The sequence below is a fragment of the Eptatretus burgeri genome, chromosome 3 (assembly GCF_056783735.1).
Source record: "Eptatretus burgeri isolate ZD-2024b chromosome 3, Ebu_testis_v1, whole genome shotgun sequence".
Lineage (NCBI taxonomy): Eukaryota > Metazoa > Chordata > Myxini > Myxiniformes > Myxinidae > Eptatretus > Eptatretus burgeri.
The window spans coordinates 85,533,407-85,654,046 of NC_140963.1; the positions used below are offsets into that span (position 1 = coordinate 85,533,407).

Here is a 120,640-nt window from a genome sequence, read left to right on the forward strand (position 1 = left end):
ACACTCTTTGCTGTGGTGCATTGTAAGCATTTAATCCAACCACCTTTGCCACATTTCTTTGAAATAATTAAATTTCTAAAAGGGGGTGCTATTAATTTTGAGCTTTTTCTTGGTGATAAAGTTTATTCTCACAGAGCAATTCAAGTATGGAATAGAAATATAATTTGAGTTTGGAGGATTGGATCACATGCACTAAATAACTTGAAATCTGGAGTGAAATCTGAAAATGTAAATAAATCGGCGATGTTTAGTTTTTTGCGGGTATGTGCCATTACCAATCAGCTTGCTATCACTTGCCAAGCCAGCCGTTCCTTATCAACCATTTCATTGGAGTGCTTGCTTGAGTGCTTAAGCTACTTGCCGAGCGCCCTCGAGTCGATAGCGGGACAGTTTGTGTCCCGATCGGGATGTACAGTCGGCTGTTGCTACCAAAAGAGAGGGTATTGCATTTGGATCTGTTTGTTTGTCCACACAGATCTTTGTGTTGTTCACCGCAACCGCTTGTCGGATTGAGATGAAATTTTCACCATTGGTGCGACGACTTGTGCGGAATGTTTTATTGGCAATTATGACGTCAGAGGTCACGTGGTGTGGCAGCGATGTTGGAAAAACTTTGGACCTCTATCTCTGAAACCGCACCAAGGAAAAAAGTTGAAACTTGGCATGTAACAAGTACTCCTCATGCAGAATAAGTGCAATTTTTATGACGTCATAGGTGCCTTCAATATGCCATCATAAATGCACATGTACAACACCACATCCGATCAGTATGAAAAATTTTGAGGGTCATCTACGGATAAAATGGTCCACAGAAAAAAAATTGATGATATCAGTCACGTGATTCGGCAGCCATATTGTTTTTTGGTTATTTTTTAAACCTTAAAAAATCTTCTCCAGAATGGCTGGACAGATCGAGGGGAAACTTCACAAAAATGTTCCCTAAGGCATGTGTGTACAAGTTTATGAAGGAATAATTGATGTCACATGGTTTGGCAGCCATATTGGATTTAAGAAAAATAATAAATCATGTTTTCTCTGGAACCGCTTAATCAATCGACGTGAGACTTCACAATTATGATCTAGTAGTGACGGGGATTACGTTTTAAATTTCAAATCGATCGGTCACATGGTCTGGCATCCAGAATTTTTTGATCTGGGATGTTTTTGTATTTTTTTTTTTGAGGGCACCAAGCCAACAAGGCTGGGTAACCTATTGTTTTTCTTCTGTTTATTATTATTTTTATTCCGCCGGCAATTTTCGGGATTTTTTTCTTTTTAAAATTCATTTTCTCAGCAACCGTTAGTCCGATCGAAACAAATTTTTCACCCTATTATGTATCTTTTTTCGTAGAATATTTAATTGATAATGACGATGTCATAGGTCACGTAGTATTGATGCCATCTTTGAAAAACCAAAATACTTTGGACCTTTGTATCTCCACAACTGCAATATGGGAAAAATTCAAACTTGGCACAAGGTAAGAACTCCTCATGAGGAAGAAGTGTGATTTTTCATGACATCATCAGTGAAGTGGTATCCCAGTGAAAATTTTACAGGTGGAGTGCTGCATCCGAAAAGTTTGAAATTTCTTGAGCATCATCGATGCAACAACTCATGGAAGAAAAATATATTGTGACATCATCGGTCATGTGGTTATGCCTGGTGTTGGCTTAATGGTTAGGATGGTGGGCATGGGATCCTAGGATCCTGAGTTCAAATCCCACTCAGCTGTTGAATTAATACCAGGTGGGGTTGACTCTGCCTGTCATCCTTCCAAGGTTGGCAAAATGAGTGCCAGCTTGCTGGTATCGTGTGTTGGAGTGGTGACCTGTCCAGGATTGTGCCCAATAGCCAAGGAGACTGCTTCGGCAGCACCAACACTCAGCACAGAGTATGGTCCCGATGGATGGATGGATGGATGGTCATTTGGTTCAGCAGCCATATTGTTTTGAAGATTAAAAAAAAATTAAATCTCTGAAACGGCTGAACAGTTGAAGACGACACTTTAGAGGTATAACTGCCTATCCATGACAAATAAAAAGTTTCCTACTCTTTTTGACATAGGTCACATGGTTTGGCAGCCATATTGGATTGAGGGAAAAATATTAAATAATGTTTACTCTGGAAACACTGCATCAATCAATGTGAAACTTCAAATTATGATCTAGCAGACATGGGGAATGTTAGTTTTAAATTACAACCCAATCAGTCACATGGTTTGGCAGCCATATTGGATTGAAGTAAAATATTAAATAATGTTTTCTCTGGAACCACTTCATCAGTCAATGTCAAACTTCACAGTTATAATCCAGTGGACATGGGGAATATATGTTTTAAATTTCCACCCAATCGGCCGCAAAGTCTGGCGGCCGGAATTATTTAATTATTTGAATCTGAGAACTTTTAGAATTTTTTTTTTTTACATAAGGCTCTTGGCTGTGCCTGCATGCATTTGAGGGTACAGGAGTAGCAATTCAATTGATACCGATGATGGCCCCAGGAAAAATGGTCAACTGTGTACATAATAAATAGATGGTATGTGGCCTGTTCCTTGGTCCATAACTTGTGAATCCCGCGTCATGGAGAAAGGTGTGGGGCCTCATTAGATTCAGGGAAATCCCGCTTTACCCTCTGCACCCATGGTGTCAACATTTATTACTTTGTGTTCAGGTTATTTAAACACCAAATCAATTGATACCGACTATGTATTCAGGAAAAAGAGCTAACTGCTTACGTAATAAATAGATTGAATGTGGCGTGTTACTGGGTCCATAAGTCGTCAATCCCACATACTAGAGAGACGTGTGGGGGGCTTCGTATTACTCGGAGTTCTGGTTTACCCTGTGGACCCATGGTGACATTTCTCGCACATTTATTACTTCTTAGCCTGGTGTTGGCTTAGTGGTTAGGGTGGCGGCTTGGGGTCCTAGGGTCCTGAGTTCAAGCCCCGTTGGCCGCTGAATTAATATACCAGGAGGTTGACTCAGCCTGTCATCCTTCCGAGGTCAGCAAAATGAGCACCAGTGTACTGATAAGGGGGACACTGCATTAGCGGCATAGCCGTGTCCCAACCAATGATGCAACCAGCAGCCACAGGCTGCACTCGATAGAGAGAGATTACTTTGCGTTCAGGTAATTTCAATGCCAATTCAATTGATACCGATGATGCCCCGAGGAAAAAGGGTGAACTGCATACGTAGTAAATAGATTGAACACTGTTATAAGTTTGTAACTCGTCAATCCCATATTATATCAAAGCCGGACGTCTTGCTACCCACTCATCACTGCCAGCAGTTATAAAGTGGCAGTTCTATTTTAATTTTTCTTTTGAATAAGGCTCACTTGGCTGTGCCTGGATGGGTTTGTGGGTAGAGGAGTAGTATAGCCGCTTAAATGTGAATCCTATCCAGGTTCCTCCTGATGACTTCATCTTTGCTTTTTGCTTGTTTGGGTTCCTTCTGATGACTCCAATGCAGGACTTGTACCTATTTGGTCTTCCATTTGTTTTGAATTTAATTTATTTTAATCCCATTCTGAATTAAATTGCATAATAATAATAATTTTAAAACGTCATGGGTCAGGGTCAGGTGTCCGATCAAAGCGGGATGTCTTGATACCCGGTCATCACTGCCAGCAATTATAAAGTGGCAGTTCTAATCATCTCTCTTATTAATTACACAACACACGTACACAAACGCTACATAAAAGAAACCACACAACACAAGTCCTGGCGAGGGTCTGCAATCCCTCATTGCTCCTTTTCTAGTTCAAAAATGCATTGGAAAATGTATTATTATCGAGTAAAAATGTGGGGGTGACAATCGATATGTTGTGAGTCAAAAAAAAAAAAAAAAAAAAAAAAAAACAGTCAAAAACTTGAGGGGGACATGTGGGGGGGGGGGGGAGATTATAGATTCTACTTCTACATCTTATCTTAATTTGTGCATATTATCCCAGCATCATTGTCTTCACCTAAACTCTAAAGGATGTACAAGCATTCCCTGTGCACCTGTTGTTCACCACTTTATTGTCAGTACATTAACTTTGTACCCTTTTGCTGCTCTTCCATGAGCCTGTTTCTGTATTCAGTCTTCCCAACCAGCCAGCTACTCTGGATGCATCTTCAAGGTTTGTTGAAAAAGTAGATCAGCACAGGTATTGTCGCACTCACGGTCTTCAGGTGTAAAAGGTGAGAACCGACACACTCAAGCCAAAGAGTCAGGATGGGAGGACATAAAATGCATAATAGACATAATTAATACCGCTCAAAGTAAAATTGTATAATTACTATCACAGTCATTATGACATTTAAAGATTCACTGCTGTGTGGCACGCAGGAAATGCCTGGCTCGGGCACATCGTCAGCAGAATTGATGGTTATCAACACGAGGAAGGTACTTATTACCGACCGTACGCTGTGCTGTGAATGGTAATCGGACACCACCATGGCCTGGTTCGGGGAAGGGGAGGGGAGTTGGGGTCTAGCAGCAATGTAGGGGTTAAATATCTAGACAGTGATTTATTTAATTCGTATACTGGTGTTCTTCCCGAACGCAGGTTCAGTGCAACCGAAGCGGTTTCTTGGCAAGGGTTGCACCGGGTGGTTTGCCATTGCTTTCCCAATTCGGGCAGTAATTAGTAATTTGGCCGTGATGCCGGCGATGGCTCGCCCACTCTTCGCGAAGGACACCATGCGGTCTTTTTTTAACATTCACCAACGAACGTGAGCAGACGGGACACCAGGTTTAAATTCCATCCGTGGGACGGCACATCCATCGATGAATCACCCTGCCTGTCAGTGGCAAATCCAGGGGGGGTTTCCTGGTTGCCCGGAAACCCCCCCCCCTCCCAACAAAAAAAATATTTACCATTAGAGTGGCAAAGCCAGGGGTTCCCTGGTCACCCAGAACTCCTTCTAGTATGTCATATAGTTGCTAGTATGTCATATAGGCACTACCATCACTCAGGTAGGTCTCACGAGTCATGATATTTAAGATTGAAACTTGAAGTTTATTGAATTCAAGCTATTTTATTTTTAGTTATGCATTTAAATATTAACTTCGTTAACTTATATATCTTTTTGCACAACAATACATGCATATCAAAGAATATATGAGAATGTGCATTTATTTGAAAGCTGCAATAAAGTTTTCATAACGTTCATATGACTTAGATTTTCTGTTATTTGGACCCCTGCCCCCCCTACCCAATTCCTGGATTTGCCCCTGCCTGTGGAACACCAGGATGACAGTTCATAGCCGGGTCGGGATTCGAACCCAGGCGAGATTTACTTAAACGGAAAGCGTCAACTCCTTCGTTTCACTTCCAAACAATTGCTCTCATTTGCACGGTTTGATCGTTTGGATGTTTATGCGAATTAATTAATCAATTAATTAATTAATGCAATAACAGTGAGTACGAATATTAAGTGTCTTGTTTTTGCGGCCTTCGTGTTCTATGTAGTATATACTGTCAACTTTGTAAGAAACAATTAAGTAGGGTTCGGGTAGTCGTACATTTTGCTGTCGAACAATGAACTCATTGCCATCAGTACAACTGCAACCATCACGGATTCGAACGTGAGCTCATGGTTACAGGCGCGTCATGTGCAAAGAATGCCGTCCGCATGGGATACCGATAACATACATCAAACATGTAAACCGTTACTGTATTCAAAAGTGCGGCTGGTGAATGCCGGTGAGCCAGGTGAGCCAAAAAATAAAGACAGGTAGGCTCACCGGGAGTTCAACACTGACATCAGAGCCGTCGAGGAGCGCGACGCGGCACATCAGGGAGAGAGCGCTCGAACCCGCGGCGTTGATGTGCACGGACGCGCGCTGACCCTCCTTCACGTGCCGTTCGTGCTCGTACTCGTGCCTCGAACGGCGGCCGAGCGTGCGGCGCAAGAACCTGAGCATGCTGCCTCGGACGTCGGCTCACGATCACCGCGACTGCGTGCTGAAAACGAGATCAGGACAACTGGGAACGCGACGGAGTGAAGTCCGAGCAGTGAGAATCAAAGGGAGAGAGAGAGAGAGAGAGAGGGGGGGAGGAGGAAGGGGGGGGGTACTTTGGCTCTGAATTCTGAGCGGGAGTAAAGGCAAAGAAAGGGGAGGGAAGGATCAAGGAGATGGATGTGGGAGGGGTAACAGGAGAACCTCCAGCAATAATCACGAGAGAAGGAAGAAAAGCACAAGAACTGCCCGGAGGTCAGCATGTCCACCTTCCAGCGCAGGTGCAACAAATATTAAATCGATCAGCATCCCGACTTGTGAGTGTCAAAACTAAACGGAGCGACAGATACCTTTGGTGTCTTTAACAGCCACCGATACAAACGGAGATATTTTAACATCCACCTATCGAAGAAACGGAGAAAACGAACGGGTGACTTGAATCGAACTTTCAAAATTCAAGAGGTGCTCCGAAATGCAGCGCCACCACGTGCGTGCACAGATATACAGATGTGGTTGGCTGGCAGATGCATGGCGCCACCACCAGGTTCATCATGGTAGTGTAAGAAATTGCGAGGATGGTTAATGCAATTCCGATTCACCATTTATTGAGTGGATTGAAGAACTGTTGGAACTAGAGAGTTGGGAGAACACCTCGCCCCACGCGAGGAAGAAAAAAAAGAAACGGACTCCAAACTGATTGGTCGAGATGACATAAAATGGTGTAATATTTTGTCCAAGTAACGCTAAACGGAAGGTTTTTGAAAGTGCCAAGAAGGCGATTTGTGTTCTACAGTGTTACAAGTATATAAATCCATTGAAATAAAATAAAGATTTTTAAAGTTTGGAGAGAAAAAAAGTTGTTTTTAAGTTTACCGCCGTTGATACAGTGTCTTCACACGACCCTATCGAACATGTTACATTAGTAATTCATGCCTGTTGTTTGTGTCCTTTATGACGTTCTTAAAAACAGTAAGATTCCTGTTTGGAATGGTTTAAAATTCTGTTTAACTGCCAGATGGGCAGACAGAGTAAAAAATGAAAAATCACTCTTCGAGTGACATCTTGGCAAAACAGAATGGCATGCCAGAGAGAACATACCTCCGCCATGCTGAATAGTTTACATTTTGTATGCCACTGATGGGTCGGATCTGAGTCCGGACCTTAACCAAAATCGAATCGGCTTGTTCTTGTCACCTAACTCTTCCACCTCGTTTTGTCACAAGGCGTCCACAACTTTTAGAGATAACATGCTGTACATAGTTTTTGTCCCCATCTCTCAATGGTGAAGAATCAGCTGAAAAATTCTCGAATCTGTATCCAGATTCATATCTTCACCAAAATTGAATCGATTAGTCCTTGTCACACACCAAACCTATCCACCAAGTTTCATCCGAATCCGTCCTCACCTTTATGAGATACTAGACAACCCGTGAACCCGTTGGGTTCCCATTGTGACAGCAGTTGATGAAAAAAATCATTTGAAGGGGAAAAATAAGATAGCTCCAGCGAACTATACTGTTCAGGTTGTTTGCTTTGATCAAATACTCCCGAAGAGTACTTGACTGAATCGGGAATTGAGTTTTTTAATCATCTTTTCGTTGCCCGATTTGAACAAAACTTGATACTGCACACTATGGGAGAATGGTGAGTAAGGTGACACTAAAATGTTTGTACTATCGTGTACTGTTTTGGCTGTATTTCGGGTACATACATACATACATACATACATACATACATACATACAAGATGAGGGTTTTAGTAATATATAGATCATGCAATATCGATTTTAGCCACATCTCTCAATGGTGAAGAATCTGTTAAAAATGACATAATTATTGTATCCAGATCTGGATTCGGATCTTCACCAAAATCGAATCAATTCTTTTTAGTGGCACTTCCAACATCTATACCAAGTTTTGCCAGAATCCATCCATAACCTCTTGAGATATTGTGCGACATATCGTTTTTGGCCAAATCTCTCAACGGTGAAGAATCACTTCAAAAAATTCTCAGATCCGGGTCTGGACTCGGATCTTCACCAAAATTAAGTGTTTCTGTCCTTGGCTGGTCATCTACACACAAAAAATTTCAAGACGATTGCTTGAAAACTGTGGCCAAAAATTGTGACAAAGAGACAAATAAACAGACAAACAAACACACAGACAAACAGACAAACAAAGGCTACGGACCACCATACTTGGCAAAAAATTATTTTCACCAAGTAAAAATTTCTCACTCCTCTCTGTGCATGTGCAATCAGGACAAATTCAGAGCCAAAGTACTGTCGAACAGCAGGTTTGTTAATTTGTTTTCTGATTCATGTTCCGATTCGTGTTCGAAATATAATGTTCAATATAAACGAGTTGTTCCTCGATCATAAACTGGCATGTATAAACAGACAGACAGACAAACAGACAGTCAGATGCATGGACATGAACCAACTGCTGAACCCCACTTTCGCTGAACGTGCGTGGGGTAACTATTGGAATGGTGTCGCAGGTGGCAGGAAACACAACACTATCTCATGTAGATTGCAGTTTTTACAGTTTATTTCCATTTCCATACTCTGTACAAGGGTAATTAAGTAAAAAATAAATAATAATGTACATTTGTGTGACAAAGAGCACGGTAGTGGGGCAACTTAGCATAACAATTGTGCATTTTGTGAGGAAAGCAACACATTTGGCACACTAGTAGCCTATCATATTATGAACAGATTTGGATATTGGGCCATCTCAAATTCAGCTTCTGATGGCTGTGGCAGCCATTTTCCACTGCCATCAAAAATTTTGAGATGGCCCAATATCCAAATCTGTTCATGATATGATAGGCTACTAGTGTGCCAAATGTGTTGCTTTCCTCACAAAATGCACAATTGTTATGCTATATTTAGCTAAGTTGCCCCACTGCAGGGGCTTTCCAAAAAAGATAAAGCTTGTAGTGAAATGCCTTAAACAACAAACTCAATTACCGGAGAAGAACTACCGGCAAATGACGATGAGCAACTGACTGAGTAAAAACAAACAAAAGAATGGACAAAATACTAAAATACAAGAATCATTTAAACATCATCAGGGAATATTTTATGCTATAGACCAACATACTGGGAGATGAGAAAGTTATTGCAGGAAGATTTAAATTTGTTCACGGACAGCTGGGCTTTCACTGCTCCATCAACAGTGTTCCAAAGACGAGGACCATAAAATCTCATTGTATTGTTGCGAATTCGCGCCCGCCGGCATGCGAACGGCCACGTAACTCGAATCGCGGCACGTCGCCCACCGGAACGGACAATTCAGTCGTGACCCTCTCGGAACAATGCCGGGAGCTAGTCACGGGTGGGGGTTTAACCTCACCACGATCGTGCCAATTGCCCACCCCCGCAGGATAGGGTTGCTCGCCAAATTCGATCTACCTAAGTACCTGCGCGAATGGTCGACTGGGCGATCGTACCACGCCACAGGCCGACTCCGGACACGAACCGCTTAAGCGGTCCGTTCCGTGCTGCAGTGATAACCGAGCGGTGTTATCGTCGGCCTTGACGGTTCCGATTAATTACCGGGATGTTGAACCCACTACGAACCCCTTACGTGGTGCAAGATGGAAATTCAAACGAAGGAAAGGACGCAGCGAAACGGGGAACAAGTTCACACAAGCACGTTTATTCACACACACAGACAAGCACGTATCCACAGCAAAAGAAAAATGCACATAAAAAGCAAAGGAAGAGTTAAAACCGAATACACGTACACACGGCAACACTTAAAACAATACTACTTTAAGGACAGGCGCCACCCACAGTCATTTACACAAATCCAAAGAAAAGAAAGCATTTCCCTTGGTGCGGCCGTCGAGTCCTCCTCCAACGACCTCCAATCCGAGCTCCGTCTCCTTCGCCGTCCTCCACTGCCGACTCGACCAGACTCGACGACGACACAGCTCGACTTCAACGAGCTTCTCGGGCTCCGGGAGTTCCACAAGCTCCACACCGACGCAGACACGACCACGACGACACAGCTCGGCGAGGACCCAACAACAACTTCAGACGGAGGCGAGTTCCACGAGTCCGGGAGAGAGCGAGAGGAAGAGGAAGAGAACGCGCCCCACCCGTGTCCGACTTTTATAGCGCGGGGCTCCGCCCTTCGTTCCGCCCCGTTTTCCGCTCCACCCTCCTTCAAGAGGGTTCTCGAAAAGGGGCGTTCCCTCACCCCGACCGCCTCACGCTGTCCATCCACCAATCGGCGGCGAGCTGCCCTTCCCCCTTTCCTCACACCAAGCGTGGGGAAGAATGGCGGGAAAAGCCCACCAACATTGTTGGCGGTTTTTGTTTGTTTGAAATAAAAGATAGAGAAAGAAAAACGACTAACTGGAGGATCGCAGCCCGAATGGATCACATAAATTCCCTCTATACAACGGGTTTGGGCTAACTACACATGTACATCTCAAGATATCTCACCTGAGGACCCTTTATGGTGTAATGTGAATTTCCACAGCCGTAACAGTATTCATGGAGTATGATGTGCGAGTGTAGGGTGAGAACAAATTGTTTCAAGACCATAAATAATAAAGTGTGTGTGTCGTGCATTGAGGTGAAGTGCAGGGAGGAAGATTATGGATGTACTTATCCGGATGAGGTCGAGCGAAGCGAGCTGGAGGCCGTTTATTCCTGATACGTGAAACACCCTGCAAACCATGCCTGCAGAAAACAGACTTTTTAGAATGCCGGCCACATTTTTCATTCAAATCATCATGTTAAGAAAAATTATCCATGGGTAGGTGCTCCTATGTTGAAAGTTTTGTGTCAATCACTCAAGCAACGACAAAAAAGCAGAACTCTACCCTGGTACTGAAAGTGCTGTGAGATGTGGTAGTACCATCTCTGACTTATTTCCAATTGTTACTGGAGTTCATCAGGGGTGTGTACTGGCCACACACTATATGGACTGGATTCTAGGGAGGATATTGGAGAGATCAAACTGCGGTGCATCGTTTGGGAATGTCAAGATCTCCCACCTTGTGTTCCATCCCCTACCAACCCCCTGCCCCAAGACCACCGGCAAAGATAAAAACGCCCCATACATTAATTGGGGTCATGATGATCCTATGAAGCAAGTCTTGATGTAATCAACCCAGGACTGCAGGAGGAGGAGTGTCACACACACACACACACACACACACACACACACACACACACACACACACACACACACACACACACACACACACCGGTCCGTGAATTATAGTAAGGATTCCTCTGTCATGGTTAAGTCGAGTTATGGACCCACTCATTTCCATCATTTATTATAAGGAATTAAAAAAGTGATTGCCTATGATAATGAAGCTGATGAAAGATCCTTTAAAAAAATTAAGTGAGTAAATGCTGAGATGCTTAAAAAACATGTACCTTTCATGATGTTTGTACCATATTGTGATGCTGTGTGGACTGTGCTTCCCCACTGACGGACCTCTGGTAGCTTGTACATGTTGCTGTGTTTGAGCCTGGGGTGTAACTGCTGAAATAAATCTGTCTGGGTTCTTCCCGCCATCTTTGTTCCTTTCACATTTCTTTCTGGTTTTTTTTTTCACAATTCTCTTTAATCATTCTAATTCTTGCTTTTTCTTCTCTTTCACTTTCTATTCCTCTCTTTCATTATCTATCTCTCCTAGGAGAAGTGAATTATTGCAGAATTTTTTCTGTAAGGCTCACTTGGCTGCACCTGGGTGGGTTTGAGGGTCGTGGAGTAGCGGCAGAAACCCGAATCCTTTCCCGGTTCCTCCTGATGACTCCATCTTTACTCTTTACTTCTTCAGGTTCCTTCTTTGGTCTTCCATTTCATGACGTGCATTTATGCAGGGCAGCATTTCATTTCATTTATTATCTTGAAGGTACATCAAGACATCCATTACACCCCTGCAGGATTGCTAAAAAGTGAACCGAATCGCTATCAAGTAGCTCTCCTGGACTACAGCACAGGAAAAGATGAAAGATGAAGGATAAAAACAATAAATCACCTTATTTGTTCAATCCACTGTTGCTTCAATCCAATAAATCACAATGACTCGGGTATGTGTCTCCGATTTTTGATTATAATCTTGAACGAAGCACTGGACCATTTTCACAAAGCTGCAGCGGCCATATTCTACGAGAGTGTAAAACCAGACCATGCGTTGTCATGCCAACGTGACATCATCACCTCAATGTGTTTGGTAGTGTATTAATTTTTTAATTCGATAATGAAAAAAATTTATGGGACGGGTGTAATAGCTAAGGCAGAATGTTGCTTCCTTCCATGGGAATCATTGAAACTACTTCAGCTGTTATTGTGCTCGGCACAGTGACATTTATCAACATTCTGAGGATAAACAAATGGGCCTGGTGCTAAATTCCTGAATGTGTGGAATGGGGTGACAGTCTGTAACAGTCACGTTGTTTAAGGACCGGTAATCTCCACAAGGACGCTCATCCCCAAGTGTCATTTTGGGTGGGTACCATGTGCAGCACTGAAGCCCAACTCCTGGACGATCATCTGATCATTCCATGTTGTAACATATAGTCAAATTCCTGGTGGCAATACATAATTTGGCGGGTGCTCATCGGCGAGCACGCACGAAAACACGGGGTCCTGTGGTCTTGATGTGATGCGTGATCTAGTGTTTTATGGGCTGGATTGTCACCGATGGGTATGTTATGGATAGGAAGTCAGTTATTTCTGAAAAGGGCACATGGGCGAGGATGGAAGACACGTGATAATCAGCGACGAAACGGTGGATGCTTCACCGAGAACATAGCTGTATTGAGGCATCTAATAGACGGTGATGTTTGACATTGATGAAGAGATTGACATGACGCAAAAAACCCACACCGAAGATAGAGTATATCGTGTTGGCAATAGTAAACACCGATGGAAATGAGCGACGTAAACCCAAATCAAGCTGGAGATGTTCTCCAAAAGTGGCAATAGCACTGTTGATAGCGGCATGTCATGAATATTCCTGTCAATTTTTCTGTTCAGCGGCAGACAGTGGCACAATGTTCACCACTGTCCCTGTATCCACAAGTAAATGAAGACTGCTAGTATGATCCATGAGGAAGAGAATATGACTGATGTATGGCATAAGTGAACTCACCGCCATTAGTTGTGGACCTCATCTTTTTTCCTGTGGCCAGTATGAGCACAGTGTTCTACACTGACGAGCATTAGCACCAAAGGTCACATGGTACCAATACCAATCTGGAGTGTTCATGGAAGGTGAAGACAAACGATAGCTCAAGGTGTGGCGTTTCTCTCTGTTCCTACAAGGGGTGCCTGAAGAGGGGCATGACTAGCCTTGTATAGCATGGAGCTCCAGGACGAGCTTCTTAAGGTCCGCCATTTCAGATTGTAGCTGTGCGACAAACTGTGGTGGAGGTGTCACATTAGCCACGGTCGGTTTAACAGTGTCAATGAGATGATCAGCCAGATCCGCAGTGACGGGTAGTGCCAGCACTGCGTTAGCTGCAAGTATTATGTGGATGTGTGGGAGTAAACGTTGCAACAACAACTCACAAAGGAGTGACTGGTCAAAGGTGGCATGCTGGTCACCGAGAAGCTGCTACATATGATGTAATAGTTGTGTGGGTCTTCGATCTCCTAAATCCTCGGTTGTAGGAAGTTTTTGAAAGCGGCGATTCTCACAGGGGGTGGATACGCTTGTTGATCGCGGCCTTCAAAATCGTGTATGGTTTGTTCATTGGAGGTTGTGGTAAAATATCCCTCACCGTCTCATACTCTGGTGACAAGGAGGCAATGATGAATTTGAACCGCATTAACTCAGTCGTAATATTTCAGGTGTCGGATTGTGCTTCGATTTATGGAAACCACGGCTGTGGGTCCTGAGGCCAGAATGGTGGCAGCTTTCACGAAATCGCTGCACCGATAAATCTGGTTGAGCATCCGGGAAGGGCGCACGGCTGGTTGGTTATTCCCTGCGACTGGCTGCGTGCTCGCAACTCCTTGTCTGTCCATTTGGATCACATCGGGGTTACCAATTTAGCGTGAAAGAAAAGATATCCAAGGTATTTGGATTCCGAGTCAAATCTGTTGATTAAAAAAACTAAAGCAACTGCATGACCCACTCGTCCTTCTTCAGGCTAACCCGGTGGCCTCGATCAACCAGAACTCAAGCATATTTACATGTTATCTCATCAAAGACAAGATGATGCCATGACAGAAGATATCAGTGGACCGGTGCAGTGGTTGTAGCGGTACTCCGAGTCTGTGAGGTCATCGGTTCGAACCCCGACTGAGTCTATAGTCTATACCAAAGACTTTAAGAATGGTATGTGCTGCTTCCTTGCTTGATGCTCAGTATTTTAAAAGGATAGGGCACAGACAAACAACTATGGGTTGGCAACTATTGCATAGGCTTGATGGGTCTACTGGTCTCCTGCGTTGAAGGTCTTTGTAGGGGAATTTATATTGTGTATGGGGAGGGAAAGGGGCTTATAGGAGTGAGCAGGGGCTTAGCTCATGTTCGCGTGAACCTCCGCCACCACAACTCATTTTGGCATTGCTGATCAAGTTTTTGTTTCCCCGTTACTTATCGGGTGTTCACTCGAAAGTGGGGGTTATACACAGTGTTTGCATGTAATTTTGGGGAGTTGGATTGCCGAAGTTGATTAATTTCCAGGGAGAACAGTCATACTCCATATAGAGGGATAATACAGGGGAAAAAATGGCTGCCCATTCAAATGTGTACCCAATGATCGGCTTATAAACGACCATAAAGTGGTCATAAGCATATAAAAGCTATACCTTTCATTCTCGAGCTTCTACCGAAATCTAGAAACTACCAAGACTTAAAAAGATGCCAGAATACATCGCTAAATACAACATTAGGAGATCACTACAATGCCAATTTGTACTTCTTCTTCTACTCTCAAAACAATGTAAAACTGTAGCTAAACCTAACTCAATAACTGCTGAAGCCATGTAGGCCATCAGCTGTAAGCTGTATCGTGAAATTTCGTTCCACTCATGGGGGGGGGGGGTAGACAAAACCTTGATAATATGATAGTATATATCCAAATACATACGTATCCAAAAGTTCTCCACTCAAATAGCTGCAGTTATTGTGTATTTTCATCTTGAAAATCGATGCATTCGCCGCGCTCTCTCATTTGAATTTTCTCCACACGGCTCACGTGTGGGTCACGTGCCGCCTCGACAGCCAATAGATCGGCTGACATCGTATGCAATTTACGTCAGACTGTCACGTGACCAGCTAAGTTGTCCAAGATGGCAGCTTCCTGCAGGGAGGAAACCACCGGCAGCTGATCGGCGATTTTTGATGAAAGTCAACCCCCCGGTGCATTAATTCAGCGGCCGACGGGGCTTGAACTCAGGACTCTAGGATTCCAAGCCACCACCCTAACCACTACTCAGGACCCTAGGATCCCAAGCCACCACCCGAACCACTGAGCCAACACCAGGCTACGCACTCAGCATGTCATCCTTCCGAGGTCGGCGAAATGAGTACCAGTTCCAGTGTGTGTACTGGTCGAGGGGTACTGCATCAGCGACACAGTCGCGCTTCAAGAAATGAGAGCTACCCCAGCAGCTGAGCTGCCATACGACCACCACCACCACAACGAAATTGTGAATTAAAAATAACCTGTTTTCATTGCCTTTCTTATACATTGATTTTATTGCGTTGTTACCATAATTGTAAATAGTCTGAGTTGGTTAAAAAGATAAACCAGTATGTTTATTTGTATCAACTATATCGAAGAAGGATTTCATAAAAATGTGGCAAAAACTTTCACTTACAAAGCTTTTGTCCGTAGCCTGATGGAGTACTGCTCTCCCCTCTGGGCTGGTGCTCCTGCCTCCTACCTTTCTCGGCTTCACGCTGTAGAAACCAAGGCATTTCGGATCATTGGCATCTCCCGCAATGAGGCTGAGTCTTTGGGCCTCTCACTCAATCACCGCAGGTTGGTCGGTGGTCTTTCTGTCTTCTACCGTCTTCTACCGTCGCCTCTCCAGCCTCTCTCTCTCTCTCTCTCTCTCCTCTCTCTCTATCCTCTCTCTCTCTTCTCTCTCTCTCTCTCTCTCTCTCTCTCTCTCTCTCTCTCTCTCTCTCTCTCTCTCTCTCTCTCTCTCTCTCTCTCTCTCTCTCTCTCTCTCTCTCTCTCTCTCTCTCTCTCTCTCTCTCTCTCTCTCTCTCTCTCTCTCTCTCTCTCTCTCTCTCTCTCTCTCTCTCTCTCTCTCTCTCTCTCTCTCTCCGATTTGTCCCCACCACATTTCCTCAGGGCGCTCAAGGTCAGCCAACAAACCCCTTCTGGTAAAACTACCAAAATCACGAATCAATGCTCACCTTCACTCTTTCATTCCTCTTTTTTCCCACCTTTGGAATAAATTCCTCACTCTATTCTTTCCCATTCTTCCCTCCAGGCCTTCAAAACAGCTGTTCACCACCACCTCTTATCATCCCCCATCCAAATCCTCGATCTTTTCTACCCCCGATAATCCACCCAACCCACCTCCTTCAAATTCCCTGCTTTCCTTCCTGAAAGTCTCTGTAATGTCCATCTTCTATTCCCCATGTTCCCCGTCCCATCCTGTTCCCCACTGTTTTGTCCCTCCCACTCCCGCCCCTGTCTCATGCCCCCCTTCCTGTGCGTTGTGTGTTGGCTTTCACACGAGCCTCGACAAGGTATATATATATATATAAAAAAACTGTGAGAAATACTGATTTCAATTAATAACAATATTAAAATAAAATCATTCATAATAAAATCAAAATTAATTGCAAACTCTTTAAAGTCGGTCACGTGGTCAATAGGTTTTTTTCCCTAATTAGTTTTCAATATCAATTAAATTACTATTTTTTGTAAATAAATATACAAAAATAAATGTTTTGAGGGGGGTAATCTGAAATTGTAGGGGGTAGGATGAAATCGATTTCAAGCTAGCCCCGGGGGTAACGTGAAATCGATTTCAGATTACCGGGAGGTAAATGAAAAGGGGGGTGGGGGGGGTAGCTTGAAATCTTTACACCGGCACTCCGGGTACAATGGGCCCATGATCGAAGTTAGTCCTCCCGCGTCGGCACTCTCGGATAAACGTCGTTCGTGACCGTCTCAGACGAGCCATTTGTTGACACTTTCTCTCCATTTATCCCATCTTAAGGCCCGGTCACACCTTGACGTTTTAGCCAGCGATGGCAACGTATTAAAATGTATGTAAAACGCTGGCTTACGTTGAACTTTTGATGTTTTTTTTTAAAGATTCGGACGTATTCATAACGACTTGGTCGTATGCATAACATATTAGTAATGGACACAGAACGTTTCGTTGTGTTATAGATAACTTATACCAACGAATGCTGAACCTGTTGTCGGCCCACACAACCGATGCCCAACGATAGTCTAACTTAGGCATAACACGTTGCACGCATCGCTGACGATGTCGTGACGTAGCCTATTAAAAGGCTGACGTACAACGATTCGAATCATAACTGCCGTAGAAATGGAAGTGTCAACATCGCGGTCACACCTTGGCGATCTTTCCAGCGTATGCCGACCTAAGAAAAATGTGTCTAAAACGTTGGGGCACGTCAAATACGGTATGAGTAAGTTTGGTATTCGTGAGTACAACGCTAAAGTACGCTATCATACGTCGTAGTAAGTAGAGTACGTCAAGAAATTTTAAACATGTTCAAAATTTTATGACGTACTCGGCGTATGACACACGTTCCGCATGCGATGGGAATAAGTTGTACACACGATATGCGGACGCTTACACACGTCCACAAACGCTACTTATAAGCTACTCATAAGTCGAAACACGTCGCGGTAATGTCTTTTTTACGCGAAACTTATTTCTAACTTATGTTTGACGTGCTTTGAACCAATTCTTTACGTAGTCCCAACACACATCGACGTATGTAGACGTATTCCAATGACGTCTTCCGGTCGACAAAAAAATAAATGAATGCGTTTCTAGGTTACAACTGCCATATAAAGACGTGTTCCCAGCGGTTTTGGGAATTGGTATATAAAAATGCTGCTCATAAAAGGGGAACGCAACAGTGTTTTCGAGTCCTTTTTGAGTAGATGTCCATGTCAGCAGTAACAGTATCAGTATCAGTATCAGTATCAGTATCAGTATCAGTATCAGTATCAGTATCAGTATCAGTATTAGTATTAGTAGTAGTGTTAGTATTAGTATTAGTATTAGTATTAGTATTAGTATTAGTATTAGTAGTAGTTTGTTCATGTTGGCAGTAGTAAGTGAGTGTGAAGGGGAGGGTGTGGGTTATGATGGATCCTCCTTGCGTCCGCGTGTCCACGGGTAGGTTCATAGGCTGCCACTCAACGATTGAAAGTAGACGCTTGCCTCAACAATTGGATTTTTTTACACTCAACGACTTTTAAACGGTACCACTCAGCTATTTTCATTGTTTACAATGAACGATTTAAATTGCTGTCACTCGCCTTTGTTTTTTGACGCTGGGGTTTGGAAATTTTAATCGTTTCTATTGAACGTGCAAAATCGCTCAAACCCCACTATTGAAAGTAGATGCTTGCGCTCAAAAATTGGATTTTTTTTACACTCAACGACTTTTAAACTAAATGATGGAATCCATCATCGCTTCAGATATGAAATCCTTCCTCTTCTCCAATGGCTTGATTTCCAATCATCAATTTGGTTTCAGACCAGGTCACTCTACCCTGGATATGCTGCTTGTGCTCTCCCATCAATGGATGGAGGTCCTCAATGCAAGACAGGAAATCCGAGCCGTATCCCTGGACATATCACGTGCTTTTGACACAGTCTGGCACCCTGCCCTACTCACCAAACTCTCTTCCCATGGTATTCACGGCCATCTCCACTCATGGCTCGCAGACTTCCTCTCCTGTCGCAGTCAACGTGTGGCCCTAAATGGAGTTCTTTCATCCCCTCTTCCTGTGCAGGCTGGAGTTCCTCAAGGTAGCGTTCTGGGCCCTGTTGTTTTTCTGGTTTTCATCAATGATCTCTCGGACTCTCTGGAAAATCCTCTATTTCTCTTTGCCGACGACTCCACCCTCTGCCGTACCATCTGTCATCCCTCAGACCGGCAAGCAGCAGCTTCTTCGCTCACTGCAGATCTGGATAAAATCACAAACTGGTCCAACACGTGGAACATGTCTTTCAATCCAGACAAATCTCACACTCTCACTATGTCTCTTCGAAAGGACCGTTTACAAAACCCCCCCATCCACTTTCTCAACAATCCTCTGGAAGAAGTCTTTTCTTTCAAGCTTCTAGGTCTCACTATCTGCCATGACCTTTCCTGGGAAAGTCACATTTCCAACCTCGCCTCAAAAGCCAGTCGCCGACTGGGAATCCTCCTTCGTGCTAAGTCCTTCCTCGGCCCTCTTGAGCTCCTGACTACTTACAAAGCTTTTGTCCGTAGCCTGATGGAGTACTGCTCTCCCCTCTGGGCTGGTGCTCCTGCCTCCCACCTTTCTCGGCTTCACGCTGTCGAAACCAGGGCATTTAAGATCATCGGCATCTCCCGCAATGAAGCTGAGTCTTTGGGCCTCTCACTCAATCACCGCAGGTTGGTCGGTGGTCTTTCTGTCTTCTACCGACTCCTCTCCAGCCTTGCCCCCCTGCTCTCTCTGCGATTTGTCCCCACCACATTTCCACAGGGCGCTCAAGGTCCGCCAACAACCCCCTTCTGGTAAAACTACCAAAATCACGAATCACTGCTCATCTTCACTCTTTCATTCCTCTTTTTTCCCGCCTTTGGAATAAACTTCTTCACTCTATTCTTTCCCATTCTTCCCTCCAGGCTTTCAAAACAGCTGTTCACCACCACCTCTTATCTTCCCCCATCCAAATCCTCGATCTTTTCTACCCCTGATAATCCACCCAAGCCCACTTCCTTCAATTCCCCTGCTTTCCTTCCTGAAAGTCCCTGAAATGTCCATCTTCTCTTCGCCATGTTCCCCGTCCCATCCCCATCCCTCTCCCTTCCACAGTTCACCGAATGTGTCTGTTCCCCACTGTTTTGTCCCTTCCACTCCCGCCCCTCTTGTCTCATGCCTCCTTGCTGTGAGTTGTGTGTTTGCTCTCATACGAGCCTCGACCAAGGTATACAAAAAAAAACAAAAAAAAAACGGTACCACTCAGCTAATTTCATTGTTTACAATGAACGATTTAAATTGCTGTCACTCGCCTTTGTTTTTTTTTGTTTTTTGTTTTTTGACGCTGGGGTTTGGAAATTTGAAGCGTTTCTTCTGAACGTGTTAAAACGCTCAAACTGGACTATTTTAAATAGACGCTGCCGATGGACAATTGGAATCATAGCCAAGCTAGACATCGAAGTGTGAACATCCTCGTCATGCCGAAGAAAAGTTTGAAGAATGCTGCAAATAAGTGTCCTGGCCGTGGCCGTGGACGCTGACGCAAGGACGATCCATTATACCGACGTCTTTCAGCCTATGAGTAACTTAAAAGTAACGTCTGTCGATGTGTGTCAACGATCGCGTAACGTGCCAACAACACGTTAATCATAGGTTAGAAATAAGTTTCGGGTACGCTAAACATTACCTCGGCGTGTCTCAACTTATGATTAACTTACAAGTAGCATGTGTTGACGTCTGTCAACGATCGCAGACCGTGCATACAACTTGTGGCCAGCGTAGCGGAACGTGTGAGTCATACGCCGGCATACGTCGTGAAATTTCAAGCATGAAAAAATTTGAGGACAACCAAAAAGTACAACGTTTAAAGCCAGCATACTACGACGTATGGCAGTGTTTTTCAGCGTGCTCTCAATGTTATCAAAACTTACCCATAACGTATTCAACGTGTGCCAGCGTTTTAGAAAAAAAATTCAAAAATCGGCATACGTTGGCTAAAACGTCAAGGTGTGACCGGGCCTTTACAGACGTAAAACGTTTCACTTCTTTGTTCGCTCCATCGTCCTGGTGAATAATACACGGGGGAGCGTCCTCACTGGCCATATTCATCAAAAATCGCCGATCAGCTGCCGGTGATTTCCTCCCTGCAGGAAGCTGCCATCTTGGACAACTTAGCTGGTCACGTGACAGTCTGACGTAATTTGCATACGATGTCAGCCGATCTATTGGCTGTCGAGGCGTCACGTGGCCCACACGTGATCCGTGTGGAGAAAATTCAAATGAGAGAGCGCGACGAATGCATCGATTTTCAAGGTGAAAATACACAATAACTGCAGCTATTTGGGTGGAGAACTTTTGGATACGTATGTATTTGGATATATACTATCATATTATCAATGTTTTGTCTACCCCCCCCCCCCCCCGATGAGTGGAACGAAACTTGATTTTCAGGCACTTTCTGAGCCACGGCTGATGGCCTAATGATGGTGATTCCAATGCGAGGAAGTTACTTTGTCTCTGGATTAGTGAACGGAACCCAAAATTAAACAAGGACAAATGTGTCCACGAGCAGCGTCCGAAAGATTTTGTCGGCTAAAAAAAAACAAAAAAAACAACAACAACAACAACAACTTCCGATATTTCGTCATGTGCCTTGATTAAGCCAATACCGAAACGCGTCATAATGTCTTTACGTATTTACGATATATCGTGTATTTACGAAATAAATAATGTATTTACGACATTACAATACGATAAATGGAATAATCTTTAAATAGTAACGTGAACTTTTCGAAACTTTAAAGCAAATGTCCGAATATATTTAAAAGTTCATGATAGACGCTCTCAAAAGGCACCGTCAATGTGAGGATGTGTACATGTGCTCAGTATTTAAGGAGATCCGGATCTCGTGTGTACGAGAGCCGAGTCCTCGAGATTAAGGTTTTGTCCCAAGACCAAGACCAAGACCAAGACCAAGACCAAGACCAAGACCAAGACCAAGACCAAGACCAAGACCAAGACCAAGACCAAGACCAGGAACAAGAACAACGCCGAGCTCTCTATGAGCAGCGAGACGCTGCTAAAAACAAAAACATTAATCGTTTTAGTAGGAAAAGTAGTCGAACGAAATGTGGACTCAACCAAATCAGGCCAGTATTGTGGGCAGGGGGAAAATGGACAGGACCATTCCAAAAGCAACACACATCAAAACCATCCCCCAAATTAACTGAAACAATTTAATAACATGGATGGTTGTAATGCACACCAAAAAAAAAAAACATTTAAAATGTAAAAACATCGGGGGATGAAATCTCAAAAAAACCGACCAAACAAGGAAGGAATGGCACGTCACATTACGATGTCACAATACGACACCACAATCCTCTTATGGATTACCATCATGACATATTTTGACATTTAATGAAGAAGAATAATAACAATCAGGGTTTATTTTAACGTGCAGTAGACCTCTACTTGTGCAGTTCTAAATCCAATTTTGTGCAGTAATAACATTTATAATAAAAACTCCAATGTCATATAAAGAAACAGGAAGTCAATACATGACCATGATACTGAAATGCAAAATACCTTTATTTACTGTTTATATGACAAGAAGTATATTTTTAATTTTACATACACAAATGTTTGCTGATTAGTACTTTGTTTTAAATTTTTTGTCAAATACTAAGATGGTTAAAACTTAAAGCACTGTGTTTATATGACTAGATATATATATATATATATATATATATATATATATATATATATATATATATATATATATATATATATATATGTTTTCTAATTTTATAGACTCCAGTGAGGCATCCTATGTTGTGTACCTTGTCAAAGGATACAAAGGAACTTAAAATCTATAAAATGTTAAAAAAAATCTTCTTCTTCTTTCGGCTGCTCCCTTTCGGGGTCGCCACAGCGGATCATCCGTATGATCCGCATAGTGATTTGGCACATGTTTTTACGCCGGATGCCCTTCCTGACGCAACCCTGGTCGCCTCTTACGACACAGGGATATAAAAATGTAAAAAAAAAAAAATAGCCATTACAAATGCTTCTCAGACTCAGAGAATCTCAAACACTGGGCCATGGCACCTGCCTCAAAGATTTGTAGATTTCTAAAATTTCCTTAAAATAAACCCTGATAACAATGAAGATTGACACGTCACATTACGATGCTACAATACGACACCACAATCCTCTTGCGGATTACCATCACGACATATTTTGACGTTGTTTCATCACAATCCCACAAGGCAAATTATTTTCTAGTAGTGAGAATATCATAAAGGATGACGTTTTAGAGGCTCGTTTTCCCCAAGTTGTAAGTCAAACCAGGGTGATCACCAATACAATTCTGCCTTCAAACCCTTCACTCAATCTTGACTTCACTATTTGGGAACTGAACCAGGTGATTCGTTCGGTTAAGAATAGCGCCCCAGGGCCGGATCAGTTGTCGTTCCTCATGTTCAAACACTTGGAGGATCGGGTGTTGAGAGTGTTCCTGAGTTTCTTCAATAGGATTTGGGCTTTAGGGAAGCTTCCCGGCGATTGGAAACATGCTATTGTAATTCCTATCCTGAAAGAGGGGAAAGATGGCACTGTCCCATCTTCATATTGCCCGATCTCCCTTATCTCGGTTGTTTGCAAATTAATGGAGAAAATGGTGAATAACCGATTGGTCTTCTTCTTGGAAAAGAACAACCTATTGTATAAATGCCAGAGCGGTTTTCGAAAGGGACGGTCCGTTATGGATCACATTTCCGCACTGGCAAATGATGCAAGGAAATCCCTAGGTAATCAGGAGTCTCTTCTGGGAGTGTTCCTCGATATCCAAAAGGCATACGATTCAGTCTGGAAAAATGGCCTCCTTTATAAACTGAGTAATCTCGGGGTCAATGGCAGAATGCACGACTGGATTGGTGACTTTTTATCAAATCGAACATTTCAGGTGAGGGTTGGCCTGAGCCTCTCCTCTTCGTTTCATTCTGAAAAGGGCATTCCCCAGGGAAGCTGCTTAAGCCCAACACTCTTTAGTATTATGATAAATGATGTTGCCTCCATCCGCAAGCTCCACAGCAAGTTATTCCTGTTTGCTGACGACATTGCTATGTGGATTCGGTGTAAAAATCTTGCTATTTCGAGTAAAAAACTCCAGGGCGATATCCGGCTCGTGGAGAAATGGGCCGAAGACTGGGGTTTTAAACTATCAGCTGATAAGTCCAAGTTTATCATATTTTCCTGTAAGAAGAGAATGGATGATATAGCAATGATACTTGCATCCATCCATCTTGAGTGGTGTCTTTCTTAGGAGTCACCTTCGATCAGGGACTCACCTGGACCCCGCAGGTGAAGGAGCTGATAGGTAAATGTGCCAAAGGCATAAATTTATTACGTTGTCTCTCTGGAACAGAGTGGGGAGCACATCGTGACAGTCTTCTCATGATATACAAAGCTAAAATTCGTTCCCACCTGGATTACGGATGCCTGGCTTTTGGTGATCTGGCCAAGAGCAACCGAAAAAAACTTGAGACTGTCCAGTCAAAAGCCCTTCGTGTCTGTTTCGGTGCTTTCACTAGCACTCCAGTGTCTGCCCTTCTGGTGGAAATAGGTGAGATGCCCTTGTCCCTTCGCTGGGAGATGCTGAGAATGAAATATTGGGCGAGATCCATTTCTTCTGGGGACAGCTATCCTGGCAAATCCTTATTTGAAAATTGTTGGGAATACCTGAAGTTAGACAACAACTTTGCTTCCTTGCCTCTTGGCCTGGCCTGTATCAAGTTAGCCAATGAAATGAAGCTGGACTCCCTTCCAGTCAGCCCCCAACATAAAGTCCCCATTTGGTCCCCCTGGACACTCGAACCCCTCCGTCTCCGCATGGATCTCTGGGGAAAAATGGATTCAGTTAATCCTGTGGTAAAGCGCAACCTGGCTATCGAGTTTATAAATACAAGTTGGAGTCAATCTTTGCAGAAACATGCGGATGGGTCCAAAGAACCCTCTCAAGGAAGGACAGCGGCGGTGATATGTATCCCCGATGTCCGTATGGTCAGGGCTTTTCGGTTCACCGATCATCTTTCAGTTTTCTCGACAGAACTATTTGTAATCGTAAGAGCTATGGAATGGATAATCGAGTTCAATCCTCTTAGTGCAGTTATCCTCTCGGACTCGCTTTCGGCATTACAGGTGCTGGAATCCATACAGGGTGGCTGCAGGTATGACTTGGTCCTCGAACCTTGGGATTTGTGTAACATCATGAACTGGAGGGGTCTAGTGGTGGATTTGTGCTGGATCCCTGCTCATGTGGGCATTGGGGGGAATGAGGCCAGTGACCTTGCGGCAACGCAGGTCCTCAGAATGGACAATGTCACCGAAATCCCCTTGGTACCTTCAGAAATCATTCGTCTGGTCAAGGACCGTATTGTGGGAAAATGGCAATGTCAGTGGGACTCCTGCACAAAGGGGAGATTTTTTTCACAAGGTGCAATTGGAGGTGGTTCTGCTTGTTAAGCTCCCCAGGCTCTCCCGGAGGGACCAGGTAGTGCTTTGTTGAATCAGACTCGGGCACTGTCGCTTCAATGCATACCTCCATAGAATTGGATGTCACCCAACGGGGTTCTGTGATGTGTGCAGAAAACCTGAAGATTTAAACCACTTATTTCTAAATTGCCCTCTCTCTGGGGAATCGAGGCAGCGTCTCGTACGGTGTATAAGAGTTATGGGGACAAGGGTGTTGGACCTGCAGGTGATGCTGCGGCGGATGAACTGGAAACACCCTCAACTCTGTAAGGCGGTATTAAAATTCCTGAAGGAATGTGGGAGACCCATTTAAAATGTATCTGCCTTTGAAGGACTCTGGCTGTAGGCGAGTTTGATCAGATTCTGGTGCGTGGCGTGGATAGAGCCTCCTGGCTCTGACAGGCCCATTAAACCCTCAACAACAACAACAACAACAACAAAAAACGAATCCCACAACAAAAGTAAAATGTCGAAACATGTCGTATGGTGGCATCGTAATGTGACGTGTCATTCGGACCTTTTGTGGCTGTTTTTAGAGATTTAATCCCTCTATGTTTTTACATTTTTTTTCTTCAATGTTTCTTTCCTTGTTGGATTAAGCTCTCTTGTACAGAAAACATTTTTGTTCACATCGACATGCGAGACGCCGACACCTTTTCTTTATTACAAACACGAATGTGACATCCCTGTGCTCCAAAGTTCGTGCTGGGTCAAAATATTTTCCAGAAACTCTCGTCTTGGACCTCAAGGGGTCCATGTGAACCGTTCACTGCCCCTTTCTGGCAACGCCACTGATGGTGAGTTTTGAGTTGGGGGAGGGCAGGGAGGAAGTGAGGCTGGGGGGAAGGGGGGGTGTTCCAATATTTTCGCCATATTTAGCGTACCTAATAAATGGACAGCCTGAGCTTTTCCAAACGTTTCTGCATGCTGGACCACCGGCCTCTGTCGCCTCCTGCCGATCCCAAGGTGTTCGTCCATATTAGGGGGTTAAAGGTCGTGTCTGTATCTGATGCTGCGGACCGTGTGACCATTTTGGGTCGGATTCCGAGCTTGAACCGCACTTTCATCAGATGTTCAAGCACTTCCATTATAATATCGAACATCTCAAGGACTGCACAACGAAATCGAGCCGCACTGTAAACTATCCTTGCTGCCGATTCGACGATGGCGTGCTTGTAATTTGGTGACGTCAGGGCGGAGGGGCGGAGCACGCAGCATCGACTCGGCCTGGCCAGACACGTTCACAGTGCACGACGAACACGTATACAAACACCGACACGCACACATGGGTCGGTGCAACGTTGTGGCAGCTCTGGCCGTGCTGGCGTTCGTGCACGTGCTGTGCGCGCGCACGGAGGAAGGTGAGAGAGTCGTCTCGTGCGGGTCGTGTGTGTGTGTGTGTGTTTATATATATATATATATATATATATATATATATATATATATATATATATATATATATATATATATATATATATATATATATAAATAAATCTTTCTGGCTCCGCAGAAGACGCCGCAGTTACTTGGTGGCGGCGGGTCCTTCGGGATAACTGGCGCAGTCCCTCGTGGAATCGTCCGTGCTGTCCGCAGTCTTGCGGGGTACACCCCCCGCGATGTGTACGCCCTGCCGCTTTGAGCACGTGTGTCGAACCGTGCAGCATTCGCCCCCGCCGCACGGGTATCCGTGCCGGGATACTCGCACGGATATCCGTGCGGAGATGCACACGTCGTACGGGTTAGCTCGCAGCGGGTGCTGTTTGCTGGAGCTTTGAAACTTTTTTTTTTTTTTTTTTTTTTAAACTCAAAGGGTTTCGACTTCTGGTTAATGAATGGTTGGAAGTTTGACTTGGTAAAGCTTCCAACTGTTTCGATTCACTCGCTGTTCGTTGAAACCTTTTATAAATTCGTGCGTCGGTGCTTCTGACGCACGTAAGCAGCACGGCTGTGTCGGTAAGCAGCACGGTAAGGGCGGGGCGTCTGACCTCTCAAGGCTGGTGTGTAAGTTCCTGATTCGCTGGAGCGATGAAATGCTAACTTTGGAATATGCACTGATTTATTCATTCCTTGCTTGGTCTCTCTTCCATCGAGAAGTTTGGAAACTCCAAGCACGATGCTTTGTTGGAAACTTGGGTGATAATTGAGTACTTGAGAAAGTTTGTGCAGATGTCATAATAAATTATATCCTAAAACATTGCCCTCTCCCCCCCCCACCCCCAAACACATGAGACCCTTTCATTTTGGGGAGTCTGAGGGTGGGGGCTGTTTCACAATGAGGGTACCAAGTTTGTCTCACAACCACTAAAAATTCAAACTCAATATTTTTATTTCTCCAAATCCAACATTGTTAATTACAATACTTATATCCAAATTTTTGGAGCATCTGAATGAATATTTCTTCTTAAAAATAATACCCCAAGGATGTTAGGAGAGTATTTTTTTAAAACTACAACAGTCATTAATACAATTCAACTATAACCACAAAATAACAACACTATCAAACTTCAGTGGTTCCCATATGTTCCACAAGTATTATTCCATTACTGGAATTATGATTCAGTATACAAATGAAGTATATTTGTGGAAATATCAATAAAAGACAACTAAGTTTCAAATATCCAGAAAAAGATATGTTTTAATTACCACTGTCACTAATAGCACTGCATATGATGGAATGTAGCACAAAATTTTAAAACTACATGTACTTTTCTACATATTCTGAAAAAATTACTAATTTATCTCTGAAAATAAAAGTTTACCACCACAATGAAAAATATGAAGAAAATCACATATTTCTTCCGGAGAGGACATAATTTTTTGACATGAAGCAATACATTCTGTACAAGATATAACTGCAAAGTAATGCATTTATCTTATAATGCCAATACAAAATACACCAAGTAAGTGAATCTCGACGGGATTTTGACACTTTTTAAAACCGGCTGTATCATTTAGCCCAACGGTTTCTAAAGATGCGATAACTTTGAGATGTATTAGTATTGAGACATTTATTGAATAATATATTTTATTTAATTTTGCAATATAATTTAAAGCTATATGCAAAATAGGACCTGTCCTTAATTAAAAAAAAACAGCAGTTTATTCCATACACTGAAAATTTCTCGGCATGTTGCATCTTTAGCACTCGCACGAGAATGTGTATGACATGTCCAATTAAAATTGACTGTCAGAGTTTGTGACATTGTTTGTGCACAGCTGTTGTGATTACTTATTACTTGATCTGGATCTGTAATAACAACAGTTAGTTGTGGTTTACTGCCATAATGATTCTTTACCAGTATTATAACCAAGCTATATCCTTGCCACTATAGTTTGGGTATAATACTAAAACAGTAACCACTATAGCAGTAAAATGCTACAACTACAGGAGATTGAGGGGTTATTCTAACTGCCACCACTGTTTTTCCACCACCAGCAGTTGATTAATCTGCAAGCAGAAAAGTAGAAAATCTACATAAAGCAACAGGCATACATACGTCAAATATTTTTGTCCTCTCCGTAAAGTAATATTATGGGCTCTTTTATGGCTTGTATTGTACCAAATTTCTGTATATTATTATTTGGGTGTAACTATGTGTGATGACAGATGTTACTACATATTTATTTTTGCAAAAAGTGATCATACGGTGGGAATTATGTCATATTTCTCTCTCAGACAACTAAGCATGTTCCAGGAAGAGGTTTTAGCCTTCAAAAACTAGAGTAAATGTGTTAAAAGTAATCAAATTCAGCATACTTTATAAACAATAGTCAATACTTGCCGAAACCCCGTCACAGATGGATTCCGTTCATTCAACCACTCTCACCAGCTCACCCAGACTTGAGGGACATGGACTGGACAGGGCGTGCTTGCCCCCACCTACTCATCCCCCACCCCCCCCCGCCTTCAATTTGCTAACCCCTGCCCAAAATTTAATTACCCCGGCCCCGCCTCCGCCTCTTCACTCCCCACACACACACACACACTGGTCTCTTGATTCCCCGCCCCACTTGCCCCCGGGCCCCTGCCCCCCTGTCCACCCCCTCACATTCAACCCTGCTTAATTCACCCCAGCCCCCGCTCACTCACCCCCCACCCCATTTCCCGCTTTCAATTTGCTTACCCCTGCCCAAAAATTTGCTTGCCTTGCCCCCCGCCTCTTCACCCCCTGCCCCCGCCTCTTCACCCCCTGCCCCCCGCCTCTTCACCTCCTGCCCCCGTCTCTTCACTCCTCGCCCCCGTCTCTTCATCCCCCACCCCCGCCTCTTCACTCCTCGCCTCCGTCTCAACGAAAAGTGTTTATTCTGCTTCAGAGTTGAAGTTTGACTGTTGCCACTATGTGCGATGCACTCTTACAGGTACGAAGTTTCTTTCAGTCCAGGTCACAGTACCGAGAAAAACGTGACGCGACCGCTAGGAAGAGCACAAAATTGGTCCTTCAGTGTTAATATATAGAAGATACAATGTTTCTTGTTACATTTTTTTGTGTCAAATTCACATTCTGAGGTAGTCAGCATGTACAGAAGAGGGTTTTACATTGCAGACGCTATTTTTGAGGAGTGGAATGACACCTCTCAGCAGTGACGGTCTGTCGACGACAGACGTAATGACGTCAGCGAATGACCGATGATGTCATTACGTCCTGACGCCTCTCAGCGGTGACGTCACATGTCGCCATGTAAACGAATGTAAAACGAAAAGTGTTTATTCTGCTTCAGAGTTGAAGTTTGACTATTGGCACGATGTGCGATGCACTCTTACAGGTACGAAGTTTCTTTCAGTCCAGGTTACAGTACCGAGAAAAACGTGACGCGACCGCTAGGAGGAGCACAAAATTGGTCCTTCAGTATTAATATATAGATAATTGTGATGGATGAAGCTATAATTGTACAAAATTCAATGTCATTTCATGTGATTAATCTCCTGTTGAATGCCATTGAATAACATTCCGGAGAGGACATTTTTGACATGGACATTCAATCAGTGTTGTAACAAGATAAATTACATAAATGTAAATACCTTTTACTGATAATGGATATTCATGACCATGTCAACCTTACAAAACATCAAAAATTATAGCCAGCAAGTAGTTTCCTTATAACTCGTGGCAGTTTAGGTGTTTCCGGAGAGGACACATTTTTGATGGACACATGTAAGGCAATCAGTGCAGGCCATGCAAATAGAAGGTTATTGGTTACACTCAAACTTTGTAGCATAATATCAGTGCAGGTATATACACACTTGGTAAAACACACAATAAACTTTTAAAAAGACCCTTTATTTATGTAAAAAAAATTCTTCTACAATATGCATTTCTGGAGAGGACATTTTTTGACGGACGAACGGTGGGGCATATTTATTGAGGGTGAAATAAATATTCATTGTCTGAAATGAATAATATGTTGTGGACAAAGTACAGAAGAGTTATTAAATTGATGCAACAACAAATAAAAGTCCCAATATCTGCTTGTATTTGTTTATACACTGTGAATGCAGTGTACCTGGAGAAAACGAGACAGCTATTTGTCAAAAAAATGGCAATTTTTATGCTATTCTGCCAAAAATTGACATTTTTTGTCAAATAAAAAGTGGTCCAAGTTGTGCCATCACTAGTACCAACTACTGGCCCTAATGATAGAGATACTACAGCCTCTCATTTAGCTATTTAGCATGCAAGGGTACAAAATACCAGAAATGACCATGACTGTGAAACAGCCCGTGGGTGTTAAATTAAGCTACGCATGGTTGGTAAATCAACAAAACAAGAGTAATTTGTTCTTTTTGGAGGACTGGCTGTATCATCTGATTACTCTTAACATTAAAGGTCTTTTGAACAAGATTACTTCCACGGTCAAGTACCCTCATCCAATCCATTGGGACCATATTCTGTACAGAGCATCGGTGCTGCCGAAGCGGTCTCCTGGGCTATTGGGCACAATCCTGGATGAGTCGCCACATCGACGAAGGATACTTGAATGGCACAATCATCCCAGCAAGCTGGTACTCATTTTGCCGACTTCGGAAGTATGACTGGCTGAGTCAACCCCACCTGGTATTAATTCAATGGCTGACCGGGATTTTAACTCGGGATCCAAAGATCCCAGGCCCGCCACTCGAACCATTAAGCCAACACCAGGCATGGTATCCTGATTAATGATCAGTTTCCTCATTCCTGCCTGTATTGGTTGAATTTGACCACTCCACTTATTAGGACCCTTTCCACACTCTAACCTTGAGAAGCTTTAGACCCAAAGGTCTCCGATGAGAGACGATGTGAAATTCCTCAAGCCGATTTGTAAAGCTTTGTTCAATTCAAGTTTTCTTTGGTGTGCAGATGTAATTGCTTCTGTTAACACTGTTACCACCGCTTAATACACCCCTATGCAGCAGTAGAGGATGACGTGGAGAAAGATGAAGAGGAAGATGATGGAACGGCGGTGCTGGATGAGAACGGAGTCTTCGTGCTGACAGATCAAAACTTTGATTTCTTCACTGCCGATAAGGACATTGTGCTTCTGGAGTTTTATGCACCATGGTACATTCTCCTATAATAAAGCCTAAGCTCGAGTACCAAACAGAATTACTATATTTGGGAAAGAGGGATGGTTTAATGGGGTGAGGGTTTAGCTCATAGGACAATGGTGGCTTGCTCTCGGCAGGTGTGGACACTGTAAGGCTTTTGCTCCTGAATACGAGCAGTTGGCAGCGGCGCTCGCTGAGGACTCCCCTCCGATTCCCGTGGCCAAGATCGACGCAACGACCGCTCCAGGCCTGGCGAGCCGCTTTGACGTCAGTGGATATCCTACTCTGAAGATCCTCAAAAAGGGCAAGCCTGTGGATTACGATGGGGCACGCACGAAAGACGGTAAGATCTGTGTGCATCATCTGAGAGTGATCATTGTAACCTGGTGTGTGCTTTATTCCCCGTGTACGTACAGGAACCGAAGCTCTAAAGGCCTATTAGATTGTGGCATACTTGTTCAGATTTCCTTCAATATCGATGTCTTGCTGTTCCCTTTCATAAGGGGCCTGTGTCCCATATTTGCCACAAGTAATGCCTTTTAGTATCCATCCTCCCACACCACTCTACCATGTGCACTAGATTGCTGTTGTTAAAAAGTGACGTGAAAGCAATCTGAAGGCAATGTCACGTTGTCATAAATAAAATCCAAGCTGTTTGGAAGGTGGAGACGATTGGTTCATGTTTCTGATATTCATGAACCCCCAACAGCCATAATGGAACGTGTGCGCGAGGTGGCAGAACCGGGCTGGGCACCTCCTCCGGAAGCCACCATTGTTCTCACCACCAATGACTTTGACTCTGTGGTCAATGAAGCCGAGATCATCCTGGTGGAGTTTTATGCACCTTGGTGAGTTGTCTTGGTTACTTGTGCATAGACCTGGTTTGGACTTGCATAACCACATAAACTGTTTCTACGAGTGCAGTATAATACCTGAGTCGGCATTAAGATAACATGATTGTGATACCACTGTAATACTTTCACAGAGGTGATGTAATCACTCATCCTTCACTTAGGCAGGCAGCATCCTCTTCCCCCTCTGCAGACCTTGATCGAATCACAAGCTCGTCAAACACATGGAATATTTATTTCAATCCTGACAAATATCACACTCCCGTGAAACTCTACAAAAGGACCATATAGCAAACGCTCCCATCTACTTTCTTAACAATCCTCTTGAAGTTCAGTCCCTCACACTTTTATGCCTTACGATCAGCTGTGATATTTTTGGGGGCAAACCACACTTTAAAGTTTTCCTCCAAAGCCAGTCACCGACTGGACTGCATCTGTTGTGCAAAGTCCTTCCTTGGCATATCTGAACTCTTGTACGCCTACAAGGCCTTCATCAGCAGCTTGATGGAGTACTGCTCTCCCCTCTGGGCTGGCTCCCCTGCCTCTTATCTTGCTCGGCTTAATGCCGTGGAAACGAAAGCCTTCAATATCATTGGAATATCCCACAATGAAGCTGAGTCTATGGGCCTGTCACTTTGCCATCGTAGACAAGTCGGTGGTCTCTCTGTCGTCTTCCGCCTCATTTCTGGTTTTGCACCCTCTGCTCTTTCCGTGCTCTGTGGCCCTCAGGTTTCTGCATGGCTCTCACATTCCACCATCAACTCCCTTCTGGTGAAACTACCGAAATCCAGAATCACTGCTCACCTCCACTCATTTGTTCCTCTGTTTTTTTGTTTTTTTTTTCCTCCTGGCTGTGGAACCAACTTCCACATTCTTTTCAATCTCATTCTTCCCTCTCGGTCTTCAAGACCGTTGTTCACCACCATCTCAAATCATCCCCAATCCAAAATCATGATATTTTCTATCCCCGTTAACCCTCCCCAAGTCCATATCTTTCCAACTTTCCCTCCTCAGAGTTTGTGGCTGTATCCATCTTGTCTACCTCAAGTGTCCTCCCCTTCCATTCCTCCTTCCCCACATGCAATTATTTCTCCAAGTCTCCTTCTATTTTGTCTCTCATCACTGCTGTTGGTTTTGTTTCCTCCCTCTCTATCGACTGTGCCATTTGTTCTGATACGTCCTGATCCATTCCATGTTCCTCAACATTGTATACAAAACCCCCAAAATTGATCATGCCTCGTCATTGGTGGTGCAATTGTAACAATGAGGGACTCGCTCAGAAATGTAATTGTCTGGTGCTCTGCAGGTGCGGCCACTGTAAGCGTCTAGCTCCTGAGTACGAGAAGGCCGCGCAAGAGCTGGCCAAGCGCTCTCCACCTATTCCACTTGCCAAGGTCGATGCTACAGCAGAGAGTGCACTGATGTCACGTTTCCAGGTGTCAGGCTATCCCACGCTGAAAATCTTCCGTAAGGGCCGTGCTTATGAGTACAACGGACCTCGAGACAAATATGGTATGTTAAATGGCAACCCATGTTGTGTCCACAGTAATTATGGGTTTCAAGTTACCTTGTGGGTTAAAGAAGGAATGTAATCACTAATCTCAGCACAAAATTAGTGATCTGAATGGGTGGCAAAACAAGTCAAAATAAATATGAAATAAACCAATGTCACCCGCAGGGTGACCCGTATCTTGCCAAAAGGTGACCACGTGTGACTTCTTTAAGGTCACACTGAGGTGAACAGAGCTGCTATCCACCAGGAGCGACTCCTTGAGGAATATCTGCCTACGAGAGATTCCGATGAGAATCGTTCTACAGAGTAACCATGAAAAATATGCTTTTGCCTCATAACGTCACCAAATGACGTCATAATGTCTCAAGCTTGACATATCTAGAAAGCACTCATCGAGGTGTTCAATTTGAGGTACTACAAGATATGGTTCCTAAAACTAGAAAATTTGACCTTGGGGTCAAATATGTTTGACCTGAGGCGCTAACCATGAAGGTCAAGGCCAATCGCCACCAAAAACTAATCAGCTGAGCACCAGACCATGAACTATATTCCCATGAAGTTTGAAGATGATCCGATCAAAATTACTCAAAAAATAAGGGTTTCGTCGACTCCCCTGATTTGCGCCAAAGTGACCTTGACCTTTGACCTTGACCTTCAAAATTTTGTGCACTGAAAGGGACCTCTATAGGCCTCTGATATGCGAAGTTACAAATATTTCCAATGATAACTGTGCTCTGCAGAATTTTTTAAACGTGATTACAGATAAACAAACAAACAAAAAAAAAAAAAAACATACAAGCTGACTCACATATCTTGCAAAAACTTCTTTTTGGCAAGATAATAAAATACCTAAAATGGAAGAGGAGAGAAAGCTGACGATTTGGGCCTCTCCCTTCATCGGAGCAAAAGAGAAAGGAAATCGGTCAGTGGTTGGTAAAAGGAGATATCTGCAAATGATGTCATCACTGACGTGCTGGGAATGGGAAACACCGATGGGACGTGTGTGTGTGTGTGTGTGTGTGTGTGTGTGTGTGTGTGTGTGTGTGTGTGTGTGTGTGTGTGTGTGTGTGTGTGTGTGTGTGTGTGTGTGTGTGTGTGTGTGTGTGTGTGTGTGTGTGTGAGTGAGTGTGAGAGACGTATTGCTCAGGGAGAAACGTCATCGGTGATGTGTACCCTGAGCAATATATCACACGTGACGCGCACACCTCTATCCAATCGGCATTCCCCATTTCCAGCACGCCAGTGATGTCATTAGCGGAAGTCTCCTTTTACTAATGCTCGCCTGATTTTCTGTCTGTTCCTCCGACGAAGGGTAAGGCCCAAAACATCAGCTTCTATTCTCTCCACGATGAATTGATCAACATTTAAGATATTTTATTTCTTTTTTTGTTTTTACCTTTTCTGAGTTACCCTCTTATGTCTGGTGCAGTATCATAATTTGTTCACAAGCTTGATTGATTACAGCACAGTATTGTTATCAACAGAGCACAGTTATTCCTGGCTTTTGATGGTACCTGTCAATGGACAGAGCATTATTTTTCTGAAAAAGGTTGTGCTGATGCATTGTGGTTTGGGCGTGGTATTGCAGGCATTGTGAGCCACATGATAGCACAAGCGGGACCAGCATCTGAGCAGTTGCACTCTGCCCGCCAACTGCAAGCACTCCTTGGACAGGGTACATCTGTCATCAGTGTCGGGGCCTTCTCTGGGCAGGACAGTTCTGGGTACAAACTTTACATGGACACAGGTATGATGAAGATTAGAACAGCAGGAAATTCGAGAATGTCAAGACTTGGCTCTGGTTACACCTTTAATCTCTGTCTGCAGCCAATACATTGCGTGATGAATTCCAGCTGTATCACACGTTCGACACCACCATCAAAAGGGCCATGAAGGTTGCAGATGATCAAGTGCTGTCCCTGCTGCCTGAGCGTTTCTATTCCACGTTCGAACCCAAGTCGTATTCGATGCACATTGAGGTGCGTACCATTCACCCCCTTCCACACATACCATTGCTGCATTCTCACCGGCAAGTCTGACTGTGATTGACATACAGAGAGAGCATTATGCCTTCATCTATCCCCTATCGATGACGCGGTCCTTTCTTGTGAGAATAAAGATAAAATGCCTTTTCGCTATTTTGCACTCGTACATACGATGTCTTGATCAAACATGATGCCATCCTAAACAAGGGCCCAGCTAAAATAGTGATGAACCACCCATGGCCCCCTTGATGCCATTGTCACTGTTTGGCTCTTTGATCAAGATCGAGCAAGCTGTAAGCTTTTGGCTTGATTGAGAGGTCAAAATATACCAAAGGTTTGTTTAAATTATGTATTAAATATATATATTTTTTTAAAGGGCAATACTATTGAGATTCCTCTCAAGGTACAGCCACAGGGTCTTTTTTTCGAAACGGATTCTGTAGACGGTGATGTCATTGTAGTCTCTCTTTCAAAGTGCTGTGCAGTATTCTGCACAGCGTGGAACTGTCAACAAAGAAGATGTAGATAATTTTCCAGGCAAGTGTAGAGGTCATTGAAGGGCAGACCAAGACAAAGGTTGGTTCAAAAATGCAACCTGTGGCACACCAAACTCAAGAGATAGAGCGTGAGAAAGAACACCATCAAGTGTGATAGTAGAGGCCCCCCTTGCATACTATTGGTACACAGCTTGCAAAGTAGATCTCGGTGTCAGACGGTATTGAAGGCTGGAGAGATGTCCAACATAATTGCCTGACCTCTTATTTGAGATGTGGAGCCATCCATCCATTGTAAATTTAGAGCACTCTTCAAACATGTCCATGGTTGCATAGCTGGTGTGGAAGATGAACTGAGTTGGAGAGAAGATGATACTTGACTGCCTTCATGAGAGCAATGTGAGATCTGACTCGAGATTGGACAGTTGGAGAAGGTATGAAGCCTAAGTTTGCAGCAATGATCGATTCCATAGCTGCTTATATTGGGGAGAACGCTGATCGGTCTGTAATCCAATGGATCAGGCTTGAAATCCTTTTTGTGAATAGGGGTGATGTTGCCACACCTTCTAAGATGCAGGTTGGTGGCCTTTATTGTCTGTCTTTTTTTGTGTGTGTGCAAAATCATGGATCAGAGAAGAGCGAGGTGACATAAGGTAGAAAGGAAACTCTCTAACAGTGGGGATGTGGCACAACATGCAGATATAACAACCCAATCAAAAATGGCATTCCCTTCCTGCAGTAATTCTCTACAGACTACTGTTGTTGGAACTGATACCAACTATAGTATATGAGAGTACAACTCTCATATATTATAGTTATAACTATAGCATTTTTGCTAGGGAAACAGGAGAGGGAAGGAAACCGTGGGGAAGAGGTGTTAGTAGGGGAAAAAAACATCACATGTAAGAGTGGAGGATTACTTGAAGTGGTGTTATGCTGCCAACTTGAAGCCCGAAGAGTAGGAGTAGGAGTGGGGTTGGGTAGACTGCAGAAGGTGATTCCACAAAAATGGCCGCACTATGGTCACAACCTGCGGATTAAATGCAATGCAGTACCAATTTATTTTACATTTGTTTTAATATGTAAGATGTGGATGCAAAAACTGTGACTATTCTCGAGGTAAACAAAATAGTCATTGGTTCATAGCATTACATAACATCACTAGAAACACCCGCTGCTCCCTCAACCTCTCTGTAACGCTCCGTAGTGTTTGAACGTACACCCCCGAGCGTTACGTCATTTTTGAACTGCCCCTGTGCGTACGCAAGTTACAGGTGGACGTGGTGACCTCTCGTCCATGCTTTTAGTTTACTGTAAAAATTTTTTACATAGAACAAATAAATTGAACACAAACGTTGATGGGGCAAACTTTCAAAAAGAACATGTAAATTGAGCAGACTACTTTCGCAAAGTGGTGGTACAGTTTGTCAGGAGTGAAGCACATTCTACTCGGTTGTGGAAGAGGTAACAAAGGACGCATGCGGACTGTAGCGTGAGGTGCAAAGCCGATGGAAATCGGATGACGTTGAACAAAATTGCCACAGGAATGGCTTTAGGGATGCACGTTCCCTGCGTGATGACGGGCTTGATTAAATTTTACTAATAATTTTTATCCTACATATAATTACATTTTTTGAAATCCCTCATCGTAACACTGGACTAAAACAAAGCCAATGGAAATCTGATGCAACAAACCCGGGCAATGTACAATCGGCAGAGGCCGACAGGCCTGATGTCTTCAATCCACTAGGAAATCAAGACGGTGGTCATATTATTTTGTCTGGGTGCCATGGTGGGTGTAGTCGAGCAACAAATGTGGGTGAGGTCTGGTGGCTGTCCGACCAATGGGTGTACATTTCAAAAATCGACCCTCAACAAGAACCACAACAACAACTATTCAGAGCTCTTTATAGCCCTGGATTTTGGGATTTTCATCCTGTGGATTGTGGTGGCACAGAGGGAGCGAGATCAGGTGAGCAACAGTTTCAAAAACAGGCCTCAAACTTTTCTGCGATGATGAGCAAGCCTTTTGCTTCCTGAAGAGAGATGGAAATGATTTTGAGAGCTTTCGATTCCAGAGCATCCAGGAGAGATGGGTGTAAAGCAGGAACATCAGTCCAAAGGGGATCGTATAACATTTAGCTACGGACAAAGTCCTCGTAGGTTGTGAGAAGTTCAGATTTATCGAGGATGGACTTGGCACGACAGAGGATGCCCAGTTTGCCGATAGTTTTGCAAGCCAATTTTGACAAACGGTCTGCTGTGGTCGTAGCTGGTTGCACGGCCGAGAGGTTCAAGAAACCGAAAGTCTTACAGTGTCTGATGGGGGGTAAATAGGTGGGTTTGTTAGACTATCCATCCACAGAGACAAGCAGAGTATGTGAAATTTGCCTGAATGATTGACGTTTTACAACTGTCGGTCAAGCATCTGACACTTTCCAGTTCAGCAGAGAGAGGGAAGCAGCTGCTGCTGACCTGTCATTGGGATACATTATTGCACAGCATAACATTGAGTCATCTACAAAGAGTAAAAGAGGGTTTCCAGAGCATCAGTGAGGTTATTTATGTACCTGCATAGGAATAACACCACGACACCCAAGACCCTAACTTGGAGTCTCCTGGGAGAGAGCGTGAGGGGATTTTGTTGAGAGATACGTGTTGTTAGTGTGAGAACTTGGGCAAACTAAAAAAAAAACAAAAACCGAGGTATCTGCGATCAAGGGTTAAGGCTTCCCCAGACGCCCACGATCCAGTAATGGCCATATGGCCTTGTCCTTCAATATTTGGGGATATAGTAAATTAAGAAAATGTGTCCCCATCTACAATCTATCCATAAAACTCAACATCATGAAAATCAGAGGGAAATTATTCAAGTTGTGCTAAAAAGGTGTTTTTTTTTTGTTATTTCTGTCACAATCTGAAAAAATATCCGCCTTCCCTTCCCCTCCATTAGCACTACCTTTCCTCCTCTTCCCCTCACGCTGCCTTTCATCTACCTCCCGTCACACTGAACTCCTTCCAAACCCCCTCCCCTCTCCACCCCCTCGGACATATCTGGGTGATCTCCACATGCTGTATTGACGTGCTGTTTTAATGGACCCCATTTCATTCAATCCTGTACTATCCCACCCCCCCTGCTTTCTCCACAAGTCCCACTCCCAAATGCAAGTCCAGAACCCACTCCCCTCATGCTTTCCACTTCCCCTTTCTCTCTCTCCCCCATCCTCCTCACTCCCACCCCCCTCCTGGAGTGGATAGCGACGTTCAGTGAGGTGTCGCTCTCACCCCCCCCCCCCCGCTTGCTTCCCCACCTCTCCTCACTTCCCCCTCCCTCCTCACCCTCTCACTCGTCTCTCCCTCCCTTCCCCCCACTTAATATCACCGTCAGCGAAGTGACGGGTTGTATTTACTCGTCTGTAATAATATTGAAGACGAAAAGGTGTTTGTCAATAAAAAAAAAATGTTTTTTTTCATTCTTCTCCTTGGGAGAATTGTGTGTGTGGTTTCAACGGTGGTATGTGGCTTTGTATTGGTATGTACTTTGCGGTACATGCAGGATGATACAGGCGAAGATGAGCTGCGGAACTTTGTGGTCAACCATGCCATCCCACTGGTAGGACAACGTACACGCGACAACGAGCAGAAGCTCTATAAGGATCGACACCCTCTTGTTGTAGTCTTCTATGGCATCGACTTCAGCTTTGATTATCGCAAAGGTGGGTTTTAATAATCGTGCTCAGCCTTAATGAGCCATTTCACCATTAAATGCAAAATCTTTTGCAGTTTCATTTAATATTTTGTAATGACAGCATTTCGATTGCTTGTGGTTCATCCCCCTGTTGAGAATTTCTGAATACACATCACAGCCACACAGTTCTGGCGGAAGAAAGTCCTCACAGTGGCGAAGGAATTCCCCGAGATGACATTCGCCATCGCAGATGAGGAGGAGTACGGGACAGAGCTATCTCAGTTGGGTCTCGGCGAAAGTGGGGAGGAAGTGAATGTAGCCATCTTTGACTCTGGCGATCGAAAGTTCATCATGGAGCCGGTGGAGTTTGACTCGGATGCACTGCAGGACTTTGTGCTTGCCTTTAAGAAAGGTAAGAACATATTGCGTCGGCATGGTTTCGTCATTTCCATTCGCTCCTCAAATCGCACCGCTTTATAGTTTTTCTTTTCAACTTTTCCCTCCACATCTCTTAAATCATTACCTTTTCCTCTTCTATTCCTTACCTCCACCACTGAAGTGGATGGAGCTTGTTTTCACCTCTGTTTTTATGACTGTGAAGAGGATATCTCAAGAGGCTATGGTAGACAGATTGGATGAAACTTGGTGGACAGGTTGGCTGTGTGACACGGACTAATTGATTCGATTTTGGTGAAGATCCGAATCTGGATAGTAATATTTTTTTAAACGTGATTCTTCACCATTGAGGGATGGGGCCAAAAACAATGTATAGCACGATATTTCAAAACATTGTGGACGGATTATGACAAAACTTTGTGAGTGAGTTGGATAGGTTACAAGAAATAAGCCGATTTAATTTTGATTAAGGTCCAGATGCAAATCCGGACTATCAATGGGCTACACAACATAAACTGCTCAGCTTGGCAGAGCTATGCGCTCCATTGAGTGCCATTTTAGGGCTCTTTATTACTTACTAAATCTAAAGATTTCGCAAGTATATTGATGACTTCCGTCATCTGTTTGTGTGTTTGTTTGTTTGTGTGTGTGTGTGTGTGTGTGTGTGTGTGTGTTTGTTTGTAGGCACGATAACTCGAGAACGGAAGAAGCTACCAATGTTAAATTACACCACGTGATTCAGGAGGGTGATGGCTAGTGCTGATTAGATTTTGGTCAAAATCGGTCAAAGGTCAAACATTCGATTTTTGATGGTTTGGTACAGAATCATCGCAGAAACTTCTGGTTTGCATCGCTACCTTCTCGAGAGACAGATTTTATTAGACAAGGTCAGAGGTCAAGTTGACGATTTCGTAAGTACCAGTCTATGACTGCTTGTTTATTTATTTTGAATTGCAGGCATTTCTCAAAAATGATAGTTGCTGATGTATTATATGAACAGATCAAGTATTAAATTAGAAGGGCACTTGGTGGAGCGCATACCTCCGCCACGTAATGCTTGATCCACGAGAACATATCGGGCCCAATACGTTTTTGAAATATCGTGCCATACAGCACCATATTGTTTTTGGCCCGATCTCTCAATGTTTAAGAATCACTTAAAAATTCTAGTTGTCGGATCAGGATCCAGATCTTCACCAAAATCTAATCTGTTCGGCCTTGTCACACACCGAAGCTGTCCACAAAATTTCGTCCGGATCCGTCCGCAAACAGACAGGGAGGGTTGAAAACGTAACCTCCTTCACCTTCGGTGGCAAGAAAAGGGAGATGTAATAAGTTGCATTTCACTGAAAGTAGTGTTTGGCACGAGATGTTTTGTGGAAACATGTGCCGTACTTTCTTTCCAGGTCAGTTGAAGCCCGTGATACGTTCGCAGCCTGTTCCAAAGACACAGAAGGGGCTGGTCCATGTTGTCGTCGGGAAGACCTTTGAGCATGTAGTTCTGGATTTGACCCGGCACGTTCTTCTTGAACTGTACGCTCCATGGTGTGGGCACTGCAAGAAGTTGCAACCGGTTTACGAGCGCCTTGCCAGCCAGTTATCTGGACGTGAGGATCTTATTGTTGCAAAGATGGACGCCACAGCTAATGACATTTTACATGCGGCTTACAAGGCTGAGGGCTTCCCCACAATTCTGCTTGCAGTACGGGGACGCAAGGACTCTCCTATTAGATTTGAGGGAGAAAACAGAGATTTAGAGTCATTGAGTAGGTTTGTTGAGGAGCACATTGGAGAAGTGGACAGTACCAAGGATGAACTTTAGCCAAGTAGGTGGTTCATTGTTACTTGATGGTCTTGGCACTACTGGATCTTTCAAGGAGTCTGTGAATTAGAGGTAAGGGGAGGTGGGCAGTAGAGAGAGAGTTGATCATAGTGTATTTGAGCAAAATATTGCTCTCAGCCATAACTTGGATTTTCATGCCAAGGATAGAAAGATAAGTTGGTGCCAATTAAGGGTAGGACACTTTATTGTGACGTCATTTTCAAGTTGCCAAGTTTCAAAATTCCATTTTTGCATTGTTGCGTACCCAAGAGCCCATAACCCTTCCATCTCCAAATGTTGAATGCTATTATTTTTTATTTTATTCTACCTGTGGAGGAAACAAATAAACATGGGCTAAGTAGACCCACAAATCAAAGTGGAATCTTAGAAAAGGAAAGATGAAGTAAGGAGATGCAAGTTATGTATACAGAGGCAGAACCAAGCTGCTGGTTGGTGGTATTGTTTTCTGGGAGATGTGGATATTCCTCCCTCTTGGAGAACAGGGCAGGAATTTGCCTTGGATACTGTTACACGGTGGCCTATTATTTTTTGCAATGTACTGCGGAGTCTCATGTCCATCAGTAAATTAATGTCAACACACAGGACAATTAGCTTAACATCCTTTCCAAAGGATGGTGTACCCAATGATGCAGACCCCTCCTTTACAAAGCCCTGGAGGTGTTTCAAATCAAAATCTTTATCATTCCAGGAGACTACGAGAGAGCTGATAGAATTCCTTACCCAAAGGACATGGGACTTGTCTTTTTTAACTCTTGTTTTGCATTTCTGAGCACAAACTATATTTCCTAAGAGCTGCCATTTCGTCTGAATCTCGATATTCCCCAACGCTGTGAGCCCAAGCGGCAAATTTGATTGGTTGAGATGGTTTAATATTTTGTCCGAATACTACTCTACAGGGTTTTGGATGTGGCAACAAGGCGATTGTGTTCTATGTTCAAGTTTATGATTATATTGAAATAAAATAAAGGTTGAAGAAAAAGCTTCTTTTTTTTCCAGAAATTTACCACTGTTGATGCACCATCTTTTACACCACATCACTTAACACATTCAATTCGTTCTTCCTGCTTTGTTGTGACCATTATGACATCCCTCAACACTAAGTTTTCTATTTGGATTGATAAACTGGCAGACAAATGAAAACTAAGTCTATGTGATGACGTCGACCGATATGCCTCCGCCCACATTAAATCTTTGCTTTGGCCTTAGCTATTTTATAACTTGGTTTACGGATCTGCCGACGGTATATTTGCCGAAATTAAATATAAATATAAAACACATTTTTAGCCTTTTATATTTATACATTTTCCGCCGAAGGTGCAAAAGTTTCAAAACCCGAAATGTAAACGTCGGCATTTATTTTCAAAATATAATTTCGTGTGCGCGCACCAAAATGCTGAGTCATCTTGAACCAAACTGTGCAGTAGTCTTCGGTCATGGCGTCTGAGCAGTGGCCAGCGTGGTTCAGATTGACTGTGGTTTCTGGGGCGAAAGTGATTGTTTAGAAGTATGTCAGTGGTATAAATTTGAGTGACTGTATTGGTGATTTAATCATGCAACATCTTGATGACGAATATTCTGGCCAAACAATTGCATCAATTCAGTGCAGCAGCAGGGATGATTCGCAGGCTACTCTCGATCGTGCAGATTTTGTTTCCATCGAAAGTTGTACACCGCTGTTCGTATTGAAAGATTTCGGTGCCAAGTACGTCAGTTTCCCTGCGAGATGCTGATATTCAGCCTTCAACGGACCAGAAATCAGCCTTTGTGCTCATGGGGATGGGGAGACGGTACGATCAGATGCCCACTGAAAAGTAAGAGCTGGTTATGGCTCTGATTGAGCGTGTTGACTCCTAGTAGACACCTTTTTTTAATCATATCCAGCACTATGCACTAGTTTGCACGCACACATCTACGACTTGGACAGTAATTTTCTCAGCATTGTTTCCATTTGTTTGATGATCCAACAGGTTTCTATAAGAAAAACATGCCAGACTATATTGTAACAACAAGTTTTAATCCTTCTTTATTGTTTTTCACATCAGAAGATACAGTGAACATGGGGATCCTGCATTTGAATGGTCTTCCATCTTCAATGTTTTCTTAGATCCTCCTGGTCCGGGATTTATATTTGTCCCCCCCCCTCACCTACCCTTGTCTTTTCCATGGAACATCCCAAAAAAATCATAAAAATAAATAAATTTCTAAAAATTGAAACTATATTTATATTTATATTTATATTTCGACCTACCGACCCTACATTTTAGCTGAAGAACTGCGTAAACCAAGTTATAAAATAACTAAGGCCTTACTCGTAACTTTGACCAAAAACCTCAAGACCATTTGATCTCAATATCTAATCTGTACATATGTAGGATGTTACATGTACTTGGTTTCGTTAAAATACCATAACCAATGCCATTGCATTAACAGGAGTTTTAATGTGACTTCTGACCCTTGACCTTTTAGTAACAAATAAATAATGGATGCACTAACAGAGGTTTACATTATTGTTCCAAGTTTGATTAAAATCCCTTCAGCAGTTCTCAAATATCACATTTTTACCTGACATGACCTCTGACTTCTTCATGGTGAAATTGTCAGTTTATCTTTGCATCATTTTATACATAAACTTTGTACCAAGTTTGGTCAAAACGAGAATATGAGGCCCGTCGCGTCACTGGTGGAAATACCAATCTTTGCTGCGATGGCAACTCAATAGGGCAAGGAGAAAAAGGATTCCGAGTGCGGGGATAACCAGTGTCGCAAGTTGGCGTTTGCAGTTTCGCCACGTGTGCCCATGTACCCATAAAAAAAAATTCTTTTTTTTTGTTCGTCACAAACATTCCTGAGAGTTTCCGGAATCCACCGTAGTTCGATTTATTGAAATCTGTTAATCCATTCTCGAGTTATAACCCGATAGACAGACAGTCAGACACGGCTCCTTTTATAATGTCGATCTCATCATTGGTTCAGAAGTTAGCACGGTAACAATTTTTACCTAACCGACCTCTGACTTTTGACCTCATAGCAGTTCATCGTTACATCATTATACATACCTGCACCAAGTTTAACTTAGATCCCTTCAGCCATTAAGTTATCGCGGTAACAGACAACCCAAAAACAATGCCTCTGGAAACATTGTTCATATTTTAATACATTTGTATTTGATGTGGCAGTTAAACTCTAGGAAACGCCACTTTAATGTTGACGTTGGAAGTGAAAATTTCAGTCATATTTTTAGAAAAGAATGTATGGCTCAATGTTGAACTTGCAAAAAACAGGTTTGTAAATTATGTAACAGAAAAGTATTGTTCTGTTTGGTACAGTCCTCCGACATGAATCGATCATCTATAATAAGTCAGTTTGAGTGTCTCCTCCAGAACTCCAAAACCATGAAACCGAGCAGCCCCAAACTTTGCATGCATCCGAAGGGAACTTTAAGGGAGTACACGAATGAAAACTGGGTATTTGGGTCAATTTAAATACCCCTTTTGAAGATAATTAACGACTTACCTTCATGAAAGGCTCATCCTTAATCAACCCAACTTCACCTCGCAGGGGTCTTCGCCGCCATTTTGATTCGGTCTACTAAAATGCCTTGCCTTGGAAACACTATCTACTCTTATGGACTGATTAAAGTATATAATCAAAATATGATTTTGGATTTGAGGATCAGATCTAATGGACTAAGGTGTCAAAATCTGAAAATGTTAAATCACCGATTTTTATTTATTTATTTATAACTAAGCATATAAGCGTATTTATTTAAGGATGGTTATGCTGCCATCTTCATATTTACACAACATGTGAAATTGCCAAAGCATTAAACTTAACTTCTACTGTTTTGACAATTATAGTGAATGAAAAAAAAAGATTAACGAATAGGCCCAAAGTGTCACTTCATTGAGTGCAATGAAAATAATTTTAAAGCAGGTGAAAGCTCCCGCAGCGTGAGCAGGGGGTGTGGCGACTGCCGCTCGGTTCTCCGGAGGGAAATCCCCAGTTTGGAAGGCAAAATAAATTGGAAGATTAGAACGAGTAAAGGGAACTGTCAGTTCAAGAGAGAATTCAAAAATGTTTTCAGTGGCTACAAAGCAACACCTCCCCACTCCACGGCAGGATGGCCGAGAGGTGCACACACTTACTCGAAGCTGTGTAGCTTTGGTTCAAGTCTCAACCAGCTCGAAACTGTCATCCCACTGTTCCGCAGGCAGGGTGATTAATCAATGTGCCTCAGATGGAAGTTAAACTGGGTGCCATGTCTGCTGAAATTAGTTGGTGGACATTAAAGATGCCTTTGCTGTGGCCTTTGCAAAGAGTAGGGGAGCTATCCCTGGCAACCTAACCAAATTACTGCTCAAACTTACAAGGGCACTGCATCAGCAGCACTACCACACCCTCAGTCAATGATGTTACTTGCAGCCTTGTGCTGCACAGCAAGAAAAACCAGAGAGTTGGTGTCAAAGCCACCCAATGCTCGCCTGTTTATACATTTATCGTTTTTAAAAGACTAGTCTAATAATATCTATATTAATATTTCGGCACGCCCCTTTCTTTGTTCCACCATCAGATTTTTGTTACTGCATGAAATGAAACAAGCTTTGACATATATATATATATATAGTAATGATATTATTGTCTTCCTTAAGAGGCTCCTCAAAATTCGTTTTTATGATTATGATAGTTAAACAGTTCAAAAACTCCATTTGCAAAATGGGAGGAATTATTGCACAAAAAGAAATTAAAATGTTTCCCATTTTTTAGAGGACCACTAAGATGAGTTCGGCTCATAGAATCACGCTCCATTTGGGGAGAAAACAGTTGAGTTCATACCTGACGAATTTGCACTTTCCATGTGCCGTAGTTTCTTCACAAAACCATGACTTTCTGACTAAGTACAAAATATTTCTTTGCTTTTTTTATACATGGTTGCCGTTTTGAAATTTTCATCGACTGATACCCGCTGCCCAGCCGGACCAACTGCCAACAAAGTATCGCCCGGTCAGTTACGGTTAAACCCAAAATCATGATCATCGTTTTTGTGTGGAGGTGAGTACTGACAGTGTACTTGGATCTTGTCCGGGTGGGTGCGGGATTGAGCACGTGCACATAAAAATATGGCAACCCAACTTGAATTGAACAACAATGGCCGCTTGATCCTTGAAATTTGAACCGACAGAAATAGCCTTCAGTGCTTCAGTGAGCCTTGAGTCTACCGCTCCGTAAAAGTACTTCTTCAACCGTCTCACAAGTAAGAGTTCGATCGTGATGGCAGATGCCAATAATAACAAGGAATATGAAAACTTCTCAAGTCACTCCTCTGATGAAAATTCTGTTGCAAGCATCCCCCCAAGTCCAAGCCCAAGCCTTGATCCTAACAGTGATATTGAACATCCTCATAAATCAATGGATAAAAATGATATAATATATTGTTTAAAATTAATTCATGTTATCGATCTTTTACCATATGTTGCCAGTGACGTCCGTCGAAGACGGGCACCTTTACTAGTTTTTTATAACGCATTGCAGTGAAGTCTGATCCAAATAATTTTAAAGCAATATATGTATTTGTATATTGTAATCAGTAAAAAATAGTGTGGTTGATAAAAACAGAAAGGAAATAACTTGCACCAAAAACTAACATTTTCACGCGAACGCTCACGCCGGGGGTATCGCTGTAGCTCTCTGTTCTTCGAACAGGCGAGCTAAAAAGACGTCCAGACCTCCATTTTCAGTATTTTATTGTAACGATATTTGAATTCATTTACTCTTTACAAAATGTAAAAACAAGCAATTTTGTTCCATATCCCTATATAGTTGTTTTGAGAGTGTGTTCCTATTGTCTGACAACAAAACAGATTTTGAATATCTTTTTCACATGGTCAATGTGTGGGCTGCTCTTGAATTGTAACAATTTTCATGTTCTGGCCCTTGATGGAAAAATATTCATTGTTGTCTCCCCAAAAGAATTACAATAATAATGTTCAATTTTGTTGATATTTCTGTTCAATATTATGCAGCCTGATAAATAAAATGTTTGTCTAAATATGTGCTTAATTGTGGTAATCCAAAAGATGTACATGAGATCCTGGGAGGGAGGAAAATGGTTGGGGTGTGGTGGGCAGAGGGAGGGAGGGGGAGAGTGGGAGCAGGGACCTGGCAACGCCGAGTACCTTTGCTGGTATGTAAAACAAGGTACCGGCTTATTAGAGTGGAACACAAATTATAAAGGAAGTTATTTTCACCAAGGTAAATTAGTTAAAATTTTCAATGCAAATTAGTATAGAAAAGACAAGTGCAGAGCTGTAAACTTAAAAGTAACTGCAAGCTTCAACTTGTTCTGACAGTAAATATTTAAAAGTGTAACATTTCCCAAAATAAATAACTCAGTAACAGAAATGCTTAAGCTCAAACAGTAACAACGAAGGGAGTGTTGGTGGGGGTGGGGTGGGGAGGGAAAGCACATGGTTCAATGCTTAATTGGGAGATGCAATACCAACTTTCCGAAGGCAATATGCTCAGGCAGCAGGGAAGATGTACTATGGCTCTTCCCTCCACCGATTACAAACACATGAAACTCGTCAGGTGCCCAGTGATCCAGACCCACACTCGAGGAAGGTGAGAATGTTTCCAGGCTCGTTTGCAAGTTGTCCGAACTTCTATCATGATTTGTACCTTCTCGCGATTCATGGTTGGTTCTGAGGAGCTTGTGGGTCTTGACGAGCATTCCCGGAAGTGTCTCTCCCTCCAGTTGCCCAAAGTCACCATCCAGATCGGTGTTTGCGTCACTCATGCGAAAAATCCTGTTTGTAAACTTCTGCGCAGATACACGGTGCGAGACCAGAGATTCTTCCCCAGTTGTGGCCATTGTGTGCTGGAGTCGTGGTTGAGGCTTGGGCATGCCGGGATGCAGTTTCAGTTGGGCCCACACTTTGCTCGTGTGGTGGAAAATCCAGACCTCAGAAAGTACGCAACCCTTTCGCTCCCCACCGAACACCAGCAACCCATCCACACAGGCGCAAGCACAGTGAGCATGCAGTGCACCAGGCCCTGAGCTAATGAGAGAAAGACATGGTTATTTCAAAGAAGAATAAAAGTCTGGCTATGGAAACTCCAAAAAGCACACTGCTGCTCACGACAGTCCCCACAGAACACTAGATTAATGTACCATGCTCTAAAGAGCATTGGTTCTGCTGAAGCAGTTTCTTTGCAGGGGTTACAATCCTGGATGGGTGGCCACTCTGATACAGGAAGTCAGGACAGGAATTCGGAATTTGGCCAAGGTGCCAGCGATAGCTCACATACTCTTCCTAAAGTACACCATGGGATCTTTGATCTCGGATGGATGTTAAACTGGGTGATACATCTGCTGGAATCCCCCTCCGTATCCTCTTCTCCTCCCTCCCCCTCCCCGTCCCCCTCCACACTCTCCCCTCCCCCTCCCCCTCCACACTCTCCCCTCCCCCCTCCCCCTCCACACTTTATATTAATGCCTACGAATTCATGCTGGTAGACGGGACACCTAGTTTAACGTCCACCTGAGGAACACAACACACATTGATGCATCGCCCTACCTGTGGAACACCAGGTTGACGCTTTGTAGCCGAATCATGATTCAAGCTCAGGATAAACAGCTCCGAGGTGAGTGTGCATATTTCTAGGCCATAGTGCACTTGGCATGAGAAAATTATTGCATTCATTGACCTTTACAAGCCAGCTCGCCTGGGGGAGGAGCACCATCCACAAGCATGCTCTGGCGACTTCACAATCAGTAAGGAGCAGATGCCACAGTGCCTGGTACACCACAGTATAACCAACCTTCTAAAAGCCTTTCGTGAGCAGCAGTATCTGCCTTTAGCAGTCTGTGCATGATGGGAGGTTTATCCTTGTAATTGTAATTGTCATAGCGACTTGTCCAGAGCTGATGTTTGTGGATCCGAGATGAGATGCCACGTGGCATCCTCATTCTGTTATATCTATAGTCTATACAAATAAGTGTGTGTGTGTGTGTGTGTGTCTCCTCCAAAACCATGAAACCGAGCAGCCTGAAACTTTCAATGCACACAAAGGGAACTCCAAGGAAGTGCATGAGTGAAAATTGGGCGTTTGGGTTAATTGCAAGACCCCTTTTGACGATAACGGCCTTATTACTTTCGCATTCTGCGAAAGGTTATGTTTTGGTCGGCGTGTATTTTTTAATTATATCCTTTATCAAGTCGCATCCTCAGCCACCTCACTCTTGATGAGATTTTAAGGCATTTCCGGGGTTATCTTGCTGGGGACTGAATACACCACGTTTTTTGGCCAACTCAACCATGCCTTGACTTGGGAGAAGGCCACAATGATTTCTTAACAATTAAGCTTTTTGGGTTTTTTTTCTCCACTTTCCTCACTCATATTATCGAATGCCTATTCATCATAGCCACAAATCACTGGATACATTGCATTGCTTCAGACACAAATGCCCAGAGATGCCAGTATTCGTGGCTTAATTTCATTTCCGCACGTCATAACCTTGAGAATCTTTTAAACTAAGCAGAATTACAAAATTTAAGTTCCACAATTGAACTTACCAGCAGTTCCAACTCTTTAAAAAAAAGGGTTCATTTGTCCAATTTGGACATATTTGATATTTTAGGTGTCTCCGGGAGGTGTGTGTCTCATGACAGTTCGGTGACCAAGCGAACCAACCGTTCCTCATGAACCATTTTGTTGGAGTGCGGAAGCCACTTGGCAAGCACTCTACAATATTTGCACTGTCACTGAATACTGCATATCGATCGGCTTGAGCAATGTTCAGGGGCCACTTGCCTACGATGGCCCCGCGTTTAATGCAAATTAAAAAAAAATTGTTTCGTTGACATCATGGCAGGATAGCTAAGAGGTATGCAAGCTTGCTCTAAGCAGTCTCGCCTGGGTTAGAATCCCAACCCAGCTATAAACTGTCATCCCGGTGTTTCACAGGCAGGGCCGGTGATTCATCAACGTATGTGCCGTTAAACTGGACGTCACATCTGCTAGAATCCCCCCTCCCCGCTCTGTGTCTCACCCTTTCCCTGTCTCACTCTCTCCCTGTCTCACCCTCTCTTTCCCACCCCTATCCCTCTGTCCCCTCTCTCTCTACCCCGACCTCCTCTCTCTCTCTCTCTCTCTCCCCTGAAACTCAAAACAACTGTCAGTCCTTAACAATCCCCTTAGGGTGGAGGAGCAGGGGGAGAGAGGGGGAGGGATGGGAGAGAGGGGGGATATATCCTGTTGTTTCACAAATAGAGCGATTCATCAATGGGTGTGCCATCTCTCGGATGGATGTTAAACTGGGTGATACATCTGCTGGAATCCCCCTCCGTATCCTCTTCTCCTCCCTCCCCCTCCCCCCTCTCCCCTCCATCCCCCTCCACACTCTCCCCTCCCCCTCCCCCTCCCCTCCCCTCCACACTCTCCCCTCCACAATCTCCCTCCCACAATCTCCCTCCCCTTTCCTTTCTCTCACCCATATCCCACATCCCTGTCCCTCTCTCTCTCTCCCACCCTCTCTGTCTTTGTCTCTGTCTCTCACCCCTCTCCCTGTCTGCCTCTCTCTCCTCTCCTCCCTATCACACTCCTTTGACCTTACCTCCCACCTCTCCCCTCTCCCCCGCCCCCCATTTTTTAATATTCCCATCAGCGAAGCAACGGGTTGTATTTGCTGGTATCTAACATATAAAGCTCATCCTAACCACTCACTAACTAACTGATATTAATGTTCGTGACATAGAACATAGAAAGCTGACATAGACAGCTGCGTGACAAAGACATAGACATAGACTTCTGCGTGACATAGAAAGCTGAAATTTTGCGTGCGGACAGACATCGAAGCCAATACACCGGGGGGGGGGGGGATCACAAAACTCTCAGAAAGCATCCGTCAATGAAAATATCCAAAAGTAAGTGCAGCCTTGTCGTGCTCACTGCAGGTGAGCGACCTCCGGGACAATGGGGAAACACGGTTCATTTTGCTTACAATGTGTAAGCATGCCCCACTAGTATGTGTATGTATGTATGTATGTATATATATTTTATACATCGACAAGGCTCGTAGAACACCTAAAACACAGAACGAATCAGGATGCAACAACAAACGGAACAGCATGAGAAGGGGGAAAATAGACAGAGATAGACAAACAAGGGATGTAGGTAACAATGAGGGGTAGGGGAGAACGCAAGGGGTGGAAAAGATGGATACAGAAGAAAAAGTATGGAAGGTGGTGGTGGTTTAATGGGTGTAGAAAAGATCATGGTTTTGGATGGGGAATGATTTAAGATGGTGTTGAGCAGCTGTCTTGAATACCTGGAGGTTAGAATGAGATTGAAGAGAATGTGGAAGTTTGTTCCACGTGTTGGAAAAAAAAAGAGGAATAAATGAGTGGAAGTGAGCAGTGGTTCTGGATTTTGGGAGTTTCACTCAGAGGGGGTTGCTGGTGAACCGCGTGCGTCCTGCAGATACCGAGTAGGTGACATAGCACGGAGAGGGCAAAGGGTGCAAGAACAGAAAGGAGGAGGAAGAAGACAGAGACCACTGTTCTGTCGGCGATGGTGAGGTGATAGGTCCATAGACGCAACTGCATTGTGGGAGATTTCAATGACTTTGAAAGCCTTGGTTTCCACGGAATCAAGCTGAGCAAGGTGCGAGGCAAGGACACCAGCCCAGAGGAGAGAGCAGCACTCTATCAAGCTGTGGATGAAAGCGTTGGAGGTGGATAGGAGCTCAGGTGTGCCAAAGAAGGACTTTGCATAACGGAGGATGTCCAGTCAGCATCTGGCTTTGGAGGCCAACTTTGAAATGTGGCTTGCCCAAGAGGGATTATGGCTGAAAGTGAGACCCAAGAGTTTGAGTGACTGAACTTCTTTGAGAGGGTTGTTGAGAAAGTGGATGGGAAGGTTTTTGGTACGTTCCTTTTGGAGAGAGACAGGGAGACGGACAGAGATTTCTCAGGGTTAAAACATATTCTAAGTGTTTGACCAGTTTGTGAAAAAAATGTTCAAGGTCTGAACAGAGGGAAGAGGCTGCTGTCTGTCTATCTGAAGGATGAGGGATGTCCCTGCAGAGGGTGGAGTCATCAGCAAGGAGATAAAGAGGACGTTTTGGAAAATTAAGAGTCCATTGATGAAAATTAGGAATAGGATGGGGCCCAGAACACTGCCTGCAGCCTTGACAGGGAGAGGAGACAAAAGGGTTCCTTTCAGAGCCACACATTGGCTATGTGAGTGGAGGAAGTCTGCAATCCAAGAGTGGAGTTGACCTTGGATTCCAAAGGCAAAGAGTTTGAAGAGTAAGGTGGGATGCCAGACTGTATTGAAAGCTCGAGATATGTCCAGAGAGACGGCCCTGATCTCATGTCTGATATCGTAGGCCTCCACCATTGTTGGGTGAGTAGAAGCAGCATGTCAAAGGTGGAGTGACCAGATCTGAATCCAAATTGATGATCTGAGATGAGGCTGTTGGACAAAAGGAATGATTTTATGTCACCTGCGATAATGGATTCCATGACCTTGCTGATGAGTGGAAGTGAGCTAATTGGACTTTAGGTAAAGGGATCCGTTTATGCACCTTTTTATGCAATACCGTGATGTCAGCCGAGTTCCAAGCAGATGGAAGAGGACCAAGGGTAAATGGCAGGGTGAAAATGGTAAAGAGAGGAAGTGCAACAGCAGAAAAGCAGGTTTTTTTTTTTAGGACACCTGAGCTGATGCCGTCCAGTTCAGTTGCCGAATCAGAGTCTAGGGTTGCCAGAAACTTGTCCGGTTCAGGTTGTCAAAACTGTTATCCAGTTCCTGATACTTTTACAGTGAAGGGGATTGTATCTGACGAGTAGTTAATTAAACCACTCGTCAAATACAACCCCCCTCACGGTACCACAGGCTTGTTGGAGCAACTCTGAAGTTGCAGCTTCAAATGTGGGAGAATGATACCATTCCAGCCTAAGCAGGATGTTGACAAGCTCAAGGATGAGAGGGCAGCTGAGAAGTTTGCAAACAGGGTGAATGGAGATTTGAGGGGTCTGGGTGCTTTGGGGAATCCTGAAGAGTTGTGGAGCGCCTTCAAGGCCACCATCCTTAATGTTGCCGGTGGATGTCTTGGAACTCACCGTAGGGCGAAGAAGAATTTTGTCTCTCAAGGGACACTGGATACCATTGACCAGAGTCACAGGGCCAGGCTGAATGGAAGAGCTGAGCTGTTCAGGGAGTTGAGGCATAAAACTGTACGTGCACCAACGGTGGACAAGGAGGCCTATGTACGAGGAATCTGTGAGGGGGTAGAGCATCACCTGCACTCAAGTGATTCTCGTCCTGCTTACAGGGGAATTCACGCATTGCGTTCATCCAAGCCCGTCCCTCGGTGTACTGCAGTGCGAGCGGGGGGTGGTAGGCTCTTGACAGAGGAGTCCGAAGTGAAGGCCCGCTGGGCCATTTACTTTGAGAAGCTGTACCAGGCTGACTCACCAGCTGTTGAGTTGAATGTCAGGGGTGTTACTATCCCAATTGTTGACCCTCCAATCAACTGTGATCAATCTTCGTTTGTGGAAACACAGGCTGCGGTGAACCGGTTGAAATGAGGTAAAGCTCCAGGGATCTGTAGCATCAATGCTGAACTTCTCAAGGCTGGTGGGAATGCTGTACTCGTGTTGTTGCATGCAGTTATGTGATCTGCCTTGAACATAGGCATCATCCCAACTGACTGGAAGAGGAGCCTTATTGTCCCTCTCCGGGAAGGGTGATCACCAAGACTGCAACAACTACCGAGGGGTGACGCTGCTCTCAGTGCCTGGCAAGGTCTATACTCGGATAATTCTTGAATGGGTGAGCCAACATTTTCTTGAGCACCAGGGCCCAGAGCAGTCAGGATTTACACCAAAGAGGTCAACGATTGACCGCATCCTTGCTCTTCGGGTCGTCACCGAACACAGACAAGAGTTTCGGCAGGGGCTGCTTGCAGCGGATGTTGATCTCTGCAAAGCTTCAATTCAGTGAATTGAGATGCGCTCTGAAGGATTGTTGGTCTTCACGGGGTGCCACCAAAACTTATCAATCTGATGTCTGAACTACACTCTGGTACTGAGAGTGCTGTGAGATGTGGTGGTACCATCTCTGACTTATTTCCAGTTGTTACTGTAGTTCGTCAGGGGTGTGTACTGGCCCCCACACTTTTCAACGCTTGTTTGGACTGGATTCTGGGGAGGATGTCGGAGAGATCAAGCTGCGGTGCATCATTTGGGAATGTCAAGATCTCTGACCATGATTTCACAGATGATGCAGTCATCTTTGCAGAGACTCTGGATATCCATTTGGGGGCCTTCGAGGTGCTGAATGAGGAGTCGGAGTCCCTGGGGTTATGTGTTTCCTCGGTCAAAACTAAGATCCAAGCTTTCAATGACATCTTGGATGCTGCAATCTTGTCCGTACCTGTTTGTGGTGAGGATGCTGAGGCCACGGAAAGATTCACTTACCTTGTCAGTGATATTCATGTCTCTAATGTCTCTGGTCGGGCCTGGGGAGTCGTGGATTCACTGGATCATGGGGTGTGGCGCTGTTGGTACCTGTGCAGGAAGACGACAGTCCGAGTCTTCAGGTCCTTGGTACTTCTAATTTTGCTTTTCGGATGTGAGACTTGGACTCTGACCAGGGATCTGAGACGGAGACCTAATTCCTTTGGTACCAGGTCTCTTCGGAGAATCCTTGGCTATCACTGGTCAGACTTTGTGTCCAATGAGCGGTTTCTGAGATACACTCAAATGAGATTTGTTACCTGCATAGTCCATGAGCGTCAGCTGCGGCTGTATGGCTCATTTTGTGGCTCATTTTCCTGACGCTGATCCTGCTCACTAGATTCTCTCAGCCAAGGAGCCTTGTGAGTGGAGTCGGCCAATGAGCCAACCACGTGCCTCGTGGTTGCAGCAGGTTGATCAGCATCTCAAGGAGAAGGGGATGGGCCTGGCATCTATTGGCCTGAGGAGGCATCCATCGGCCTGGCCAGACGGAGGCCCCTGGAGTGCCAGCGGAAAGTGGATGCATCAACGTGCTGCGGCACATGCTCCCAAACTTGACCTGACCTGACAATTAAATATGGTACAGGTGTGGAATAAGCCAGCAATAGGTATGGTGTCCTTTACCGAGTTAATGTACAACAGGCTGATGATGGTCATGAGTTATGAATGGTTGATCAAGGATCTTGTCGCACAGCCAGCACATGGTATATTGAAGTAAACTACATTGAGGGCACCATTCCTGACCAAGACCTTATTAATAATAATTATTTTTTTAATTCAAGTGTGAAAGACATTTTTATCTGACATATTTTAATATAGGATTGGCCTGTTTCGCATTCATATCTGAACTCTTGTAAATGGTTTGGAGGTGTCGAGGTCATCAAAAATTCCACAATTTTTTTTTTTGTTTCCCTACTCAATACATGCCTTATAGCCAAAGCATGACTTACCGAGTGGTTAAACGTGTCCACAGCTTCAAATCCAAATCACAGGCCCACAGATCAGCACTTGCACACATGCCCTGAAGCCCACCGTGCAGGAACATGCGAGATTGCCAAAGAGCAACCGCATGTTCGTACCTGGGACCGGGGCCAGCAACACCTCTCTGCAAACGCCACTCACCGCTTTCTGTCAGGAAAAGGAACAATGATGGGAGAACCGTTTGTTTTTCCTCATAAACTGTCTGGTTTTCAAAAGTTCTGGAACAATTAAAACTTTTTTTTCTTTTTTTAAAAATAAAATAGAATCAAGAATTGCAAATGTTACAAAAGCCTTAACATAGTGGCCAAACAGCTTTGTTTGTAAATCTAAAGATGTACCAATGTCGAGCATCCAGAATTCATCAGAAGAGCCACCGCGGTCCATGTAGCCACCATACACATGCATCACATGGTTGTACAACACAGCGCTGTGTCCACGACGGTTACTGGGAACCTGTACAAAATATCACCATCCCTTGTAAGTAGAATCTTATTCAGTAGAAACAAGGAAGGCTTTGTTATTAGCAATTAATTATTATTTATGTGGATGATGAAACTGAAAACTTCAGAGCCAATGCTTGGGGCTTGACTGAAGGAATATATGCAGCCTAATTACAGTTATTTTCCCAATGTGGAGGCAAATCTCCAACCAATACCTGCCTCTCCATCTTGCTGTCACTTTGCGATCGCCTCGTCCATTCGTGCTCCTCTAGGAAATGACAAAACAACAGGACAGGAGGAGAAAATCTAACTACAGCCTGGCTTGCACTCATCAAAATCAAAACACCATACTTGCACAAAATAAGCAGGCTATAACAAGGATAAAATATGAGGGGGGCAATTTTGCACCACCTGCACATGAATAATTGTGTGTGTAATCAAATGTTTGTTATTTTTACGCAGAAACAAGAGGTTGTTCCAAGAGAGACAAAGCCAAAAATACTCCATGGGATTGGGTTGTGAGGAATAGTTATGAACATGGACAGGAACACCACCATGAGAACGAGAGATAGGTATGTCAAAGGAAATCGCCAGTTGAGTTGAGAACATCCTGTGTGAAAAAGGTTTTGGTCAAACAGATAATGTCAGCAAATGGAGAGGTGACCTGGATAGAAAAGTTTCCTTGATAGAGAATCCGGCTACTTCCCTGGAGGTGGAGAATCCCGCGACTTCCCTGGAGGTGGAGAATCCCGCTACTTCCCTGGAGGTGGAGAATCCCGCTACTTCCCTGGAGGTGGAGAATCCCACTACTTCCCTGGAGGTGGAGAATCCCGCGACTTCCCTGGAGGTGGAGAATCCCACTACTTCCCTGGAGGTGGAGAATCCCGCTACTTCCCTGGAGGTGGAGAATCCCGCGACTTCCCTGGAGGTGGATAATCCCACTACTTCCCTGGAGGTGGATAATCCCACTACTTCCCTGGAGGTGGAGAATCCCGAGATTTCCCTGGAGGTGGATAATCCCGCTACTTCCCTGGAGGTGGATAATCCCGCTACTTCCCTGGAGGTGGATAATCCCGCTACTTCCCTGGAGGTGGATAATCCCGCTACTTCCCTGGAGGTGGATAATCCCGCTATTTCCCTGGAGGTGGATAATCCCGCTATTTCCCTGGAGGTGGATAATCCCGCTACTTCCCTGGATGTGGAGAATCCCGCCACTTCCCTGGAGGTGGATAATCCCGCTACTTCCCTGGAGATGGATAATCCCGCTACTTCCCTGGAGGTGGATAATCCCGCGACTTCCCTGGAGGTGGATAATCCCACTACTTCCCTGGAGGTGGAGAATCCCGCTACTTCCCTGGAGGTGGAGAATCCCGCTACTTCCCTGGAGGTGGAGAATCCCGCTACTTCCCTGGAGGTGGAGAATCCCGCTACTTCCCTGGAGGTGGATAATTCCGCTACTTCTGTTGAATTAATATCAGGTGGGGTTGACTCGGCCTGTCATCCTTCCGAAGTCGGAAAAATGAGTGCCAGCTTGCTGGTATCATGTGTCGAAGTGGTGACCCGTCCAGGATTGTGCCCAATCGCCTAGGAGACTGCTTAGTCAGCACCAACGCTCTTCACAGAGTGTGATCCCAATGGATGGATGGATGGATGGATGGATGGATGTATGGAACCATGAGAGTGCCTTTGCAACAATGTGAGGCCGAATCTCAATAAAAGGACATACAAGACGGGTTACAAAGGAAAGAATATTAAAAGGGGATTTAAGGGAAAAAGCAGTTTCAGACACAAACATTAAGGAGGGAAGATGACAGCTTTCGACATAAATATCAATGCATACTCATATCACAATGAAGCTACAGTTCATAGAACACCTTACCCAAAACAGTTTTGAGAAGCAAGGGCATGGGTGGGGTCTGAGAGCTGCAAATTTGATTGGTTGTGATGATTTCAGACACCGTAATATTTTGTCCAAGTACTGCTAAACGGAAGGATTTTGAAGCTGCCAATAAGGCGATTTGTATTCTGCAGTGTTCAAGTCTATAATTTAATGGAAATAAAATAACGATTTAAAATGTAGAAATAATTTTTTTTTCATAAGTTTTCCGCCGTTGCTGCAGCATTTTTTTCACACCACCTTATTTAACACGTCACACTAGTTATTCATGCCTGTTATTTGTGTCCTTCATGACATCCTTAAAAACAGTAAGTTTCCTGTTTGGAATGTGTTTCAATATTGTTTGACTGCTGGACAGGCAGAAAAAAAAAACATCTCACTCCTCTCTGTGCATGTGCAATCGGGACGAGTCCGGAGCCAAAATACTGATAAACTGCAGGTTTGTTTTCCGATTCATGTTCCGATTTGTGTCAAAATTTAACATTAAATTGAAATTAAGTTGTTCCTCGATCATAAACTGACGTTTGTGGACAGACAGACAGACAGACAGACAGACAAAGTGAACGAATTGCTTAACCCCGCTTTTCCCTTTGCGTGTGTGGGGGTACACTAAACATGCACAATGGAAACAGCTATTGCGAAGCAACACAATCTTAACCCTTAGAAACCATTTCCACACCAATATTATGCTTAAATTCCAAGATGTGTGCATGAAGTCCATAAAACGTCAAGGCTCACCGATGGAGTATTCCCAATGAGGAGCAATGTTGTTCCAAGGTTCTTCTGGGAATCCACCAAAGACCACCAGAATGTTCTGTCAAATAAACAAGTAAACGAGCAGTCATAGACTGGTACTTACGAAATCGTCAACTTGACCTCTGATCTTGTATAATAAAAGCTGTCTCTTGAGAAGGTAGCGACACAAACCAGAAGTTTCTACGATGATTCTGTACCAAACCATCAAAAATCGAATGTTTGACCTCACTGTGACCTTGACCTTTGACCGATTTTGACCAAAATCTAATCAGCGCTAGCCATCACCCTCCTGAATCACGTGGTGTAATTTGACATTGGTAGCTTCTTCCGTTCTCGAGTTATCGTGCCTACAAACAAACACACACACAAACAAACAAACACACACACAAACAGATGACGGAAGTGATCAATATACTTACAAAATCTAGTAAAAATCGTGATAGGTCTGTTATTTCCGATGGGGAATGTCCAAATGGGATGTCAAAGCTCATGGTGTACTCTTCACCCACCATTGGCAGATTTCTGAGTCAATTCTGGACTTCCCTTCCCTTCCCCCGCCTCACATTAAACCACCCGATTCTTCCAATCCTACACCATCGTCAGCTCTTTCAATCATCTGTCAAATTAGCGCCCCACTATTAAATGCCATACATCCCACTCCTTTATTATATTCTTATATTGAGAGAGACAGCTCCCATCCAAACATTTGTCTCCCTTATCTCCATTCTGTGGAACTGCCTTCCAGCATTTGTCCAGTCCTGCTCATCCCTTCGATTATTTAAAGCATCCACTTATCATCACGTCGGATGACAGGATAGTCTTGATGTATGCACACTCATGTATGCACATGTATGTATGATGTTGAGCTGTCTCGCCTGCATTCAAATCTGGGCCCAGCTACAAACTGCCATCCTGATGTTTCACATGCAAGGCATGGCATCAATGAGTGAATCTTCCACCTGAAGGATGTTGAGATGGAGGACCCACATGCTAGCATTCGTTGTTGGAAGTTAAAGATCATCTGGTGTCTTTAATTAAGAATAGGCGAATTCTTGCCAGCACCTTGAACACGTTACAAATTCGAGCTCTAACCTACAGCTGGCACTGCATCAGCAGCACAGCCATGCTTTCAGCAGTGATGCAAACTAGCAGCCGTGTTCAGCACAAGAAATGATGATCATCATCTCATGTTTAATCCTACACCTACTTGAACTTTTCTGCATTTACTTTGTCATTCCCTCATATACTTGCTCTTCTCTTTCCACTGCCAGTATGTATGCCCCTAACCCTGTGTCACCTAACTTTTCCATGAACCTTAAAATCTAAATAAAATACCTTAAAAGAGTGGAAGGAAATTTAGAGTGGGTGTTTTAGAATTTAGAAGGGTAAAGCTTTGAATGATGCCACTTAAAACAAATATCCGTTACCTATCTGTTAATTGTTATTGCGCAGAGCAGCACTTTGATGAGAAAGATGTTCAATACTGACCAAATCGGAATCCCATATACTATATGTTTTTGTCCATTGTCTACCAACATCCTTGTAATCCACCTTGAAGTACATTTATGTGTACTAATGTCTTTTTCCTGCAAGTTATTGAAGTACAAGTTCCAGCGTGAGTCTTAGATCAAAGTAAAAATTGTAAACTGTAAATGTTAAAATTGTAAAATGACCATTGCAATTTGCAGTCCGAAGGCCTTTTATATGAAACATGTGAACTACCTGGTCAATTTGTTTATAGTGCAGAAGCTGCTGCCTATCGAAACTAAAATGAGAAGCGTCCATCCATGCGTCTGCCACGCTGTATTCTGAAGTGTTCGTGCTCTAATAGAAAAATAAAAATGGTACCATTGGGAAGCTAATTATCGATTTATTTGGTTGGAAAGCTCATGATCAATTTATTTGGTTGGAAAGCAAATAATCAATTTATTTTGTTAGAAAGCTACTGATCGATTTATTTGGTGAGAAAGCTAGTAATCAATTTATTTCGTTAGAAAGCTGTGAATCAATTTATTTGGTTAGAAAGCTGTGAATCAATTTATTTGGTTAGAAAGCTACGAATCGATTTATTTGGTTAGAAAGCTAATAATCAATTTATTTGGTTAGAAAGCTAAAATCAATTTATTTGGTTAGAAAGCTACGAATCGATTTATTTGGTTAGAAAGCTAATAATCAATTTATTTGGTTAGAAAGCTACGAATCGATTTATTTGGTTAAAAAGCAAATAATCAATTGATTTGGTTAGAAAGCAAATAATCAATTTATGTGGTTAGAAAGCTATGAATCGATTTATTTGGTTAGAAAGCTATGAATCGATTGATTTGGTTAGAAAGCAAATAATCAATTTATTTGGTTGGAAAGCTACGAATCGATTTATTTGGTTAGAAAGCTAATAATCAATTTATTTGGTTAGAAAGCTATGAATCGATTTATTTGGTTAGAAAGCAAATAATCAATTTATTTGGTTGGAAAGCAAATAATCAATTTATGTGGTTCGAAAGCTCATAATCGATTTATTTAGTTGGAAAGCTAATAATCAATTTCATTGGTTAGAAAGCTAATAATTAATTTATTTCGTTAGAAAGCTAATAATCGATTTATTTGGTGAGAAAGCAAATAATCAATTTATTTGGTTGGAAAGCAAATAATCAATTTATGTGGTTAGAAAGCTCATAATCGATTTATTTGGTTGGAAAGCTAATAATTAATTTATTTAGTTAGAAAGCTAATAATCGATTTATTTGGTTAGAAAGCTAATAATCGATTTATTTGTCGGAAAGCGAATAATTGATCAACTCTGAACAAAAACGTGTCCATATAATCATGGAAATTGCTGTTTTAAAAGCCCTCCTTTCCTCATTGAGATTCACAGACAGACACACAATATGATTGTAAAGTACAACCTGTTGACTTTTAGTTAAACCCGTCAGGAAAGTGATGGGCAGGCACACTTATTGTGAATGAAAACAACCACACTGAGATAGCAAGCAGTGTAACTTGGTGTCAATGACCCTCCAAGAAGACCAGACCACTTGCTACCCGCACTCCCTGCAAGAAAGTCATTTTTTTTCAGAGTGCCATCGATAACTCGCCAACACATTAATGTAAAATAGAATAATATTTATAAAAAATAAAGTTTAAAAAAAAGACACCATGGGATCATTATCCTCCACCAACCAGAGCTAACAGATGGGACGTCCAGTTTAATGCCAATCCTAGGGACGGTACACATATTGATACCCTTGCAATTTACTCACAGGTAAAAAGGATAATTTCTTTTAAACGTTATGGAATCTTCAAATTATTTTGACAGGCAATGTATAAGGGAATCCTCAATGGGTTGGTTAAGAAGTCTCAAAGAGATTGAGATTAGAGGGTGTTAGTGAAGTATAAACTGTGTTTGAGGAACTTACACTACCCTAAATGTACCCAATGCACACCTTGAGTTACCTTATCTTATTAACCATAATTCTTGAGATCACCTGGGATCTCTGTGTTGTGATACCTGTGAAGCGACCATGGTGTGGTCCTGTAGTGTTGGTGCAGGGGTGCCACAACCTTTGAGCCGTTCCCATTCATTCATCGCTGCAAATAATCACGAGATAAATGCTTCTTCATGAAATCAGCTAAATGATGTCACAATTGTATCCACTATACAGCACAGCATGACCATATACAAAGACAACACACCATTTATGAAAATGTGTAATTATCGTGGCAGAGCTTGTACCTCCCAACACAGGAACGGAAGTGACATGTCAAAATGTGTTACAGAAAAAGCACAACAGGATACGAGTCACAAGCTCGGCTGAAAGTGTCCAAAGCTGATGAATGCCTGACAGGGTGCTGCAGAAATGATGCACTTACCTTTAAGCTGTCTGTGTTTAATTCTCAATCAGACTATAAGCTGTCTGGTGATTTGCAGACCAGGCGTTGCATCACAGTGGCAAGACCCGAGGGTGAATGTTGAGCTGGGAGCCCTGTCTGCGAGCATTATTTAGTGGATATGAAAGATCCTAAAGTGTACTTTGCAACGAGTTGGTGGGTGACCGCCGGTATCCTGATCAAGTTACAAATACTTGGCCAAGTCACCTCCAGTCGGACGTCAGGCCCTGACGTTGTATGGATTCAAATGAAACTTAGTGGACAGTTTGTGTGTGTGACGAGGATGAATTGATTCGATTTTGGTGAGGATACGGATTCTAGTGGGGGGAGGGAGTGAGTAAATATAATTTAGTTAATAATCCTTCTTGTCTGCACCAGAGGTCAGGAAACCACTTGCACTGTGGCATGTGTACAGGCAAAAGTCATAAGTCATCATTTGTGCGTATGGCCTGACTCTGGGTACTACCAACGCGTATTCAAAATTTGGTGGTCGACCCAACCCTGTTTTTTATTTATTTATTACGCACACGCGCACACACACACACACACACACACACACACACACACACACACACACACACACACACACACACACACACACACACACACACACACACACACACACACACACACACACACACACACACGTCAGAGTCCTCCGTAACTCCAAAACCATGAAACCTATCAGCCTGAAACTTTGCATGCACACTACGAAAACTCCAAGGAAGTGCAAGAGTGAAAATTGAGTGTTTGGGTTAATTAAAACACCACTTTTGAAGAAAACGAACGGCCGTATATAATTATATCCTTCATCAGGCGATCCCTGGCCACTTCACTCTCTGGGTCTTAAGGAGTTTCCTGGGTTACCTCACTGGGCCTGAAGCCACCATGTTTTCTGGCCTGCTCAATCATGCCTTGACTTGGAACAGCCGGCAACGATTTCTTAACGATAAAGTTGTTGTTTTCACTTTCCTCACTCCTATTATTGAATGCCTGTTCACAATAGCTATGAATCGTTGTGTACATCACTTTTGTAAGTACGAAAACCTTTCAAATTAGGAGCTTGGAGCAATTTAATGTATTATATTGTTGTGGTTCTAAGAACCGCATGCCTCCAAGGCAATGGCATCCAATACATAGTGGTCCCAAGACAGTTATTCCATTAATATACGTTTAGATAGTCCCTTCTCTTTTGTCTCGTGGGTCAAATGGGACGTGTGTTGTGGGGATCTCGTAGCTAGGTTTGCTTACACCGACATGACATGAGGGACCGAAACGACCCTCGGCCGGTCGTCAGGTCACGGCCCGGGGGTTCTTGCAAGGCAATTCATGATGCGGAGTTCGGTGTGGGCGATTCATATCATCCCGTGAGGTCGGAGCGAGACATGTTCACGGCTTGGGGGCCATATTGCTGGAAGTGGAATGTTACCGCTTCCGGCCATCGTGGCCGGGCTGCAGGGGGGGCCGGAGCCAGAGCACCCGATTCAGGTGACGACACATCGCTTCGAGGTGGCCCCCCCACCCAGCGGGGCCGTTCGTTCTCTCTCTTCCCTTCATCTCCCACTCGCGCCGTACTTCATCATTGCCCGGACTCCGCCCTCCCAACCCAAGTCCCTCCTTCACGCCGACGGTCATGTCTCAATGCAAGCTGCACGAAGCCCTATGAAGCGAGAGACGACGCACCAGCTGTCAGGGAGGTATCGCACCACGGAGCAGCCCCCCAAACGTATTGGTGGTACTTTTGGGCAATCAATTGTACAAGGTACTGATGGGGAAATGTTCCTTTTTAAACAAATGTCTTCTTTTTAATGTACTCACTGTTTCATTTTACTGATGTACTCACTGCTCTTAATATAATAAATTCCTTATGTTCAGTTATTCATTTCCTTGTATTGAAAAGTAAATAATCACATTGCCTTAAACCAAGTGTATTTACTGGGACCTGTAACCTAATGTTTTATCTCACACCTCTCCTCCACTCCCTTCCTGTCTGCTTGTAGTATCTTGTTTAACAACCTTTTGACCAGTAAAATGCCTTTTTCGTGTGAAACCAGTCTCACCAAGGCCAGCTGTAGGTCATCATGACCAAACTTTTCTCTCCCTCTCTTTGTTCTCCCAGGCCCCTCCACTCCTACCAAGGCATATATATCTATCCGAAAATGTAAGCTTAGTTTAGTGCAAATCAATGTGGATGTTACCATGTAATCTCAGTGTTTTGGACTCCGTGGTATCGCGTAATAAATGTTCATTGATCAAATGTACTTTCCTTGTTTTCAGTGGGATTACTTGTGTATTGCGAAATTGAGTAATAGTATTTATTAACTAACTAATAGTCGGTTATAAATTCCACAACAGGACCGAGAGACCATAGCCTCAACTCCTCTCCCTTCTTGCTTCAATAACTTCTCTTCATCGGGGTGTGTGTGTGTGTGTGTGTGTGTGTGTGTGTGTGTGTGTGTGTGTGTGTGTGTGTGTGTGTGTGTGTGTGTGTGTGTGTGTGTGTGTGCGTGTGTGTGCATGCGTGTGTGTGTGTGTGTGTGTGTGTGTGTGTGTGTGTGTTGTCCTGGCACCTGTCCCCGCAAGTTAAGATTGCAGAAGATTATTATTTTGCGTTAAGTCTGCTTTGTGTCTGCTTTCCTAAGTTGCTTGTAATATTGCCGCACCTCTCGCTGTTCTTTATATCCCTGCATTACACACCCCAATAAAACTATTAAATGTGCCAACAACCTTTCCTCGCCCCATTGTAAATAAATTATTATTAGAAATGTTCCCAGCTCGTTTTTGTCTTTTCTTTCATTGATCTGGCATGGTCGGAATCCTAGCTTAGCTGGGGCTTTATTCCCAACGATCCGTTCCTTTAGCTGGTACGTCCTTGGCAGTGTTGCTCAGCTGCATCCGATCCGGTAAAGTGATCCAGTTCGGACAAGGCGTACTGAGGGCGTGTCCTCCGGTAATTATATCACGTGATTAATTAGGTAACCCAGTTAACCCAAAGACAGCAGGACCCTCGGTCATGCGGTTGAGTTATTGGCGTCCACGGTCAGTTAGCGACCCGGCGCATCACGGAATTATCCGTGTGCGACGGCCTACAATTCCGGGAAATCTGGTGGGAGCCGCGATAGCTTCCCCCCCCCCCCCTCATGGTCTTCGCACCCGACGCCCAGCCCGCAACAATATGATTCGATTTTCCACGATCTAATCTCACGGACGAATTTAAGTATCATCAAAATTTTATTTCGGTTTTGAGGATCGGATATTGTCTGGACTAAATAAGTGTCAAAATCTGTTGTGAAATTTGATAATTATAAGACTGCTTATTTCTTAAATGCAAACCCTCCTCCATACATACACAAGAAAATGTGTAATTTCCAAATCATTAAACTTATCTTTTTCTCCTGTTTGGAGAATTATATTGAGTGAACAAAAACATTTAGGAACGAAACAAAATTAACCAGCTTCATTGAGCAATATGATTGAATGCATTCACTGCGAGACCCCGTGCCCTGTCCCCCAGAGGGACTGCTATCCATCGCGTCTGCCAGATCTGCGTCTATGTTTTCGGAGGTTTCGCGAAGTGCTCTTCAGGAAATCGAACCAAATCTGGTAAAAATACGACCCGTGGGCCCTGGTCAGTTCCGACTTCATCGATATTGGATATATTCATTAACAGTCATTGTTTTTATTCCGGCCCTAATGAACTTCATACTCATTACGACTCATTATCTTTCTTCTTGGGCAAAAATTCCGAAAAAAAACGCTGCGGTAAGGTGTAGACATTGTTCCATAGAAGCGTTATACCATACAAATAGCAAAAACTACAAATACTCTTGGAGTTTTATGACTTTGAAGATTAATTGGCCCTAATGAACTTCATACTCATTAAGACTCATTATCTTTCCTCCTGGACAAATATTCGGAAAAAAAAAAAATCGCTCAGACAAGCCGTAGACATTGTTCCATAGAACCATTATACCAAACCAGAAGCAAAATCTATGAATAGTCTACGAGTTTTAGGACTTTGAAGATCCATCGATTGGAGACAAATCTGAAATTTATTGTGGGAGGTTCTCCGGCATCTCCCCAAGTATCATCCCTCCGAGTTTCAAGTCATTCTGACCACAGGTTGCAGAATAATGATCGAAAGATTGATTGTGGACAGACGGATCGACGGACATGGACCCCCATTTTATCAGTCGCTTCCTTCGGAACGGACGAACAAACAATAGCCGAACCGATGTACCACGTGATGCATGCACATCCAAGCAGGTAAAATGGCGGATTTTCTGCAAGGTTTATTTCACGGGTGATTGAATTTTGCAATGTCTCCAGGATTGTTCTGCATTAAGCTGAAACTCTTTTATGGATGAAGTCATTCTGTGAATGAATTCATTGTATTTCATTCACTGCTGCGTGCGTGGTGAAGACAGGCTTTAAAGTTCAAGGTATCCTTTCTGGTATGCAGCGACAGCCTGGCCAACCATTCCAAATGAACCATTTAATTGAAGTGCTTGCATGAGTGCTTAAGCCACTTGCCAAGCGCCCATTGTCGATTGCAAAGAATAGTGTTTGTGAACGTATCGCTGAAACGTCCACATAAATCGAACGTTGCTTTTCGGTGAAAGCTGCTCAAGGTTTTTGGGTTGTTTACAGTACGTACTGGAGTTGGTAATCAAACTGACTCCAACCTGCCGATTCCCAAAAAAATTCAGATTGTGTGTGTGTGTGTGTGTGTGTGTGTGTGTGTGTGTGTGTGTGTGTGTGTGTGTGTGTGTGTGTGTGTGTGTGTGTGTGTGTGTGTGTGTGTGTGTGTGTGTGTGTGTGTGTCCATTATGAACAACATATTGTTTCTGCAAACTCCCCTCCTCCCGCATCTCCTCCCGCATCTCCTCCCGCATCTCCTCCCGCATCTCCTCCCGCATCTCCTCCCGCATCTCCTCCCGCATCTCCTCCCGCATCTCCTCTCTCTCTCTCTCTCTCTCTCTCTCTCTCTCTCTCTCTCTCTCTCTCTCTCTCTCTCTCTCTCTCTCTCTCTCTCTCTCTCTCTCTCTCTCTCTCTCTCTCTCTCTCTCTCGACATACCCGGACGGTAGTTGCGCCAGGGCGGTGTGCGTCTCAGGACGCGCCCGGGCGGTGTTCGTCTCCGGACGCGCCCGGGCGGTATTCGTGTCTGGACGGGAGTTTTTCTCCGGGCCGTGTTAATAGTATGACAGGTTGAAAATTATTTTGTCTTCAGACATTATTTTGTTTCCATCTTCACTGTTATTCTATGCAGAATCATTTTGATGAGACGGTATGAATCGGAATAAACGCTCCACCACATATCAGCCTTCCCTTCCTCTCACCTCACACCGTCTTCCCTTCCCCCACTCCTCCTCGCTCCCCCTCCCTCCTTTCTCCTTTCCCCTCCCTGCTCTCTCTCCCCCACCCCTCTCTCCCTTTTTTCCTCCCTCCCCCCTTTAGTATTACCAGGTGGTATTTGCTTGTATTTCATATAGTAGGGTTGATGAATACCATGTTATTCATGTCACTTTAATTTGCTCCTAATGTGTTTTCTGTACTCTAATTCAGAGGGTTTTTAAAAAGTTTATAAGTGGTGTTGTTACCTCCACCACCGAAGGTGGAAGGAGGTTATGTTTTCACTCCTATTTGTGACCGGGATATCTTAAAAGGTTACGGACGGATTCGGATGAAACTTGAGCAGGTTGGATGTGTGACAAGGACGGATCGATTCGATTTTGGTGACGATCCAGATGGGAGAAATTTTTTTATCTTCCAAGTGATTCTTCACTAATGAGACAAAGGGCCAAAAACAATATAAAGCATGATATTTGAAAACTATGACATGGATGATGTGGAAAAAAATAACAACATGAGAAAAACTTGTGGATGGATGATGACAAAACTTAGTGTATAAAAAAACAAAATAAGAACAAGCTGATTAGCGATCCGATTGTTCGATCACCATCAGATGAGCTGATCTTGCGATCTTCTGTGTCCGTCGCATTAAAGCTCCAGGTTCTGCTTCTTTCCTCTTCCCTGACGGAAAGGAGGGCTTTTAAAACAGGAATTCTTAAGATTAAACGGACATGAGTTTTTGTTCCAAGTCAATCAGATTTTGGTTTAGATCCAGATGCAGATCCAGCAATCAGTGGAATACAAAATGTGAACTGTTCAATCTGGCAGAGGAATGCGATCTACCAAGTCTTCACCCCTGTCTGTTTGTTTGTTTGTCTGTGTTCAGGATATCTCAAAAAGTTGTTGACGGATCCGGATGAAATTTGGAGGACAGGTTCGGTGTGTGACAAGGACGAACCGATTAGAATTTGGTGAAGATCCGGATCTCATAATTTTTTTAAGTGATTCTTCACCATTGAGAGATAGGGCTAAACCGATATATAGCATGATATCTCAAAAAGGTACTGGGCCAGATATGTCATCGTGGATCAGGCATTATGGAGCGGAGGTATGCGCTCTACCGAGTGCCCTTCTACTTTGTTTGTATTTGACTTCTATTCACTCCTGAACCGCTGGACAGAATGTTGAAAATTGGTGGTTGAACTCGGGAGGCGCATGATAAGGTTTAAGTGTTACATCAAAGCCCAGGGTGTGGGGGTTCATGGCGGGGGGACGTCCCCAATTTTATCGATGAAATTCATGTCATGTTGGGCCTCTCTGTGCATAACTAGTGCCTACCAGTTGCTTCGCTGAGGGGTTTAATCAAACGACTGCATGTTGTACTTTAGAAGCACATTGTATGTTTATCTGCGAGTCTCAACAAGTATGTAAAATGAAGTGAAAGATGAAAAAAAAAAAAGGATCTTTTATAACATGTAGTCGTTGATGCTGCTGTGGTTGTTTGTGTGCTCATTCTGTGTACTGTACTATTATATAATTTTTATATCTCGTCAGATATTACTATATATCATTTTGCGATCTTGTCTGTCCGTCAAACTTTATTGTTGAGGGTTCCTGCTCTTGCACCGTTGGAACCGCTGCATTAAAGCTCCAGGTTCTGCTTCTTCCTCTTCCCTGATGGAAAGGAGGGCTTTTAAAAACAGGAATTCTTATGATTAAACGGACCCGAGTTTTTGTTCCAAGTCAATCAATTATTAGTTTTCCAAATAAATATCTCCATTATTGGCTTTCCAACTCGACAGCAGGAATGTTTTCGAATTAAACGTGATAGACATGCACAGGCGCACTTCTCCTTTAAGTAATAGACGCTTGGAAATCTCGGAGCACTTCCTCATGGAAGCCGCAATAGTCATATAACCGAGCTAATCTGCAATATACAAATTGAATACGTATCTCCATAAAGCGTACGCATCACACGTCAATTCACAATTTTATTCCTGCCCGATACGTGGCCCGACCTGTGACCTCTAGCAATGGGTGTGAACAGTGTGACCACTCCTCATTTTCATAAATGCCAAGGTGAGCCAATGAAAAAAGCCAAGAATTCACAAGGTTTCGGAAAAGCGATGATAATAGAAAACCTATAGAAAACCAAGACGCCAAGGTAAACAACGGATAGCCAAGATCTTGTGAAAAAAAAGCCAAGGAGTGGTCACACTGGGTGTGAACACTTTACCCCCATCCGGAGTCGAGAACTAAGTTTAAGCGCAATTTTACAGAGTAGGTCTGACATCATGGAATTGGGGGAATTAACCTGTCCGTCAGGATGGGGTTTTTTTTCGCTGGTAAGGCAAATTAATCATGAAGTTCCTCCGTTGTTCCACTGTATGTACGAGGATAATTGCATTCCATTGCCGAAGCCATTTGCTGCTGTAGCATGCCGGTAAAACTGGAAAAGTGGGTAAATGTGACTCGGTCCATGTGCACATACCAGGATATTAGTAAGCAATCTGATGTGGAGTGGATAACTTCCTTCAAACCTCTTGGTCTTTCCATGAGCCTTGAACAACACTGCTTGGATCACTCGCAGAGGGGAGTAGAGGAAATGGGAGGGGGTGGAATGAAGAAAGTTTTCCCCACGTCAAATCTTGAAGCCAATTTTCTTGTCAATCGTTTACCATGATCTCGTGACTCGTGAGCCAATGTCATTTTTTGCTTTCGCTGCCGGACAACCCTGATCAGGGGTCCGGTAGGGTCAGAGGTCCGGTAGGGTCAGAGGTCCGGTTGGGTCACTTCATTTTTTTCCATCCCCATTGAGACTCGCCGATGAACGTACAATATGTTTGTGAAGTGCGACATGCCGTCTCAATTTCCCCTTTCACTGGGATCACTGCCAGGATAAGGGGGCACCGTCGGGAGCTTGGTTTTCTGCAGCTGAAATCATGAGAATATTGCTCATTTTGATCCGGATCATTGTCTGATTACATTTATAAACGTCTATCAATTAATGGTGACACCACATTTCGGGTGGGATACACGAAGGTGTAGTAGGGGACTGTTGTCTGTAGCAAAGGAAGAGGGCTACTGAAGGGCATTGCCCCCAGGGGTCTTGAGCCGTCACTGTCTTGGATCATTTTCAGGGTTTGTTTCATCATCATCATCATAATCATCATCAGGTCAGTGGAATTGAAGGCAGTGGTGTAGAGGAGCTTCTGGTCTACACGATGTATGGCACTTGGTTAAATCGGTGCTCGGTGCTAGTTTAGAGTGCTCACCCAACCAAAGCTTGGCTCGACCCCGTTTGAAAACTTCAACAAACAGCATCCACACGACCCCAACACTCCGGGGAAGACCGTTCCCATGTTTATAACGACCCTCCGGCATCCACATGACCCCAACACTCCGGGGAAGACCGTTCCCATGTTTATAACGACCCTCCGGCATCCACACGACCCCAACACTCCGGGGAAGACCGTTCCCATGTTTATAACGACCCTCCGGCATCCACACGACCCCAACACTGCGGGGAAGACCGTTCCCATGTTTATAACGACCCTCCGGCTAAACAACTTTTCCCGACGTGAAAATCTTAACGCCGGTTGTCTTGGTGATGGTTTCCAGAGATCCCGTGACGCGCGACTCTCACTGCCGGACAAACCTGGTCTGTACCGCCAGAGGTCCTGCAGGGTCCGTGAGCCGGCGGTCCCTCCGTGGATAAACAGCTCTCCGCGTTGCACGCAGCACGCGTGCCTCGAGCGCTGGACAGGGGAGGCAGCCGCACGGACGGGCGTGCGCGACTCGTCCACAGACAGACAACGCCACCCGAACGTCCCCGACTCCATCGCAACGTCTGTTTCGCGCCTTTTGCCTTTCGCTTACTTGAGTCATCTCAACCGACGATCTTCCATCTCAACTCTGGCCTTTCCAAACCCGCCCACGTTTAGCGTCCCGCCCACTTTTAGGATCCCGCCCACTTTTAGAGTCCCGCCCATTTTTAGAGTCCCGCCCATTTTAGAGTCCCGCCCATTTTTAGAGTCCCGCCCACTTTTGGAGTCCCGCCCATTTTTAGAGTCCCGCCCATTTTAGAGTCCCGCCCACTTTTGGAGTCCCGCCCATTTTTAGAGTCCCGCCCATTTTTTAGCATCCCGCCCATTTTTAGAGTCCCGCCCATTTTTAGAGTCCCGCCCCTTTTTTAGGATCCCGCCCATTTTTAGAGTCCCGCCCATTTTAGAGTCCCGCCCATTTTTTAGGATCCCGCCCATATGTTTCGTTATTTTGTTCTTCACACCCACCTCACACTGTATTTTCTTTTCATCTCTTTATCATACTCCTCTTGCTCAGCTTTCTCTACTACAAACTGCATAAGCTTGGCCTATACCCTTTCATTATTTCGACCTGTTAATCTCCCTTTTATATCTTAGTTAACGAGCTTGGTTAGCATGTGCAAATGAAGCGGTGTATCGGGTGGCGTCGTCACGCTGGTGTACGATGATGTAATTTAAATTCGTGCGATGTATTTTAATTTCACAGAAAATATAACGGGATAATTGGTACATAATTACAATATTACATTACAATGAGGTGAACTGAAGAGGGGAAGCCCTGATTTACCCCTTTAATTTACCCCCCCCCCTTTAAACTGTGGATTACTGTACATCGTTTTCGCCTCAACAAGATCACGTGGAGTATTTTCCAACCTCGTGTGATCTCCAGTTTGGTTCTGCGATCCACTCAATCTCTGGCCATGTGGCCGTTCGACGAAGCCGCGGACGAGCTCGTCCTTGAGCGCGTCGAGTGGCGGAGAATCATGTCCCGGCGTGTTGAGGTAATCTCCCTGTAAATGGCGTCCATTCCCCAAGCTAACGCGGCTCTTTAACCCCTTCTCGTACACTATGTGACTGTGTTTATGTTTTTGAGACGGGCCGGCCGGGAGGAGGCGCTGCAGTTCCGTTTGAACGTCTGGTTTGGTCGGAGCGAACATTGCGGTTCGTAGGTGTCCGCAGGACTGGCAGGGGTGGTTGGGGGAGGGTGGTTGGTGGGGGAGGGGGAGGGTGGTTGGTGGGGGAGGGGGAGGGTGGTTGGTGGGGGAGGGCGGCAGGGGTGGGTGGTTGGGGAGGGCGGCAGGGGTGGGTGGTTGGGGAGGGCGGCAGGGGTGGGTGGTTGGGGAGGGCGGCAGGGGTGGGTGGTTGGGGAGGGCGGCAGGGGTGGGTGGTTGGGGGAGGGCGGCAGGGGTGGGTGGTTGGGGAGGGCGGCTGGGGTGGTTGGGGGAGGGCGGCTGGGGTGGCTGGGGAGGGCGGCTGGGGTGGCTGGGGAGGGTGGTTGGGGGAGGGCGGCTGGGGTGGTTGGGGAGGGCGGCTGGGGTGGCTGGGGGAGGGTGGTTGGGGAGGGCGGCTGGGGTGGTTGGGGGAGGGCGGCTGGGGTGGTTGGGGGAGGGCGGCTGGGGTGTTCCTGTTTTGCAGTGTTATATATATATATATATATATATATATATATATATATATATATATATATATATATATATATATATATATATCCTATAGGAGTTTTTCATCATAATTTCTGATCTGACAATGTTTTTCACAATACTCGTTCTGTAAAATGTCAAATTTAAAAAATCAAACCTCTTGGGGAACGCCCCTAAAAATTCTGCCGAAATCTACTGAACGACGCGTTACCCACATGACGTCATCTCCAGAACAACAAAGGCTGCACGTAAATTACTCGGGTTGGTGGTCTACGTGATTGTATTGTCTTCCTGTGTGTTTCCACATTCGATTGGTCGACTCAAACGCTTCGTTCATTTCTGCTTTAAAAAAAATCAAACATTTGGTTTTGAATAATGGATGACATTGACTTTCATTTGTCTGGTTGCGACAGTGAGTGTGAGAGAAATGAAGGATTTTGGTCTGAATCAGATGGAGAATTGTTGGATAACGTAGTCGCGGGAGGTGAAGTTCAGGCAGCTGGAAATGGAATACGGCCTTACCAGTTCGAGCCCAAACAAGACAAGCAGAGGAAACTGGCGATGAAATTCCCGGAGTTCATGATGATCGAGAGGACATCGAAGGAAGACTTGGCAATAACAACTGGTTAGACTAAATCCTATTCATAATTCAATAATGTAAATTCAACTTGCATACTGCTCGATATCTGAAATATTTAAGTGAGGTGACGTGATCAGAGCAGCGCAGCGGACATGTTGCTCCACGACAAATGAATCGCAAGCAAGGCCGGCACATGTCATCGGCCGTATCTCTCCATGCATCAAACGAAGCAATCTCGCTGTCTGGATATGATGAAAACTTGTGTGCAGAACACACCTTGTGACATAATTGTCTCAAGTAGTCCGATAAATCTGATGTTCTGTTGCATTTTTATTTATTTTATTCCCACTTTCGTCAGGTAGCACCAGTAGAAAACAATGAAGAAAAGAGAATAATAAAAGAAAGCTACAGCACATCAGATTTATCGGACAAGTCTCGACTCTAAAGTTGACAAGTAACTTGTATTAGCATGCACACAACGTACAAGTCAATACGTAAGAGTCCCGAGGCTATGAGACCGTGTAATAGGACAGATAAATTTGTCTTTCATAGTTGTACCAACATATTTTTCCCTGTTCATTTATTACAGCATTTTGGCTAAATGTTAATGAACAGCAAGCCAATGGAAGCAGGACCTTCACTTTAGAATAAACCCATGTATGTCGAGTGCAGCCATACCTGGCTTGCATGTCTGTGGAATCGTACCTATCCCAGCAGGCTGGTTTCAACGAACAATTCAATAAGCTGCAAAATGTGGGTGCAGGTTTTTCATTGTTTGATTTTAAAATTATCTCCTTGTGCCTTGAAATGATGAAATATTAATCTTTGGTATTTTACTTGTATGTCCCTGTAAGTTTCTTTTTTAATGGAAAGGTTCAACAGTCACATTTTATATTTTGTGGACATGGTATAGCCCTTTATTGTGCATTCATGTATTGGATTTGTACACGACTACGACAAGGTAGTAAAGGGATAAATAATTGCCTCGTGATTGTTGTGCATACACGGCTCAGAAGCAGAATTTATTTTCCGCAAAACACTCACAGGAATTAAGACGATCAGTGAGATAGCAAACAAATGTGCACAATTCATTTGTATGTACTTTATACAGTGCGCAACGTCTAATCAATCCACTCTGTGCGAGTCGCGTTCTGGAGATGATGTCAACGGTCACGTGACCTGCGGTTTGCTGAACTCAACTTTTTTGAGGGGCGGGGCATAGCAAGTTGTGAAAAGCACTACAAATGTTCAAAATATTGGTCTAATTATCCCATTGTTGATTTAAAAAAAACAAACATGGGTGATTTCTTCACTGGGAAGGTCAAATTAATATATAAATAACCAGAAACTTTTGAGTGTCATGGGACCTTTAATGCACATAACCCGGGGATTTTTTTTTTTTTACGTATACAGTTGCCTATACACCGCCCAAATAAAGATATATGCCAGAAGAACGTGTTGCATGCTTGGACCAAGATCACCTGCATGGCAGGTATTCTGCTCATGTATTATATGCATGAAATCATTCCAACTCCTAATTTGAAAACTATAGCTTGAAAAACGTTGTATCCAGCGATTTTTTTTTTTTTTTTTTTTTTTTTTTAATTATTATTATTATTATTATTATTATTATTATTATTTTTTGCCCGTATGTAGATGAGGCATTCAGTGATACGAGTGAGGAAAGTGGGGGGGGGGGAGACCAATGCAGTCTGGTCCAACTCAAGGTATTGTTGAGCAAGCCAAACAAAATGGTGAATTAATACCCCAGTGCGGTAACCCAGGATGTGCCTAAAGACCCCATTAAAGTGAGGTGTCTGAGGATGTGCCGGATAAAGGATATAATTAAATAAGGCCGTTAATTATCTTCAAAAGGGGTGTTTTACATTAACACAAACACTCATTTTTCACTCTTGGAGTTCCATTAGTATGCATGCAAAGTTTCATGGTTTTGGAGTTTTGGAGGACACACACACACACACACACACACACACACACACACACACACACACACACACACACACACACACACACACACACACACACACACACACACACCTCTTGGTATTGATTTTAAAACTATGGATTATATTTTTAATAGGCCTTTCGAGTGTGTACATGACGTGCCGGGTATATGACCCGCGTCATATTTGTTAAGTTCTAAAAGCCGGCGACCATTTTGGAAAAAAAATAAAATAAAAGGGGCTTCGTCCTTCCTTTAAAAAAAAAAACAATCACAGACAACTGGTATTTTTCTATTATTATTATTTGGTCTTAATCTATGGATGGAAGAACGGCGTCAGGAGGAAGGTTTTGCATTTTGAAACTTCAAATGTTTTCAAACTGAAGGAGACGGGACTTCAGACATTAGAAAGGAGGCTGTGGGGCAGGGCAGTGAAAAACACACACACACACACACACACACACACACACACACACACACACACACACACACACACACACACACACACACACACACACACACACACACACACACACACACACACACACACACACACACACACACACACACACACACTTTTTCATCGGTACCAAATTGTTCATTAGGATCTACTGAATGAAAAAACAAATTCTCCCAGAAAACGAATCATTGATACTTTGTCAAATTTAGCCGTTTCCATGACCACCAATGGAAAATGGAACCTGAGCACCCAGTCGTAAATTGAGCATATCTTGCTAAAATTTTATGATCCAATTACAAAACTGGTATCAAAATAGAGGTCATATGTTTCCCCTTGATCACCTCGTGTCATGTTAATTGGCAAATTTGCAATTTTACTTAAAATTCAAAACTCATCAGAAATTAGAGGTAAAGAGAGGTAAAGATGTGTATTGAAGTTGGGCAGCATCAATACATTCCCAAATTCAAAACAATGACCATGATGTCCACTTTAATTACCTCTGCCACCTAAGGTGGACAGAGGTTATGTTTTCACCCCTGTGTCTGTCTTTTTCTTTGAGCACAATATCTCAAATAGTTACGGATGGAATTGAACGAAATCTGGTGGATGGGTTTGGTGTGTGATGAGGATTCATCAATTAGATTTTGGTGAAGATCCGGACACCAGAATATTTTAAAGTGATTCTTCACCATTGAGTGATGGGGCCAAAAACGATGTAGTTGGAGATGGATTATGACAAAACTAGGTGGATGGGTTTGTTAGGTGATGATAAATCGATTTGATTATAGGTTAAGGTCTGGATGTGGGTCCAGCCTATCGGTGGGATACAAAGCGTAACATTTCAGCATGGCGGAGGTATATGCTCTACCGAGTGCCGTTATAGTTGACACGAGAATTAGAACCTGCAGTTTAGCAGTACTTTGGTCTAAATTTAGCAATTCGGAATCTCATCCCAAGCACGCATGTGCATTCACGGCAAAGCAATCATTTCAATCGGTCAAAAATTTTTTTTAAATCATTCCAAACAAGAAACTTACTGAAGCAGGCACGAAGAACTGATTTAACGTGTTAGAGAAGAAGTTGTAAAATAGGTGCATCAGCGGTGGTAAACTTCCAATTCTATGGTTTATTTATTCATTCATTCCTACAGCCTTTAAAACTCATTTTATTTCAATGGAATTATCTATTTGAACACTGTGGAATACAAATTGACTTGCTTGCACTTCCAAAAACCTTCAGTTCAGCATTACTTGGGAAAAATTTTACACCGTCTCAACCAATCAAATTTGCAGGAGTAACAGTGAGATTCAAACAAAATGGCGGTGCTTCGTGATGCAGTGGCAGAGCTAACTTCATCCAAAAGATGTTTGTTTTGTGCATCTTTTTTCTCAAAGATAATTGTAAAGTCGTCAGTTTCTCTGAGAAGGGTTGGCAGAGGGTTAGCTCTGGACTGTTCCGTTTGATCCATCGGCATCACATAGTTACCGTCACACCTGTTTTTATTTTTTGTTTTGTCTAGAGTCTTTAAAACTGTTATTTTATTTCAATGGAATTGTAGACTTGAACACTGCAACTGCATATCCAAATCACGTAAAAACTATTCACAGTTTATGGACAAAGCCAATATGGATTGTTATGTTTTTTTTTTTATGTTATGTTTCGCACCGAACAGAGTTCATGAATATGAAAAAGAAGCCCCCGAAACATAAACGGTCCCCAAAAATAACAAAATAGCTGTCGGTAAAATTAACCTCGGCATTTCCCCCCCCCCCTCCCCATAAAGTGCCTTGGGGAATTTTTATTTTATTTTGAAGGCTGATCCATGGTGTCTCTTCGATTCTCGATTTTACCAAGTTCCAAGAGAGGACGAACCAAGGTCTTAAACATGGGGATGAGGATTTTCTCATTCATGTTTGTTGTGTCCAGTTCGTATATCGACTCGATAGATGCTAATCTCGCTTTGGGCACAAGAGGGCGTTCGACGATTGGATATGGATTCAGGAGAAAAGAAGCAAAGGAGAACTATAACAGCACTCGGTAGTGCATACCTCCACCTTGCTGAACAGTTTACGTTTTGTGTCCCACTGAAAGGCCGGATCTGCATCCAGACCGCAACAAAAATCTAATCGGCTTATTCTTGTCACCGACCCAACTCGTATACCAAGTTTTGTCATCATCCATGCATAACTTTTTGAGATATTATGTGATGTAATCGTTTTTGGTCCTATCTCTCACTGGTGACTAATCACTTTAAAAAAATTCTTGTATCCGGATCATCACCAAAATTGAATCGATTCGTCCTTGTCACACTCCCAACCTGTCCACCAAGTTTCATCTTAATCCGTCCATAATGTTTTGAGATATCCGACTCGCATACAGACGAAGAAAGAGGTGTGAAAACATAACCTCCGCCCACCTTAAGTGGCGGAGGTAAAGACGATGGTGTATGAAGTTGAGCCTGTGTATTGTATGCCTGTGGAAGAGATCTGATTTTTTGTAAGTCTAAGCTACAAATGCAACGATATGGGTGATTGCTCTCCTGATCAGGCCTCGAGTTTGGTTTCCTCGGTCCACTGCCATGGATACGTGCCTGTGGAAGTACAATTTGTTGTCGTTTGGGGGTGGGGGGTTTGACTCTGAGGTCCCTGACTTCAGTCACGTTCTCTATGGTGTATATTTGGGTCCTGTTGTGCTTACAAGGAATATTATAAGAGGTTTGCATTATTTAGAGGTGTGTGTGTGTGTGTGTGTGTGAAGGAAGGGTATCGAGACGGAGCACATGCTGGCCGAGAGTGGGCACTACAACGCGGGTTCAACATTGGGTTCGCTCAAGGAGCGGCCACAGCAGTCGGTGCGAAGCGGCTGGAAGGTGTGCTGGGGTAAGGAATCAACTTGAAGGGAAACCAAACAAAATCACCCAAAAACTTTCCTTTAATAACTAATAGAACACTCCATTAAACAGCAAATATTTTTATGAATAGCATGCACATTAAAAGATACAAATGCACTGGAAAACAATTAGCTTAAGGGATGTGGGGAGGAGTTACGAGTTAACCTCCGCCATCGAAGATCGGAGGTTACTGTTTTCACCCCTTTCTGTTTGTTACTTACGAAATCTAAAGATTTCGTAAGTATATTGATGACTTCCGTTTCTGTTTGTTTGTTTGTTACTTACGAAATCTTTAGATTTCGTAAGTATATTGATGACTTCCGTTTCTGTTTGTTTGTTACTTACGAAATCTAAAGATTTCTCAGAAATTAGAGGTAAAGAGAGGTAAAGATGTGCATTGAAGTTGGGCAGCATCAATACATTCCCAAATTCAAAACAATGACCATGATGTCCACTTTAATTACCTCTGCCACCTAAGGTGGACAGAGGTTATGTTTTCACCCCTGTGTCTGTCCAACTCTAAAGGTTTTGTAAGTATATTGATGCCTTCCGTTTCTGTTTGTTTGTTTGTTTGTTTGTAGGCAGGATAACTCGAGAACCGAAGAAGCTACCAATGTCAAATTACACCACATGATTCAGGAGGGTGATGGCTAGTGCTGATTAGATTTTGGTCAAAATCGGTCAAAGGTCAATGTCACAGTGAGGTCAAATATTTGATTTTTGATGGTTTGGTACAAATAACTCGAACGGAAGAAGCTACCAATGTCAAATTACATCACGTGATTCAGGAGGGTGATGGCTAGCGCTGATTAGATTTTGGTCAAAGGTCAAGGTCACAGTGAGGTCAAACATCCAAAAAATGATAACTCGAGAACGGAAGAAGCTACCAATGTCAAATTACACCACATGATTCAGGAGGGTGGTGGCTCGCGCTGATTAGATTTTAGTCAAAATCGGTCAAAGGTCAAGGTCATAGTGAGGTCAAACATCCAAAACATTCGATTTTTGTTGGTTTGGGACAGAATCATCGTCGAAACTTCTGGTTTGCTTCTCTGCCTTCTCTCGAGACAGCTTTAATTTGACAAGGTCAGAGGTCAAGTTGACGATTTCGTAAGTACCAGTCCATGACTGCTTGTTTGTTTGTTTGTAGGCACGATAACTCGAACGGAAGAAGCTACCAATGTCAAATTACATCACGTGATTCAGGAGGGTGATGGCTAGTGCTGATTAGATTTTGGTCAAAATCGGTCAAAGGTCAAGGTCACGGTGAGGTCAAACATAATTCCGTAAATTCATGTGGAGAAATGGAGTATTTTTGCTTCGCTCGATGTTACGAGTTCGTTTTAACTTCGATTTTAATTTTGTCTTCGGTTTTTGCGATTGCTTAGGACGCTTAAAACTCGGTTCTCGAAATTCTGGTAAAAATCGGATGTTTTGGAGACGTTTTAAGATTGTATAAAAAATATTTCGCTCGACGCGTCACGGGTCGTCCCATGATGCAGTGCACTCGAGCAGACGCATCGTTGAGTTACGTTAAGTTATAATTGCGTGGAGAAATGGAGATTTTTGCTTCGCTCGACGTTACGAGTTCGTTTTAACTTCGATTTTAATTTTGTCTTCGGTTTTTGCGATCGCTTCGGACGCTTAAAACTCGGTTGTCGAAATTCTGGGAAAATCGGAAGTTTTGGACACGTTTTAAGATTGTATAAAAAATATTTCACTCGACTCGTCACGGGTCGTCCCATGATGCATTGCGCTCGAGCAGACGCGTCGTTGAGTTACGTTAAGGTATAATATAATTGCGTGGAGAAATAGAGATTTTTGCTTCGGTCGACGTTACGATTTTTGATGGTTTGATACAGAATCATCGTAGAAACTTCTGGTTTGCGTCGCTACCTTCTCGAGAGACAGCTTTTATGAGACAAGGTCAGAGGTCAAGTTGATGATTTCGTAAGTACCAGTCTATGACTGCTTGTTACTTACGAAATCTAAAGATTTCGTAAGTATATTGATGCCTTCCGTTTCTGTTTGTTTGTTTGTTTGTTTGTTTGTTTGTTTGTTTGTTTGTTTGTTTGTTCGTTTGTCGGCACGATAACTCGAACGGAAGAAGCCACCAATGTCAAATTACACCACGTGATTCAGGAGGGTGATGGCTAGTGCTGATTAGATTTTGGTCAAAATCGGTCAAAGATCAAGGTCACAGTGAGGTCAAACATCCAAAACACGATAACTCGAGAACGGAAGAAGCTACCAATGTCGAATTACACCAGGTGATTCAGGAGGGTGATGGCTAGCGCTGATTAGATTTTGGTCAAAATCGGTCAAAGATCAAGGTCACAGTGAGGTCAAACATCCAAAACATTCGATTTTTGATGGTTTGGTACAGAAAATCATCGTAGAAACTTCTGGTTTGTGTCGCTACCTTCTCAAGAGACAGCTTTTATTAAACAAGGTCAGAGGTCAAGTTGACTATTTCATAAGTGCCAGTCTATGACTGCTTGTTTGTTTGTTACTTAAGAAATCTAAAGATTTCGTAAGTATATTGATGACTTCCGTTTCTGTTTGTATGTTTGTTTGTTTGTTTGTTTGTTTGTAGGCACGATAACTCGAGAACGGAAGAAGCCACCAATGTCAAATTACACCACGTGATTCAGGAGGGTGATGGCTAGTGCTGATTAGATTTTGGTCAAAATCGGTCAAAGTCACAGTGAGGTCAAACATCCAAAACATTCGATTTTTGATGGTTGGGTACAGAATCATCGTAGAAACTTCTGGATTGCGTCGCTACCTTCTCGAGATTCAGCTTTTATTCGATAAGGTCACAGGTCAAGTTGACAATTTCGTAAGTACCAGTCTATGACTGCTTGTTACTTATGAAGTCTAAAGATTTCATAAGTATATTGATGCCTTCCGTTTCTGTTTGTTTGTCGGCACGATAACTCGAACGGAAGAAGCTACCAATGTCAAATTACACCACGTGATTCAGGAGGGTGATGGCTAGTGCTGATTAGATTTTGGTCAAAATCGGTCAAAGGTCAAGGGCACAGTGAGGTCAAACATCCAAAACTCGAGAACGGAAGAAGCTACCAATGTCAAATTACACCACGTGATTCAGGACGGTGATGACTGGCGCAGATTAGATTTTGGTCAAAATCGGTCAAAGGTCAAGGTCACAGTGAGGTCAAACATCCAAAACATTCGATTTTTGATGGTTTGGTACAGAAAATCATCGTAGAAACTTCTGGTTTGTGTCGCTACCTTCTCAAGAGACATCTTTTATTAGACAAGGTCAGAGGTCAAGTTGACGATTTCGTAAGTGCCAGTCTATGACTGCTTGTTTGTTTGTTACTTAAGAAATCTAAAGATTTCGTAAGTATATTGATGACTTCCGTTTCTGTTTGTATGTTTGTTTGTTTGTTTGTTTGTTTGTAGGCACGATAACTCGAGAACGGAAGAAGCTTCCAATGTCAAATTATACCACGTGATTCAGGAGGGTGATGGCTAGTGCTGATTAGATTTTGGTCAAAATCGGTCAAAGGTCAAGGTCACAGTGAGGTCAAACATCCAAAAAATAACTCAAACGGAAGAAGCTTCCAATGTCAAATTACACCACATGATTCAGGAGGGTGGTGGCTCGCGCTGATTGGATTTTGGTCAAAATCGGGCAAAGGTCAAGGTCACAGTGAGGTCAAACATCCAAAACATTCGATTTTTTGATGGTTTGGTAGAGAATCATCGTAGAAACTTCTGGTTTGCGTCGCTACCTTCTCGAGAGACAGCTTTTATTAGACAAGGTCAGAGGTCAAGTTGACGATTTCGTAAGTACCAGTTATGACTGCTTGTTTGTTACTTTCGAAATCCAAAGATTTCGTAAGTATATTGATGACTTCCGTTTCTGTTTGTTTGTTTGTTTGTTTGTTTGTTTGTTTGTTTGTTTGTAGGCATGATAACTCGAGAACGGAAGAAGCTACCAATGTCAAATTACACCACGTGATTCAGGAGGGTGATGGCGAGCGCTGATTAGATTTTGGTCAAAATCGGTCAAAGGTCAAGATCACAGTTAGGCAAACATAATTCCATAAATTCACGTGGAGATATGGAGTATTTTTGCTTCGCCCGACGTTACGAGTTCGTTTTAACTTCGATTTTATTTCTGTCTTCGGTTTTTGCGATCGCTTTGGATGCTTAAAACTCGGTTGTCGAAATTCTGGTAAAAATCGGATGTTTTGGAGACGTTTCAAGATTGTATAAGAAATATTTCACTCGACGCGTCATGGGTCGGCCCATGATGCAGTGCGCTCGAGCAGACGTGTCGTTGAGTTACGTTAAGGTTTTGCGTCTGCGCGCTGACGGTTTTTTCGATAAAGATGGTGTTTAAAATCATTTTTAATCCCAATAAAGGTTATCGTCGCATGCCTGACTCGCTAAGCCGTCGGATTATGTAAAGATTGTGGGTGGATGGCCGAATATTACGGTTTTGTGACTGATAAAATAATATTAAATAAATGCGTGGAGAAAGAGATTTTTGCTTCGCTCGACGTTACGAGTTAGTTTTAACTTAGATTTTAATTTTGTCTTCGGTTTTTGCGATCGCTTCGGACGCTTAAAACTCGGTTGTCGAAATTCTGGTAAAAATCGGATGTTTGAGACGTTTTAAGATTGTATAAAAAATATTTCACTCAACGCGTCACGGGTCATCCCATGATGCAGTGCGCTCGAGCAGACGCGTCGTTGAGTTACGTTAAGGTATAATTGCGTGGAGAAATGGAGATTTTTGCTTCGGTCGACGTTACGATTTTTGATGGTTTGATACAGAATCATCGTAGAAACTTCTGGTTTGCGTCGCTACCTTCTCTCGAGACAGCTTTTATTAGACAAGGTCAGATGTCAAGTTGACGATTTCGTAAGTACCAGTCTATGACTGCTTGTTTGTTTGTTTGTTTGTCGGCACGATAACTCGACAACGGAAGAAGCTGCCAATGTCAAATTACACCACGTGATTCAGGAGGGTGGTGGCTTGCGCTGATTAGATTTTGGTCAAAATCGGTTAAAGGTCAAGGTCACAGTGAGGTCAAACATTCGAATTTTGATGATTTGGTACAGAATCATCGTAGAAACTTCTGGTTTGCGTCGCTTCCTTCTCGAGAGACAGCTTTTATTCGTCAAGGTCAGAGGTCAAGTTGACGATTTCGTCAGTTCCAGTCTATGACTGCTTGTTTGTTTGTTTGTTTGTTTGTTTGTGAACAGTATTGTGGAAAAAACTCCTCGACGGATTTCGACGAAACTAGGTGGGGGGGGGGGGGTTCGGTGTGGTCCAAGGAATATGCCATTAGATTTTGGACTTGGTCCCCTCCCCCCCTTAAAAAAAAAATTGTTGGAGAAAAGAACTATAACTCAATCAGCACTGTTGGCATCATATTTAATGAATAAGATATAAGGTTCACTTGAGTGACCCAATAGTATTGGCGGCGGAGGTTTTGCACTCTCCCGAGTGCTCCCCCTCTAGTTGTTAGTTATTTTTATAGCCTGGTGTTGTTTTAGTGGTTAGGCTGGTGGGCTTAGGATCTTAGGGTCCCGAGTCCAAGCCCTGTCAGCCGCTGAATTAACACCAGGTGGGATTCCGAGGTCGGCTGGTAATAGGGGCATTGCATCAGTGGTGCCCCCATACTCAGTACCAGTGGCAATACACCATTGATCATAGCCAGTTGAAAGCATGAAATCATGCCACCACAATAAGTGGAAGTATTAAGAAAATAAAAAATAAAAACGCCTGACGGTCACCGCAGGCATGTTTTCGGGTTGTCTGTACGTACGACAATCTGTGCTAATTTTCTCTGTTTTGTCTGCAACCGCTTATCCAATTGACATGAAAGTTTCACCAGAGGTGCAACTGCTGATGTAAAATGTTTAATAATAATGTCATAGATCACATGTAGCAGCCATGTCAGAAAGAAGGAAAAACTTTGTACCTCTGAAACCGCTCCATGGAAAAAATTGAAACTTGGCAGAAAAGTCAGGTTTCAGCAGGGCACACACAGTCTGCCAGGACACCTCCTCTTGTTAAACTCCCAAAATCCAGTCTCACTACTCACCTCCACTCATTTGTTCATCTAATTCTCTCACCTGTGGAACCAACTTCCACAGTCTGTGCAGTTCCATTCTTCTCTCCTGGTCTTCAAGACAGATGGTCACCACTACCTCGTCATCCCCCACTCATTGACAATTTCTTCTGCCAAAAATCACCCCATTCTGAAGTACTCCCTTTTTCCAGGTTATTGTGATTATTTCACCCTACCCCCTCCTTCTCCTTCACCTCTTGTTGGTTGATTTTCTCCTTTTCTGTTTTATCACAACTTTCCCCTTTCTCTTCTTGCTGTGTTTCATTCAGCTTGTGTACAGCTTGTTCTCCCGACTCCCCTATGTATCCCTCTCCCATTGATCTCACTCTCTCTTTCCACGACTCTGTTGTTGGTGTTTCCTCCTTTCCATTTTGTTGCCTTCCACGAGCCACGATCTTGTATTAAAAAAAAAACATTCCTGTTTGCCTTTCCTGTGAACAAATATGTATTTATGCATTTTAATTGTTGCTTTGTCAGACTCCTATTTTTCCACATTTGGGGTGAAGTGATTCAAAACTTAATATCAGTTTGTGATTTTGCAAGGCGGGCATTTCAAATTCCAGATCATGTTATCATTGCATTAACAATCAGGGTGATTAATGGATTCTTATTATTATTTTGTATGCAGCACAAGGCTGTGAGGTAGCATCATTGGTACGGATGTGGCTGTGCTGCTGATGCAATTCCCTCTGGTGGTTCGGGCAGAAATTTGGAATTTCGCCATGGGGCTGGCGATAGCTTGCCTACTCTTTGCGAAGGACACCATGGGATCTTTAACATCCACCAACCAACTAATGCCGGCAAACGGGACTCCCGGTTTAACGTCCATCTGATAAACACCACACACATTGACGAATTAGTTTGCTTGTGAAACACCGGGATGACAGTTTATACCTGGGCCGGGATGGAAACCCAAGCTGGACAGCTTAGAGGCGAGTGTGCGTACCGCTCGGCCATCCTATTAATGGTTTAGAAGATTGCCCATTAACTTGCTCGGTTATCTTCGCAAGCTTAATTACGTGGGGTGTGACACGTGGTTTCCATTTAATTTGGTTCCTCCTGACATTCTAATTCCCGTGCAGTATGGCGTGACGTTCTGTACCGGATGGCTTGTTAGGGCCGACATACATTTACTTGAATCACAATCACAGAAGATATACATGTACTTCAATGTGAATAGTCTGGACATTCGAAGGTTAATCAAAAGTACCTTCGCATGAATAAAAGGATGTTTGGAGATATCATTGTACCTTCACATGGATAACACAAATTGACACATTGGCCTTAAATGCAACAAGAGGCCATGATTTGGTGGTGAAACGCATATTGATTCTGCAAGTAATGTGTAATCTACATGCTGGTAATTATTAGTGGTTAAAAATGTTAATTAATCGTGAAATGTCGCAAGATACAAACAGATATCGGACATCTGTTAAAATGCTCGACTCTCCAAAGAATTGCTTTTAAATTCCCAGCTATAACCTCCATAACATGCATTTTCAGAGCATTGTTGGCGTGGACGGAGCAGGGAGAAGTCTGTCCGGCTCTTGCCGTCAATGTGCGTCATCTACACGCCACAGCTATAAAGCTGTCTGCATCATTTCAAGCACACCTCCTTACACCTGACACGCAACCTATACACCCAGCAGAGCTGGGAGAGTTTCTCGAAGCAATGGATATCGGCAATACCAGCCAAGCAGAGCCAAAACTCGGAACGCGACGCCATTCTGAACAGAGGGACGTTGAATATCTAACAAGTCAACTGTGTGATTTGCAGAGAGAAACTAAAAAGCTGATGCACTGCTTCGGCCTTGCACCAGATGTGGTTGAACAATTGCTACCGGAAGAAAACTTCTCATCGCCACATTCGGGAACCTAGGATCTCTTTCTGGAAGAAACTGTGTGGTGTGGCGAAGACCTTTCGAGTGTGATAATTACACCATCGCTGCAGTTCTGTTTGCAGTCCGAGCAGGATCTTCCACAGTGACCTTTTTTCCCTTTTTTCATCCGTTTAACATCAGACATCCTTTTCTATGCATGCCAAGCAAACTTGTGAAACAATGGGATAAAAAGGTACTTGCAATTCTTCCAGATTATGGTGAGGTTGCAATTCTTCCACAGAAGTGAGGTTCTTCTACTACTTTAACAGTCCTAATTTGTCCCACCTTCTTGGGGGGAGGGGGGGCATATAGGCAATGTTTTTGACCCAATCTTTCACAAACCAGCTGACTAGGCCAGACATTCAACTGAAGGTGCAGGAATTTGTAATTTGTCCAGTGTACCAGAAAAAACTTGCCTACTCTTCTCAAAGGACACCGTAGAATCTTTAACGTCGACCTATGATCAGTGCTGGCAGGCACGTGTTCCAGCTGATGGCAGGCAGATGTTCCGGCTTAACATCCTCCGAATAGATTCCATGTAATTTGGCTCACCCTGCCTGCAAAACACTAGGAAGACAGTTTATAGCTGAGTCGAGATTCGGCCCAGGGTATAGACAAAGACCTCAAAAGGCAGGTCTGCCTACCTCTCGGTTATGCTGCCAGTCCTCTTTCACAACGGTACGTAAAGAAATAGCAATGACAATCTACCTGCACACAAAGGGAGGTAGAAATCTTATAGGCTCTCCAAATACATGGAGAAAGCAAAGAATGGAGTGGGTGAAGTGGTCTTTTTGTTGGCCATCTCACTAATTTACAGCCTTAAAATTCTCATCTTTGTCCATAGTGGAATCATCCATCATTCCCTTAAAAAGGCAGACCTGTGTCTCGATCAATGTTGCAATGCATTGGGGTACTACATAGATTTAACTTTTAAGTCCAGGTAGTTGTAGGATTTTGTCAAAATCACCTTTCCATTTTATCAATGCATGGTATCCATAGACAAGTGCTGAGATTTGTGAAATTGTGGGTAGTGAATGTGATGAGAGCAGAAGGGCCAAATGAACATTTATGTTCAGACTGTGTAACCAATAAAATTTAAGAATTCACATTTCTAACATCAGAAGAGAAATGTGGTTTATCATGTACTTTGACCCACTCATTGCAAATTTTTGAAGTTCAGGTACTTGAACCATGGTATCCCCACTGCAACTTAGATGCAAGAATTGTGAAAAGCTTTTGGTTAATAAAAATAACAGTAAGAAAGTTACTTCATCACGTTTTATTCAAGTGAAACAGGTGCTTAAATAAAATCACTTTGGTGTAGATAACATGAAGCAACCACGATTTTGTGAAACACGGAAACGCACGTACATACAAACATCAGTTCATAGTAAAATGCACGAAGAAATGCAAGGTGGTACCTGATGGGATTAGGGAATATCACAAGGACTCTTCCTTACTTAGAGGACACAATATTCATGTTCTGATGCATCTGTAGTGTGGGTCCTCAACGGTGATATTGCGGTTAAAGAAGGAGAGGATAGATTGGGAAATGAGAGATGGGGAGCAAGGTGCCTCGGCCGTTTGGGTTTGAGTTGTGATCAGGAGGTGGAAAAGGAATTGTGGCTGGGATGTTGGAACTCTGAAGAACAGGAATTGTGACTGGGATCTTGGATTTTGTCCACACAACGAAGCAGTGCCCGTAGGGTAATAGGCAGGGAGAGGCAGCTACGGTAAAAAGGCAAAACCAGACTATCTTTACAGAATCCATCCTGCACAAATATGAAATGTTCCCAACATGGGAGTATGTAAGCTCACCGCTGAAGAACAGAACTTAGGAACTCATCCGTGCAGATTATGGTATCATTGGGCCTTGCTGAGAGCCGGCACCACGGTCCTGTTGGCTTAGTCATGTCCACTTCCACTGCACTCGTAATGGGGAAATAGCACAAATGGGAAATTGTGAACATAAGGATCACAGATGAGAACGAAAAAATGTGTACAGAAAGACCCCAAAAATCGTGGGGTATGTGTTCTTGAAAAATGCAGCAAATGTCAGGGCATTGTTTAAATCAGAAAAAGGGGGATAGGGTTTATTTATTTTTTTAACACTTCATGACTGGTCTCCTATATCCACCGCTGCTGAAACCAATCAGCCTGGAAATCCGTCCACAGAAACCTGCTCCCTCTTATGCACAGATTCATCCCATCTCATCTTACTCATCCTCCTGCTCTTGGTACTCTGAATCCTGCGGTGAGGCACTTGCTTTGAAACAGCTTGCATTCTCCTCCTGGGCAGCAAATCCGACCGAAGGCAACCTCAGGTCAGGTCAGGTATGGGAGCATGTGCCAGAACAGCGCGTCGCTGCGTCCACTTTCCGCCGGTACTCCAGGGGCCTCCGTCTGGCCATCCCCCAGGCAGATGCCAGGCCCATCCCCATCTCCTTGAGATGATGGTCAACCTGCTGCAACCATGAGACACGTGGTCGGCCCACTGGCCTCCTCCACTCATGAGACTCCCTCGGTGAGAGAATCTGGTGAGCAGGATCAGCGTCAGGAAAACGAGCCACATGTCCATACAGCCGCAGCTGACGCTCACGGACTATGCAGGTAACAAATCTCATCCGAGTCTCTCTCAGCAACCGCTCGTTGGACACAAAATCCGACCAGCGATAGCCAAGGATTCTCCGAAGAGACCTGGTACCAAAGGAATTAAGTCTCCGTCTCAGATCCTTGGTCAAAGTCCAAGTCTCGCACCCATAGAGCAAGACTGGAAGTACCAAGGACCTGAAAACTCGGACTTTCGTCCTCCCGCACAGGTACCGGCAGCGCCACACCCCATGATCCAGTGAATCCATGACTCCCCAGGCCCGACCCAGACGTCTATTGACCTCCGGCTCACAACCTGCGGAGACATGAATATCACTGCCAAGGTAAGTGAATCTATCCACGACCTCAACATCCTCACCACAAACAGACACAGACAGGACAGCAGCATCCAAGATGTCACCGAAAGCCTGGATCTTAGTTTTGACCCAAGAAATCCGTAATCCCAATGGCTCCGACGACTCATTCAGCACGTCGAGGGCCCCCATAAGGATATCTAAGGTCTCCGCAAAGATGACTGCATCATCTGCAAAATCAAGGTCCGAGATCTTGACATTGCCAAACGATGCACCGCAACTTGATCTCTCCGACATCCTCCCAAAAATCCAGTCCATACAAGTGCTGAAAAGTGTGGGGGCAAGTACACATCCCTGACGAACTCCAGTAACAACTGGAAATAAGTCAGAGATAGTACCACCACACTTCACAGCACTCTCAGTACCAGAGTAGAGTTCAGACATCAGATCGATCAGTTTCGGTGGCACCCCACGAAGACCAAGAATCCTCCAGAGGACATCCCGATTCACTGAATCGAACGCTTTACAGAGATCAACATAGGCTGCAAGCAGCCCCTGCCGAAACTCTCGTCTGCGTTCGGTGAGGACACGAAGTGCAAGGATACCGTCAATCGTTGACCTCTTTGGTGTAAAGCCTGACTGCTCTGGACGCTGGTGCTCAAGCAGATGGTGGCGAACCCTATCAAGAATTATCCGAGCAAAGACCTTGCCCGGCACTGAGAGCAGCGTCACCCCTCGGTAGTTGTTGCAGTCTTGGCGATCACCCTTCCCTTTCCAGAGAGGGACAACAAGGCCCCTCTTCCAGTCAGTTGGGATGATGCCTGTGTTCCAGGCAGAGCACAAAACTGCATGCAACGACACGAGTGCAGCATTTCCACCAGCCTTGAGAAGTTCAGCATGGATGCCACAGATCCCTGGAGCTTTGCCCCGTTTCAACTGGTTCACCGCAGCCCGTGTTTCCACAAGCGATGGTGGACCACAGTTGATTCGAGGGTCAGCAACAGGGATTGCAACACCCTTGACGTCCAACTCGACAGCTGGGGGATCACCCTGGTACAACCGCTCAAAGTAACCGGCCCAGCGGGCCTTCACTTCAGACTCCTCTGTCAAGAGCCTACCACTCTCTGCTCGAACTGCAGTGCTCCGAGGGATGGGCTTGGATGAACGTAATGCGCGAATTCCCCTGTAAGCGGGACGAGAATCACCTGTCCACAGGTGATGCTCTACCCCCTCACAGATTCCTCGCACATAGGCCTCCTTGTCCACCCTCAGTGCATGTACAGTTTTACGCCTCAGCTCCCTGAACAGCTCAGCTCTGCCATTCAGCCTGGCCCTGCAACTCTGGTCAATGGTATCCAGTGTCCCTTGAGAGACAAAATTCTTCTTTGCCCTGCGGTGAACTCCAAGGCATCCACCGGCAACATCAAGGACGGTGGTCTTGAAGGTGCTCCACAACTCTTCAGGACCCCCCAAAGCACCCAGACCCCCCAAGTGTCCACTCAGCCTGTTCGCAAACTCCTCAGCAACTCTCTCATCCCTGAGCTTGGCAACATCCAGCCTAGGCTGGGATGGTACCATTCTCCAGGATTTAAGGTGCAGCTTTAGAGTTGCTACAACAAGCCTGTGGTCAGTATTGAGGAACTGAGCACTCCGGTAGACCCTGCAGTTCTGGATCATCCTCAACGACCGTCAATGAGGACATGGTCAATCTCCTTTGCCACACCGCCAGCGTTGGAATACCAAGTCCAGCGATGAGCTTGCGGGCGCTGAAACAATGAACCAGCCACCCTAAGTCCATGACTTCTTGCAAAGTCAAGGAACTTAGTGCTATTCTGGTTCATAGTTCCTGACCCATGGGGACCAACACACACCTCATAACCATCCCTATCAGTTCCAGTCGATGCATTGAAATCTCCCAAGACTAGAAGTGTATCTCGTCTGGGGCACTGATCAACCACAGACTCGAGTGGCATAGAATGCATCCTTCACGGTGAGATCGCTCGCCTCAGTCGGAGCATAAATAGAGACCAGGGAAATGACACCTAAGGAGTGGCGAATCCTTAATCTCATAATACGCTCGTTGACCGGTGTTACCTCAATTATCATTGGGGTCAGCTTATTGGACACAGCTACAGCAACTCCTTGGGTATGGTAACCATCAGAGCGACCAGACCAATAGTAGGTGTAACCACCCACCATTATCTCGCCGCAATCCGGTCTCCGAACCTCAGAGAGAGCTGCAATCCCGATGTCCAAACGCTTGAGCTCAGATGATAACAGACAGGTGATCATCCTCTCTTAGGGATAGGACATTCCAGGCACCCACCCGAAGGGACCGCCTCAGGTTAACCCAAGGAGACCGGCGTCTGGTGGACGACACCTCAGCACCACTCCGACACACTCTCCCGCAATCTGACCCAGGGATGTTACCCCGTGGTTTCCCTCCTATCAAAGATTGGGGGTCCCGAAGGCTTTGCCCCAATCCCGTCATCCGGTGAGCTGCCCTGCGAAGGGAAGCTGCACAGGAGGTACTCCCACGGAGTGGGTTTTCAGATTTTTTTGCGTTTTTGCGTTTTGCGGAATGAAGCGTTTTACGGTGGCCGGAGTGCAAATCCTGCCACCAACCTCCTAATAAAAAGTAACCCAACTGCGGGAGGACGTCCGCAGACACAGTTGGGCACTAGATATGGATGGCCGTTGGCTCACAAGGAGCTCCTCCGCCCTTTGACAGGTTTTGTTTTTAATCCTGCTGGGTGTCCATATCCAAACACCCTCCTCACCAGAAAACCTGGTGGGGGAGACAGTTTAGTCGCCGACAACCCGACCATGGAACAGGTTAGTACAGGTTTATATGGTACCTGTAGCAGGTCACAGATCGAACCTGACCTGACTCAGATCATTCCGCAAAGCCTGTAACGAGTGTGACTACCCTCAGGGGAGCCAAAAAACATCAGTCCAATCTCAAGAATGAGCTTTCAAACTTGTCTCCCCCCTCAAAAGCCTGGTAGCACCTTGTCAAGTCCAGCTCTCATGTATGCTTCCCTTCTCTCACTGCAAATGGCACCACATGGAGAATGCCCAGCGTCTGGTTTTGGAGGTCAACTTTGAAATGTGGCTTGCCCAAAAGAGATCATGACTGAGAGTTATAACTAAGAGTCGATGGGAGGATTGTGTGTGTGTGTGTGTGTGTGTGTGTGTGTGTGTGTGTGTGTGTGTGTGTGTGTGTGTGTGTGTGTGTGTGTGTGTGTGTGTGTGTGTGTGTGTGTGTGTGTGAGAGAGAGAGAGAGAGAGAGAGAGAGAGAGAGAGAGAGAGAGAGAGAGAGAGAGAGAGAGAGAGAGAGAGAGAGAGAGAGAGAGAGAGAGAGAGAGAGAGAGAGAGAGAGAGAGAGAGAGAGAGAGAGAGAGAGAGACACACACAGAGAGAGAGAGAGAGAGAGGGAGAGAGAGAGAGAGAGAGAGAGAGACACACACAGAGAGAGAGAGAGAGAGAGAGAGAGAGAGAGAGAGAGAGAGAGAGAGAGAGCGACAGAGATAGAGATATATATATATAGATCTCAGGATGGAAAAACATATTCCAAGTGTTTGACTTGTCGCACATGAAATTTGGGTCGCACATGTCCCACCAGAAAAGGAAGAACCCTATTGATTTTGGGCGTGGCCAGATCCAAGATGGCCGACTGGGGCAGCCATCTTGAAATTTTTTTTCGCCATATCAATTTGAAATTTGGGTCACACATGTACCACCTGAAAAGGAAGAACACTATTGATTTTGGGCGTGGCCAGATCCAAGATGGCCGACTGGGGCAGCCATCTTGAAAAAATGTTTTTCGCCATATCGATTTGAAATTTGGGTCACATGTACCACCTGAAAAGGAAGAACCCTATTGATTTTGCGCGTGGCCGGATCCAAGATGGCCGACTGGGGCGGTCCGTCCGTCCGGCTGGCTGGCTGGGCGTCAACATTTATAGCTGCGAGTGCGATAACTCAAACTGTTCGCCATGTCGATTTGAAATTTGGCTCACATGTACCACCTTAAAAGGAAGAACCCGATTGATTTTGGGCGTGGCCAGATCCAAGATGGCTGACTGGGGCGGTCCGGCTGGCTGACTGGGCGTCAACATTTATAGCTGTGAGTGCGATAAATCAAACTGTTCGCCATATCAATTTGAAATTTGGGTCACATGTACCACCTGAAAAGGAAGAACCCTATTGATTTTGGGCGTGGTCGGATCCAAGATTGTCGACTGGGGTGGCCATCTTGAAAACAATTTTTGTTGCCATATCGATTTGAAATTTGGGTCACATGTACCACCTGAAAAGGAAGAACCCTATTGATTTTGGGCATGCCCGGATCCAAGATGGTCGACTGGAGTGGTCCGTCCGTCCGGTTGGCTGGGCGTCAACATTTATAGCTGTGAGTGCGATAACTCAAACTGTTTGCCATATCGATTTGAAATTTGGGTCACATGTACCACCTGAAAAGGAAGAACCCTATTGATTTTGGGCGTGGCCGGATCCAAGATGGCTGACTGGGGCAGCCATCGTGAAAAAAATTTTTTGTAATAAATGGAAAACCGCTTATCTGATTTCAATTATTTTTCAATGGCTGGTTTTCTGCATTCCAATTGTTTCCAGTTATGGTCAGTATATTGATTTCAATTATTTTTTAATATTTCAATCCTCTCTGAACACGTGCGATCCGGACAAATTCAGAGCCAAAGTATGGTTAAACGACAGGTTTGTTTTCCGATTCATGTTTCGATTTGTGTTCAAAATCTAACATTCAATTGAAATGAAGTTGTTCCTCGATCACAAGATGACATTTGTGGATGGACCAACGGACAGACAGAAAGACAAAGTAAACGAATTGCTTAACCCCGCTTTTCGCTTCGCGAATTGTAAAAAATGAGTTCCGCAGATTGCCAGCGAGTAAACAAACATTCATATTCGTGGTAGTTCATATGAAGGATGTGGAACGTACAGCACATGAGGTTTTCAGTGAGAGGATGCTGAAAGTATACAATCAGGAGGATGTCGGACAGCAACACCACTTCAAAATGGTAACAATTGGACAGATCTGCACACAGTGGAACACCACCACCATTACTATGCAACATTTCAAGCCCTTTTTCCACATTCTCACCATCGTCCCATAATTAGCCTTCCAGATCATTCTGCACATTGATATCCTTTTGGCCCTTATTTTGATCCAAAAAAGTTTCATAGTTTTTTGGATTCATTTGCCAAACATTTTATTGAGTAAGGTTGGTCAAAAGTTTCAAAATTCTCATTCCAAGATCAATTCCATTTCGCACATATCATAACACCATCATCCAAACCCAGCTGAAAAGGGGGTATTTTATGTGTGCCCTCTCCAGTCCTCTTCGTAAGCCCTGATCAACCGGGTCTTTTTAGTCTCGCAACCCCTTTGGGGCAAGACTATAGCAACATACGTGTGTCTGTGTGTTTGTTGACTGCTATCTCTACACGTGGGTGGGTTTCAGGAGATGGAACGGAGAACTTCCTGGTCTCAAAGTAGCACCTCTGTTAGGGGTGTGTGTGTGTGTGTGTGTGTGTGTGTGTGTGTGTGTGTGTGTGTGTGTGTGTGTGTGTGTGTGTGTGTGTGTGTGTGTGTGTGTGTGTGTGTGTGTGTGTGTGTGTGTGTGTGTGTGTGTGTGTGTGTATTTTCAGTTTAATTTTTTTTTCCTCTGCAACCGCTTGACCAATCTATGCGAAACTTTAAACATGGGAGGGACTCCCCATGCAGAATATTTTATTGATAACTCTGTCATAGGTCACATGATATGGCAGCCATATTGGATAAAGGAAAAAATTTGGACATCATCTTCTCCAAAACCACCCAACGAAAAAAATTTAAACTTGGCATATGTCAAACTCCTTATAGTACAGGCATTTTAGCAGAAATATTTGGTCAACCTCCCACAAATTGCAACAAAAGCAAACTCAACAGATTTTGATTCCTGGATATGTCCTCAGTGACAGAAAAAAAAAGTCCTAAGGGATCCTCCAGGGGGAAAGTCCTGAAATCATGGATATCCAATATGGCCACCACCCGGCTTTGGGGAAAATGAGAAAATTGTGAAGATTGATATTTTACAATGTAAATATATGGTTTTCTGCATTCTAATTGTTTCTAGTTCTGGTCAGTATATTGATATACAATAATAATTATAAAAAGGTGAAATGTATTGAGGGTAAAATAAAAAATTATAGATTTTTTTGTCCAAAAATGTCTTTTTTTGTCCCGAAAAAATATATATTTACCTGATACTGATTTTGGCTCCTGGACAAAAAAAAAAGAAACGTTGAAGACACAAGATGAAATCAAGTCTATGGCAATACAATATAATTATGTAAATCATTGAAACATGACAAAATTCACAATTCCACTCGGGGCAATCACATCTGCCTGACGAAGGTTTCGAAATGAAAATGAAAATTCGCATTAAACTCAGAAACTACATCCATTATAAACTTACTTTACATGTTGAGAAAAATCAAGCGTATTAAAGTTAGAACTCGACAATGTCGTCATCATCCTCATCATTGTCACATGGAGTGTTTGTGCAGCCAGAGCCCCTGCAGTTTCCACAAGCTGGAGTGCACTCAATGTTGTGCTTCTTGCATGTGCATCTCATGGTGCTACATTTAGCCTGGCAGTTGCACCTAATGACACGGAACATCTTTTCAGGAGCTTGATCTATTGATGTCTGAAGTGGCACAAAACCCTCGTCACACTTCTGCCAACCCCAGTCTGTGGAAGAAGTATGCAAGTCTGACGTCTTGAAACGAATCAAAGACCACCTTCAGAAGCATGCCGAGTCTGCAAAGATATCTTCTAGAACTTCAGCGCTCTGGGTTCAGTATATGGACATGCTCGACATTCTACGCAAATACATCCGGGCAGAGCGCACTGGGACCTGGGCACTACATCTACAGGCCATCCAGGAAATGCTGCCTTACCTGGCAGCCTCGGGCCACAACCTGTATGCCAAATCTGCAAGGGTGTATCTGCAGCAGATGTCCAACCTCAAAACTCAACATCCCAATGTCCAACAACGTTTTGATGAGGTGTTCCATGTGGTTCGACGAAGTGATCGCCTGTGGGCAGGTCTTTCATCTGACCTGATCATCGAACAAGTTCTGATGAGAAGTTTGAAGACCAGCGGGGGGTTCACACGAGGGCGAGGAATGACAGAACAACAACGGCTGGTATGGCTACGATCAATGCCTGCCTGTGCAGAAATAATCCAGGCAATGCAGGAGCTCACAGGTGTGAACTACAACACTGGAGAGCAGAAGGACACGACCAAGGCAAGACAATCTCGTGACTGGAAGGACACACTATCAGCTCTTCAGTATTTACAGGAACGGAATCCGTTCAGTCGTGATCCATGTCTGAGGAACATTGCCACTCGAGTTCATGCACACCCCACCGTCAACGTCGATACAGCACATGCTGTAGGAGCCAAAATATTGAAATCTATGGATGGGAAAACACCTGCCGAGTACACATTTAAGAGGAAAGACCAAGTTGTCACCCTCGGCATGAAGTCATCTGTCAAGATTGATGAAGAGCAAGTCCAGGTTGACCCACAACTCCTCTTTCAGAGACTGATCACTGTTGCACAGACAGCAGAAGAACTGGAGTCGGCCTTCAAATATGAACTGTGCAGCTATCCACCAGCCCTCTTTGATTCCTCTCTTCAGCTCTGAGAAGCACACAAGCCAGTCTTTGCTGATGCCATCTGGGATCTTCTTGGATCCGATGTCCCAGCCGATATCCCCAATGATGGGCAACAGTATGTTTTGGATGGCGGGGCACTTGTTCAACGCATTCCATGGTCTCGTGGAGCTACATACAGAGGCATATGCCACCAGTACACCGATTATGTAACGAAGAAGTACGGAGATGCCATAGTTGTGTTTGATGGTTATGAGAGTACCAACACGAAGGACATGACACACCAGAGACGGTCTAAAGGGAATGCTGGCACTACTGTGACATTTACAGCTGACATGCGTCTCACAATGAAGAAGGAACAGTTTCTTGCCAAAAGGCAGAATAAACAGCGATTCATTTTTATGTTGAGTGAAGAGCTTCAGAAGAAGAACTGTGAGACACACCATGCCTCAGGGGATGCTGATCTCCTGATTGTACTGAAGGCTGTGCAGTCTGCTACTGTCACCAACACTGTGTTAGTTGGTGAAGACACAGACCTCCTCGTCCTCCGATGTTACCATGCAAGCTTAGAATCCCATGACCTCTGCTTTTGTCCCGAGCTAAAGAAGAACACGAGGAAGCCTCACATCTGGAACATCAAGGCTACAAAAAAAAAGATTTGGTACAGACATATTCAAGCACATACTGTTTCTACATGCAGTTCTTTGGTGCCACACGACATCTCGTCTTCATGGGATTGGAAAAGGAGCTTCCCTCAAAACGTTCAAAGCAAACAACACATTCCGTGAGCAGGCCAAGGTTTTTGATATATATCCAGCTTCCGTATGTGATGTGGCAGATGCAGGAGAAAAAACATTGGTGATAATCTACAACGGAAAGTCAACCGACACCCTGGACACCCTCCAGTATCAGCGGTACTGGGACAAGGTGTCTTGGAGCTCCTCTCACGTGCAACCACAGACGTTACCACCAACATCAGAAGCAGCAAAGTATCATAGCCTGCGCGTGTATCTGCAAGTCCAAGAATGGAAGGGATGTGCAGATGAACTTCTTCCAACAGACTGGGGTTGGCAGAAGTGTGACGAGGGTTTTGTGCCACTTCAGACATCAATAGCTCCAGCTCCTGAAAAGATGTTCCGTGTCAGGTGCAACTGCCAGGCTGAATGTAGCACCATGAGATGCACATGCAAGAAGCACAACATTGAGTGCACTCCAGCTTGTGGAAACTGCAGGGGCTCTGGCTGCACAAGCACTCCATGTGAAAATGATGAGGATGATGACATTGTCGAGTTCTAACTTTAATACGCTTGATTTTTCTCAACATGAATAGTAAGTTTATAATGGATGTAGTTTCTGAGTTTAATGCGAATTTTCATTTTCATTTCGAAACCTTCGTCAGGCAGATGTGATTGCCCCGAGTGGAATTGTGAATTTTGTCACGTTTCAATGATTTACATAATGAAATTGTATTGCCATAGACTTGATTTCATCATGTGACTTCAACGTTTTATTTTTTTTGGTCCAGGAGCCAAAATCAGTATCAGGTAAATTTTTTTTTTTTTTCGGGACAAAAAAAGACATTTTTGGACAAAAAAGCTATAATTTTTTATTTTACCCTCAATACATTTCACTTTTTTTATAATTATTCTTGTATATCAATATACTGACCATAACTAGAAACAATTATAATGCAGAAAAACATTTACATATTAAAATATCAATCTTTACAATTTTCTCATTTTCCCCAAAGCCGGGTGGCGGCCATATTGGATTTCCATGATTTCAGGACTTTCCCCCCCTGGAGGATCCCTTAGGGCTTTTTTTTTTCTGTCATTGAGGACATATCCAGGAATCAAAATCTGTTGAGTTTGCTTTTGTTGCAATTTGTGGGAGGTCATCTGACATTTGACTCTACTATTAAGCCATGGGGAGTTTGACATATGCCAAGTTTAATTTTTTTTTCAAAAAAACACTAGGGCCTCTGGGTATATTAGCTGATGACAACGACATCAGTAAAGTGGTATTCCAGCCATAATTGGTCAAATCAAAATCCTTATCCAAAAAATCTGAAACTTCATACATCTGATCTTCAGCCTGATTGATGTGAGTGAATAATTAAATTTATGACATCGCTCACGTGCTCTGGTGGCCATATTGGATTGAAAATAAAAACGTAACAAATCTCCAGAACTGCTGAACAGATCGATGCAAAACCTCGTACATATGATCGATCAAGCAGCCATGAGGAATATACAGTAGTTTGAATTTTTTTTAATATTCGACTTCACTGATGCAATTTAGCCCAAATATGCACAAAAGTTGTCATTAAATATCCCAATAATCAATCAATAAAGCTACGGATAATGGCAATGTATGCGACATAATAGGGTGCATGGATGATACGAAAAAAAAAAGATATATATATATATATATATATATATATATATATATATATATATATATATATATATATATATATATATATATATATATATATATATATATATCAGTGGGCCACTATAGTAGTGTTGAGTTAATGATGGAATTTTTGTTCAGAATAAGCGTGCGAGGCGAGACTATGTGCTTTCCGGAGTGCCGTAATAGTTTCTTAAAGCACCTGTAGGAGCCACATGCCGAATGCAGCTCTGCAAAAGCTCAACAAGGCAGGCTTGCTGCCGGAGTGTAGACAGAATTACAGGGATGTGCTCCAGCTGAGAGAAACGTAGCCGTGAAACAAGACGCCCTTTGAGTGGCTGACCACTTGCCATGATCCGTTGCTCTTCAAACGCATATTGATGATGCTGGTCAGGTAGAAACTAAGGCCACAATGAGCCAGGAAGTACACGTTCAGTTTTGGCCAATATTTTACTGTCCAATCACCTTGCTTCCAATTTCCTCATTTGCAAATATGAATTTGGAAAGAAAGAGTGAGATGAGCTCACCACATAGTAGCGCTGATAATCACCCTGCACGTTGCTCACCCCTTTCTCTTGCTGCCTGCCAGCACCAGTATCTCCTTCCAAAGCAAGTTGGATCGTGAGATCGAGGAAGGAGTACTCTTTATCTTCATCCATAGAGAGTCCTGCACCCAGCAAAGTAACAGAAGAATGGAGCAAGTTTGTTCGCTGGATGAACAAAAATCTCTCGTAAATATCACACTTTAAAGAAGTGGAAGTTGTGGGCTCTTTGTACCAATTTACAAACCAAGGAACATGAAAAAGGTAGTGCAACACCAAAGAGAAATGCTCGGGTTTGTGCTTGACATCACAAGCTCAGAGTCTAAATTTCAAGGTTAATTCGGCCAACAGGTAAACACTGACCAGTGGACACCTGTACAAGATGCAAGGCACTGGTAGAAAGGACCACAGGCTGTGTAAAATGGAGGCAGAAATATGACGGTGCTTCTACACTACGATCCTCCCATCGGAGTTGAATGGACGACGCGTGACTGGAAAATAAATTTCCATGCAAACACCAAAGCAGAACATTGTAAACCAGTCACAGTGCTAAGTCTATCTCGGGTGGCGATGAGGATGGTAATGTAGTTACCCCTTTGCTTGACCTGAAAGAAGAGCTGGCACCTGGGACGATAATGGTTCACTGCAGATGTTCCCAAATTCCACGCTCAGCATTGCTTTGTTGCCCAATTTAGCCACTGTGAATGCAGCAAAGACGACATTCATTAAACTTCCTAACTTTACAATGTGTGATATTATACAGTCTAAAATTGCAATACACACTTTATCAACAGGATGGTTTTTACACTTGGGCCATTTATGTTTAACAGCTTTACCTTTCTCACATCTGAATCATTACCCACACCTCTGCTGCAATTTTCGTACTTAGCAATAAAACATTAGGAACCCTCACATGACCAGCAGGTGCTGTTACTTGGACACACAAATTAACTTCAGAATTTTGGTACACATTATCAGGCTGACTGTACACCTCAACTCTTCTGTTCCAAACTTCTCCTGTATGTGCAGCTGCCTTCCAGAGTCTGTTCTGTTCAAGTCTTCCCTTCTAGACTTCAAAATCGGGCAGTGCACTGCCATCTTCTATCATCCCCCATCCTTACCTACAATCTTTATTACCCCCTCTCCTCACTCCCTCCCTCATTAACCCATTCTAACCCAACCCTTCAACTAGCAGATTGCAATTTCCTTCCCTCTTATCTCCTGTTCACTCATTTCCTTGCTTGTGTCCAAGAGTTACCCCTGCTGCCCCACTATCAGTTCATATTCTTTGTCACCTTGCTCTTCCATGAGCCTCAATCTTGGAGAATTTTTTTTCTTCAAATTAGTGTGTACAGTCAGATTAAAGCCATCTGATGTCTAAATATAGTGTAGGTGGGGAGGGGGTGGTACAACCAATTCAGCCCAGGTGAAAGTTTATGAGAACAGTAGTTGCTTTTATGGTATTGTCAAAGGTAAAGGGATCCATCATGTGGTGCATCAGGTGTGGTTGTCTGGTGAAAAGGAAAACCGAATGGATCAGTTTTCCAAATAAACCTTCACTGAAGAAGCAAAAATATTTTGCAATATTTCTCCCTCCCCCATTCCTCAGGGAATCTGAAGTGACCTTGCTCATGGCTCAAGCAGATGGATGAGCTAGCTTGAACTGCAAGCACCTCTCCTGGGGTTACAAAATAGTTGAGTCTTGTGGGCAAACCTGGAAAGAAAATACAATAACCAGAGTGAAGTCTATGGCATGCCATCACAAATCCCCACACTATTTTTTGGTCTTTTTTGCATGCACTGTCGAGGCTCGTATGAGAGCTTCCCACCTAAAGCTAAGTTAACATGACGAAAAGTTCCACCAAGAATGACCCAATATCCAATTTTGAGTTAAATTGTTTTCCCCATTTTGACCCCTGTGACCCAAAGTTCCCACCCCCAGGGCATGAACTGGGGGTCAAATCCAAAAAATCGTGACATATTCGTGCATCCTGCAATGTTGATTGCATATACAGTGCAAAGTTTCATTTTAAAATGTGCCCGTCGTGAAAGCAACCAATAAGTAACTGGGGTTGTCACTTTGGAGATGTGTCTTTCACTCTTTCCTTCAGATACACTCTCCACATTATAACTGAACCAAACCCACCAATTACAAATGTGTGTGCTGGAGAGTACATACAGGACCTTGAAATTAAAATACATGGTTGCACACCCCCTTCGTTAGAACTTACTCGTTTAATTAGTAGGTCTTCACAAAGTACAACCTTTCAAGATGTAAACTCTGACTACACGTGTGTGAACTAGAATGGCACTCGGTAGACCTCATACCTCCACCAGGCTGAACGGTTTACATTTTGGATCCCACTGAAAGTCCAGATCTGTATCCTGACATTCACCAAAATCAAATTGGCTTGTTCTCATCACCTACCCAACTCATCCACCAAGTTTTGTTATAATCCATCCACAACTTTTTGAAATATCATGTGACATATCGTTTTTTGTCCCGTCTCTCAAGGGTTAGGAATCTTTCTAAAAATTCTCGTATTCAGATCTGGATCTTCACCAAAATAGAATAAGTTCGTCCTTGTCACACACACCAAACCTGTCCACCAAATTTCGTCGAAATCCGTCCACAAAACCTTTTTGAGATATCCTGCTCACAGACAGAGGTGAAAACATAACCTCCGTCCACCTTCGGTGCGGAAGTAATAATAATATATTTTGCCATGTACAGACTCAGCATAGTGAGACATCACAATAAAAAGATTTAAATGTTTACAACACTCAATTTAAGAATACATCACTCCCAGAGAGACCACAAAACCTTCATTCATGGAGTGCGTTTCAAATGAGGTTTCACGCAAGTGTGAATACTGCACTGGAGCACTGATCAGCATGAGGATTGGCTTAAAGCGAGCTCTACATCTGATCTTTAAACAGGTCTTGCCATCCAGAGGAACCCTCACCCCTTGAACGCAGAGTTACATGACCGACGAGGCCGTTCTGCAATGCACCAAGGGGGCTTTCTCCAGTCCGTTCCCTGCACACACGCACGCACACGCAATACACCCTGCTTTCTTGGTTTAGAGCAGAGTACACCCTGCGAGACGTGCAACATGTAGTACACACGATACCCCTCCAGGACCTACCGATGCGAGTTTGCCATTAGTATTAGATTAGCCTCCATGACGCTCAACGATTGCAGCATCTGCTTCTTCAAATAGCTGAGGTAGGAGAATACAATTAAAGGATAAATCAGACAGACTCCATTACAAGGTGCCACAAAAAGAGATACAAATAAATCAAGAAATCTCTAAAAGAAAACAACCACCACCCCCCACATAATATTCAAGGCTGAGGTTTAAAATTCCATTCTTGGACATATTTCTGCCTTCATGATGTCGTCAGCAAGACAAAAATATGCTTTTAAAACTCCAGGCGTTCAGCTAAGCCTGCATTTGACATCACTTTACACGAGGTGTACTTTGAATAAATATAATGTTCAGCAAATTGGAAATTGAAAACAAAACGGGTAATAGTTTCAGGAAGCAAGGTCATTCCATGTCAACTTATCTCAGGTGCCAATTAGAAAGTTTGATGAAAAAAAAATTAATAAATAATTATTTTATAGATAAATGATGATGCAAAGTTTTAGTCTGAAACTCCAAGTGGTTTGGGGGTTCCAAATATGGTTCCACCGTTTTTTCGTTTTGATCATCTTTTCTTGGACTTGCAAATTGATGTTCTGGGAAGATCATATCTTGCCAGAGGATGAAGGTATAAAACTGAAATGATTAACTCTGGGTAATTTTTAACAATCTTTCGGAAACTGCCCTCGTGTGACAGAATGGTGCGGAGGTAACACACTTACCTTTGACCTGTCTCATCTGTGTTCAATTCCTGGTCCAACCATAAATTGTCAGATTGGTGCTTTTCAGGAAGGTAGTTGGATCACAAAGTGTGCCATCCCATGGTTGGATGTTCAGCCAGTTCTCACATATGCTGGCATTAGTTGGTCGACGTTAAAGGTCCCACGGTGTCTTTTACGAAGAGTTAGGTGAGTTATCACCATGCTAGGCCTGACAGACTGTTTTATGAAAGACTTGGGCCACTAAAGATCCCCTGGCCGACCCCATAAGGTGAGAATAATTGGGGCTGTTAAAGAACAAGTAGTTGAAATAGTTTCAGAATCCACCCAAGAAAATAGTGTAACCTTCTTCACCATTCTTAAATTATAAGCTTCTCGAGGCAAACCTCACCTTGTGTCATCAGATTTTTGGGTTCACCCAGAGCCTACACAAGTGCTTGGAGGAATTCCTTATGATGGATACACATCTTATACTGTCGGACCCCGACATTCACGTTTCCACTCATCACAGACCCCATGTATTCACGGTTCATAAAATAGGACTTGCTTCCACATTCGCGGCCCTGTGCGTCGTCCAGTCGCAGTTTTTCTTGAGATTTATTGATTTTCCCCTCTGAATCATGAACCGCTGAGAACATATTCCCCTTTTTCCCATTGAAACAATGTCCCACATTCATGGCATTTTTCAGGAATGTATCCCCCGTGAATGTTGTGGTCAAACAGTGTATATATATGTATGTAAAATCTTGCGAACCATGGTATCTGTCCTCCTGTCTGTCTGTCCATACGTCCATCTATGTCTCCCGTTTATGGCGGCTACTTCCCACGCTGCGTTTGAAAAGCTTCTGATTGATTATTTTGCATTTTCACTTCACTTTTGTTTATGCAATATCGTCAGTGACTTTATTGTCTCTTCCAGTAATATTTAAAATCAACATGAACATTTGGATTAAAGTTACCTACACAGACCTTCACGAAGTAACACACAATTTAAAATAGATATATTTTTACACTCTTTTTAGACAAATCCAACCTCTGCCGCCCGATGTTTCACCACCATTTTGTCGTGAGCGGTATAAGAAGTTCAGAGCTTTTGGCTCCGAGTGAAACCAAGAGTACAACACAATTAACCTTTTTAAAGTAAATGAAATAATTTAAATTAATAGATCAACTTAAACTTTTCCCATCACTGGGGACAGGTACTTTTGCTAGTTTAGGTGCAAGTATAGCCTTAACAAGCAATCAATTAAACCATTTATAAAAATGCATAGCTGGCGTCATAAGATCGATCTGTCGGAAAAAATAAATGTTGAAAATCCTCACTTTAACTGGTAAATGATCATGTGGGCAATTCCCCTGTGTATTGAACTCACACTTTAAAATCCATCTATCTCATATTCATGTGTGCCAAGGTTCAGCTTCGTGGATCCGTTCCTTCAATGTCCGATGATTTTTGAATCGTGCTCGTCAATGGAACTTCCCCTTGATAAGAAACAAGCCAGCTGGGTGCCCAAGTGATTCACGATACAGTGGTTTGTAATTTATTTGGTTGTGTTACATTATTGGGGGTGCCAGCATGTTTGTTCGTTTGTTTTTGTGGATTTTGATTGGTGTGGCAGGTTAGTTGGCAGTGTCAAATTATTGGGTGCACAACAGTCGGAAACTTACAACTCGACAAAGTTCACAATGGCCAGACCCACTACTCACCTTCACTCATTTGTTCCTATTTTTATTTTCTCGCCTGTGGAACCAACTTCCCGTCTTTCAGTCCCATTCTTCCTCCCAGGACTTCAAGATAGCTGTTCACCACGACCTCAGGTTATCCCCCATCTACACTCTTGATCTCTTCTACCCCAAATGACCCCCATTCCAAAGCACTCCCTTTTTCCAGGTTGTTGTACGAGGCTGATCCACCATCTGTCAAGTTGGATGTCAGGGGTGTTACTATCCCCATTGCTGACCCTCCAAATCAACTGTGGTCCACCTTTGTTTGTGGAAACACTGACTGCGGTGAACCAGTTGAAATGGGGTAAAGCTCCTGGGATCTGTGGCATCAATGCTGAACTTCTCAAAGCCAGTGGAAATGCTGCATTTGTGTCATTGCATACAGTTATATGCTCTGCCTGGAGCACAGGCATCATCCCAACTGAGTGAAAGAGGGGCCTTGTTGTCCCTCTCTGGAAAGGGAAGGGTGATCACCAAGACAGCAACAACTACCAAGGGATGACGCTGCTCTCAGTGCCGGGCAAGGTCTTTGCTCGGATAATTATTGATAGGGTTCGCCACCCATCTGCTTGAGCACCAGCGTCCAGAGCAGTCAGGCTTTACACCAAAGAGGTCAACGATTGACCGTATCCTTGCTCTTCGTGTCCTTACTGAACGCAGACGAGAGTTTCGGCAGGGGTTGCTTGCAGCGGATGTTGATCTGTGCAAAGCGTTTGATTCAGTGAAACGGGATGTCCTCTGGAGGATTCTTGGTCTTCGTGGGGTGCCACAAAAACTGATCGATCTGATGTCTGAACTCTACTCTGGTCCTGAGAGTGCTGTGAGATGTGGTGGTACTATCTCTGACTTATTTCCAGTTGTTACTGGAGTTAGTCAGGGGTGTGGACTTGCCCCCACACTTTTCACCGCTTGAATGGATTGGATTCTGGGGAGGATGTCAGAGAGATAAAGCCACGGTGCATCGTTTGGGAATGTCAAGATCTCTGACCTTGATTTCACAGATGATGCAGTCGTCTTTACCGAGACTTTAGATATCCTTTTGGGGGCCCTCAAGGTGATGAATGAGGAGTCGGAGCCACTGCAATTACAGGTTTCCTGGGTCAAAACTAAGATCCAGGCTTTCAATGACATCTTGGATGTTGCTATCCTTTCTGTATCTGTTTGTGACGAGGATGTTGAGGTCACGGAGAGATTCACTTCCCTTGGCAGTGATATTCATGTCTCTGCTGGCTGTGAGCCAGAGGTCAACAGATGTCTGGGTCAGGCCTGGGGAGTCATGGATTCACTGGATCATGGGGCGTGGCGCTGCCGGTGCCTGTGCGGAAGGATGAAAGTCCGAGTCTTCAGGTCCTTGTTGCTTCCAGTCTTGTTCTATGGATGTGAGACTTGGACTTTGACCTGGGATCTGAGATGGAGACTTAATTCCTTTGGTACTAGGTCTCTTCGGAGAAGAGATATCCTTCCTTGGCTATCGCTGGTTGGACTTTGTGTCCAACGAGCAGTTGCTGAGAGACTCAATTGAGATTTGTTACCTGCATAGTCCGTGAGCGTCAGCTGCGGCTGTATGGACGTGTGGCTCGTTTTCCTGATGCTGATCCTGCTCACCAGATTCACTCAGTGAGGGAGCCTCATGAGTGGAGGAGGCTAATGGGCCAACCATGTGCGTCCTGGTTGCAGCAGGTTGATCTGCATCTCAAGGAGATGGGGATGGGCCAGGCATCTGCCTGGGGGATGGCCAGACGGAGGCCCCTGGAGTACCGGAGGAAAGTGGATGCAGCGACGCGTTGCTCCGACCTGACCTGACGATGTCTCCAGCAGACAAACAGGTGTTTTGGGTTATATTGTATCGATTTATGTTCCAATTGTGTGCATTTTGTACACTCATATTCCAATAGTACGTAATTAATGGACATAATCACCTTCCGATAGTATGTAATTAATACACACTCACATTCCAATAGTATGTTATTAGTACACACGTTCCAATAGCATGTAACTAGTCCACACTCACATTCCAATAGTATGTTATTAGTACACACATTCCAATAGTATATAACTAGTCCACACTCGCATTCCAATAGTATGTTATTAGTACACACATTCCAATAGTATATAACGAGTCCACACTCACATTCCAATAGTATATAACGAGTCCACACTCACATTCCAATAGTATGTTATTAGTACACACATTCCAATAGTATATAACGAGTCCACACTCACATTCCAATAGTATATAACGAGTCCACACTCACATTCCAATAGTATGTTATTAGTACACACATTCCAATAGTATATAACGAGTCCACACTCGCATTCCAATAGTATGTTATTAGTACACACGTTCCAACAGTATGTAACTAGTCCACACTCACATTCCAATAGTATGTTATTAGTACACACGTTCCAACAGTATGTAACTAGTCCACACTCACATTCCAATAGTATGTTATTAGTATGCACGTTCCAATAGTATATAACTAGTCCACACTCACATTCCAATAGTATGTTATGATTACACACATTCCAATAGTATATAACTAGTCCACACTCACATTCCAATAGTATGTTCTTAGTACACACTCACATTCCAATAGTATGTAATTAGTACACTCACATTCCAATATTACGTAATTAGTACACACATTCCAACAGTATGTAATTAGTACACACTCACATTCCAATAGTATGTTATTAGTACACACATTCCAATAGTATATAACTAGTCCACACTCACATTCCAATAGTATGTTATTAGTACACACGTTCCAATAGTATGTAACTAGTCCACACTCACATTCCAATAGTATGTTATTAGTACACACATTCCAATAGTATATAACTAGTCCACACTCACATTCCAATAGTATGTTATTAGTCCACACTCACATTCCAATAGTATGTAATTAGTACACACTCACATTCCAATATTACGTAATTAGTACACATTCACATTCCAATATTACGTAATTTGTACACACTCACATTCCAATAGTATGTAATTAGTACACACTCATATTCCAATATTACGTAATTAGTATACACACATTCCAATAGTACGTAATTAGTACACATTCACATTCCAATAGTATGTAACTAGTACACACTCGCATTCCAATAGTACGTAATTAGTACACACTCACATTCCAATAGTATGTAACTAGTACACACTCGCATTCCAATAGTATGTAATTAGTACACACTCACATTCCAATAGTATGTTATTAGTACACACATTCCAATAGTATATAACTAGTCCACACTCACATTCCAATAGTATGTTATTAGTACACACGTTCCAATAGTATGTAACTAGTCCACACTCACATTCCAATAGTATGTTATTAGTACACACATTCCAATAGTATATAACTAGTCCACACTCACATTCCAATGGTATGTAACTAGTACACACTCGCATTCCAACAGTATGTAATTAGTACACACTCACATTCCAATAGTATGTTATTAGTACACACATTCCAATAGTATATAACTAGTCCACACTCACATTCCAATAGTATGTTATTAGTACACACGTTCCAATAGTATGTAACTAGTCCACACTCACATTCCAATAGTATGTTATTAGTACACACATTCCAATAGTATATAACTAGTCCACACTCACATTCCAATAGTATGTTATTAGTACACACTCACATTCCAATAGTATGTAATTAGTACACACTCACATTCCAATATTACGTAATTAGTACACATTCACATTCCAATATTACGTAATTTGTACACACTCACATTCCAATAGTATGTAATTAGTACACACTCACATTCCAATATTACGTAATTAGTATACACACATTCCAATAGTACGTAATTAGTACACATTCACATTCCAATAGTATGTAACTAGTACACACTCGCATTCCAATAGTACGTAATTAGTACACACTCACATTCCAATAGTTTGTAATTAGTACACACTCACATTCCAATATTACGTAGTTAGTAGACGTACTCACCTTCCAATAGTACACAATTAATAGACGTACTCACGTTTTGTGCAGACACAAACTAACGGAACCAAATGCAGTACCCTCTCCTCTGCTGAGTGTAAAAATTAAATGGCAAAAGGAAAACCGTTTTTGAGGGCAGAATCCGAAAGCTTGGTCAAAATTACTTGGTGTTCAAAGTTTCAGGTCAATGTGTTTAATCTACTCGAAACACCCTCTCCCTTCAGAAGCATTGGCAAGTCATCTTCCGCCACCCTCTCCCTCGCCCTCTTCCCCCCAACACAACCCTCAACACCCGTGATGTGCCAAAGTTTGTTGATGGCATTTAAATAAATAAATAAATAAATAAAAGGGTTGGGGTCTGTAGAGGGAGTTTACAGTGGGGGGGGAGGGGAGTTGCCACCCCAAAAGAGGCATTTTCTTTCTTCTCAGAAACTACACACACAATTCCAATGAAACTTGACCACAGCATTCATCACCCGTGATGTTCCAGAGTTTGTTCACGCAATTTTTTTAAAAATAAAAAAATACATCGGGGTCGAAGGAAGTTTACAGGGGGAGGGAATTTGTACTTTCTACCCACCCCCCCGCCCCCAACAATAGGTATTTGGTTTAACATTGGTTCATTGGTACACTTTGTCGATTCCATCCCATGTTCACTTCCTCCTCAATATCATCAATCTACCAGGTGAGCACCCAGCAGTATTGCCCCTATATTTTTATGCCGAAGTCGCCGGAGGCATGATGTTTTCGGGTTGTCTGTCCGTCTGTCCGTCTGATAGGTTTTCATTACCGCGATAGCGTAAGAATGGCTGAACGGATCCAGGTCAAACTTGGTACAAGTATGTATAATGATGCAAAGATGACCTGATTCGATTTCAGCATCAAGAGGTTAAAGGTCATGTCAGATAAAAATGTGATACTTGAGAACAGTTGAAGGGATTTAAATCAAACTTGGTTCAAGTATGTATCATGATGTAATGATGTGGGCGGGGGCATATCGGTCGATGTCGTGACGTCGAGGAGTGCCGTTCTAGTTTTCTATGATTTTCAGATGTACAAACAAATACAGACACATAATGAAATGAGGGTCCCAAAAAGTCAAAAAAAAAATGGATATGATTCGCAAGCTCAAAACTTATTGTGGTACCCTATATTTAAGGGGTTACTCTCCCAATCCACTTTAAGTTTAAGGCTGAAACTTTTTGCTGGGTTATTGTACCCATAATTTCTGGAAGGTGAGGTGAGTTGGCATGCAATGATTCACCAATCAACTGTAAAGGGTGAAATGCTCACTCATCTGGTGGGCAGTGCTCCAAGCAGCAGAGTTCATCCAAGAGAGGCAAGCAGGCATCCACATGTCCATCTCTGCCAGCAAGTGCAATCAATGAGAGCATAAACATCAAAACAAGGATAGATAATCTTGGTTATTAAACCAACAATCACCACTGAGCGACCTTCTGCATGGCTTTGAAATCGAACTTCAGTTTCCTGCACTCCCGTAAGGAAATATTGTGGAATTTGACCCGCGCCCTCCCCAAACCCCCATCCACATGCCCTTTCCATTCTCTCCTCTTCAATTCACCTACTCCTTCCAATTCCCCTCTCTACCATACTTCCTCTCCTATCTTCCTTTTCTTAATTTGAATAAGAACCTACCTCCTCCCAGTGAATATGTAATAAGTTTATGGCCCACAAGACAGCACACCTTGAGATACGGCATTCAAAGGACACACAAAAACACAGTAATGTGCTTCGTGGGACATGCATATAAAAATAAAAAATACACCGCAATGACAGACTAATTGAGGGGGGGGGGACATTTTCCTTTGGTTGGGGGTACCTCAACAGCTGGACCATCTCTGTGCAGTTCTGCAAGACAAGCAAGTGGTAGTCATGAAAACCGGGGGAAAACAAGGTTGTTGGCAAGGACAAGTATTTCCAAAGCTGTCATACAAGGGACACAATTGATGTCCTACAGGTCATAAGCAGGTTCAACCACAGGGTATGCAAACAAACCTACATGAGTTTGAGTCTCTCCGTGCAGTTTGATACACACAGTTTGCACCACCTCTCCAGCCTCCAGCTGAAAGTACAGCTGCACAGCTTCATTTGAGAGTATCAACTCCCCTTGAGATGAACCATGGAGAGCTTGGAGTCTGGGACACACCCCATAGAACATATCAATTACCACACCATCAGAAAATTATTTTTGGATAATGTGGTTGGCTCTGCCTTTTAGAGGTGGAATTTTGCTGCTCATCAGATGAAGTTTCAGTCAACTAGACAGTGTGAACTGGCACATGATGACTACATGGTCTACATGTGCCAGTTGAGCCAGGCGCATTGAATCCCTCTAAGAAGATCGCTAATAAGATAGCTGGGTCTTTTACCCACAGTCTTGTAGTAATAATATAATAATTCTCCTGAAACTAACTCAGCTGCAAGAAGGGGCTGACAGGATGGCCTAGAGGTATGCACACTTGCCTCTGTGCAGTCTACCCTGGGTTTGAATCCTGACTCGGCTATAAACTTCACAGGCAGTGCGATTCATCAGTGTGTCTACCGTCCTTCGGGTGGACGTTAAACAGGCATTCCATCTGCCGGCATTAGTCAGTGGACCTTGAAGATCCCACGGTGTCCTTCACAAAGTCGGCAAGCTATCGCCATCACTATGAAAAGATAACAAATTCTTGCCTTAACCAGCAGAGGGCATTGCATCAGCAGCACAGCCATGCCCTCAGCCAATAATGCTACCCAGTGGCCTTGTGCTACATACAAACGAAGAAGTTTAAAGAAGCTCAAACCCCAAATCCCGAACACTGCAACAAAGTCCTAACGGCTCGGCCACAATACCGATGCAAGCCATCAACGTCACCTGCTTCCACTTCCCATGGAATGTCCATTTGTTGAAAGCACCTTCGCTCCGATTACCACTCCATTCCCCAAGCAAGATCCTTTTCAGAATCTGAGCATTTTCAACAGGGTCCACAAGAAGTCACTCGTTTTCAAACAATTTGACCCAATCTTCACAAAGTTGTTAAGTTGGAATAATCCCAAGCTGCATAACTCGATGTTACATCGCTAAAAGTTAAACGGAAAGGAGTTTAATTCAAAGTGTGCCATCATAAAACGTGCTATTGCAACATTTCCTATGTGCACACTTGAGGCTTCACCATTTTAAATGGTTTTCACAACTTCCTCTGAACAGGGTTTGAATTTCTAGCACTTACACAAAGTTAATATTACAAAAGCTTTGATCAAAACACACCAGATTCGTTCACAATCCCATGCCTTTCAATGCCACATCTGGAGTTTCATACATATCTAAAGCCTCTCCCTGTTCGTAGAAAAATCCAGACAAGCTACAGCTCAGTAAAGTGGAACTTTCGTCCCATCAGAACGAAACACAACAGATTGTGGCTGCTGCGCTGGTGAAAATAGTGAGACGATTGTGGTTAAAACAATCGGCTACAGATGCTTTTCACTTATTGAGTAAACGAGGAAACTGTAGTCGAAATGGTTCCTCAAGAAACCTACCCGGCACGTCTTGCAAACTCCTCCAAATGTCCATTGATTGCTGAGGATTTGCCTAAAAGAAAACGAAACTGTTAAATGGAAATAATTGCGTCGCAGAGCTTCGTTGTTAGGTCATTCGACCATCAGACCACCCAATGACTTTTATCAATGCTGGATGGATGTTTAAAAACAAAAGCAGGCAAGCATGAGGGTGGAGACTGGGGAGGGTAAGTTGAGACACTTTTCAATGTCCAAATGCAGGATAGTGACTCACTCTTGAGCACCTCCTGTAGAAGTTGGAGGCTATGGAGAATGCGTCGACGAGCACCGCAGCCTCCGATCAATTTCTTACCCTGCACAAGTCAAAATGCATAGCATTTACATGAGGAATGGGGAATGACTCCAGAGTTGGAATGACTTAATAATGTCAAAAAATAAAAAAATGTTTGTGATCAATTTCTTTGCAACATCCTTAAAATCTCCCATGATTTGAACGAGCGCATCTATCAGCTTGAGAATGATTTTCAAGAGATTTGGAGTATGCTTACTGGACAACGTGAGGTGAACATCTCGAGTAACTCGATGTCGCGGAGACCGAAGAGATGGAAGTGGATATGCAGGAGAAGTTACTTACATCTTACAACCATGAAAACTCTTTTGTGAAGTGTTATAACACAACCTGAGCAAAGCTTTGACGATTAAAATACCTGATATTTGTCGATCACAAAAGTTCCTGCTCAAAGGCAGAATTGGCCACAAACCATGTCGATACAAGAACGAAGAGAAACGTTTATTATCAGAACCAAGGTGATTAGGATTAGAAACGGACAGAAAAGCTACATATGTGACAGACAGGTCGGAGAAAATCCGTGAATATATATATATATATATATATATATATATATATATATATATATATATACATACATATATACATATATACATACATATATACATATATATACATACATATACATACATATATACATATATATATACATATATACATACATATATACATATATATACATACATATATACATACATACATATATATATATATATATATATATATATATATACATATATATACATATATACATATATATACATATATACATATATATACATACATATATATATATACATATATATATATATATATACATATATATATATACATACATATATACATACATATATACATACATATATACATACATATATACATACATATATACATATATACATACATATATACATACATACATATATACATACATACATACATATATACATATATATATATATATATATATATATATATATACATATACCTTGGTTCTGATAATAATCCTAATCACCTTGGTTTTGATTTTATAGATATTCTCCACCAGTGTGTCTGTCCGTTCAGGGCATAGCTTCCCCCGTTCAGGGAAGGGCTTCAAAAATCAAATAGTCACCATTTTGTTTGCTCCATATATGTCTGAGACCTCTTAATCCTCTTTTGGAAGGTTCACATTTTCTGGCTCTCCCACGGCTTTACCACAACTCCATTTCAATATCTGATTTCATTTTTTTTTTTTGTAGTCGCCAGGATGGTTTAAGACTCGGTTGCAGCAAAAAATGAGAAAACCTGGACGAATATTGGCTGTTTTAAAACAAAAATACATTCTAATCTCTGTTTTGAATGTATACTGGTCAGACGCGATGTGGGGAGTGGGGAGAAGAGTTGAGGTGTTGAAGTCACATTTTACATGATGTGCAAATTCCACGTGTCCCTGCTAGGGAACTAGTTATTTATTTGTACTTGGTAAAAGAACAGTAACTGAAAACTGAAGTTAGGCATCGAACTGGATTCTAATTTTTGTTTTTTTTCCATGTTCCCAGGGTATATATAAAGGTGTTTATTTAAGGTGAGTAATAACTCTTTTAGAGCCTGGTGGTGGCTTAGTGGTTAGGGTGGCGGCTTGGGATCCAAAGGTCCTGAGTTCAAGCCCCGTTGACTGCTGAATTAACACCAGGGGGTTCACTCAGCCTGTCATCCTTCCGATGTCGTTGAAATGAGTACCAGTGTACTGGTCCCGGTGTATGCCCCGGTTAGAATAGGTGTACCATATCCCTGTGTGTCATAAGAGGCGACCAGGGTTGGCGTCAGGAAGGGCATCCGGCCATAAAACATTGCCTCAAGAAAAGCTAACCCCTACACAGCAGGGAAAAATGGCTGTAAAAGATGGGTGGGTGTGTGTGTGTGTGTGTGTGTGTGTGTGTGTGTGTGTGTGTGTGTGTGTGTGTGTGTGTGTGTGTGTGTGTGAGTGAGAGATAACTTTTCCAACTACAGTATATAATTAAACAATACTTCGAAAAAAAACTGAACATAGTACATTGAAGAAGTGGACTAACGATGGCATCCAATATTTAATAATAACGTTTAGTTTTAAGGAATTTGCAATTTGTGAAGTGAAGTGTATTCGATACTTTAAAGTTTAAAAATGAACGACAGAAGTAATTAGTCAGTCAAGGCAGGTTCTCTCCGCTCTCAAGTCAAGTCATTCCTCCCAAGTCAAGGCAGAAGTAAGCTCCCCTCGCTCCCATCCCCTCTCTCCCCGCTTAACTCACGCAGTTTTGAGAAAAAGGACATGAGAATGGTCTTTTAAACTCTTGCTTTGCGTTTCCAAGCACAATCTAATCTACATTTCCTACGAGCCACCATTTTATCTGAATCTTAATATTCCGCAATGCTGAGAACACGAGCAGAAAATTTGATTGGTCGAGATGGTGCATAATGGCGTAATGTTTAGTCCAAGTACTGCTAAACTCGAGGCTTTTGGAAGTGCCAACAAGACGATTTGTGTTCTACAGTGTTCAAGTATATACTGTATGGCAGTTGAAATATAATGAATGCTTTAAAGCCTGTAGAAAGAAAAAGTTTGCAGAAGTTTACCACCGTTGATTCACCATCCTTCACACCACCTTATTTAACACCTTAAATTAGTTATTTGTGTCCTTTATGATGCCCCCAAACCAATTATAATCATGTTTTAAAAAAGAACTACATTTCCTGTTTGGAATGATTTTCAAATTTTGTTTGACTGCCAAACAGGCAGACCGACTACAACTACCTTTCTCCTCTGTGCGCAAGTACCCTCGGGATGAGATTCCGTACAATTTGCCAAATTTCGAGCCAAAGTACTGCTAAGCTGCAGGTTCGTGTTCCACTGTGTGCAACATATAAAATTCAATCAAAATCAAGTCGGTCCTCATCACAGACAAACGTCTATAGACAGACAGAGTGGTTAACCCCTCTTTGTGCTTTAATTTAAATTTAAAAACATGTCAAATCAGCCCCGTCTCGCACTGTTGTACGATGCAATGTCTGCTGTCCAAAGGACTTTGAGGGTCTTTATCCCAATTTATAAGAGCTTTGCCTGCAATAGACAGCACGTCATGCACTGTATGTACAGTATGTCTCTTCCCTGAAAAATATTTATTTCATAAACTCGAATTAGATACAATGGTAGACATACCATCCTGATGTTTCTTTGTACAATTTCCTATTTCATATGGCTGTCAAATGAAGATGCCAAACATAGGATATGGTGTGGAGAGTGGAATAGTACAGCAACACAGTGAGACAGACAGACAGACAGACAGACAGACAGACAGACAAACAGACAAACAGACAGACAGACAGACAGACAGACAGACAAACAGACAGACAGACAGACCATTTTCCACCCTCTCTCAAACTCTAACCATGTGGTGCCAGAGCAACTGAGTCGTTCTTCCCCACTGATGGTTCGTTCCATGCTTTTTGTGAAGTTTCTCCATGAGCTTGTGCAGCTGAACATCCTGACCTGCACACACACAAACACACCCCGATTGATTCACACCGCAGCTGTCTGGGTCATCCTGAGTTCAAAGAGCCATTTTCACAAAAAAAAAAAATTATTTTGCGATGAAACCCACCCATCGTTAAAAGGCTTCTTCCAGTAACTCACCCACAATAGAACAATCACATTGCACATTCCTATTGTTTGAGGCGAATGGGAAAAAATACACAGGTGGTTCAAAAGGGTGAGCTGGTTTAACGAAGGAGAGGGGTGTTTAAAGAGGTGGAAATTGAGGGGTCTAATTGGGTGTGAGGAAGAGAACCACGTGGCTTGAGATAGGATGTTGGGCGGGGGTAAAGGGGGGATTGGGGGAGGAAGAAAAGAGAGGGGGCTGCTAATTTCTGGATGAGGGTGGGGGAGGAGAGAATGGTGCCTGAGGGTTGGAGGGAGGGAGATCATACAGTGTTATGAGAAAGAGGTGGGGTGGATTTGAGGAGGAAAAGGAAAAAATAATAAATAAATAATGAGTAGTAGTACTTTGACGATACAAAAGCAATGCTAAAGGATAGCATGATTGGGGAAGAAGACTGAGAACTTAGAAGTGAGGGTTGATGTAAAGGAGGAGAGGGATTGAAGGAGATGTTGACGAAGAATGGTAGGTACTGTAAAGACGAGGGTATTGTAAGAGTGTCCGTAATAATCGAGCCACGGAACCTGCGCCAGAGCTTCGCAAAGTTCCACCAACACGCCAAGACTCGGACATGGGAGATTATAAGAGCACGGAACCGCAGAAGTGTATTAAACAGGGATTTGGAAACAAATCAATTAACAAACATCTTTCAAACAGAATATGTCAACCCAAAACATGGATACATGGGGGGAGGTGCGGGGGGGGGGGGGGACAAGTCTCATCCACGTGCTAATAAACCAACGCCCCGCCCACAGTGTTTCAACAACGCCCCGCCCACGAAGTTCGTATTTAAACAACGCCCCGCCCACAGTGTTTCAACAACGCCCCGCCCACGAAGTTCGTATTTAAACAACGCCCCGCCCACAGTGTTTCAACAACGCCCCGCCCACGAAGTTCGTGTTTAAACAACGCCCCGCCCACGAAGTTCGTATTTAAACAACGCCCCGCCCACAGTGTTTCAACAACGCCCCGCCCACGAAGTTCGTATTTAAACAACGCCCCGCCCACGAAGTTCGTATTTAAACAACGCCCCGCCCACGAAGTTCGTATTTAAACAACGCCCCGCCCACGAAGTACGTATTTAATCAACGCCCCT

At 43.4% G+C, this 120,640-nt stretch overlaps 5 protein-coding genes across 13 annotated transcripts in view; 2 read left to right on the plus strand and 3 right to left on the minus strand.

The window, feature by feature from the left end:
• The window catches only part of LOC147030356 (band 4.1-like protein 5), a 124,097-nt gene extending 116,691 nt beyond the window's left edge, over positions 1 to 7,406 (minus strand). Inside the window, exon 1 of one of the 3 annotated variants that reach the window (XM_085874307.1) lies at positions 5,740 to 7,379. In XM_085874307.1, coding sequence (XP_085730433.1) covers positions 5,740 to 5,919 — 180 coding nt within the window. In that variant the 5' untranslated portion in view covers positions 5,920 to 7,379. Of the gene's footprint in view, positions 1 to 5,739 lie in introns of all 3 variants that reach the window. The other 2 variants (XM_085874308.1, XM_085874310.1) reach the window with 2 other exon arrangements.
• Positions 7,407 to 9,597: 2,191 nt separating this feature from the next.
• LOC147030358 (kelch domain-containing protein 3-like) lies at positions 9,598 to 73,471 on the minus strand. Of its 5 annotated transcripts, XR_015056322.1 has the most exons (9): positions 73,172 to 73,471; positions 70,121 to 70,194; positions 63,780 to 63,859; positions 60,257 to 60,332; positions 57,837 to 57,889; positions 57,520 to 57,634; positions 57,151 to 57,328; positions 37,671 to 37,780; positions 9,598 to 10,651 (listed from the first exon to the last, which is right to left on the minus strand). XR_015056322.1 is itself a non-coding variant. In XM_085874318.1 (8 exons), exons 1-8 carry the CDS (start codon positions 73,399 to 73,401, stop codon positions 37,774 to 37,776), a joined length of 813 nt encoding a protein of 270 aa, XP_085730444.1. In that variant the 5' UTR covers positions 73,402 to 73,471; the 3' UTR covers positions 35,290 to 37,773. The 5 variants fall into 5 exon arrangements, 4 of the variants coding, with proteins under 4 accessions (XP_085730444.1, XP_085730440.1, XP_085730441.1 ...); XM_085874318.1 differs by lacking the exon at positions 9,598 to 10,651 and having other exon boundaries at positions 35,290 to 37,780; XM_085874314.1 differs by lacking the exons at positions 9,598 to 10,651; positions 37,671 to 37,780 and adding an exon at positions 48,402 to 49,732 and having other exon boundaries at positions 73,172 to 73,467.
• PDIA4 (protein disulfide isomerase family A member 4) lies at positions 26,441 to 43,661 on the plus strand. 3 transcript variants are annotated; one of them, XM_085874311.1, is made up of 10 exons: positions 26,441 to 26,745; positions 31,773 to 31,920; positions 32,045 to 32,250; positions 32,617 to 32,755; positions 34,065 to 34,270; positions 35,860 to 36,018; positions 36,099 to 36,250; positions 40,307 to 40,466; positions 40,617 to 40,850; positions 42,241 to 43,661. In XM_085874311.1, the coding sequence occupies exons 1-10, from the start codon at positions 26,670 to 26,672 to the stop codon at positions 42,654 to 42,656; spliced, it is 1,896 nt and encodes a 631-aa protein (XP_085730437.1). In that variant the 5' UTR covers positions 26,441 to 26,669; the 3' UTR covers positions 42,657 to 43,661. The 3 variants fall into 3 exon arrangements, with proteins under 3 accessions (XP_085730437.1, XP_085730439.1, XP_085730438.1); XM_085874313.1 differs by lacking the exon at positions 42,241 to 43,661 and adding an exon at positions 41,658 to 41,741; XM_085874312.1 differs by having other exon boundaries at positions 26,575 to 26,745; positions 31,776 to 31,920.
• Positions 73,472 to 74,128: 657 nt separating the features above from the next.
• YAE1 (YAE1 maturation factor of ABCE1) lies at positions 74,129 to 90,014 on the plus strand. Its single transcript, XM_085874320.1, has 3 exons — positions 74,129 to 74,338; positions 80,738 to 80,859; positions 88,493 to 90,014. The coding sequence occupies exons 1-3, from the start codon at positions 74,258 to 74,260 to the stop codon at positions 88,866 to 88,868; spliced, it is 579 nt and encodes a 192-aa protein (XP_085730446.1). The 5' UTR covers positions 74,129 to 74,257; the 3' UTR covers positions 88,869 to 90,014.
• Positions 90,015 to 90,133: 119 nt separating this feature from the next.
• Positions 90,134 to 119,581, minus strand: LOC147030361 (mediator of RNA polymerase II transcription subunit 1-like). Its single transcript, XM_085874319.1, is given in 18 exon segments — positions 90,134 to 90,511; positions 90,513 to 90,597; positions 90,688 to 90,793; positions 96,755 to 96,850; positions 102,096 to 102,294; positions 102,421 to 102,560; positions 102,799 to 102,926; positions 103,028 to 103,133; positions 104,060 to 104,149; positions 105,402 to 105,475; positions 105,585 to 105,659; positions 113,299 to 113,370; positions 113,846 to 113,874; positions 114,026 to 114,161; positions 115,543 to 115,594; positions 115,796 to 115,874; positions 119,278 to 119,378; positions 119,491 to 119,581. Coding segments are annotated over 18 exon segments (1,689 nt in total). The 5' UTR covers positions 119,495 to 119,581; the 3' UTR covers positions 90,134 to 90,394.
• Positions 119,582 to 120,640: the final 1,059 nt, after the last annotated feature.

Bases quoted from the DNA above. Each gene is read 5' to 3' on its own strand.
- PDIA4 (XM_085874311.1), top strand. From the start codon at position 26,670: ATGGGTCGGTGCAACGTTGTGGCAGCTCTGGCCGTGCTGGCGTTCGTG. The intron at 26,746-31,772 runs GTGAGAGAGTCG...ACCCCTATGCAG, and splicing joins GTGCGCGCGCACGGAGGAAG to CAGTAGAGGATGACGTGGAG. The intron at 40,467-40,616 runs GTGGGTTTTAAT...TACACATCACAG, and splicing joins CAGCTTTGATTATCGCAAAG to CCACACAGTTCTGGCGGAAG.
- LOC147030358 (XM_085874314.1), bottom strand. From the start codon at position 73,401: ATGACTCAAGTAAGCGAAAGGCAAAAGGCGCGAAACAGACGTTGCGAT. The intron at 70,195-73,171 runs GTTTGTCCGGCA...CCTTTCCGTCAG, and splicing joins CCTCTGGCGGTACAGACCAG to GGAAGAGGAAAGAAGCAGAA. The intron at 49,733-57,150 runs GTAAGTCATGCT...TTCTCTCATTAG, and splicing joins TGGACACGTTTAACCACTCG to CTCAGGGCCTGGTGCACTGC.
- YAE1 (XM_085874320.1), top strand. From the start codon at position 74,258: ATGTGGCCGTTCGACGAAGCCGCGGACGAGCTCGTCCTTGAGCGCGTC. The intron at 74,339-80,737 runs GTAATCTCCCTG...GTGTGTGTGAAG, and splicing joins TCATGTCCCGGCGTGTTGAG to GAAGGGTATCGAGACGGAGC. The intron at 80,860-88,492 runs GTAAGGAATCAA...ATGCATTTTCAG, and splicing joins CGGCTGGAAGGTGTGCTGGG to AGCATTGTTGGCGTGGACGG.